The sequence below is a fragment of the Lycorma delicatula genome, chromosome 1 (genome assembly GCF_047948215.1).
Source record: "Lycorma delicatula isolate Av1 chromosome 1, ASM4794821v1, whole genome shotgun sequence".
In the NCBI taxonomy this organism is placed as follows: domain Eukaryota; kingdom Metazoa; phylum Arthropoda; class Insecta; order Hemiptera; family Fulgoridae; genus Lycorma; species Lycorma delicatula.
The window spans coordinates 30,358,083-30,467,594 of record NC_134455.1 but is presented as its reverse complement, the minus strand read 5'-3'; the positions used below and the strand labels follow the sequence as shown (position 1 = coordinate 30,467,594).

The 109,512-nt window shown below is 32.0% G+C and overlaps 1 protein-coding gene across 1 annotated transcript; it reads left to right on the top strand.

The window, feature by feature from the left end:
- The first annotated feature begins 10,758 nt into the window (after nt 1–10,758).
- On the top strand, nt 10,759–96,186 carry LOC142334386 (putative ATP-dependent RNA helicase DDX23). Its single transcript, XM_075382369.1, has 15 exons — nt 10,759–10,836; nt 15,676–15,942; nt 16,887–17,043; nt 31,136–31,305; nt 34,242–34,446; nt 47,341–47,465; nt 55,003–55,139; nt 59,820–59,953; nt 69,542–69,661; nt 71,030–71,188; nt 80,609–80,732; nt 83,853–83,968; nt 87,667–87,927; nt 88,863–89,037; nt 94,779–96,186. The coding sequence occupies exons 2-15, from the start codon at nt 15,698–15,700 to the stop codon at nt 95,003–95,005; spliced, it is 2,355 nt and encodes a 784-aa protein (XP_075238484.1). The 5' UTR covers nt 10,759–10,836; nt 15,676–15,697; the 3' UTR covers nt 95,006–96,186.
- Nucleotides 96,187–109,512: the final 13,326 nt, after the last annotated feature.

Below are 109,512 nucleotides of genomic sequence, written 5' to 3'. Positions count from 1 at the left end.
TCGGTTGTATGTTATTGAATTTTTTTTTTTCTTCGTTAAAAAGGTATTTAAAAATTTATAAGGACTTTTTTGAAACGGTTGTTTTAAAACAAGTCATCAAAAACTGCCGAAACTTCTTTGTTTTTATTTTTCAAACAAAAAAAAAATTATTAATAGTAAAAATAAAATTAAAAATTGTGCTCTTTTCTGCAGCACACCAGCACAGCATAATTTTTACCTGCAGTTATCATTTAAAATAAACCGTCGTGTTCTTTTGTTTATCAAATTGCAAACGTTGGATAAACTTTAATACTTAGACACTTTCTGGTTTTTTACATTTTTAGATGAACATCGCGTAATCTAGATAAATAAATAAGACTAAGTTTGTAAAAATAACATAACATCTCGTAATAATAAAACGTTATTTCCTAACCACTGAAATCACTGTAAAATAACATAATCCAAACTTACAGAATAAAAATAAAACAGGTTCTACAAGCAACTGAAATGTATAAGTACATAGCACTGTACACTGTAGAAAAGAGTGACCTATCGCATTTAAATTTCTTGGTCAATCCACCTGTTAACTTAGAACAGAATAAGAAATAACTTATTATGATAAGGAGAGGCTATTTCAGTAAAATTAAACTTATCAGGAGAAAGATTTATAGTTTAGAATCTGTACATGTTTTACTGATTGCTACAGATTAAGATGTTTGAGAATTTCCTTCCGTTAAGCATCCTCGGGATGCAAAAAAAGGTCAACAACAACATGTAAATAAAATAATTCTATTACCTCCTAATAAATTAAAAGAAAAAAAGGGTTTCTCCTGCTGTAGACCATTAACTTTCGAATAATTATTAGAAATTCATCAAAAAAAAAAATTTTATTTAATATAATTTATTCATAAATTATTATAATTTTAATAAAACGGTTCATATACAAATCTTACGTAAAGTAAGACTTTTTTATATTGAGTTGTATTTTCATTAATTTAAAGCACTAGGTAATGAAATGGTACAGAAGAAATTCTTCTATGGGAATCACCAAAAAAAAACCTTTATTAAAGGAATTTCCTTTTTTCTTTGAATATTTAAGTTTCGAAATTTAATCTTATAAAAAAATTGTAAGCAACTGGATGTAAGATAAATTTGTATTAAAGTTTTCAACTTAACTCAAAGTAAAAAAATAAAAAAATAATAGTTAATAGCTTCTCATGTTTTAAGCAGAAAATTTTCGGCCTAAAATATCAAAACGAATTGTGTAAGAATACTCATGGCTCGAATTTATTGATAATCCGTCAAAATAGCCCCGACAAACCAGCCAATTCTAAAATAGCCCAAGACTGTATGTACAAACACAGAAAAGCACTGGTTGGGGTCGAAACGATAACTAGAAATTAAAAAAAAAAATCACCCGATATTAATTTCTAAGGAACATAGATAAGAGAAACCCTCGTAAAAAAGGAAGTTTAAATTTAAGCCAAATATAACCTACACTCGCTTAGTTGCTAACCTTGTTTAATTAACGTTAAATATACAAGTTTTTTCGGGACTATTTAGCCTTGGGCTGTTCTGGAATAGGCTATTTTGTCGGGGTATTTAGTTTTGGGCTATTTTGACAGGTCGCAGATTTTATTATATTTAAACTTTAAAAAATAATAAAACAACGCAAAAAAAGTAATTTAAAGACTTTTAAAAAATCGTACAACAGTTTTTAAAAAGTTTTACGGTTTAATATTATTTCTAGTGAATAACAAATTATTTTCTGGGAATCAATTCTGTTTTCTACGAATTACATTATGCATCCAATAAATAGTTTATATATCACTGAGAAAAACAGACATTGAGTTTTTTTAATCAGTAGCTTTTTTTTTACAGGAACGAGAAGCTTTCTCCTCGGAGAAAGGAGATTTTTTTTTGAAGGAGGCAAACCAGGCAAAATATTGTAGCTCGGAAAACAAGAGAAAAAAATTTCCGTACAATAAGTGAACTGAAGAAAACATATAAATAATTTATCAGGAAAGCTAAAATAAATCACATATAAGAGGAAAAATTAATTTTTTAAATACAGGACACAGATAACAAAAAACGTGATAAGCGGTTGAAAATGGAAATAAAAATTAAAACAGAAAAAAGTAATTAAAAATAAAGGAAAAGATACCTCAAATAAAAAAGGTAAATATTTATTCAAATGTATTACGTATTATTCAAATATACATTTGAATAAATTATATATTTTAATTATATATGCACTCTAATCAATTATGTGGGGGAACTATTGGAATTTCCACAATTATTAAGCAATGAATGCGTCAAAATTTCAATTCTCCAAATTGATCTCAAGTTGATCTCCAAATAAGTCATAATTGGTTATTAATCCGCTTGTAATCTTCATAAAAGACTTAATAAGAAAGTAGGATGCGTGATAGTTAGCCAAATTCATGGGACAGGTAAAACACGTTCCTCAAAATTAAAAATAAAATAATAATAATTTTAAAAACAGATGTATAAATATAATAATTTCCATATAAAATAAGCAAACGCAAGACAACCGCATTATTAGTATGAAATTTCACTTATCGTCCGAATCCAAAAGGAAGTTTACTAATAAATGCTGAGAGTAAAAGTATCCGAGACAGAAAATGAACTAGATTAGGCCAAAAATTACTTTGTGATTCTGTGGAATGTTTAAAATATAGTCAAATCAGAGAAACGTAGACGAATGAATATTTACTATCGGTAAAAGATTAACGTTGTTATGATCGCATAATTAATGAATTCTTCTACGGTAAAAAAGAAAGTAACATCTAATCAACTATAACATTCGTAATATATTATCTATAATACAAAAACTAAACTTTTGCTATAATTTATATTTTCTTCTTTTATTTTGTCATTCTGGTAACAACGCTGTTACCGGTCTTTTGAAACAAGGCAATCCACTTACATTTAGGCAATAATGTTATATTTCCTGAATAATATCAAATTATAATAAACTTCCTCATACTTGGGTAACTTCCTAGGATAACTATTTATCAGAAGTGAATAAAACTTTGAAGCGAACTACAGAATTTACACTACGTCAGACAATTTTTTTTAGTTTTTACTAATTCTTCTTAATATACTAATACAATTTACACTTTTTCTCGTGTTTGATTTCTTGTGTTAGGTGTAGGTAGTCGAGTAATTTTTTAATATTCATTCTTACTACCGTGATTTTTTATTACCATTTTAATTGTATCATCAATTTTTTTCATGAATTTTGATGAGCAAATACCAAAATGTTTTGTGAGAGTTATTTTAGTTGAACCGTTGTTATGCATCATTGTCGTGTTAATAACACCAACATAAATCATGACTTGTGTTTGAATTTTATTATTACCGAAATAATTTTTTTTTAAGTTTTGCTTTATTAGAATAAATATTTTTTTTTAATCCGATATCACAAAATATATATATATATATATATATATATAAATATATATATATATATATATATATATATATATATATATATATAAATATATATATATATATATATATATAATATATATATATATATATATATATATATATATATATATATATATATATATATATATATATATTTAATTACATTTTTTACGTCATTATTGACTTGAATGCTTTAATGCATTTCTCCTTCCTTTTCCATTCTCTTTTCTTATGTCTTTTATTTGAACTTATTTGTTACATCCTAACATCTTTAGATATATGCTGTAATCATGGAGTCGTATGAAAGTCATTGATGTATTAAAAAAAATAAATAAATTAACAATTAATATAATCCACCTTACCAACACGTTCATATGTTCTGTAGATCTTCCAAGTAAGCCGAAAGATCTAGAGAACATATCAACGTCCTGGTAAGGTGGATTATATTAATTGTTAATTTATTTATTTAACATATCAGCGGTACCATGTTTGAGAAATTAAAAAAATAAATTTAATTAATTATTTTGTTTTTCGATAGTTTTTACTACCTCCTGTACATTACTTCATTATTAAACATATAACATTTCACTCACGAAATAAATAACTCTTTTCATTAGCCTTCAGAGTTTGCTGAAGGCTAATCTTCCTTCGTATTAAGAGATTTTCTACTCTGAATTTTATCAGCCCACCTAATTTGCAATGTTCTTTTGACGTCGTTTTGAGTCGCTTTTCAAAGGCCTACTGACAACGTTCTCCCACAATTTGCTGCTTCAAAGTACTAGGCACCACACAAATTATTTTTAAAAACTTGGTTCATTCCTATATCTATGTTAAGGTTTGGTTACTAAAAAGTTTCTTTTCCGAAGATTATTTTTCGAACTAGAATCGTTGTTGTTTGAAATAACAAACTAAAACCGCTAAAACTAACTAAAATCTGTTTTCACTTCGTAACGAAGTGAAAACTTCGAAACAAATTTAAAATTTAAAACGGACCTTACTTTAAAAACTCGGAAAAAGTTTTTGTTTTATAATTTTCTATTTAACTCAAAATAAAATTAAAGAATTAAAATATACTATTGACAGGCTAAATCAGGGTGCTTCAAGAAAAGCATTCCATCGTACTCCAAGCATTTAATTCGAAGAATACAAGTCCGTTAATGACTGTAATCTAACTAGAAGAGAAGGACTCATGTCAAACTTCATGAATGAAGATGTTTAATATAATGACATTAAAATAGTACTAAGATTAAACGTTATTATTATAAGTGGAAAGCTGAAACAATCATTTAATTTTAATGAAGTAGATGCTGAATTTCACAACAGATTTTGAGTGAAACTGAAGAGAAGGCAAATTTCCCAAGACTGTTATTGGAGAAGATATTTAGCAACAAGAGGATTGATTGGCTTTCGAAACAGTAAATCAGTTATTGGAAGTATGAAAAAAATTTCTTTGAACTTTAGAATTCCTGGAAGTATTTGATGAGACAAATCATGAACATTTGAGCAAAATAAACCAGCTTCAGTCACAATATAAAACATAAAAGCTACGTTTATCCTGGATAAACAAAAACGAATTTTTGGCCCTCAGTGGAGAAAACATCTTAACGTACACGCCACATACACTAGATTAACCACCACATACGGTCAAGGATTATCTGACGTACCGATTACAGCATTACCAAATGAGATACGGAATCTGTACATCTGTGTTTCGAACATACTCCTTGTTCTTGACTATGGTCAAACATCCACTCTGTCCCCTCCGATCTCAACCAATTTTTTACGAAGCACGTGCATTCGGAAAGTAGATATCAAAAAGGTGGATCGAGTTCAGCACTAAATTCAAGCCTCATCATTACTGCCCAAAAATCACGAATAACAAATGTTCATTACTTCGTGGCAAAATTTATCTTATGGAATTATTTTACCCAAAAATTAATGGGAATGCAGAAGATGGCGTAAAAATTGAAACCATTTAACAGGTTTGCGTGCAACGTTTAAATATATCAACTTTTAAACAAGATTTCTTCTTCAATTAACTTTAATTCCATTTTAAAAATTAAAAATAATCGTGCAAGTTTAACTAAAATCCATTTATTTATTAACATTTAAATTGCTCAGTAAGCTCTCAAAAATTTTCATGTCAAATTTCATTTCGCTAAATTTTACTTTTACAAACCGAATTAATAAATTTAATTTATTTATACAAATACTTTACTTTTATAAATTAAATAAATTTGAAAAACGGTATTAATTATTTTAAATTCAAAAAGCTTTACACAGCATTTAAAAATGCAAAATGAATTACCAAATTCATTTCCTATGGTAAAAAGAAGAAAATCGAACATACTCCTAAAATCGGTGAGTGACTTCCCCTATCCTTAAAGTACACACAATAACATTAAGAATTGGCAAAACATAACTTTATGAAAAAAGGCAAAACTACTTACTTTTCGTTTAATTTATAGATACCGCTTTTACATAGTTAATCAGGGAAAGGAATTTTTTTTAATTTGTGTTGGTAGCCTTGGGCAAGTGTGGCACTGAATAAGTTATAGAAGCTAGCTCATACCATCTTGCCCTTTAGTTATGGTTGACTTGGAGTGATGGGCGACGTGGTTTTGCCATTAAAGGTTTTTATAAAAATAATGGCTGGGCGTAAAGAATATCGCCGCCAGTTTTGTTTAGGACGCCTCGATCGTTTACCGTAATTTTGAGGAAATAAGTTCAAAAATAAAAAAGAGACATTCAGGCGATGTGCGGAGCGTTCGTACGCCAGACAGTATAGAGTCTGTTCGAGCTGCTGTCATAAGAAGCCCACATTGTTCACTTCGTCGTTATATATTGTTTTTATAATCTGATACCAAACGATCACAAAATGAGCCATCAATTCTGAGAAAGAACGGTCGAAAAAATAAGCGAGGAAAATTACTTTATTAACAAACCGTGGATGTCGGACGAAGCTTGTTTTCATCTTAACGAATTTGTTTATAAACAAAATTTTTTGGCCACAAGAAAATCCTACACAGCAATATGGTTACTGTGTAGTTTGTTGTGTCATACGATTTTTTATGGCATAATAGACCCTTATTTTTTTGAAAACGAGGATGACCTCACGACTAGTCACATCAGATCGATATGTCGCCATGCTGAAAATTTGTTGCGCTATAAGTACAGACGTTTCCACAAATTATTGACAACGTTTGGTTTCAGCAAGATGGATCAACATCTTACCCACCGGGTTGGTCTAGTGGTGAACGCGTCTTCCCAAATCAGCTGGTTTGGAAGCCGAGAGTTCCAGCGTTCAAGTCCTAGTAAAGCCAGTTATTTTTACATGGATTTGAATACTATATCGTGGATACCGGTGTCCTTTGGTGGTTGGGTTTCAATTAACCACACATCTCAGGAATAGTCGAACTGAGAATTTACAAGACTACACTTCATTTACACTCATACATATCATCCTCATTCATCCTCTGAAGTATTATCTAAACGGTAGTTACCGGAGGCTAAACAGGAAAAAAGAGGGATCAACATCTTATACAGCATGAAGATTGGGTATTGTACGCCAACCGCGTATAATTTCAAGAAATCTTGAAATTCCATGGTCTCCCAGGTCTCCTTATTTGTGTGTGTGCGATTTCTTCTTGGGGGATCACCCTAAAAGCAAAGTTTACAGTAGTCGACCTACTATGACAAAAGAATTGAAAGCCAAGACCCTAACAGAAATTGTTGAAATGTTGTGCCGAAGGGTGCAGTTTCACAAAGAACTGCAGAAATGTCTTTGCAGAGACGGAGCTCACCTGCAAGATGTGATCTTCGGAAACTAAATTTTGTGTATGTATTCGTAAATAGCATCTTTTTTTCTATTTAAATATTAAAAATAAATTTATTTATTATAATTTTTTCAAAGGAATATTTAATTTTCAAAATATCCCGTTTTCTAGATCACTTTGCATTACAACAGAATTAGGTTTTCTTTTCGCGCTTTATCTTTCTATTCTTTAGTTTCTTTAAATAGTTCATTTTTTATTTATAAAAGTTCTTTAAAACTACTTTTCCCTTTTCTCTACTGCAGCTTATGTAAGAAGACTTTACTTATCGATCTTCTTTATTAAGCTATACTTATATTTTCAAATTTGATACATTATAAGACTTACACTTTTTGTGTTTTTAAAAATCAAAGGTTTTTATTTATGTTAATAAAGTTTTGTTTTGACTTTTCTCTAAATAAACTTAGTAGTATAGAAAAAGGGGAAGTAAGCACAAATTCGAAGTCATCCGATCGCCACGGGAATCCCTCGCCTTGATGACCTCGTGTGACGCTATACCAATGACCATTCATCCTTCCAGTCAAGATCGCCCCGTGCAAGGCTAGATTATTAACCATTAATCCAGTCATTACCACGCGTCTTTTGGAACTAGCCTAACCTATAAGCCTAGCTGACGGATGTAGTATGACGGGTAAAGTAGAATGACATATGGGGTACGCTTGTGTGCGTGCGTGCTTATTTGTTAGAGTATGTGCTTAATTAAGTAAAACAAATATATTTATTTTATGTGTATCTACGGCTCGAAATGTGAAAAATATTCCGAATCCGAATTTTTAGATAAACCCTAAATGTCTCAAAATTGGTCGGTCCTAGCGCTTGAAAAGGATTTTCGACACCCCTACAACACACACCATCCGAACTTATTACTGACCATCAATTGGTAACACTGAGGCGCCTCTAGGGGGTTTATTTGGTGAGGGGATTCAATGGGGTTCCAAATCTCCGCAACTGTTCGCCCGATTTTCACAAGAATTATAATCACAAGAACTTAAAACCTTAATTTATTAAAACAATCAGCACCACTTTTCGACACAGATAATATTTTTTAGTATTATTAGATAATAACTTAATAAAATGTCTCTTAAAAACACTAGTCCAGTGGTGCTTAATTTAAATTTCTAAATACACAGAAACAAATACATAATCAGTTTTTACTAATTACCTTCTCTTTCACCCTTCCAGCGTGTTTTTGGACAGATTTTGCAATCAAAGTGCCCTTACTTTCCACCATCTGATCACTACTGAAAAAACAACTAAACCACTTTCATATTCTTTCCATCGATTAAGCTAGATAAGGGAATGAACAAGGAACATTCCATAAACATGCGGAGTAAAAAAAAAAAAAAAAAACCACCTTCTGCCAGCTCACCAGGGTCAGCACTGCAGGAGCCACAGTGTTCTCTCTCCCTCGCAGCCTCACATGCAGCTTCTTATGTGCACATGCGCACAACAGCCAAATATCACAACACTAATACAAAGATTTTTGTATGTTTACAAAAGGAATAAAAAAAAAAAGGACTCATTATATTAAATGTTATCGATAACATCAGGTGGAAATCTGGAGTGCTGCAGTTCCTATATGCACATATAGTGCCTATATGTAAGCCACCATTGGACAAAACTAAGCTTAGTGTAAAATTATTTTCCTGGTTATTTGAAGTAGATAATATAGAGAAATTTTTGTTCAGTAAATTAATAGAATCCAATGTCTGAAGGAAATTACCATAAATTTTTCTTTTTTTTTTGTCTTCAGTCATTTGACTGGTTTGATGCAGCTCTCCAAGATTCCCTATCTAGTGCTAGTCGTTTCATTTCAGTATACCCTCTACATCCTACATCCCTAACAATTTGTTTTACATATTCCAAACGTGGCCTGCCTACACAATTTTTCCCTTCTACCTGTCCTTCCAATATTAAAGCGACTATTCCAGGATGCCTTAGTATGTGGCCTATAAGTCTGTCTCTTCTTTTAACTATATTTTTCCAAATGCTTCTTTCTTCATCTATTTGCCGCAATACCTCTTCATTTGTCACTTTATCCACCCATCTGATTTTTAACATTCTCCTATAGCACCACATTTCAAAAGCTTCTAATCTTTTCTTCTCAGATACTCCGATTGTCCAAGTTTCACTTCCATATAAAGCGACACTCCAAACATATACTTTCAAAAATCTTTTCCTGATTTCTTTTCCATAAAATAAGAAAGTGAAATTGTATAGAAAATGTCAGCACAGATTAATAATTTTATTGATTTTTTGTAATTTTTTATTTTAATGGTAATCCCCAACAAAGAATATTCTACAGGGGATGCCTTATTTCTCATACAAAATATGTTTTTTATTTGGAGTGTATAAGTAATTTAATTTTGTAATATATTTCTATGATACTGCATTATGAAAAAAAAATTGAGAATGTCAAAAATTAAGTTAATTTAAATGTCTTACTCTTGTTAATATTTCCACACTGTATTAATTTATTATTGGAACTTACAATGTTTTCTTTGTTATTGACTTCATTAAGTTTGACTATTCTTCTTTTTTTGTGGCACTAAGTTTGTTTTGATTTAGCTTAAATTGTGGTCTAGCTTAAATTTAAAATAAATATTCAAGATTCTCTATCTCACTTGAGCCAGCTCAGCAGTGAACTACTTACTACTAACCTTTTTCTGACTGTTATTGGCTTTGCTGAGAATAAAAAACTACTATTAAAAAACCTTTAAGATTTTCAATATACGTGTTCTAAAATCGGCATCTTCATCATAATAAAACTCAATTTGTTTTGTGCTAAACTCTCTTGAACTGCTCAGTACCATAAGCTGTGTTTCAAAATTTCAATTACTAATACATATTAATTATATATGATGGATTAATATCCAAAAGCGCTCGGACATAATAATAAAAATAGTTGGTAAGTGGAAATTATTATATAATTAATTTACCAACACGCCATGATTAATAATAAAATTCATTACCGATGCACTTCTTTTATTTTATTACTTGTTTTTTCTTTTTCATTACTTTTCATAATTTAAACATTATAGTTAGCATGCTATCTTACTATTCAATCAAAATACTTCAAGCTCTAGAATCCAAGCTGGTGATGTTACCTAAACGTACTTTATACCAGATTGGTAGACTGCTGGTCACATATAAACCTAAAGATTTTATATTGTTAATGACCAGTCAACAATAAAAAATCTACGATTAAATTTAAAGATGATATTGTTACTATTCTCCCTGAGAAATTTAGATTACCAACTGAATGATTTGGTCTTACGTACCTCATCAGGAAAAATATTCCTGAATAAAGTATAACTTTTAGTTTTCATTTTAATTACTTATTCAGTATATACATGAATTGAAAAATTGAAGGGGTACGGTCTGAAATAGTATAAAAAATTAAAAGAAAGGCAAAAGATAGAAGAGGTAAATGAACGAGCTATCGATTATCGATATTATATGATAAGTGAAGTCGATTTGTCGTCGCTGTAAGCAGTTTAGTTAAATTTGGTTCGATTATTACGTTCACCGTACGAACATTTGTTTTCAGTTGGAACCAGCTTTAAGTGTAAGTTATGTTTGCTTTTTAGCCTTGTTATTTGTTAAATCTTTATTTATATATATATAAAATCTAATATAAAACTTACGTAATCTTTTTTTTTTTACTTTCAATACTTTGAAAGTGTTGTTTCTATCGTATAACTATTTTCTGTAGGTTATGTTTGTGTTTTACCAAAACACTTAAAAATCTGTAATATTGATTGAATTGTATTTAAATTCAGTTTATCGCTTTAGTTTTATATCATTATGTTTGAAGCTTTGTTTAATTTAAGGTTTTAGTAAAAATGAATTCAACAATGAAGAGAAGAATCCATTTTGTTCTTTGTTTTTTATCATTCTTTCAATTTTTTTGTTGTCAAATCCCTGTTTGGATATCTAAACTATAGTTTCATCGTCATTATAATGTGCAATCAATATATTCATTTTATAACTATTTATATACTCTTAACCTTGGTAATTCTCTACACATTTCTTTTTTGTTACTTTTAAAAGGTTTTATTGTTTTAATATATGCTATTTCCACCCAATTATCAGTTGTATGCATTACTTTATCTACCCCATAACTCATGGTTCTTCAAAACTGTTATGTTTAAAAAAATGTTTCAGCTGCTAATTTCAGCAAATGAGTATATGATGAGATTGATTTTAAGATAATTGTTACTGTATTGTGACATTTTATTGTTGATTTTAATTTAATTAACAATAATTTAAATTAGAAAAAAATTGTGTTGTCGCTTTGAGCTGTCTCTGCCCTCAACAGAACAGAATTTCACACTATATGTAGACAGTGTTGTTATGCAATGTGGTACCGTAATTTGTTCCAAAAATCTGTTTTTATTGTAATTATTACTAAATTGCAATATAGTATTATGATGTTTATCAACACAGTGTAATTTAGGAGGTAAATTATGTAAAACAACAACATTTGTGTTACATTCTTTTAATTAAATTTAATCATTAAACTGATATTACAAACTATAAATAATTTTCAGTAATTATTTATATAATCCTTTATATTATTTACAAATAGTATACATTTAATTTATATTAATCAGTATTCATAAATTTATATTTCCTTTGTTAAACATTGCCATCTTTTAAAACATGGTATGCTTGTAGCAAAAGTAAAATAGATACTGTAAATTTATTTATGAAAAGTGTTCAATAAAAATCATATTACTCATGAAAATAAGGTAAAAGTAATTGATGTTTCAGCTATTTATTAATGTTATTTAACTGAAATATTCATATAATGATTGTCTAATGAGAGTCAGTTTGTGGTGTAAGATATAACAAACATTCACATAACAAGGGTACTGTAAGTTTTTATACTTATATAAAACATAAAAGGAATTTCTTTCTTTATCTTTTGAGCAACTATTAAGCTGATCTTTGTTCACTGTTCAGAACCTTATTTTGTCCTAAGTGATTAGCTGTATAAAATTCTTATCATCCCAGCTTCTGTTCCTTAAATTTTACCTCCTTTGATACGCTTTCATTGATGATGTATAAATAAATAATAATGTATTATTGCAAGTAAATAGTAAATGAAATATTTTTTATAGGTCCACCAAATACTGAGATTTAGTTCTTTAGTTCTGTATGAAGGGTCATCACCAGATTTGACCAGAGTATAGACTCTCAAAAACCCCAGATCTCCTTTCTTAGGATAGTAAGATTAAAATCTGTCTTAACACAAGGAAAGAACTTAAGGGTTTTAAGGAATTCAGGCCACCTTCACCCCTTGCCTCTTCTTTTTCACAAAAAAAGTGATATTGAAACTTTACTTTTTTACAAAAAAAGTATAAGTACTTTTACATATCTTAGTGGTTTAGAATTAAAGACACTGTAGATCCCTTAGTCTCCTTAAATAAGATGTTAAAAAACAGTAACATTCAAACCATTTTTTTAAGTATGGATTATACTTTCAGCATAAATAAAATAGTTAATTATATAAATGAATGACAATAGTCCTTGTCTTTTCATTGTTTACCCATTTAGCTCTTCTTCTTAGACTGTTCTTCAGATACAATTCTGTTTCCACACACACTTAAAAATTCAAGTGACACCTCCCTTGGACCTGACAACATTCATCTTAGTATACTATCACACCTTCCTGATTCAGAGCTACAACACCTATTGTGTATTTATAATAGTCTATTCTCCTCACCAGTTTTTCCTTCACTCCGGTCCGAAGCCATTGTCATACCAGTACTTAAACTTGGTCTTTTATCTTCAGAACAGTGTGGTTTCCGACAAAGACGATCATCCGTTAACCATTTAGTGTCATTGAAAACAACCATTCAAAGCACTTTCCTACTATGCCAGCGCCTCCTCACTATCTTCTTTTATATCAGAAAGATGTTCGACACGGCCTGGCGATGTGGTATTCTATATACCCTCAAAGAATGGGGAGTCAAGGGCAACATGCTTGCTTTTATCAGAGGTTTCTAAAATGACCGAATTTTCTGTGTTCATGTTGGAGATTCTCTATTGGGTAGCATCATCTTAGAGAATGGAGTACCTCAAGGAAGTGCCATCTTATTTTTTATAGCCATCAACTAAAAAAAGAAAAAAAAAAAAAAAAAAAAAAAAAAAAAACTATGGGAGCCTTCCATTTCACAAGTTTTTCTCAAACTTATTACAGTTAAGTAGAGATGTCTCTCCTGATGTCAAAGTTTTTAGGTTTATTTTTGGATAGCCACTTTACTTGGGTCAAACACATCAAAGAATTAAAAACAAAATGTTCCAAACTTTCAGATATGATGCGAGTTCTTAGCAACACCAATTGGGGAGCCGATCGATCATATATCATATGTTTTTATTATTCCTTAGCTCATTCCCATTTAGATTATGTTTGTGTCGCCTACTCTTCAGCGCATCATACCATGCTTAAAATGCTGGATGCTGTACATCATACTTTCCTTCAGCTTGCTGCAGATGCATGTAAATTAAGCCCTGTCACAAGCTTACTTGTTGACTGCGGTGAGCATCACTTTGGGATAGATGGAACCAGCGTTTAGCATCTTATTTTGTCCAACTCAAAGGACAGCCAAATCACCTGGCTTTTGACTCAGTCCTTGGGAATCCTAATTTACAATGATATAAGGACCATCCATGTTGTACTGCACCTGTAGGTATTCATACCCAACATCTACTGCACCTTATGAATGTTGACACACCCATTTTCCCAATATATCTGTGCTCATATCCTCCATGGGGAATCAACCTTATAAATTTTATGTTTGACCTTACGATATACAGTAAAGAATCAACACCATCTACTGTCTTCCAACAAATATTTCACTATATTCTCTCCTAGATAAACCCAGATGCAGTAGTATACACTCCAAGCTTTAGAGGATTTTTACTCTAGACATCCTTTGGTCACAGAAATCTATAACGCAATCGCTGAGTTGAAATCATTGCAACGCACAAGTGAGTTTTTGCTGGATTCCTAGCCATGTGGGAATTCCAGGTAATGAATGTGCGGATTACGCTGCTAAAGATGCATGAAATCAACCTCCTTTCACCACTCATGTTGCTGCTTCTGACTATTAATTGTATAAAACAGTCTCTTCAAGCAAAATGGCAAGGTGACTGGATGGCTACCGTTGATAAAAAACACCGACATATTAAAGATTCTGTGTTGCCATGGGACTCCTCATGCAGAAAAACTCATCGTGAGGAAGTAGTCCTCTGTCGATTGCAGTTAGGACATGGAGTCACACATGGGTACCTCATCTTAGCAGAAACACACCACTATGCATATGATGCAATTGCTGCTTGACTGTGAATATACTTATACATACTGTGAATATACATACTTGTGAATTGCATATGTTATGCGGCATTGCATTATAAATTTAAATTGCAGAAAACATTCATCAAATTCTGGGCAATAGTAAGGAAAGACAATAGTCCCAAACATCTTACAAACATGACATTACTGTCTTATTGAAGTATGAATTAATTTTATTCTTGGCGACTGACTATTATGAACATAACAGTTTAATTTAAAAACGATTATTGATTTAAATTTAAATTAAAATCTTTTAGAAAATCCTTGAATATGAAGTTACAGCTCCGAAAGTACTGGGATTTACACTTTTTAAGTTGTTGATAAGTGGAAATTTAATTTGTACAATAATAAGGAAGATTTAGAATGGGTGTTGCTATTTTTACAAAGTATTATATTTTACACAAAATTTAAAATTGTAATATACATTTTTGTTGTAGTGTTGAAGAGTTATTTTAATGTGTTTGGTTTTCTTTTCATTTAATTATTTTTATTTGTTATCCAAGAAGGGACTCATATCACCTCAGAAAAAAGGCAGCTATAAAGATAATGTAACTGAAAGTTTTGTTTTTTTTGCTTTTTATGGTTTTTAAAGTTTTATGCTTTTTTCAAAGCATATTCTTGCATTACTTGTTACCTAATGCCAGTATCAGTTGAAGCAATCTTTCCAGTGCTGACAAATACCTACACCTAAGTTTTTTAGGTTTTGTGTATTTAGCTCAGATTTCATACATTAATCAATACCAACTGTCTTCTGCTCATGTAGGATCACCTTTTTATCCTTGGAATATTGAATGAGTGCTTAACTGCTATTAATCACATACATTAAATCTGTAACAATTCTAGATAGGATACTTGGTAAAAAATTTTGCTCAGTCTTCAAGCATCCTATTGCTTCATCACTGCTTGTTGTAGAATTTTTGGAATATTATAATAATTATTATTTTTAATGACATAATAGATTTTACATTTATTATAATAAATTATTTACATATTTTCAGGTTTATTTTATAAGAATATGTATTACTTTAAATTATATTTTTTCAGGAATTTTTTTCCTTATTTAATTATGGGAAATGATAAGAAAGGTGGAAGACGCAGTCGAAGTCGAGAAAGGGACAGAGATAGAGATAGAGAAAGGAGAGATAGAGAGAGAGACCGGGACAGAGAACGAGATAGGAGAAGATCTCGGAGTCGTTCGAAAGAGAGGAGGAAAGATCATAAGAAAGATAAAGCAAGATCTAGGAGTAGGAGTCGAGAAAGGGATAGAGAAAGAGAAAAAGATAGACATAAGGATAAAAAAGGATCTCCTCAGTAAGTTTTTATTCACGTATCAGTAATGTAAATTGCACTCCTGTGTATAATTTATAAAATTATATAAATTCCATAAATTAAATCCTTTTTGTGATTTTATATTTTTAAGCATTATGTTACGGTTTTTTTTTGTGTAAAAATCAAATATTTTAAATATATCAAAATAATTAATTTTAGAATTTTTTCTGCAATTTGTACAGTGATTCTCTGTTTGCTGACTTTGATTACATTAATTAGGATTTTGAATGTAAATTTAAAGTAACATTTCTACTATAGAATTCCTGTAAGAAAGCTTGAACTATGAATAGAGGGAGGGGTAATTAGAGGTGGTTAAGTGTTTTATTAACAATAAAAAGAAGATAACTGTACTAGTTGTGTTACTGTTACTGTAAATACTGTTGTGACTCTGTGAATATCAGATTTGACTTTCACCTGTTCTAATCATTATTCATTGTTATGAACAATTAGTCATTAATAAAGAAAAAAACTGCCTACAGAATGTGTTATGCATCGCTGAAATTTTGATCATTTTCATTTAAATCTTATTTAACCAATAAAATGAGTTAGGAGACTTGAATAAAATTAAAAATTTTAATTTAATAAATTCAATGGCTATGGTATAAAATACCTTTCTTACTAATACACATTATGCATACAATCACAATATACATTATTGAATCCATAAGAGTAAACCTCTTATGTGGTGGCAACAGAAATTTAAAGGCTGTTTTGGGTTATATAGTGAAGACATTGTATATGAGCATTTCAGTTCATTATACATAGGTATTTGTTTGTAGAATAATGAATTTGATTTTAATAATGCCAAAGAAATAGGTGATGTAATAGCTTGTTTTATTATGTAGCATTAGATTTTTTTTTTTTTTTTTTTGATATGCCTATTTCATTATGAAATAGAAAACCTATTTCATTATGTTTTGTTTAAGGCGAGAAAAAACTCCTGAACTAAAAAAAGAGGAAGAAAGTACTGTTAAAAATGAAGAAGTAATTGAAGAAGAACCTGAAAAACCTACAAAAAAAGAGCCATTGTCACTGGAGGAATTACTGGCAAAAAAACAAGCAGAAGAAGCAGCTCGTAGTAAAGTAAGTCTATTTTTTATTTATTTTTGAAGGCATTCAGAAATTATATTAAAAATGTTTCATTTTAACAAAAAATTATAGTAAAAAAAAATAGGAATTACTTTTTTTCATTATTAGAACTTTAAATACAATGGAGTCATTTAATACAAGTTATTTAAATTATTTTGAACAATACAATTATTTTTTTTTTGTCTTCAGTCATTTGACTGGTTTGATGCAGCTCTGAAAGATTCCCTATCTAGTGCTAGTCGTTTCATTTCAGTATACCCTCCACATCCTACATCCCCAACAATTTGTTTTACATATTCCAAACGTGGCCTGCCTACACAATTTTTCCCTTCTACCTGTCCTTCCAATATTAAAGCGACTATTCCAGGATACCTTAGTATGTGGCCTATAAGTCTGTTTCTTCTTTTAACTATATTTTCCAAATGCTTCTTTCTTCATCTATTTGCCGCCATACCTCTTCATTTGTCACTTTATCCACCCATCTGATTTTTAACATTCTCCTATAGCACTACATTTCAAAAGCTTCTAATCTTTTCTTCTCAGATACTCCGATCGTCCAAGTTTCACTTCCATATAAAGCGACACTCCAAACATACACTTTCAAAAATCTTTTCCTGACATTTAAATTAAATTTTGATGTAAAAAAATTATATTTCTTACTGAAGGCTCGTTTAGCTTGTGCTATTCGGCATTTTATATCGCTCCTGCTTCGTCCATCTTTAGTAATTCTACTTCCCAAATAACAAAATTCTTCTACCTCCATAATCTTTTCTCCTCCTATTTTCACATTCAGTGGTCCATCTTTGTTATTTCTACTACATTTCATTACTTTTGTTTTGTTCTTGTTTATTTTCAAGCGATAGTTCTTCCGTAGGACTTCATCTATGCCGTTCATTGTTTCTTCTAAATCCTTTTTACTCTCGGCTAGAATTACTATATCATCAGCAAATCGTAGCATCTTTATCTTTTCACCTTGTACTGTTACTCCGAATCTAGATTGTTCTTTAACATTATTAACTGCTAGTTCCATGTAAAGATTAAAAAGTAACGGCGATAGGGAACATCCTTGTCGGACTCCCTTTCTTATTACGGCTTCTTTCTTATGTTCTTCAATTGTTACTGTTGCTTTGCTGTTTGGTTCCTGTACATGTTAGCAATTGTTCTATCTCTGTATTTGAACCCTATTTTTTTAAAATGCTGAACATTTTATTCCAGTCTACGTTATCGAATGCCTTTTCAAGGTCTATAAACGCCAAGTATGTTGGTTTGTTTTTCTTTAATCTTCCTTCTACTATTAATCTGAGGCCTAAAATTGCTTCCCGTGTCCCTATACTTTTCCTGAAACCAAATTGGTCTTCTCCTAACACTTCTTCCACTCTCCTCTCAATTCTTCTGTATAGAATTCTAGTTAAGATTTTTGATGTATGACTAGTTAAACTAATTGTTCTGTATTCTTCACATTTATCTGCCCCTGCTTTCTTTGGTATCATTAGTATAACACTTTTTTTGAAGTCTGATGGAAATTCCCCTTTTTCATAAATATTACACACCAGTTTGTATAATCTATCAATTGCTTCCTCACCTGCACTGCGCAGTAATTCTACAGGTATTCCGTCTATTCCAGGAGCCTTTCTGCCATTTAAATCTTTTAATGCTCTCTTAAATTCAGATCTCAGTATTGTTTCTCCCATTTCATCCTCCTCAACTTCCTCTTCTTCCTCTATAACACCATTTTCTAATTCATTTCCTCCGTATAACTCTTCAATATATTCCACCCATCTATCGACTTTACCTTTCGTATTATATATTGGTGTACCATCTTTGTTTAACACATTATTAGAGTTTAATTTATGTACCCCAAAATTTTCCTTAACTTTCCTGTATGCTCCGTCTATTTTAAGAATGTTCATTTCTCTTTCCACTTCTGAACACTTTTCTTTAATCCACTCTTCTTTCGCCAGTTTGCACTTCCTGTTTATAGCATTTCTTAATTGCCGATAGTTCCTTTTACTTTCTTCATCACTAGCATTCTTATATTTTCTACGTTCATCCATCAGCTGCAATATATCGTCTGAAACCCAAGGTTTTCTACTAGTTCTCTTTATTCCGCCTAAGTTTGCTTCTGCTGATTTAAGAATTTCCTTTTTAACATTCTCCCATTCTTCTTCTACATTTTCTACCTTATCTTTTTTACTCAGACCTCTTGCGATGTCCTCCTCAAAAATCTCCTCTTCCTCAAGCTTCTCTAAATTCCACCGATTCATCTGACACCTTTTCTTCAGGTTTTTAAACCCCAATCTACATTTCATTATCACCAAATTATGGTCGCTATCAATGTCTGCTCCAGGGTAAGTTTTGCAGTCAACGAGTTGATTTCTAAATCTTTGCTTAACCATGATATAATCTATCTGATACCTTGCAGTATTGCCTGGCTTTTTCCAAGTGTATATTCTTCTATTATGATTTTTAAATTGGGTGTTGGCAATTACTAAATTATACTTCGTGCAAAACTCTATAAGTCGGTCCCCTCTTTCATTCCTTTTGCCCAGCCCGTATTCACCCACTATATTTCCTTCCTTGCCTTTTCCAATGCTTGCATTCCAATCTCCAACTATTATTAAATTTTCATCTCCTTTTATGTGTTTAATTGCTTCATCAATCTCTTCGTATACACACTACCTCATCATCATCATGGGCGCTTGTAGGCATATAGACGTTAACAATCGTTGTCGGTTTAAAATGCTATATGCGTCTTGAAATACTCCACTCTCCTCCCTATCTTCTTGTTCATCACGAAACCTACTCCTGCCTGCCCATTATTTGACGCTGAGTTAATTACTCTAAAGTCACCTGCCCAAAAGTCGCCTTCCTCTTCCCACCGAACCTCACTAATTCGTACTATATCCACCTTTACCCTATGCATTTCCGTTTTTAAATTTTCTACCCTACCAACCTTTTTTAAGCTTCTAACATTCCACGCTCCAACTCGTAGAATGTTATTTTTTACTTTTCTGGTGACCCCTTCCTTAGTAGTCCCCACCCGGAGATCCGAACGGGGGACTATTTTACCTCTGGAATATTTTACCAAGGAAGGCGCCTCCATTGTTAAGTGAAAATGCAGAGAGCCACATTTTCTTGGAAAAAAAAACAGCTGTAGTTTTCCATTGCTTTCAGCTGCGCAGTACTCAGAGGACTGAGTGATGTTGATATGGCCGTTTAAGTCATTGTGACTCACGCCCCTAACAACTACTGAAAGAGCTGCTGCCCTCTTTCAGGAATCATTCCTTAGTCTGGCTCTCAACAGATACCTCTCCGATATGGTTGCACCTTCGGTCCAGCTACTCTGTATCCCTGAGCACTCAAGCCCCCTCACCAACGGCAAGGTCTCATGATTCATAGAGGAGGATACAATTATTAGATAATACATAATTCATGATGCATGATTATGTATCGAATATATAGAGAAATTTAAATCTTGTTTACTTTAAAACTGTGCATCCATAAAGTCATACAACTCAAAACAGAAGCCAATTCTCTACACTAGTAAGTTTATTGTTACAGAGTTCCTGAGGAGGCAGATATTTTGATGAGACTATACCAGACAAGTTCAAAATGAATTGATCATACAATTGTCATTCCTCTGTCTGTCAGTAGTTTTACAGTAGTACAACCAGCATGTCGTTTTCACAATCGTATTGTATATTTGTTTAACGTGAACATTACATTAACATTAATCACCTGGCTTATTAATCATAAAATTAATTACATTAAAGGTTTAATTAAAAACATTCTGAATGCCAAATTTGTTTTTGATTAATTTTTCCTTAGTCTAGTACCAAATGGCTATTTTTTTATTGAGTTCCAGATTTCAAGCTGATTGTAAATATAATGATCATCAGTCAGTGTTATATGATGCCAGTTTGAACATCATTTATCAGTTACATTCTCCAGAATAGTTACTTAGGAAACATTGTGTCAAAGTTCACAGAAACATTAACTGTAGAATGTTATTCAGAAATTGTTAAAAATTCTGTAGCCTTGCTTGAAACTGAGGATTGAATCTTGGTTACAACTACATACCTCACTGCCAATTTGACTGTGAAGTTGTTACATGAATTTTTCAGTGACCATGTTATTTCCCATGGATTACGATTTCCAATGCCCCTGGATCAAATTTTAATTTTGGGGTCATCTGAAAGGTACTGTTTTCAACAATAGACTGTACGTTTTAGACAGCAACTCTTAAGCAAGTTTCACTGAGTATGAAGAAATGAGTTTGAAGCCTGCACCAACACTTAGAATAAACATTTTGAATATTTATTCTATTATGTGAGTGGGGAAAAAAATAAAAATATAATCTGCCTAGCTTTCTGTATCATGTAATTAAATAAGTATTGTTTTACACATGGCTTACATGATTTTATAAACAATCCATATGGTAATATAAAATAAGGAAGTATATTCATAATTTATAGCACAGGATGATAACAGAATTTTAATATCCAATTATATTGTTTCATTTCTTAAGGAGTTCTTATAACATGGGAAGGTTAAGTTTCAATTGGGATTTAAAAAAAGTCAGTCAGAGTATTTCAAAACTATACTTACAATAAAGAAAAATTGGTGTGTTTTAAATATAGTTGTTGTCACCAAGGAAGAAATAGTCTGTATATAGATGCACAACCAACAGCTCAGACCATGCTTGAAACACTCTTTGGAAATCCCATTCTTCAAGCATATCAGTTTACATCTGTGATTTATGCCCATATCATCAAAGTACCAAAACCTTTCACCTTTGAATTCTATCTTTAGGAATAAAAAGAAATCACAATTAAATGTTAAATTTGATGAGTACAAGACACGAGAGATTCATAATTATATTGATGTAGTAGTGGAAAAACTTTCATATGAACCGCAGGTGTGTACTTATAATTAAGCTCCTGATTTCTCTTGGACCGCAGTCTGTTTTTAATACCATATGACCTGCCTCAGAATGTAACATATGAAAAATGGCAAAGTGTAAAATTCAAGCCTATAATCTGTTGCAGAGTTCTGTTACAGTATCTTCCTCGGGGTTGAGTTCTCGGGTATATAATTCAATGAATCTAAAAATAAAAACCAACAAGGTAATGCTGATCTCTCATCATTCTACAATGAAGTTCTTCCTCTGTTGAAACATAAATACCATCTTCATTAATTATTGTAAGCCTGCTGTATTTCTGTTGTATGTATTGTTGATCTTCCAAGTTTAATATCGAATTTGAATCTTATTTTCTGTTCCAAGTTTTGAATTTCATCCTAAAAGCAAAAACATGCAAGTGTATGTGTTAACAAAATTTCATAAAGAGTTGTGTAGATAAAAATGCTGTTTATAGTTCATACTCAAGATGATTATGTTTGCTCCTGATGGACATTCAGCATATTTGCTTTCTCTAATTTGGAACTCGGATGAGCAGCTTAACTGACAAACACAGTTGTTACATATTAGGTCTTATGAATGGAATGAAAAAATGTAAATGTAAATTAAATTAAGTCCTGCATATAGACTACCAAAAGTTTATATTTTTTTCAAAAAATGTTAAACAAGTGAGCATGTCTGTGCAGCGATGCACTTTTGTGTTTGAGTAATCAATTTGAGAAGCACCTAACACAAAATGTTATTGTCAGTCTCATTGATTTCTTGTTGAATGTTCCTTCTGTTCATCAGTTGTATGACAATTTATTTCATAAACTTTATCCTTCAAATAGTCACAAAGGAAAAAATTTCATACTGAGAAACAGAGAGACAGTTGATTCTTCCATAAAAGCTGCAACAATGTGTGGTAATGAATCATTTGATATGTGACACATTGCTCCATGTTGTTGGAAGAAGCTGTGCTTTTTTTCATGATCTGTTAACTGAATGTGCAGAATTCTTTGAAAATTATAGGATATACTTATGTATTGACAGTCCATTCAAAAAATATTGGCCCTACTATACAATTATCAGAAACAGCATTCCATACACTAATTTTCTCATCGTGAAGTAGATGCTGAAAAAAAGTAACACCTCTAGATAAATGAAACCTAGCCTTTTCATACTTGAAATAAAAGCATCAAACGTCTATCTGTCCATCAACAATGCTTTTGAGAAGCAGGTCACAATAACTAATTTGTTTCACAGTTGTTACACGATACAGTTTCAAATTAAAAATGAAGAATTGTGCTCATCTTTTAACCAAATCTTATATACTACTCCCAGTACTCTGCCAGTACTGAGATACTGGCATTCATAACTTTTTTCTGAATATTTGCTTCTTGAAAAAAATCCATAGCTTCCACTATAGCAACCTTTTCCTTAATCAAATAAGGTGCTTTTAGAAAACACAACTGCAAAGAACAAAACTGTACTTCACTAAACCACAATCAGTTTTTAACTGACAGTAGACAAGAATAGTAACATATAAAATCAATACTGGTGCTAGTAGTAGCAGCATTAAAAGAGATATTCACATAACTACAATTTCATCCAGCTCGGTTTGGCTTTTAAGTTGTTCATACAGTAGTACAGTATCGGAATGTTTTGATTGAACCTATCTAATCATGAAATTTAATAGCATCAAGAAATCAAACCAAGTAATACTTTAGTCCTAGGTGTACGAAATGATTGTTTTTGAAGATTCTTGTTATATTTGCAGAGATGATGTGAAATTACTATTGTGTAGTGTGGAGATTGGGGTCTCACAATCAATTTCTTTAAATGAAAATTTGATGCTTTAATAAAACTTCTATTATGTCTTGAGGATTGTTGAGACAAGCAAAATACCTGGTTGTCAAATTAGGTAGAAAACTGACTTGCAATCTACATTCTAGATGAATCCATGTGCAAGGAAAATATGGTGTTTGGTATCGTTCGCATGTTTGTTGCGTGCTGATGTATGTTGATGTGTGAGTGTGAGGTAGTGGGGATTCTTTTGTGCATAGTTTCAGTGCGTGGTGAGATATTGTGAAAGATGGATGTGTGTGCCGTCTTAAGCATTCATAGTGTTAAAATGTTACAATATCATGAATATTTAAATGTTACATAGTATTATATTGTCTTAGTATTCATTACAATAAAAATGTTATACAGTCCACTATTGTGTGTGTTCATTTAGTGAAAAAACAAAACATTTTTTGGCCCTCCGGGCCGGATATCTGAAACAGTGAATATAGTGAAATCATAATTATCCAGAGTGAGCACGGTCAAGGAGCAAATCATTACGTGTTTTTTTATTCAAGTCATAACAACAAGACGTGGGTTCGCGTTGTCTGTCGTCTGTCGATGCGTAATCGGCTGTAGTAATGTGATTGGTATGCAGACTTGGAGATGGCGTGCAGGCTTATCAGTTAGCAGTCGGAGAGATAAGTAGCTAATTATAAGTTGTTTTCATCACCAATTTATTTATTATACCATGTTATCATTTTAATTCTTACTTTATATTCATTTTCGCATTCTATTTAATTCACATTCCTGATTGTTTTCTTTCCTGGTTAGTATAGTGTGCGTAAAAAATAAAAAATGTCAAATCTGGTGCAATTAAAAAGGGATCGTGGAACACTCAAGGCCAAGGTCACTTTTTTTGTTAACAAGGCCAACAAAAAGGAATTAGGGCAATTACAATTAAGATTTGATATATTTAAAAACGTGTTGCAAGACTTCGAGATTATTCAAACAAAAATTGAATCCCTTGATTCAGAAGGTGCTGAACAGGAACGGGAGAATTTAGAAAACAGATATTTCAGATTAGTTGAAGATGTTCAATTGTTTATAGATCAAAATTCAGTTAAATTGAGTACACAATCTTTTAGTGAATGTGTGCAGGCATAATGCCTGGTAAAACTGCCTCCAATTAACCTTCCAATTTTCCATGGTCAATACGATGAGTGGGCCTCTTTTTCAAGTACGTTTTCATCAGTTATTGATGAAAATGTTTTACTCTCAGAGGTGCAAAAATTTCAGTATCTTAAATCTGCATTAAAAGGTGAAGCATCATCGATACTTTTAGCTTTAGAAGGGACATCGGACAATTATAAAATAGCGTGGGAGCTTTTAAAATCCAGATACGAAAACAAACGATACTTAGTCAATAAACACATGAAAGCTTTGTTTAACCAAGAAACAATTGAGAAAGCGACTGCAAATAGTATTTGACACCTAATAGATAATACCCAAAAACATATTAGGGCACTTCAAGGTTTAGGCCAACCCATTAAGCACTGGGATACTGTAATGATTCATTTAATGACTAAACAGCTAGACAATACAACTTTTTGTGAGTGGGAGGCATCAAATAGAAGCAATGAGATTCCTACATTAGCTGAGTTAATAAATTTTTTGGAACAAAAATGTCAGGTGTTAGGAGCAATGGAAGATAGAACCATAGTGAAACGTTCTCAGATTACGCCTAGTTTCAATCATGGTAGATTTAAGTCATCAAATAAGAATAAAGATTTATCAGTTAATTATGTATCCTCTTTAAACAAATGTGCATTGTGTGAAAAATTCCATCCTATTTATTCGTGTGAAGTTCTTATCTTTATCAGCGTCAGCTAGGGAAAAAGAGGTGAAAAGATTGAAACTGTGTTTCAATTGTTTATCAAGCAAGCATAGGAGTACTGAATGCACTTCTAGTTGCTGTAAGACCTGTGGGAAAAAGCACAACACTTTATTGCACTTTCCGCAGTCACAGATACTTGGTAAGGTAAAAATGTCAGGTAACCACTCAAGTGGCGATATACAAGGGGGTGAGGCAACCAATGACAAGGTTCAGCCTACAATTGTGGCTCATTGGAATTCAAAACAAGTAAATTCTTGCTGTGCTATTATCCACAGCAGCAGTGGGAGTTGTTGACAAACAAGGTGCTCCTCATTTATGTAGAGTTCTTTTAGATTCAGGGAGCCAAAACAATTTTATTAGTGAAAAATTGGTAAAAATATTAGGGTTGACACAGAGTAGGAGTAATATTGCAGTAAGTGGCATGGCTTGTTCTACCACACAAATGACACAGTGTACTCAATGTAAAATTAAATCGCGGGTAACTCCTTTTTCAACAACTATTGATTGCATAGTTTTAAAATCAATAACACAACCAATTCCAGTATTTTCAATTGTTAAAAATGAGATTAAAATTCCATCAAATTTGCAATTAGCCGACCCATAATTTCATAAGTCATCTGACATTGATCTCCTTATTGGAGCAGAACATTTCTTCAATCTATTATGTGATGAAAGAATCAAACCGACTGGAACAGCATTAGTATTTCAAAATACCGTGTTCGGGTGGATCCTGTCAGGAAAGATCAAGGCAAATCAGGTGGCTGGTGCAGCAGTATGTTGTAATCTGTCTGTTGAAGAAAGAGTTGATAAACAGTTGCAACAATTTTGGAAGGTAGAAGAGATTGATCACACTGTCAATCGTTCACGATCAAATGCTGAAATTGAATGTGAAAACCATTTTGTGAGAACAGTCAGTCGTGATGCAGATGGCAGATTTGTTGTAAGCTTGCCAATTGAAACTCCAGAAAAGTTAAGCAACTCTCGAGAAACAGCAGTGCGTCGATTGAAAGCTTTAGAACGACGATTCAATCATAATGTTGAACTAAAGAAAAAATATAGTGAATTCATGAAGGATTATGTGAAGTTAGGTCCTATGAGATTGTTGTCTGAAGGTGCAGAAAATCAACAGCTCGTTTCGTCATTTTATTTACCCCCCATCACGCTGTAATAAATGAACCGAGTTCAACCACCAAACTCCGCGTTGTTTTCGATGGAAGCTGCAAGACTTCAAGTGGAGTCTCATTAAACGACATCTTGTTGGTGGGACCAACAGTGCAGGATGAATTATTTGACATATTACTGAGATTCAGGAAGCATCAATTTGTCTTCACATCCGGCATAGAGAAAATGTATCGGCAGATAAGTGAGTGAAAATGATGTTGATTTTCAAAGAATTGTGTGGTGAGTAGATTCAAATGAACCGATACAAACGTATCAACTAATGACCGTCACATATGGAACAGCAGCGGCTCCATATTTGGCAACCAGGTGCTTACAACAATTGGTAACAATTGAAAAGAGAAAATATCCAAGGGCATCACAAGTCCTTCAATCTGATTTTTATGTGGATGATCTGCTCTCAGGTGCGGATTCAGTAGAAGAGGCAAGAAGGATTCAAGATAGAACTTATCACAATGCTACAAGGTGCAGGATTTCATTTAAGGAAATGGTGTGGAAATCATCCACAACTGTTAGATAATATACCCGAGAAGCATAAACAACAGCATTGCATTGGTCCATGGGCAGATGAATCTCAGCCTATTAAGATGTTAGGTGTCATGTGGGATGCAAAAGGTGACAATTTCATGTGCGATTAATCATCAATCATCAGCGATTAATTACCAAAAGAAATGTGCTTGGAAGAATAGCTTCGTTGTTTGATCCATTGGGGCTGTTAGCACCAGTAATACTGAAGGCAAAGGCTTTCATGCAGCGACTTTGGGAGCTGAAGGTTGGATGGGATGATCCACTATCAGATCAACTGCAATTATCTTGGAACAATTTTGTATCCGAATTATCATTACTCGAATTGTTGCATATACCTTGTAAGGTTTGTGCAGCCAATGCGACAAAGATACAGATCCATGGGTTTTGTGACGCTTCTACTGTGGCTTATGGTGCATGCATTTATTTGCGATGTGAGTTAGCTGATGGCACTATCTCCACCGAATTAATTTGTGCAAAATCACATGTGGCACCTATAAGACAAGTGTCCTTACCACGACTGGAATTGTGTGGAGCAGTCCTGTTATCTCAGCTGGTCACAAGGGTAATTTCAGCACTCAAATTGACTTCAACACCTAAGTGTTTTCTCTGGTCAGACAGTGGCTTTAGCATGGATAAAATCTTCATCTAAGCAGTGGAAAACCTTTGTAGCAGTTAGAGTGGCTCAAATCAGTGAATTAACCGGTCATTGTGAATGGAGACATGTGAGAAGTGAAGATAATCCAGCAGATTATGTTTCACGAGGGCTAAGCCCAGGCAAAATTGCTGATGTTGTAATGTGGTGGAAGGGTTCAACTTGGCTTTCCAAAAATAAAGATAATTGGCCTCAGCCAGAATTGAATCAAAACAATGCAGAGCTCAACAGAGAATGGAAAAAGGAGAAGTTGATGGTTATGGTACGAGCAAGCAGAAGGAGAGGAATTACTCCAGACAAGACGTATATTGCAGTTTTTGTCTGTATGGTAACAAAGGCTGTACATTTAGAGTTAGTAGGAGATTTAACAACAGAGTCATTCCTTGGAGCTCTTAAAAGATTTATGTCAAGACGGGGAAAGGTGTCTTAATTGTTTTTGGACAATGCCACCAATTTCATTGGTGCCAACAAGGAACTTGAGGGTCTTAGAACTTTAATTAACAGCAATGATCACAAGGAGAAATTAGAAAGGTGACTAGCTCAAGACAACATTACATGGAACTTTATACCTCCACGAGCACCCCATTTCGGTGGATTATGGGAAGCTGCTGTGAAGTCCCTAAAATTCCACCTAAGAAGAATCGTAGGCAATGCTACCCTCACATATGAAGAAATGTACACTATACTAACAATGATAGAAGCATGTTTAAACTCCCGTCCTATTTCTCCTTTATCCAGTGATCCAAATGATTTATTTCCATTAACTCCTGGACACTTCTTAATTGGTGATGTAATAACTTCTCCCGTAGAGCCAGATCTACAATCAACATCAATGAGTAAAGTGGCAATCTCCATCTAAAAAATTGTTAGTTGGCGACCTGGTCATAATTTAGGAGGATAACTTACCCCCACTTAGATGGAACATGGGACGCATACTCCAACTTCATCCAGGGAAGGATGGATGTGTCAGGGTTGCAACAGTTAGAACTGCAAATGGTGTTCTTAAAAGAGCTGTTACTAGACTCTGTCAATTACCACTTCAAGAATAGACTACCATACAAATTTTATAACTTGCATGCATGTCCATTACATTTTTTTGTTCATTTGAAGGTGGCCCTTCAAGGTGGGGGGTATGTTTGGTATCATTCGCATGTTTGTTGCGTTCTGATGTATGTTGATGTGTGAGTGTGAGGTAGTGGGGATTCTTTTGTGCGTAGTTTCAGTGCGTGGTGAGATATTGTGAAAGACGGATGTGTGTGCTGTCTTAAGCATTCATAGTGTTAAAATGTTACAATATCTTGAATATTTAAATGTTACATAGTATTATATTGTCTTAGTATTCATTACAATAAAAATGTTATACAGTCCACTATTGTGTGTGTTCATTTAGTGAAAAAACAAAACATATGGTTAAACCTCATGTAGATAAATCTTAGGAACTAAATGAAGGAATGTATGAGGCGTACTCAGATAATTATGATAATCCCCAAAAACTTGACTTCTTGACTTCTTCGTACATATAGAATGTAATTACATTTGATTGATTTAATTACTTTGGATGTTAGCATTTTAGCAGAGGCAAGAATGATTGCTTTTGGAATTTTTCTGGCAATTTGAAGAATGATCATTCCAATGAAGATTATTCAGACTTTGTGATTAATGATTAAATGATTATTTAGACTTCATTTCAGGCTGTAGGAAGCATTCTGAAAAGTCATGAGGTCTGACAACACAATAAAGGGGATTTATTGAAGTAATCTGCAACTATTCAAAATTACTGTTAAGTAAAATAAAAGAATTTATTATATAATCTGAGGAACTATCTGATATTTTATATAGATGCTTTGTATTTTAATGGTCAGAGCTGCAATCTACATTAAGTTATTGACTAACTTTAGAAGCAGCTTTAGGTAAGTTTTCACAGCTGGTGATAAATATTGTTATTCTGTTGACTGATCTTGGTTTGTCAGGAAATTAAAATATTATTGTTATTTAGACAAGACTCTAAATATACTATACTCAAGACTATAAAGAATTGATTACTCTTGGAAGTGTGAAAAGTTTCAAAATACAAGAAATTCAATTTTGGATGCCTTCTCTTCCTGGCATAGGTTTTGATTGGATAGACCAGTCTTTTACATCTATGTTAAGACACATAACTAACCTAGAAGAATCTGAACATGAAAATTGCACAAAAATCACTTTAGGTTGAGGTGCTCATGTCTGGCTCTGTTGATTAAATCCATGAAACAATACTGGAGTTATATTTTCTTAAATTTGCGCACTACTTACAAAATAGTTTGTATCTGTTAAATCAGTGTGATCATTTAATGATTTATTTATAACATGTGTTATGTATCTCACTGATGCATGTTATCTATCCAACTAAGGTAAGCTATTTACATAAAAATTTCATTTAATTTAGGTTCCACAATGTCTCAAGTTAATATGATGATAAAATAAAAATGTATGAAAATAAAACAAATTAGAAACATATTAAAAATAAAAGTGCATAAAAAATTCCCAATGATTAAGAAGCAGATCTCAACACATCATCTCATTCCAACGCTGGAAATCATTCTGCAGTGTTTTAATTAAGTACATCTAATAACAGTAGGGCACTACTTAGATGTAAAAACTTAATTTTCTTAGTTTTTAACTAAATTTTATTGCCAGTATAATGGAACATTTTTTCATACTATAATTTTTCCTGTATCATTTTTTTCTTGTTGTACAGTACTTGTTTTGATTGTAGCTTTTGAAGTGCTTCTTGATCTAGGTTTTTGCATATCAGTGAATCACACAGCCATAGCACAACCGGGAAAAGGGTCTTGCAGTGTCAAAAAAATGAGTGATGTATTTTCTTGATTAATTATTGAGACTGTGTGTACTATAAAATTAAATCCTGTTGAGTCTGGACTAATAAAGTCAAGTTTGGTATAATGAAGCCTGGCATAGTATAATTATTTTTGTATAAAAATATTTAGCTGCACTATTAACAGTAGAAAAACATTAGATTCATTCAAGAAATATTATTGTCTGAAAAATATAATTGTCATTTTTTCTATTCCATGTAATTAATATATTCTTTAATATCTATTTTGTATACTGTTTTTGTAACAAAAAAAAATGTTCCTGTTTCTGTTAGCCAAAATTTTTGACTAAAGAAGAACGTGCTGCTGAAGCACTTAGAAAACGGCAAGAAGAAGTGGAAACAATCAGACGAAAAATGGATGAAGAGAGAAGAAGGAGAGAGGATTTTGCTAGAGAAGCAAATGCTAAAGCATTAGAAGATTCAAGAAGAAATGAAGATTACAGGCAAGAATTATTAATTTTAATAATATTCACTTAATTTGACTATAAACCATGTTTTGGCCAATTAAAATATTCACCTTCCCTTATTTAATTAAATAAATACTGTCTTAATTTGATTATTAATCTTTGTATCTTGAAAATGTATTCTGACTTGTTGAATGTGTTCTTAGACTTAATATGATATTTTGGATTGGAATATATGTAACCAGAAAAAATATTTAATAATGATTCTGTTGAAGCTTTGTATGTATGTATGTACGTATTAGTTATGTAGGTAGTATGTATGCTTAGTATGTTAAAAACCTCCAAAGCAAAATGATTTTAATAATGTAATTTTTTTTTAGTAAACTGTTTTTCATTGTATTACTACAAGAGCTCCTTACTACTACTACTAAATCATTAATATAACATTACATTTTTATTCTGTTTAGCTCAGTGCGCTTGAATCTGCCCAATTTGCATGATTTTTTTGGTATTGTTCTTCTAATGAGGTATATATTTGTACATTAAAATGCTCTCAGATAGTTACATTGAAGAAAGGTTATGGAAAGAATATGTTTGTTGAAAAGATCCTTCATGTACTTATGACTTGCATTACATGATATCTTACTGAATGGTTGCAAGGAATTATGAAAAAGTGCATAGAAATGATGTAAAACTTTGCTGATTTTTTAATAAAATAATATTTCACAGTAAAATGTTAATTTGAACAAATGTTAAGTTTTCTAGTGCCAGTGTTAACCTCACTGATCTTGGTAGTAAAAACTTTAAAATAAGCAGCTTAGTTTAAGAATATACTAATCAGAAGTTATGTCATATTTTGGTATGTTCTGTACAGTTACTAGAAAAACCTTTCTCAGAATACTTAGAGAAGATCTATAAAGTTGGAAATATGCATACAGAATACTCAAACACACTCAGATATGTAAAGCATCTGAGCAACTATAACACTAGAGTTGCTCCTTCCTCCAAGTAGTGATCTTCACTGTTTAATGAAGGTACTTGGAGCAAGGAGCTACTTCCCTGTCTTTACCATTTGGTAAAAATAGTTCTACCAATATCACTTTTAGTCCTAAACATCTGCATTTCTGAGGGCATGACATAGTGATTCCCTGTAGTATATTCCACTTAATGAAAAATGCAATAGGAAACATGTAACTCAAAATAGAGATTTATTCAACAAATAGGAACAGTTATTTATTGGTTTTTAAAATTGCTATTTCTGCACTTTAAATTAAATTATACGAGGGTTATTTTTTTCAAGGTTCAATCGGTCGCAAAATAAAAACCCGCACAAAAAACGGAAGAACCTTTGCACATATATGTTGCGCAGAGTCTCTCTAGTATGGCCTTCAATCACGCCATGTCACTTCATTTAGTTCTGAACATGTAAGCACGTAAACATGTCTACAACAATACCATCCCACCAAATGTGAAGTGCGTACAGTAATTCGATTTCTTCAGTCTGAGGGGTGTAATGCAGCTGAAATTCATTGACAAATAAGTAATGTGTATGGTGAAACTTCAATGAGTGACAGCAAAATGCGACGATGGTGCAGGAACTTTAAAGCAGGATGTACAGATGTTCATGATGCAGGCAGTCAGGGAAGGAAGCGAGTGTCAACTGGTGATCTCGTTGAGCGAGTGGATAAGGCAATTCGAGAAAATCGTCGGTTCACAATTTCTGTATTGAATGATTCATTTCCTGAAATTTCAAGGTCAGCTGTCTTCACCATTGTGAGTGAGAGACTTCAGTACCACAAACTGTGTGCGAGATGGGTTCCCAAGATGCTGTCCGACCATCACAAAACAATGAGAATGGACACCTCCCTAACATTTCTGCAGCGCTACCACAATGAAGGAGAAGATTTTTTGAACAACATTGTCACAGAGGACGAGACATGGGTCCATTTCAACTGAAGAAACAAAAGAACAATCCAAACAGTGGATGTATTCTCATTCTTCCAGTAAACCAAAGAAGTTCAAGCGAACCTTTTCCAATAGAAAGTGTATGGCTACTGTGTTCTGGGACAGGAATGGAGTTCTCTTGGTGGAATTCATGTTTCACGACCATCACTGCAGCCTCATAGTGTGTGACTCTTCAACGTCTATGAAGGGCAATTCAGAATAAGTGGAGAGGAATGTTGTCATCAGGCATTGTCTTTCTCCATGACAATGCTCAGCCGCACACTGCAGCTGTAACAAAGAAGTTCCTGCAGCGTTTTCATTGGGAAGTGTTTGATCACCCACCATTCAGCCCGGACTTGGCTCCATCTGATTTTCACCTCTTTGCTCACATGAAATGCTGGCTAGGAGGACAAAATTTTGGCACATACATCGAGCTGCACACCAGTGTAGAAACATGGCCAAAAACACAGGCGGCTCCATTCTATGATGAGGGTATTGGAAAGTTGGTACCACGCTATGACAAATGTCTAAATCGGAGTGGCGACTATGTAGAGAAATAGAGTAACTATGTAAGTACTTGTTACAAATAAAATTTATTTATTTTCACTGTGGTTTTAATTTTGTGACCGATCGGACCCTGAAAAAAAATAACCCTCGTATAACATATTGTTTTAAATTACATATAGATAGTAAAATTAAAATACCAGTAGTGATTTTAAAACCACTGACGTAAGCTCCCTAACCTGACGACATACAGTAAGTCACTCTGCAATAAAGTTTATTTTAAATGGTGAGTGAAGGGGGTAATTTAGATAAATTAGAACTTTGTTTAACATATATTTATATGAACTTATGTAGCAGAAGTACAAACACTATTGACTTTTCAATTAAATTTTTAAATGTATACTATCACCATTTCCAGCTTCCATACTGAGAATCATGCATAGATAGGCTAGACACTTATTTTCGTTTCTGTGTATTGGTATAAAACTTTAAGGCTGTATAAAAGGAATTATTTATGGGTATTGCAGGAGAGTCAGAGAAAGAAATGCAGAAGAAAAAGAAGTTTCTAAAGATAAAGAAAAGGAGAGTGAAGCTATTAAAGAAAGGTACTTGGGAATAATTAAAAAGAAAAGAAGAGTTAGAAGGTTGAATGACAGAAAGTTTGTATTTGATTGGGATGCATCGGAGGATACATCAGTCGATTATAATCCTCTGTATAAAGAACGACATCAGGTTAGTTTAATAATATGAATTAATAATAATATGAATGTGCCATGTAAACAATACAGTTGTTTAGTGAGTATATTTAGTTGTAATATCCTGCCTCATTTTCATCATAGATTATTTATCTATATTTAGTTAATGGTTTTTTAAATCATAATTTGCATTGGTATTTTCAGGCCCTTTTTAGGTAGATTTCATAAAAAGAAAGTACCTATTGTAATGGGTACCATGATTTGGCTTCAAGAAAATTTCAACATATCTTCACGTTTCACATCCCCCAGACCCCAAAACCACTGTCAGTCCAAAGATTTATATATACATTTATATATTAATGATTTTTCTAAAGTCAATACTTACAAGACCCATATACTTTTTTTTTCTTTTTTTTTTAAATTAAAATTAAAAGATTATAATCATATATACAAAAACATATGAAGTCAATTAAATTAAATAACTGCATATATATAAGTATGACATCATAATTAAAAAATTTTAAAGTAAAATAAAATAAATAGAAAATTTATACTATGTAACCTGGCCAGCCAATGTCACATTACTGAAGATTTCTCAAAAATATATTTGTATATATATATATATATATATATTTTTTTTTTTTTTTTCACTTTCTTGTGGACACAATAACTGCCGTAATTTTATGCCAATCATTTTCAAATTGTTACATAAAGTATAACGACCAAAAATCTCACTCGAGTTCGTTAATGGGCAAAATCGGACCATGAGGCTAGAAATGGGGACTTTTCCAAAAAAATAAATCGCTGTAACTTTCTTATTAAGTAAAATATTAGATTCGTTTAAAGTTCCCAAAAAAAATTTATAGCTCCCTTAATAGGCATAGGATCAAATCTGTTTAAAGTAGTCATTAGACCTCTAAATAGTACATAAAAATTTTTTCTGAAATGATTTTTGATATTACTACTAACCCTTACAGCAGGGGATGACCGAAATATTGTTGGAATTGTAAGAAGAGGCTTTCCAGTTGCTGAACGTGTGAAACTTGTTTATATATAAAACCATTGTCGTATTGAGTGAATTTGAAGTGAACACATTTAAACTGCTGTGACTTAGTACTGTGTATATTTTAATTTTTGCAAGTGACAGTATTTTATGTGGGTAATGTAGGCCTATTGTACTTTCAAATCATCTCAATATCACTGTTGTTACAGTTATACATGTTTTTAAATTAAACTTTCTTAAAACATTGTAGAGACAAACCTAGAATCTCCCACTAAACCTCAAATAGTTATGTTGTCAAACAGTTCAGGAAAATTCAAAAGGAAGTCTTAATAAATTCAGCAATAGCTTGTGGTCTAATGAGAAAACGTAGTATCCATAAAACATGAAAAGTAGTGTTTGATACGAGCTCATACAATACAAGTTCGCCTCCCCATATTTTTCCCCAGTGAAATCTACTTCTGCCTTCCAGCATACCGAAAGGAGTTTTTGTTATATTAGCTTTACTCCAATTTATTATTAATGTCTTTGAATTTTTATATCAGGTTTAATTCCCACCAAAGATGTAGCATTTTTTTAATCTACTTGTCATACATATCATCTTCTGTATTATAATATTTGCCAAAGTATGTTCAAGGTTAAAAAAAGACCAACTTACTTTACTTCTAAGTAATCTCTACCCTGAAGATAGAGGTTCTGGATCTCTATTATTTGCTGAAATAATGAAGATAGGACGGGAATAAACATAAAAATCATTTCCAATGGTCGTATATCCTGGTGGAAAATGATTCTCATTTTCATTAGCTATTTGAATTAGACATCTTTTTTTGTTTGTTTTTTTGTTGTTTTACGTTGGAAGTGGAAAAATTTGCCTAAACCAAACGCCCAGCAGCCTGTACATACTGGGTGTGTGGGATTCATCACCTACTGCAGTAGGATCTACTAAAAAAACCAATCCCTCACAGAACATGGTGCTGGAACTGACTTGAAGATACAACCTCTGTACCACGTGCATCACAGGCACACTTTATATTCATACAAATATTTACCCATCACATTCACATTATATTTACAACTCAATATATACAATATACAAGTGGATTCTTCTTAACCCCATACAGCTATGCCGGCCTCAGGCAGGAACACATCCTACAGGAGCCATTGGTGATGACAATGCCGAGACACTCCTACCCCGCACCTCCAAAGCTGGTGCCCAGCACCACCCTCAACCGACATCCTTGTTGTCCCCCTCATATACTTCCTCCAGTAGTTTCTGGTGGACCACTCCTCTAAACCACTGAGCACATATGGTCCAACCCTTACCGGATGAGAGTATCTACTGCATGACTCTCCCTGGCAAGTCCAAACTGTCACATGGCAATTCTTCCTTCCACCTGGACACACAAAAATGATGTGCTCCACTATGTCTGTTTTTTTGCAATACTGACATTGATCTGTACGCCTCCCTCCAATCCTGCGGATATATACCCCAAACGACCCGTGATCAATTAGCCACTGAGCTGTCCAGAAGTCCACCTCCCCATGTGGTCTACTGACCCCTGCAGCTACCTCTGGTATAAAAATATAGCTCCAATGTCCTTTTGCATTCCTCCAGCTCTCCTGCCATTCAGTAAACATGTGGCTTCTCGCTTCCTCTTTGCCTTCTGTGGTCCTGTCCCTTCTTTCCTTGACTGCAAGGAAAGCCTCCAATGATGGCATTCCCACCATCATTAGTGAAGCATTCAGTGACACTGTCCTGAATAGTTGGACCACCCTGACTGCCAACTTACTATATACACTGTTCAGCCTCCAGGCATTTCTCCCTATCCTGAAGGCCTCCCACCATACTGGCACCACATACAAGATGGCCGACACCACCGTAGACACTAACATCCTGCATTTAGATGCCCTGGGACCCCCGACATTGGCCATCAGCCTCATCAGTGCTGAGGACATTCCCTCCACCTTCATGGCCACCTGCTGCACATGAAAGGCAAAGCCCCTTGTCCTGTGAAATCATACTCCCAGGTACTTGGCCCCATCCTTCAGGGCAATCTCCTCCCCATCCACTTTGATAGAAAATGAGGGTATACACTGTCTCCCTGTCATTGATATGATTTTTGTCTCCTTGGCTTCCAGTTGTAGTCCCTGCCCCTGAACCCAGGTCTTTTTTTCAACTGTCCCTGTTGCAATCCTCACCACCTTATGCAGTTCCTTCGCTGTCTCCACCAACTCCACTTCAGGCAGTCACTCCTTCCAAAGAAGGTTTTCATACACCACGTTCCACGAAATGGGGCCCAGGATTGATCCCTGTGACACTCCATGCTGCATGGGTACAATGATCTCCTCCCCTTCTTCAGACATAATTCTCAGTTCCTTTCATCTGAGGTACTGTCGTACCATCCTCAGCAGGTACGGTGAGATACCTCTTCCCTCCAACTGCTGCAAAATGGCCTCCTGTCTCACCGTGTTGAAGGCATTGGCGACATCCAGGAGAACCAGCAGGGGAATCTTACTTACATGCCTGGACCTCCAGGCTGCCCCCTCCACCACCTCCATCACTCTTTGGATAGTTTCCAATGCACTTCTGCTCTTTTGAAAGCCATATTGTTTATCAGAGAAGCTTTCTGAACTCCGCAGCTCCTCCTGCAGCCTGTTCACCAATATAATTTCAAACATCTTACCCAGGCTACCAGGCAAGCAAACCGGTCTGTATATTGCTGGGCCACTCTCTCCTCCAACTGTTTTTAGACAGGAGGACCACCCTCGCCACCTCCATGGTGTCGAAATACTTTCTTTAAATAGACAGTCATTGAAGACCCAAAAAGGTGGATGGAGAGGCCTCCATCAACACCTTCACCACCTCTACAAGCATGACATCCACACCTGGGCTCCTCTTTGGGTGGAATCAAGAAACTGTGTTTCACAGCTCCTCCAAAGTGACACATGGAATTCCAAAGTCACCAGCTCCCTCCATCTTGGAGCCACATTTCTTAGAAAAAAAACTGCCAATGTTTCCCGGAGGTACATCTCGGGAAGTCTGGAAAATGACCTTCCCACCCTCTTTGTCACCAGCTTATATGCCATGCTTCAGAGATTCTCATCTAACTGGGCGCAGACCTCCCTCCATCTATCCCGCTTAACTGTATTAATAGCCCTTTGGAGGCTCCTTGTAGAATTTCTCCATTCTACCATAGCTCTCTCGGATGCTTCTTGATCCATTCTTTGTAACCTAGTGAGGATATGCCTCTTGCAGACGCAGATCCTCCGCAGCTCAGCAATCTCCTCAGGCCACTAGTAGATCTGCTTCAGACACGTCCACACCATTCTTCTATTCAGAGCCAAAGTACATGCGTCCTGGATGACATTATCAATATTAACTTCCTCCCCGTCCTCTTGTTGTGCCGGTGCCAATTTCTCTATGAAGGTCATCTGTAAATGCTGGATGTTTGAGGGCCTGAGTAGGCATGGCCTATCCCATTCTTCCTGACATTTTATCCCGAAGCTCAACGACCTCCTCAATACATTGATGGTTGCTGAGCGTCTCCTCATCGAGAACCTGCCATCGCCCAGCTTCTGCCATTACATCAGAAATGAATGCCAGGTCGAGGACGGATTCCAATGCTCCTCTCAAGAAGGTAGGTACTCCCTGCATGTTGATGCATACCATGTTTAGCGATGCCATCATCTCTGTCAGCAGTCTCCCTCTCTCATTGAGGGTCACTCCTCCTATTTCTGGGCTCTTGGCATTAAAATCACTTAGCACAATTACAGTGCCTGTGTGACCCCTCTCTGCCATCGCCAAATCATCCAGAAATCTTCTGTAATGCTTTATGCTACTGTTGGGAGAGGCATAGCAACTAAAAACCACCTTCCACCCCATACAAAGCCATCCCCCAACCCTGTCAGGTGACAGCTAACCCCGGTCTTGCCACCAATATCACAGCACAATCTCTGAGATCCCTGCTCCAGCCACCCTTAAAAACCACAACCCAGTTTAGCTCAGCAACTGCCATTATATCTCCCCCAGCCTATCTTCTAAAACCCATAAGAGGTCATGGGAGCATCTACTCCTGTTTACATTGAATTGCATGATCATTTTTGGCACATTATCTGCTGTGCTTAAAATGGCCCTCCACGCCACATCTTCTGCAAACAACTCTTTCTTGGCATCCTGCCTTAATGTGATCTTCCTTGTCATATTGGAAACATTGTTTTTACCTATCTGGGCCCTTACACAAGGCAACATTATGGCCAAGGTCCCAGCATTAGTAACACCTCTCTTGCTCCAAAGCCAGGGCCACCCTGCAGGACATCAGTCCTATCTGCAGGCACCCCTTCTGTATTAACTTCTCAGCCTTTCCACCAGGAACTGCCAGAGTGGCACTTGGATGTTTGACTGAGCAGGTTTCAGTTTAATGGCCTGTTTTCTCCCCTCATCCAACTCGATTATCTCAGTTACCACTGTAGCTACCTCTTCCTTGGTGGTAAGGGTGTCTATATCCTTAATATTGATTCTCTGTACTCATTCCTTTTTTCTCAGAGCAACCTTCACTCCCTGAACCCATTCTACCTAAATCAGCTGCTAGTCTTGGCACCAACGACTACCGTCCAATAAGCTTAATAAACAACATGGGCAAAGTCGTGGAAAGGCTTGTAGCAATCAGGCTACAAGAAGAATTAGAAAGAAACAACAGCCTGCACGATGAGCAATATGGTTTCCGTAAGGGTCGCTCGACGGTAGACGCAATAAATAGGGTGGTGTGATGGGCAACAGAGGTCCGACAGGGCACTTGGCGGACGAGAAGGATACCGCTAATGATACAGCTTGATATAAAGAAAGCGTTTGGGTCCGTTCTGTGGTCGGCTATAATGGCAGCGTTGAGAGGAATGAATATAAGTGACTATTTGATTAATCAAATAAATTGTTATCTCAGTGACAGATGGACAGAGATCAACACGGTTGAGGGGACGGAGAGGTACCAGATTTTTGGTGGTGTCCCACAGGGATCCATATTGGGACCCCTGCTTTGGAACCTCTTTTATGATTTCGTGTTTCGGCTTAATTACCCAGACGGCGTTACTATCGTAGCATATACCGACGACGTTGCTGTACTGGTTGAAGATCGGGAGCTAGACGCTGTGGAGGCAAAGGCTAATCTCTCCCTTAGATTGGTAGACGAGTGGCTAGCAAGAAATAATATGGAGGTGTCTCCTACCAAAAGTAGGTGTATCCTCTTCACGGGTAGACGGAGACTTCGCGGTGTGAATATTGCGATCCGTGAAGAGGATTTTACTGAAGTTACTAGCATAATATTAATTAATAACTTTGTTATAATATGTGTAAATATATAAATTCTTGCAAACTTGTACGTTTAATCTTGTAGCGATTAGGATTTCTTTAAATATGTTGTTCCTGACGCACCTGTTGCAAGATGTGTCCAATGACCCGAATTATCATTGGTATCATTGGCTAGAAAGTGTAAACAATGATGACTTATTGCATCTAATATATAGTGAGTGTGCCTGTGTGTAGTATATATGTACATGTAAATGTAGTATAATAATTAGTCCGAAGAGTAGAGTGTTAGAAGTTTAAGAGCACATGAGTAAGATATACATATATTGATATAATTACAGAATATTACATTGTAACAATATCTAACATGACTATAACATAAATCACAATTGAAAGCATATTAATAAAACACAATAAATGAATTGCAATGAAAAAGTATAATACAATCAATAAAATTATTATTTTAGAAATATTCTCAATTAGTAATATGTGAAAGGTTTTTTTTTAAATAAACAATATTCAATTAATTGTAGCAGCTGGCAGCAAACACAACTTATGCAAAGTCTTCGGAGTTGACCATTAGCAGTCTTTAAATCGATGACTCGAACTAATTGTTCAGGACCTGAATAAACTTTAGTGATAATTCTGAATTTCCATTGCATTGGTGATATTAGTTCTCCGTAGAGATTAATACTTAGTCTTCAATAGACAGATTACGCGAAGGGAAATACCATTTATTTCTCTGCTGGAGTTAATGAAGTCCTTAGACCATAGTTTTCAGATGGATTGGATGAATTTCTGGAGTAAATGCCAACGACCTAGGCAGTTAATTTCAATTACTTTGTAATAGAGTTCAGGTAAAGACATAAGTGGACAACTGATAAGGAAATGTCCAGGCGAAAGTGGTTCTGGGTCCCTATGATCTGTTAAAACAGTAAAAATGGGACAAGAATTAAGACAGGCCTGTCTTAATTCTTTAAATAAATTCTTTAACACAGACCTGTGTTAAAACCATACACAATTCTTCAAAGTTCAAAATTGTTTGTCCTACTACACAACGTAGATGATATTTTACACTTTTAATTGCGCTCTCCCATAAGCCACCAAAATGGGGCGAAGAAGGTGAAATAAATGGCCATGATATGTTTTATTTGGATGAAAAGACTTGAATGTTTGATTTTAAATTTTCCGAATTTAAGAATTTAAATAAGTCATACAAAATATTTTTGGCAAACAGAAGTTGGAACCGTTATTGGAAAAGATTTGGGTAGGAATACCTCTTCGTGAAATAAAACTCTTGAGTGTTGCTATGAATGATTGTGTAGTCAAATCAGAGACTAATTCTAAATGAATTATCTTGGTACTGAGGCATATAAAAGTGCAATATAAGATTTACTTAAAGGCTTTGGACTACTGCCTGCCATCACAAAGTGTATGTGGACCTCCATAGTCTATTGCACAGACAGAAAATGGACGAGAACGTATTACTCTGAAAGATGATAACTGACCTAGTTGTTGAATTTGATTTTTTTTATTAAAACAAAATGATTCAAACATTTATTAATGATTGATGAAAGGCTTGTATTAGCATTTAAGATCCAGTATTTTTGGTGTAATGAATGGTGCGTCAATTGTATGCCGGAATGTAAAAGATGTAAATGCTCAGCAGTAATAATTAATTAAGTTATATTTGCCTTTGAGTGTATTATAATAGGATGTTTAGCTTGATAATATAATAAAGTGTTGTAATCTACCTCCCACTCATAGTGGTCCTAAGTCATCCAGAAATTGGTCAAGTGAAATGATTTTACTTTGATCAGAAATAATTTGATTGTTTTTAAGTTTATTTATTTCATCACTAAAGTATACATGTTGAGATCTTTATGAAAAAATTAAGGGTCTGATTTAATTCCCTTGTAGTTAAGTGACCAGTGATTCGTTTGAACCGATTTAATTTAAGATTGTGCATAAATCAGAAACAAAAGCTAAATGTAGGAATTAGCTTATATAAAGATGAAAATTGTTGTATATAGTCAACTAAAACAGTGTGTAGTAAAAATGTCGATATATTTTTACGTTTTTCTATAAGACATTCTGGATCCTTACTATAATCATAAAATTAATTTTTTAACTTATTTGGGCCATAAGATGAAAATTGTAAGAGCCAAGGAGCTACCAAAGTGACATATCATTTAATTTACTTGGATTACAACCCCTAGACAATACATCAGCTGGATTTTCCAAAGACTTAATATAGTGCCATTTAGCATTTGAGGTATCCATTTGAATTTCAGTAATTTTATTACTTATAAATACCTTCCACGCAGACAGATGGCCATGAATCCAGGACAGTGCTATTGTTGAGAATACAAATGTATTTCATCAATATGTATGTGTATTTGAATTGAGGTAATCTCAGTGCCATTGTTGAATTTAATTGAATGACTTAACTTAATTAATTCAAGTGCACTTGATTGTATAATTTATACCATTGATATCCAATTCGTTGTGGGTAATCATCCCAATTAATTTTAAGTTGCCATAAAGATTACATAAAACATCTGTGATAGAAAAAAATAGGAACAATAAGACCTAATGAGTCAAATACTCTTGCAATAATAGGGAGAATAATTCTTTTAGTACAAATTTTAGTATCAATAGATTGAGTAATTTGAAATGATAATGTGTCTAGAATTGTTCCATAAAATGCTTAAGATATGTAACTCATGTTCCTGGGCTAAACGAATAGAACAGTTATGCTCAGGAGTAGCAATATTATGATTATTAGAGAACCATTGATGAAATGGAAAACCATAACATTGGAGTAGATTAGAAACATCAACCTTTAGTTGGATAGCTTAATCCAACTATGGTCAGAGCCTGAAATATAATAATCAACATAAAAATTGTTTCTAATAGCATTGCATGTTAATGAGAAAACTATGTGGTTTTTATTTGATATTTGAATTAGGCATCTAGTGGCTAAGTATGGAGCAGAAGCAGTTCCATGTGTTATAGTTCGAAGTTCAAAATGTTGTAGTAGTTTTTCTGGAGATTCATGCCACAAAATGCATTGTAAATTAGTGCCATAAGGTTTAACTAGTATTTCACGATACATTTTCACTATGTCCAATGTAATGACATGTTATGAATTCTAAATCTAAATATTATTGAGAATAAATCCTGTTGGATAACAGGCCCAATTAATAGTGTATCATTAAGAGATAAACCATTAGAGGTTTTAGCTGAGCCATCAAAGACAACTTGCATTTTAGTAGTTAAACTTGTGGGCTTAAATATAGGGTGGTGAGGTAAAGTAATATACATCTGCTTCATTAGTTAATAAATTGTCAGAATTAAGTAATGACTTATGATCTAATCTTAAGTGTTCTTGCAAGGCAGAATATTCTCTTTTAAGATTAGAATTGTTGCATAATTTTCTTTCCAGATATAAGAACCTATTTTTAGCATTAATGAAAGAATCACTGTGTCAGAGTTTATCAGATGTACATGGTAATGAGACAATAAATCAGCCTTGATTGTTGCTAGTGGTATTAAGTTGGAAGTGTGATTCACATGTAGAAGTTTCATTAGCTGAAACATCAGAATCAGTTTCATGAATTTTCCAAAAATTTTCAAGTACAGTTGAATGATCAATGAATGAAAAGTTTTTGTATCGTGAATGCAATGTAATTACTACACTATAATCAGATATGACCAATGGATTTTATATGCCTGAAATAGGCAAATCTTCTTCATTGAGTTGTAGTCCCAATTTGCAAGTAAACTTATATGTGCAAAAATTTAATTGACTGCCTGAGTCTTAAATAGAGTTCTATGCAAATGAGAATGATGAAAAACGTCATCCACATTACATACAGCAGCAGACAAAATTACATTTTTGTAGTCATTATTATTTAATTTATCGGTACTTAATTTAGAGCCATTAATTTTATCAGTATGAATGAGTGTGTTTTGCCTTTTTTAACATAAATCACATAAGTTATTTGAGTAATATTGATTATTACTATGACCTTTGTGAAAACATATAAGACAACAATTATTATGTTCTAAAAAGTCTCTTCATTCATCCTATGATAAATTTAAAAATTCTTTGCATTTTTGTAATTGATGATTGAGATTACAAAATAAACAATGATTAAATCTGTTTTAGAATAATAACATTATGTTGTTAATGAATCTTGTTAATGTTTGAAGTAGGATATTTGCGATGAGATTTAAATGCATTGTTGTATTGTTGTCCAACATTTCCAATACTGAATTGTGAGTTTGAAGTAGTTAAACTAAGATTTTCCAGATATGTCATCTGGTCTCAAGAAATTCTAGGAACTCTTGAAAGTTTGGACAGCCCTTGTTTGATAATCTTTCCTTCCACAATCTGGCAGTACTATAATCTAGCCTTGTTGTTAGAAATTGAATTACAATGAATTTGAATATGTTAACTAGAAGTTGCATTGCTTCAAGTGAGATGGGAAATGAAGAAATGTTATTAATGAATTTAGATAGATCTAATGATTCTCTTTTTAAAAAAATTATTTTTCATTGTTTAATGGAAGATTTTTGACAATGGTTAAGAATTCGTCTCTTAATGACAAATGTAAATAATGTAATTTTTAAATCTTTTCGAGTGTGGATTAAATCATTAAATATATTTAAAAAGTGAGGCCATTCAAGAATGTCACCTTTAAACAATGGTAAATTGATAAGTTGCAGTTGTAATTGTTTAATAGCTGTGTCTACAGAATGTTCTTGATTATTTACTCTATGCTGGCTATTTAATAAATGTTGCATAAATTTTCCTCAACTTGTTCTCAATCTAAAGACAAACTATCATCATCAACGTCCATTTCTAATTTTATCTAAATGGAATCATATTTGCGGTATAAATCAAGCAGATTTTGTAATTTGACTTGCAAAGTATAGCTGTTATCTTGTGATGCATCAGATTTATCTGCGAATGTTCAATTGTTGTAATGGAAGCCTTAATTGATTTTCTTTGTCTTAATAATTGTTCATTATCTGTAATGATTACAGTAACTAATATGGCAAAAAACAGAGTAAAACTAGATTACACAAATAATGTTATATAGATAATGGTGTTAACATAAATTACAAACCCAGTTTCAATGTAGTGAAGAAACTCCAAAATAATATTTTTATTCATTCATAAGTTTATTATTATTATTGAAGATCATCAATAAAGATTGAATTTGCCAAGCTCCAGTGATGCACATATTTCACATAAATATTTAATTATCCAATCTTATCTGTATTTTTTAATGATCCAGCCCAAAGGACCAAAAATAATGTACTACAATTTCAGTCGCGGAGCAATTCGTTGATTGTTTAAACTATATACATTAAGTAATGCCAGATAACCAATTATTAATAATCTCTTCCTATATTTATTTTCAAAATTTACACTTCATTAATTAAACATTGCATGAGTTAGAATAATTTATGCTTTTTAGTTAAGTTTACACGTATTCGCATGTTAAATATATATTAAATATGTCTGGTTAGAACAATAAAAATTTAGTAATGTTGTTGCTAATACATCTTAAAGGAAGATAGAATCATATAATTCCAACAGTAATTAAGATCAGCTGGTTCATTAACAAATAAGGAGAAAGAAGAAGATGACAGGAGATGTTTACATTTAGCAAGAGGACAAACAAAACGAATCTGAACACAGACATCACACTGAAACTAGTTAAAATGGATTCATGATATGAAATGGTCAAAATAGATATTTCTGTTGAAATCTGGAAACTGAAATTTTTCGCCATCAAAATACTTCCTTTTTGGTGTATGAAAAAAAGTGTTGTACCATATATTTACTATATGTAAAATTAGTATGCTTTAATGAATTATTTGGTCAACACATTGATTTATTGCAGTAATTTTTGTGGGGAATAATAAAATAAATTAATCTACCTTTTAGTAAATTTTTATTAAACAGTATTTTACATATTAAAAAAATTGAATTTTCAAAACAAAAAGTATCCATAATTTCAAGTTGTTCAGTAACATATATTGTATTACAAATAGTTTATATTTTAATTTTAGCAAAACATTTATAGTTATCTCAATGTAATAAAACAAAATGAGTATACAAAATCCCTTCTACCTTAACCTGACTTAAGAAATGCTACATTAAACCAAAAAATTCTGAAAGTGTAGTTTCCCTCTATTCAGATACCTTTGTTTTTTTGTATATTTCATGTTTGCAGTTATAAAACATGTTCAAACAGAATCACGCAGTACTGATAAAAATAAGATTTTATGAATATTCTCTTGAGTAAAAATGAAGTCAATGAAACCATAAAAATGTAGAAAATAATTTTGTATAGATCGCATTATTACAGAACTTTTTAATTTGTAGCTGAATAGATTGATTAGAAAAACTGATTTATCAATAACTTCAGGCTAGTGAAGTCTGGGTACTATACTTGATAAATTTCTTCTTAAAGAAGTAATTTAACATTATCTGATTATGTAATCTAGTAAAACAAAAGAAAGAAAGTTGGTTTTAGGCCATTTTTCTTAATCTTTGAGCTCATTTTATTTAAAATGTTTTTTTACATAAAATATAAATTTTCTTTATATAGGTTCAGTTTTTTGGTCGAGGAAATGTTGCTGGAATTGATATCAAGGCACAAAAAAGAGATCAGTCAAAATTCTATGGTGAGCTGTTAGAGAAGCGAAGAACTGAAGCTGAAAAGGAACAAGAAAAGTAAGTTAACATGAAGTGCAAGTTATTTATATTGGTATAGATAGTGTTTTTATTACTAAATTTTATATTTTGAGAAAATTGTAATTGATAATTATGGTGCAATGAGTAAATTTCAGAAAAAAGAAAAAGATGAAATTGTTTTCTATTTTAATTCTGCATTTGTTTTTATAAACAAAAACTGTGTATAGGTATTGTCACTCACATGTCTTCTTTCACTGTTATGAAATCATATGTTCTCCACCGTACCCACTTCCAAGTTAATAAATTGCTTACATACCTTTGTTAGCATTACCATAAACAAAACTAGAATTATTTTTTATAATAACAATTATGTAGTCAATGATTTGTTAAACTGAAAGTAGCAATAACTTACTTAATAATAAAAGGTTGTTGATAAGTATAGTGTACTATTGTAAACACCTAAGTGAGTGACACACATAATTCATTAAAAAATTTATGTAATTTTTCATAAACATAAATTTATATCATAGTTTATTATCAGAGACTTTATTTTGGTAGTTCTTAATAAGAACTTTAATACTATATATTTTAATATAACAACATACATTGTTTTTAATTGATAGCTATGAGATGTGTTCAAGTGTTAATTTACTTTAATATTTCAATTTTTAGATGAGGGAAAATTTTTTGAAGTTAGTTACATGAAATTATGGCCAATGTTATATGTTTTTACTGCAGAAGTTAAAACCATGATTTCTCTATAAACCTTAAAATTAGTAAATTAGTTAGTGATTTTTATGAAACTGCTATGACAGGAGTTTCAATGTAAGGCTATATTTCTTGTTTAAAGACAAAGCTATAGCTGAAACTTTTCATTAAGTTTCCTTGACACTTTATCCATACCTGGAAAGTTTTCAAATTAACTAAAGTCTATTTCTAGGTTAGAAAACCGGCTCGGAAGTACTAGTTACTTTGCAGTTAACTATTTTTACAAGCTTGCTTATCAGTAGTAGTAAACTTTTGTTTAAATTTATTGATGAATTTTTGACAGAGGGGTTAACTCTTATAATAGTTTTAAAAAAATGATTAGCTTCAAATTGCATTAACATATTTGAAACAGGTTGATGTTAATATATACCAAGACCTTCAACGAAAAGTATATTTGCATTTGAAAAGATTTAGGTAAGACAAATGATCAGTACTATATCTTAATCAAACTTACATTTATTTTATAATGCCCTCTTAAATTATAAATATTAGACTGAAAAGCCACCCCGTGAATCTCAAGAACACAACCAAAGGACTGCTTTACTGTGCAGAGATTTCTAACAATTGGTTATTAGCAACATAAAAAGTTTGATAAAAAATAACAAGGAATTTTAATTTTTCTCAAAAAATCTTTATTTATTCAGCAATATTGATTTTGTCACCTTCAATGTATTCCTTTTCAGATATAATACATTTGTGCCAATAAATAAAAATATTAAATTGCTTATATAAAAAAAAAAATTCAATTTTTTTTACAAAAACCTTCATTTAATCACAAAAAAATAGGACTTGCATGTCAATTACGATAATTTTTCTCAGTGTGATATTTCTTGAAACAATTTTCTAGGTGTAAAATGATTTCTGGGACATGTTCACAGCAAAATACAATGTCTCTTCTACCACCTTTGACTGAATGATTGGAGCACACTGAACAATCCTTGTGTTTGTTATCAGGTATTTTATTTATAATGTGAAGATTGCCATTAAACCATTCTTCATCTTTTGTTGAAGGTCAACCTCTCTTACAGTAGTTTGTGTTCCTGACATCATTAACCAAACCAGTAATCAACATTCTTTGATTTTTATATATGTTATTGGTTGTCTCAACTAGTGAGATACTCATTATACAGAATGAAACTGTTGACAACTAATACCTCTAACAATCAAAAATAAAGTTTCCTCCACCATTGTAAACTTTTTGCACTAAAACTATAACTCGAAATAGAGCAGTCGGCCCTATCAACTCCACCCATATGCAATACATAGTCTAAAATTACCTTTGGCTTTTCAATATCTATTAGTTTTTTCTTTTATAATGGTAGTAGTGGAAAAGCATTTAACATTATTACATACTTCTTATCTATTTGTACAAGAACCATTACTTATCATTACTGATAAAAATTTGACAACCTTTAAGAAACATCATAGTGATTTTCCTCTGCACTGAAAACCATCTTATGCTGAAGACTCCACAACCTTAGTACCTTACATGCCAGTGTCGCTCTTAAGTTCTATCTAGGCACACACGTTACCCTCAACCAGCACCAGTCCATCGTCAGCATAAGCCACGATGTGGCAGCCACTGGGCATCTGCAACCGTATGAGAGAGTCGAACTCAACTACCCAGACGAGTGGATCTAAAACACTGCCCTGTGAACAACCTTTTGACAGGGTCTTTCCTACTTCCGAGCCGCCATCACGAAGGATGACGGTTTTGTTGCTGAAATAGCTGGAGAGAGTCTCAATCTCATTTTGCGTAAAACCACGCTGCTACAACTGAAACAAGGCAGAGGGCCACCACAAGTTGTTGAAGGCCCCGGATATGTCCAAAAATGCAGAGTACATATTTGCACTGGCTGGTCGAAACCAAATCCTCTTTGCCCTTGCCAGGGTGGAAACCATACTGGTCGTCCATCAACATATGGTTAGATGTTAGCCTACTATTGATGTAAAGCAACACCTTCTCAAAAACCTACTACAGGCAAGAGCGTGAGAGGATGGTAAAAGGAACTTACAGTGGGATTCTATGTCGTCACCTTTGAAGAGCAGTTTCAACTCACCACGTTTCCAAAATGCTGGGAAGTATCCAGCAAAGAGCATCTTATTAAAAACCCTAGTTAAGGGACCAAGAATCATTGGCAACATGTGAACAAGGAATTTCAGTGTGATACAATCATATCTGGGGGCTTTGTTCCTAGCCAGGCTACAAATTACTTGGCGGACTTCCACCTCAGTAATCTCAGAAGACAAATTCTCAGAACGAAAACCTACACCCTCTCTTTAGACGCGTCGATGATAAGAGGTTTCACCAACCTCAGTATCACCTGGAAGGAGGTCGTTCATCAGAAGAGTGAGGACATGATCTTTATCTATAACAACACCACCCAAGAGGAAAGTAGAGGCACTTGGAAAAAGTAACGAAGGTGATGCAACAGAGGGGGCCGACGTGGATCACCTAATGGAGGAAATCTACCATTTGTTGAAACTTATTAGAAGAAACCCTAACACCAAAAAATAAATTAAATCATGTTCTGATCTAATCTTGGAGATGGCAAAAGTCGTTGACACAACGGTGAGGGCATTGTACAAACAATCGCACCCGAAACTGATGAAGACTATGGAGACACAGACTGAATCAGAGGACTTCGTGGAGAAAGGCTTAAAAACTAAAATGAAGAGTCAAGAAAGAATTGAGAAAATTTTATCCGCGGGCGATAATAAAGTATTAGAAGAGATCATCGAGTCCCGTTGGCCAAGAGAGGTATATAAGAAAGTGTCCATTGCAAGAGGTTCATTGACCATAAATGAAGACAGTTCTCGGGTTTTTATTGTGCCGAAAGGTCAGCATAATAAGAACCCTTATATGGATACAGTTCAGAAGCTTATGACAGGAATTGGACGGTGGCTTGGGAAGATGACGAATATACCAGGAGGAACGGTACTGAAAGACTCGTGTAACACTGCGATATTTTATCCGGAGGATTTAGATGAGGATAAGTGTACTGTTTTTACAGTTTAATGGATGAGAACTCCAAGGAGATGATTACTCAGATTGTGAAGGGGCTTTATAAAAACTAAGGCCTGCAGATAATGATCGATTATCGTTTTTCGTCCCGGGTGACAGTATTGAAGAAAAGTTCAGTAAGATACTGGAGTATTGGATCAGAAAGAATGACCCATCAGACACGCAGTGGCCCCTATTCTCTACTGATAGAGAACCCAGAAAGAAAATTATCCAAGGGCCAGCAACATCGGTGGTTACAATACGTAAAGCAGGAGTCAGCTACGCAGATTTATTAAAACAAGTTAAAGGTACTATAGGCGAGGACATACATACGAGGCGTAGCAGATGATATTTTAGCAGTTATGAAAGGACGTGCGGATACTATGGAAATTAGAGTGAGAGAGTCCTCAAACAAAAGAGATGATGTAGTTAAGCGTCTAGGATCCCAAGTAGAAAACGCAATAGTAGATGAACGATCCCAAGACTTACGTAGGACAATTTTTCATGTCAAAGGTTTAGATGTAGACACGACTGCGGAAGAAGTGGAAACTGCAATCAAGAGAGAAGTTGAAATGATGTTCCGGTCCCGGTGTCACCACTAAGACCAGCTTATGGAGAGATCCAGTAAGCGATGGTTTTTCTTCCGGCTAGTGGCGCTAAGATGCTACTAGGAAAGATCAAATACGGATTGGCTGGCACTCCTGTAAGATTGAACAGCATACAAATGAAATCAAATGCTATAGGAATAAATTCATATTTAATAACATATACATTGTTAAAAATGTTCAGAATGAATTTTTTCGGAATGTTATTCCTAACATTCCGAAAAAAGTTATTAGTAATTTCATTAATTTCTTTTTCATTTATTTCATTATTTTTTATCTTAAAATTCATATATTAGAAGGAAACGTATTTTATTTGTCATTATATTTTATCTGCAATATAAAGATTAATCTCGCAGTAAAATAATTTTTTCACTTCTCGATGTAATGCAGTAAATTTGGAATTTCTTATTTATTTACGTAATAATTTTGAAAGTATATGATGATCTCATTTCTAAATATGTTTTACATACAATTCATGGTCACATATATTACTTTGTAATGAAAACAAATAACAGAAAAATATTTTTTTTTGTTTGGTTGATTAAATTAGATTAGTTTTTTGTTTACATATTTGGCCCCAATGCTTTTCTTTGTTAAAACATTGAATAATTCTGTTTTAATATCTTCATGCAAGCAAACGATATTTAAAGGGGAAAAGTTTGATTCAGTTGTTTTCAGTATAAGCATTTTGTTTCCTGAAACTTTTTGAGTACCAAAGTTTTTAAAAAGAAACATTGTTTATCTACATTCTACTTTTTATGCATGTTATTCAGAAAATGATTTAACTTCCTTTCATATTGTTCATTCATGATTTGTCAATAAAACTCTTCAGTTTTATAATAAAACTCATACATGAAGCAAATATGTAATCCATTTACACAAGTGAAATGTTAATTAATTTTGTTTCATGTCACACAAGTAGTTATGTGGCATAAGTGAGAACATGTCAGATCTGTAACCATGCACACACCGCTTTGAATCCGACTTCATACACATATATTTTTTTTAATTTAAATACATTGATTTATATTATTAATTATTAACCTCTAAAAAAGTTTGATTAAAATGAAAAGTACATAAAATTTTATTTCACTAATAACTTCTGATTTTTTTAAAAATTTTATTATTGAATTATTATTATTTATTGTAAAAAATTGTATAATTGAAAGTTAATTATTAATAAATCCATATATTTAAATTTAAAAAAAAGTATATGAAGTCTGATTCGAACTGATGTGCCTTACTCTTGTAAGATGCAAATATTTCATTAATTAAAATTTCATTTGGCTGTAATTCTGGATCCAATGAAATTAAGTACCACTTATGATATATCATTGAAAAGCTCTCATTGGTGGCATATTATTGCAGTTAAGAAAAAGTTCAAAATCCACATTTTTTGGAATTTGGGTTTTTTAGACACTTCTGATCCACTTGATTGCAATCAAAAGGGGAGGTGCACAACTATATGTTACAACTGATTGTTTTTGAATTATGTGAGATGCATATATACGTACGTAAAGACATCACACCGAAAGTAGTCAAAATGGATTCAGGGATGGTCAAATGGATATTTCAGTTGAAATTTGAGAACTGAAATTTTTTTCGATTGCATTACTTATTTTACTTCCTACAAGGAAGTAAAATTGATTTCAGTTGTATCAAATTAGTCACTTAAATTTTCTCTTTGTATGTGAATACAAAACTTAAAAACGAACCATAAAGATATTGTTACATTATAAGATTTTTTATGTCCCACATATACAGATTATACGAGGGTTATTTTTTTTTCAAGGCCCAAAATAAAAACCTGCGCAAAAAACGGATGAACCTTTGCACATATGTGTCACGCAGCATCTCTAGTATGGCCTTCAATCATGACGCGTCACTTCGTTTAGTTCTGAACACGCAGCTAACACGTAAACATGTCTACATCAATAGCATCTCCCGCCAAGTATGAAGTGTGTACTGTAATTCGATTTCTTCAGGCTGAGGGGTGTAATGCAGCTGAAATTCATCAATGAATAAGTAATGTGTACGGTGAAACTTCAATGAGTGACAGCAAAGTGCGACAACGGTGCAGGAACTTTAAAGCAGGTCGTGCAGATGTTCATGATGCAGGCAGTCAGGGAAGGAAGCAAGTGTCAACCGATGATCTTGTTGAGTGAGTGGATGAGGCAATTCAAGAAAATCATCAGTTCACAATTTCTGTATTGAGTGATTTGTTTCCTGAAATTTCAAGGTCAGCTCTCTACACCATTGTGAGTGAGAGACTTAAGTCTTTTTCCATGACAATGCTTGGCTGCACACTGCAGCTGTAACAAAGAAGCTCCTGCAGCGTTTCCGTTGGGAAGTGTTTGATCACCCACCATACAGCCTGGACTTGGCTCCATCCAATTTTCACCTCTTTGCTCACATGAAATGCTGGCTAGGAGGACAAAATTTTGGCACAGACATCGAGCTGCAGACCAGCGTAGAAACATGGCTGAAAACACAGGCGGCTCCATTCTATGATGAGGGTGTTGGAAAGTTGGTACCACGCTACAACAAATGTCTAAATCGAAGTGGCAACTATGTAGAGAAATAGAGTAACTATGTAAGTACTTGTTACAAATAAAAAATTTTTTATTTGCACTGTGGTTTTAATTTCGTGATCGATAGGACCTTGAAAAAAAAATAACCCTCGTATTTTTGTTTTAGATCATATTTTTCGTGACTTGTATATAAAATGTATGAAAAAAAAATGTTATTATAATTTGGTTACCCTATCGCAGTTAAATAAAGTCAAATCTTCATTCCATATTCTCATGCACATTATTATCAGATATTTTTTAAGTGCACCATAAATTTATTTAAGTTTTTGGATGAAAATTCCAAGTGAGGCACTTGTTTCATTAAACATATGAATTTATCATATGTACAGCTAGTTGAATGACAATTTATGTGGTGGTAGTGCTTAGACACTCAGATTTAGTTAATTTAATAATAAAAAGTAAAAATTTGTAGAAGTAAATAAAGCTTTGAATATGTATGGTATATAATAAAATTAAAATGTAATCAGTATGTTGAAATTAAATTTTAGTGTAACACTAAGCAATAGAGAAAAAAAATACATCAAATTTGTCAAATAACTGATATCAAAAAAAGAAATTAAAGCAAACAAGTAGACATTAAATAGCTTTAATGGTTTTTTCTGTTCTAGAGTGCGATTAAAGAAAGTTAAGAAGAAGGAAGAAAAGCAACGTTGGGATGATCGACATTGGTCTGAAAAAGCACTTGATGAAATGACAGAACGTGACTGGCGTATCTTCCGTGAGGATTATAATATCACTATCAAAGGTATGTTATGTAATGTAAAGACATATGTTTTAACCAAAATTTAGATTGTTACCGTGTTTATTTATTATAAACAATAATAATAATTTAGTTGTTCATATTAAAAACGATAATCATTGACTCCTGTAAAATAACATGAAATAGTGTGCAATAAAGTCTTTTCCCTATTAAGTAAATTTTGACAGTGTAGGCAGAATTTCCCAGTTATTACTGACAAACTTTATAGATTTATTCTCTGAATTGAAATAATTTAAAAAAATCTTGCAAACATAGATCAAGAATTGCTTAGTTTTTGTGTTAACAGCCAGTCAAACATTTACTCCTGTTTTTAACCTTAAAGGATAATTTGATACTGTACTCTCACAAACAGCTTTTAAGGCCAAATGTATGATTTAAGATCTAATTTTACATTATGTAAAGTTATTTCCTCTGGACTAATGACATTCACTATATAACCAGTTACTGCAATGAATTGAGCGAAGATATCACTTGTAGGCCTGAATATCATTTGTATTTTGGTAGTTTGATATACACAGCTGTATATGTGACTTAGTAAAAAAAAGGCAGTAGAAAATTTCATTTGTTTTCCTTAATAAACCTGACAAAAATGCTTGTTTAGAGAATAATTGACATGTTAAAAAGGAGTAACTTGGTTTCTCATATCAGTTCACAAACAGCCTTATTATGCACCTAACATATATAAGGTCTTTTTGGAGCTAAGTATATAGTTCCTTCCTCAGAGGAGTTAGCAATAGCATTGTTGCTAATGAAACCCATTAACAAATTGAATTACTGTGAAAGAAAAGTTTCCAATTATTTGAATGAATGAGTAGTGAATAATTTTTTTTTGCCTTTCTAAAGGAGATTTTTTCCTCCTTTCTTATTCTTTATCTCTTTTTCCTTAATTAAATACCATGGGAAATTTAACAGTTGTTACTGTGACTCTATCAATAGTGTTGTACTGCTACTTTCTAGTAGCCAGTGAGGGGGGATTCTTTTCTCTCTTGCAGCTCATTTTCTTATTGCAGTCTTTCTGCAAAGGCTGTCCATGGGTACAGTTTCTCTTGTAAGTCACAGAAAAGCCAAACTTCTCGATGAAGCAAATCAGAATTTTTTTCAGTTTGTTACTACTACCTTTCTACAACTTGATGGTTCTATAATAACTGGTACTTCTCAGGGTGCAACATCCTAGAAATTAAAATTAGTGTAGTAAGATAAAATGCCAGTGGACAAAGGTATTTAATAAGTGGATTCTTGTAGTTTTGCTGATTTTGGCAAGTGTATTACTACATGCTGTTGTAGAAATGGATAGTTATAGGATTTTTGTGTATGTGATACAGGTTGATACAATACTGAAAAGTACCTGATACTTTTTGTAACTGACATTAAATGCAATCAGAATAAAAAAACATGGGCTACAATTGTTACTATTTTGCATTGTGCTTGAAACTGTATCAACTGCCTTCCAGTGTAATGTGCGCACATATTGGGTCGGTTCTAGGGTTACTAGGATCTCACCACTATCACAAGATCACAAGCATTCAGCATCAGCTTACAGCTTAGCCCGACATATGGTGTCTCTTAATTATTTTGTATTGTAAACAGTAATAACGATTTCTGAAACTCATTTGTTATGATCCATCGTATAATTTTCTTTCATTTTTTACACAATATTTTTCCTATGAATTTTCCTTCATTATTTCTTAGCGAAAATAAACAATACTAAATGTAACTATAAATAAAACAGTTTCCTTTAGTTCAGTTTAGTCTTTCTTTTCGACCAGTTAGTGTCATGTGAGTACGAATTCTTATCAGTATGTGCTTTTTATTATATTGTCAGTGTACGAGAGCGTTTATTTCATTAAGTAGTTTGTTTTCTTCTCACTCTGACAATTAACCTAGACATTTAAAGTCGTCAGGGTTATGATAAAATTGAATTTCATAAAGTAATTTAAATGGTACAGTAGGCTGTATTTATTCTGAAAATAATTTTAATTTTTTAAAGGAGTTTAATTCTATAACATTTTAACTTGTTAGTCTGTTTCATGAACTTGTACAATATGAACAGGAAAACCGATAACAAAACCTGTGTAATTTTTTTTTACTCCACAAAATGAAATGGTGGTGTGTAACTTATGTAAAATGACATTGTTGTATAAATCATCACCCACTAATTTGAAAAAACGCTACGAGCAGCGTTTTTTCAACATACATAAAGTATGTTTATACTTTAGAGCGGTTCATGGAGCTGGAACAACCAGTCAGATCAGCCCTTGCCCTTGTTGATCAATAAGTACTGTACTGGATATAAAAGATTCGAAAATAGCGGCACAGCTGATTGACATATTATGGCCACCGAAGAAGTAACTAAAATTATGAGTAGTAGACGTTATTTCAGGAAGTATTCAGTGGCTAGATTTGGAAAACAGCAACACACTTTTTAATAACTACATTTTTGTTGGTTATTCTACTTAAAGTACTGCTGAAGAAGCCAAATACTAGTAATAAGTTTACTAGCCAATAAATTTCAATCGTAGAATCCATTCAGAAACAAATAAAAAAAACCGTTTTTGCAGATTTTTCACCGTTGATGAAAAATCTGCAAAAACAAAGTCTTCTACTGTCTGGAATCTATTTGATAAAAAAGCAGCAGAATTTCAAGAACATCTCATTCTCGTGCAATCATTGAAATCCAATGCTACTTGGATGAGCCATTAACTAGAGAAGAGGATCCTTTAAAATGGTGGAAAAAAATAATCATAATTACCCACTTATAAAAACAATTGTTTTAGAGAAATTTGTAACTCTAGCTACTTCTGTGCCATGTGAGAGCTTATTCTTTAAAACTGGTATTATTTTATCCAATCGCCATTTAAACTTGTTATCGGATAAAGTAAAAGAGTTAGTTTTCTTCAATATCAATGAAAAGTAAAAAAATAAAAATAAAAAATTTTATATAATTAACAATAATTTCAAAATTATATTTTGAAATATAATTTGTAATAAAATATGTAATTTATATTCAAGCAAGAAGTATAAATTACACTTTAAATATACTATAATTGTAAATAAATAATTTATTTAAACTAATTTATTTAATTTAATAAACTGGACTTTTAATATATTTTGGCATCATGTAAGAAATGGTATCTTGCTTTAATTTTACCATAATATTCAACGCAAGGGTTATTACCTGTCTGAGAGAATTGACTGAGAGGATGCATATAGTAAAGGTAACTAAAATTAAATTTTATTTATTTCTGTGTAAATTATTTTTTAATTGATATATCAAGTAAATGAGTGTGTTAATGAAACTCATATTCATGTATGAATGTAAGTAAAGTAAAAGTAGTTCAGTCTGTGGCTTGTATTTGTAGGAGCGGGACATTATTGAATTTGTATGCTACTTGAAAGTATCAACAGATGGTAGTAGACCAGCCTGATAGCGCATAACATGATACAGCCCATTACCATTACAACAGGAAAAATATCAACTTGAAAAAGTATCAGGCTCAGGCCAAGCATAGTTATTGTACGTATTGGTAGGTATAGGGTACTCAGTAAGAAGAGAAGCGCTTGTAGAGTTTAAAATTTAAACTTTATTCAGCAACTCACTGTACTATATGATCATAGGCTAGTTACTGTCAAACTTGATACAGAAAGTGTCAGGTAATGTAGAGGAGTATCAGTACGTTGTTTCAGTTCAGGTTTATGCTGTTGCCATTATCATTAATGATAATGACTAGATGTAATATAGATAATGCCATTTAAAAAAAAAATAGTTTGAGTAGAGAAAGTAATACATTGTTGACCGTTAATTTTGAACTAATTAGTTATTTTAATTACATACTTGATTTATTTAATAACAAAATTAATGATCTGGAAAATCCACTTACCAAGGTTTTTATTATTAATTCATTTTTATTAATTGAAATCAATTAGTAAATATTAGTAAATTGAAATCATTAGTAAATATTTAAGATCTACTTAGTTCCAATAAGAATTCAAACCATTACTGTTAAAGCTAAGATGTTTCCTATTATTCTGTTTAGTTTCTCTATTTCTTTGTAGTGATGCTTGGGTATTCTTAAAAATAGAAATTCAAGTATTTGCGTTATAGGATATCAATCATCAAACATCTTTTTTAAGAGGTGAAGGAACCCCATTTACAGGCGCCGAAGCAATGTCAGACTTGCTAACAGGTTCTGCAAGATAGTAAAAAGGTGTCTGTATTCCTATGCACTATCGACTAAACCTCCATCCCTGGCGACCCGCTCTTCCTGGGAATAGCTGGTAAAGCATTACTTCAGAAGGGGGATAAGCGCCCACACACACATTCAGACAACAAAGCAAATAGCAAGGCACATACACAAAAACAGATCCACACATAACTAAAAAAACCAGCATAAAACAATACTAAACACGCTTGAACCAAACAAACCAGCACATATACACCACTCGTGCATAGACACATGCACACCAACAACTCTCTCAACTCTCAGACTTACCATATGCATACTTACATGCCATCAGCTTTAGCTCGGAAATGGGGGAAGCCCCCAGGACCCCAGCCAGTGGAGTGATCGTGGCTTCATTGCATCCAGCCGATCCCCATAAGATCAGGGGACCCTTTAGACACTTGCCCAAATCATCAAACCTCTAACATCATGTTATTTATTTCAGGGGGCAGAATACCAGATCCAATTAGAAGCTGGAAAGAGTCTGGAATTCCTGCAGAAATTTTGGAAATTATTGATAAAGTTGGCTATAAAGATGCCACACCAATTCAAAGGCAAGCCATACCAATTGGATTACAAGTGAGTACTGACTTTGTTTATTGCATATCAGATAATTCATTTACTTATTTATACGAGTTGTATGTCTTTACTAAGTTTTTAATTCTTGCCACCAAATAAGTAACATGGTTACATATGTACATACATATATATATATATATATATATATTGTGTAAACTAAAGCAAATTTATTCTTAAGAAGCAACTTATAATTGAGGGGTAGTTGTCGAATAACTAACCGCCTTGGTGTAATACCTCAGTTGGGTGTATTTATTCTATATCTTAAATTCGCCGATTCATATTTCTAATAAACGTCATTATGCCATGGTTCATGGTTAAATATAATTTTTAAAATGTTGTAATGATCATTAAATCTTTAATATTTATTTTTAGTTTTATATTATATGAATATTACAGAGTTGATGGTAATGTATGATGACAGAATGAAGTGTAAATCTAAACTGAACAATACATTAATAATTAGAAAAATAATAAATATAAAATATCAGCTGGTAAAATAGACTAGCTGAATATAAACAAATTTATTTACTTTTACAAATAAATAAGAAGAACGAGATAGTCTATGTATTTATAATTAATAAGAAGAACAGGAGAAATGAGTCTTAACATAACTGCCCGTCAAAAAAAAAATCGGATTTTTATTACAATATACAAAAGTGAAAGTATTACAAACAATAACATGAAAATAATAATAATAATAATAATAATAATAATAATAATCATTGATTTGTATATTGATGATCATGTAATTAATAATATTACAATTGTAATAAGTAAATAATATAAACATGTATCTTAACAAATAATAACAAACAAGAGTTTAATTATGCATATCACTTAAATAGATAATAGTTTAATGAATTGATAAGTATTCAATTATACCATTATTTATATAAGTATGATATTAAATAACATGACAGAAATGTTATTTAAATATATTATTTATACAAGTATTACATAAGTAGTTTGAAACTGTATTCACACAGTATTAATAGTAATCATATAATTATGTAATTAATAGTAGTTATAAAGCTCATTGATATCTTAACTTGGTTTACAAAGCATATTTTATGTGTATATTTGTAAGATAATATATAAATTGATCAAAATCCATGATATGAACATTCCATTGAGTGTTGTTCGTGCATCTAATGGGAAGATGAATCCATTGGCGAAAATATAACTCACACCAATGACAAATTAGTTGTACCTACAATTATATAGATCTAGGATTTCTTCTAAAGTGTTTTTCGTGGGTCTACTGGGAAGATGTATCCAATGGCCAGTATATAACTCATGCCATTGACAATTTATGTGTACTTATATCTCATGTAAATAAATAAATAAATCTTGGGTAATCTGTACCTCATAAATAGTCTGCAGTGTCTTATTGCACCTTAATAATAAATCAATAAATAAACTTATAATTTATATGTATATGTTGTATATATGTGTATGTATGTATTTATATGTTGTATGCAAGTGTGCATGTATATAGTATAGTAACTAGTCCATAGATTGTTTAGGAGTGTAAGAGCAATATGAATGTGAAATCACAAATAAATTAATATAAATATGCAGATTAGGTTATAAATAGTAATACAATATTTATGAGCATATTAACAATCATATTATGAGACAAATCAAATGAAATTGTAAAAATAATAAAGTATATAAATAATTAAACTTATCATTATATATTGGTAACGGGTATAATTTGTGCTCAGGTCTTCTTAATTAATCATTAACCATGTATAAATCAACAACCTACTAGGTTGTCAGAACCTGAATAAACCTGGGTGACAATTCCATGTTTCCAATACATGGGTAAAGAATTTTCGTTGGTGATTAATACTGTCTCCAACGCAGAGGTTATGGGAAGGAAAACTCCATTTATTGTGTTGCCGAAGATAATGTAAATAGTTATTAGACCATCTCCAAATAGATTGCACAAATATTTGGAGTAGTTTCCAGTGACCTAAGTAGGTAATTTCAGTTTTTTAGTAACTGGATTCAGGCAAAGAAGTGAGTGGACATCTAATGAGAAAGTGTCCTGGTGATAGAGGTTCTGGATCTCTGTGGTCTGTGGAAATAGCAAAAAATAGGATAGGAATTGTGGTAGGCTTCAATTTGGGTTAAAACTACATAATTCCTCAAGATTGCTGATTGTTTGTCCTATTACACAATGCATGTGATATTTGACGCTCTTGATTGTGCTCTCCAATAAACTACCAAAATGGGAGAAGAGGGAAGAACGAATAACCAGCTTTATACCTTGTATAGGTGAGAATGCTTGAATGTCTGACTTTAATTTTTCTTTAATTTAATTTAAAATTTGAAATAAATTATGTAGGATATTTTTGACACGACGGAAGTTAGAACTGTTATTAGAAAAGACTTGAGTAGATACCCTATGTGATATAAATCTTTTAAAGGCTGCAATGAACACCTGTAAAGTTAGATTAGAAACTAATTCTAAGTAAATAACATTGGTAGTGAGACATATAAAGATCACAATATAAGATTTAATTAAGGTTTCAGACCACCATAACAAATCATAATTGGACCATCGTAATCTACTGCGCAAACAGAGAATGATTGGGAAAGAATTATTTGGAAGATGGTAACTGACCAAGCTATTGAACCTGGGTTTTTGCATTAAATCGAAAGCATGTCAAATGCATGTCGAAAGCATGTCGAATGAACGTGCAGATTCCACTGCTAAAGTCACATGTAGTCAACCGTCCATCATTACCCTTGTTACTACATCTGACTTTATTAACCATGTCAAACACGCACTTCACATGAGGTGGCAAGATGACTGGATTGCCACAGTTGACAACAAACTTCACTATATCAAAGATACTGTGTTGCCCTCCCACAGGAAAATTCGCCGAAAGGAAGTGGTCTTTTGCAGATTGCAGATAGGACAGCTACTCACGGGTACCTGATGTCAGCAGAAAGTGTGCGGATATGCATACAGTGCAAGGGTCGCTTGACTGTGCGCCAGATCCTTGTGGATTGCATATGTTATGCGGCCTTGCATCATAAATTTAAATTGCCCAGGAATTTTCATCAAATTCTGGGCAATAATGAAGAAGTTTTGGATTGGGTATTTTTATTTCTCTGAAGTATTAGTATTTTACATACTTTTTAATTATGTTCTTAAAATGTTCTTTTTTGTATGGTAGTTGTATATATTTTTTTTAACATTTTAGTTTTTTATTTTGTCTTTGTTTTTAGTATTTTAGTTTGAGTTTTAATTTTGTTGTTGTTGTCGTCTTATTAGATTTTATATTTTATTTTTATAATTCATATTTTTGTTTCCTGGGTGATGATAACACGAAAATGTTTTTCACCCAGAAAAAAAATCGTAATAGTAACAGTAAATATTTAAATATAGCCTCTTCTACTGTTACTAATGGGATTTATTAATACATTTGAATCTCGGTGATATAGTGTAGACATAAACAACAAAAAAGTTAGTAAACGGAGTAATTGATAAAAATTATAAATCATTCACGACAAATATATATATATATATATATATATATACACAATGAATTTAAGTAATAAGAAAATAATATAAAATCTATAAATATTATTTGAGGCAGTTAAGTCATTTTGTATAAATTAATATTTCCACTTGCCAACAATTTTCAATATTTCTGTCCTAAAGCTTTCGTAGTCGCTTCTCAATCATCAGGGATTTTATTGGATTTCTTAATTTAATATTATGTATATAAATTTTCTATGTATAATTATAATTAACTTTAAATTAAAATTTTTATGTTCATAATAGTTGATCATCAAATAATAAAATAATTTATACATCAATAAGAATGTAACGTCATGTCCGTAAGATGTTTACGATTATTATGAAATATAAATGAAATAGTACCAACCTATTAATTAATAATTATTGTATAATTTGTTTACATAGAATATCATTATCAAATTTGACTTGGTTGTTCATCAATTTACTGTTACTCAACTATATGCAAAATTTTTCTAATATGCTAGTGTATTAGTAATATTTTAATATATTCTTTATGGTTATAATTATGCCCAGTTTCTAAATTGTGTTTACCGTATATTATTATTATTATTACCAATTTTTTTTTTTTTTTTACGGTCATGGATTGCTAAGGTAATAGCCCTCGTCACATTCTTAAAAAGAAGTTAGTATCACCATCAGGATCATCATGTGTAAAGGGCCCTTACATTTTTATTTAAAAGCACAAAAAACACAAAACATTAATCCACAGCAGTAAACAACACTTATGGGGGATGTAAAGGACCCCAATCTTAAAATTTGAGAAAATAATACAAAGTACATAAATGGAAAATATAAGTCTTTACAATACCATTATCTCCTTCTACCTGTCTCACTTATTTTTTAAACACCCTCGGGGCTATCAGAACTGGCGTAAAGCAGCATATCAGTCGCCCCAGGATGCCGTGGCAGTTGACTATTCCAATAAACAGTCCTGTAGGACGTAACCCATCGGGGTCCTCCCAGCATCATAAGAGCAATCTGACCACCTGTTCAGGACGGCCAAAAAGTCCCTTGGCAGGCAGGCTGCCCTTCCCGGTCCTGACCTACTTGGCTGCAGGCATATATTGCGGATACCCATAGCCTCACGCCCTCAGCCCACTCTTGGAGTGAGCTGAGGGCGTGGAGATGATGGCATGGAGGGTCCCCCATGCCATCATTGGAAACACCCCGACTCCCTGCTCTTGCATGCAGGTGAGCCCGGGCAGCCTAGGCAAGAGGGCTACCTCCCATCACTATATGTGCCACGCTTCAAGACTCCCTTTTATATATATAAAAACTACCCCTTAGAGTTTGTTTAACACAGCTTTAAATTTTCATTTTTACAGTCTTTTAAACAGTCCACTGGCAAGTAAATAAACAAACAATCTATTCTTTATCTATTTATTTATTTATTATTTATCTATTTTTTCTTCATTTCCATTTTCCAAATCAGTAGCAATATCATTTCTTAGCCGGAACCTCTTTCTGAGGTCCTCATATGTGGTACACTCTTGTACACTCTTCCATTAGATGCTTAATTGTAAGTGTTTTATTACAAACACAACGCATTGGTCTTTCTTCGCTAGTTAAAAAATATGAATTTGTTATTCTCGTGTGACCGATTCTAAGTCTGGTCACAGCCACTTGTTCTCAGCGTCAACTTCACATCGCTTTTCCATTTATACAAAGTTTTGACCAAGTTTAATTTTGTATTTAAACTCCTCCAATCAGTATTCCACTTGTTTCTTATTATGTTAGTTAGACAGTTTTTAACATCTGCCACCCTTACAGGAAGTGCATCCAAGTTATCGCAGACTGTTGTCTTTCTGACAGCTTCATCTGCGCTTTCATTACCTGCAATACCAGCATATCCTGGAGTCCACACAAATACGCATCGCTGTCTTCGTTGATTTAGAATGTACAAAATGGACAGGATGTTTGCAATAAGGACATCCTTAATGTTCTTGCTCCGAATTGCAACAAGTGCACTTAGAGACTTGGAACATATTAGCACTCTCTTTTCCCAATAGTGCTCTATGTACCGAAGAGCTTGCTGTATGGTAGTAAGTTCTGCCGTATAGACACTGGCCATATCTGGCAGTTTCCAAAAGAAGACTTCTCCATTTACATAAATGGAGCATCCAAGACCATGTTTGATTTTAGAACCGTCAGTATAAATTCTAATATGTTCTTCGTAGCTATTGACGGTTGATAAAAATTCCCGTTGGATGATCACTGCTGGCTTCTTTTTTATTTCTTCCTGAGAGAGATCCAACCTTGTATTTACCACTGGCAAAAGCCAAGGCGGTATTTCTTTTGTAGAAATTGCTAATGTCTCTGGAATAGCAATTTCGTATTTTCTTGTTAATTCGTGGTACCTAATTCCGGCTGGTCTGGAATAGGTTGCACAATGTTCATATAATGCAGCCAAAGGATGGTTGTTAAAATGTTTGTTATTTGTATGAGCAGAAAAAGCCCATATGTTAGCTGCATAACTTAGAAAAAGGATCTCTCTTCTATAATGTAGTGGCATTATTCCGGCTTCGGACATTAGACTAGTCGCCGGACTTGTGCAGAAAGCGCCTGTCGCATATCTTATTCTGCTATTATGAATTACGTCTAACTTTCTTAAATGCGACTTCCTAGCGGATGAATATACAATACATCCATAGTCTAGTTTCGATTGAACCAATGCCTTATATAATTTCAATAATATTTCCATATCTGAGCCCCAATTAATGTTCGATAAACATTTGATAATGTTTAGGGCTTTTTAGCATCTATCACTCAAGTCCTGTATATGTAATCCCCATGTAAGGGATTTATCCAATACCAGTCCTAAAAATTCGCCCATTCATGTATCTGGAGCATTATTCCATGTCGCTAGGTCATATCAAAAGCCTTCTGAAGATCAAAGAAGACTCCGACACAGTGTTTCCATGTAATAAAACTATTGTATATAATGTACTCTAAGTTGATCATTTGATCAGTGGTAGAATGGTATTGTCAAAACCTGCTTGATATGATGATATCAGGTTCTTTTTCTAAAAGCCAAACAAGTCGATTATTAATCATTTTTTTAAGTATTTTTCCCATAGCGCATGTCAAAGAAATAGGATGGTAGCTGTTGGGATCTGTTAAATTTTTATTTTTCTTTGGTACTGGAACAATATGTGCTTTTTTCCATTGCTGCAGGTACATTCCATCCTGCCATATCTGATTATATAGTTCTAGTAATCTGCATTTTGCAGTGGTATTCAGCTGCCTGATCATGTTATAATGGATTTCATCCAGACCAGCAGCTGTGTTGCCTGCTTTCTCCAACGCTTTCACAAATTCTTCCATTTTAAAGGGTACATTTTATGAGTAATTATACTCAGTTCTGAAATTTAGTAGACCTTCAAGTTCTGTTTTTTCTTCTGAAAATCTTCATCGTAGTTAGCCGTTTTGCTAGCCTTCTCGAAGTGATTGGATAATAACTCTGGAATTTCGTTTGGAGTATCCTTAATTCATCTTCATCTTGAAGGCTAGTTATGGGAGCAGAGTTTTTACGCTCACAAATCTCCTTCACTTTCCTCCAAACGTCTGATGCAGTAGTAGTTCTACCAATGGATGACACATATTGCTGCCAGGATCATTTCTTTGAATCTATCATAAGTCGTTTTGCATACGCCCAGTATTTTTTAAAGGGAATTAGATTATCTATAGTGGACGTTTCTTAAAGGCGTTGTACGCTCTTTTCTTTCTTTTTATAGCTTCACTTACTTCATCGTTCCACCACGGAACGATGAAATAAGCTATGAACGAAGCGACACCATGGTCGCTTCATAAGTTACCCAGATGTATTGGGAATATATCTTGATGACGAGTCAAGTATCGCATATGTCTTGCAGACATATACAAATTGGGTCTACATTATGTACCAAGCGTTGGACACATGGATGTTTGAAAAACATCCATTAATGTTCCACTGTACAATCGACTCGCTAATTTTAAATTAACTTATGGCCTTAGTTTACCTTTCGGTCACCCTTTTTTTCTCCATATTACGAACAGCTTCGTGTTCACGGAGAATGTCGTTGCCCGTATAGCTCCTGGCCTCCTAATCGGAGACCACCGAAGCCGCAGACGATGACGGAAATGGATCGGCGTCGATTGTGAGGCGGAAACCTGGCCGACCCCCAACACGGGAATCGCACCAGTCACCGCCCCTGGAAAGGGGACACTTGCCCCCCCCCAGTGTGGTTTTTTGTGGCCTCTGTGGTTTAGAGGCCACCTCAGTTGCAGGAGGTTTGGGAGCCTCCATAACAGACTCTGTAGCAATCACTTTCTTCTTGTCATCAATAAGTATCTCGCTAAGACAGACGTGGCCTTCTGGCTTGGCGTCTGTTTTCTTCTGTACAAGAGCAATTTTCAGTTTCGAAGATATATCTTCAGGAGGCTGTACTAATATCTTTGGCTTGACAGGTCCTTTACTACTGAAAGGCTTCATTTTGTTTTCTATAATCCTTTCAATCATGCTAGCCAAAGTGGGCGCAAGTTTACTAATAAGCTGACTTTCATCAACAGCAACTGGAGCAGGAGAGGAACAGCAGCCGCAGCCTGAGCATAAGTTGTTGCTCTAGGTTTACGGGCCTTTATTATCTTTTTAGCTTCAAGGTAGCTGACTTTCTACAGGCTTCTTACTTCCTGCACAGTTACTTCATCTTTGTAGACATTACAGTTTCTGGATCTACATGAATGCTGTCCTTTGCAATTGACCGGATGTAGGAGGCACCTTACATGGCTGTCCTTCATGCACCTCATCACCGTACATGCATATTTTCGGTCTTTCACACCTAAGAGCGGTGTGGTCAAAGCGTTGGCACTTGAAGCATCTCATAGGCTGTGGCACAAATGCCCGCACATCCAGTCGATGAATTCCTGCTCTTACCTTCTCCGGCAAAGTTGGCTGGTTAAAAGTGAGGACATGAGAGGCTAAAAGTAGGACTTCGTCGTTCCTTCTCATGTTCAATCTGCGACACTCTAATACTCCATGAGGTGCCAATTCTTCAGCAATTTCTTGCTCCATACAATTTAGAAGATCCTGACAGACCACAACACCCCTTGAGGTGTTGAGCGTACCATGGGGATCGACGTGTACAATAAAATCTGAAATCTTTTTGAGCCCTAGGATCTTCTGAGACAGCATCATTTATAGTATCCATATGAAGTCCATTAAAGGGTTTCCTTTATTTCCTTAACAGGGCCTCCAGCACCTTTCTCGAGCAATGAGAAAAGGACTCACCCTTGAGAAATCACCATCTTCCTTCATAATAACTAAATATTTTGGCTTCGGAACATCGCTCTTGAAAAAACCTTTTTGCAAGCTCTTTCTAGCCTCAACTTTTATTCGACGAGATTCTGCAATCTTTCTCCGTTTCGCCTCAGGCGAAGTTCTAAATGAGAGTGTTTACGTGAATCCTCTGCCACATTTGTTTTTTATTCAATTTGCATGTCTTTTAATCCCTTCTGCTGTAAGGCTAGCCGCCAGGATACACCCCCACTCCAGAGCTACCAACCCTGGAGGTCCGTTCCAGTACTCTCGTGGAACCGGCATATGTCTTGGCAAAGAGTGGATGCGCAGTCTCTGCACTGACTCCAGGCCCCTACACAATGAGATTTTCAGGGCTCCCATGTGCCAAAATACATAGGCACAATTATTATTATTTTTTTATTTTTTGTCATTGGGCATCGATTATCAAGATCATTAGCCCTTGTCAATTCCTAAAACAAAAAGTACAAATAAACAATAACACATAATTAAAAGTATAAAGTAACAAAAAAATTATACACAAAAAAATTATTCAGTTCTTCATAAAATAAGAATTTGTAAGATTTAATGTTTAAAGTATTTCTTATTTAGCTTTCTTATAGCGTTGAGCTTTTCTTAAAGATATCAGTAGTATCCATATCTTTATGGAGGATTTTAAAGGCTCCAAAAATCTTTGTTGAAAGTAATTTTTCAACTAATTTTTATGTGTTATTTTTATGGATTTCTTTTTTTGTAGAACCGCGATATTATTGGTGTAGCTGAGACTGGATCTGGTAAAACATTAGCTTTCTTGATTCCTCTACTAATGTGGATTCAGTCATTGCCAAAAATTGATCGTATGGAAGATGCTGATCAGGTAATTATAAAATCTCCATATATATATATATATGATTTATAATATTTTATTATATTACTTTATAATATCAGAACTCTTAATCTAATTTGATGAGTCTAAGGTAATAATGTATGTAATTAACTTCCTTTCAGATGCCAAAATTTACAACTGTACTTCATTAAAGTTAGACATTTCTTAGTAAATGTATTAGGTAATTACAAAGATTTAGAATTAGAAAAATGTGAAGATGGGAAAAATAAAGGGGAGTAGAATGGAAATATAAAGTTAAATCAATGGCAAAATCTGTGTTCACCTGTTATGGTGTATGTAACTAACACTACATCCATTGGATGGTAGATTAATGTAAGCTTTTTAATTGAGTTATCACATAACAATCCTTTCTTTCTCTAATAGATACCAATAAGGAATTGGCACTTAAATATTGGTTGCTACTCTGCCAAAATAACATACACTAGCTTATTATCAGGCTTTAAAGAATTAAGCTAGATGCATTCTAAAAGATTGTCTAAATTTTAGATTATGTTGATTTTTCATTTTATAATTTTTGTGTTGAGTAGTTAAATAAAAAATAATTTTGTATATAGTAGTTAAATAAAAATGGTTTAATAAAATTATATGGCATAATTTTAATTATAAGTTAAATATGTGCCAAAAAAAAAGAAGAGAATAGAGTAGCTCAGCGTCAGTTCAAAATGGGAAAATTCTTCTCTAATTTATGCTAACAAAAAAAAAAATGCTCTTGCCCAAACATTGCATCTCATAGTGAATTTTAGGGTTGTGGATGTTGAAAATACCCTAATTTTCAGAATTAAGTAGTTTTTTATGAACCAAAAATTATACAGATAAATAGCATTTACATGGATATAAAAGAAAAATTATCTGCTGTTACAATTCAGAAATACTGATCAAACATATTTTTGACATACCCAGAAATCCTGGGAGACATCTGAAAAAGTTCCACAAATGTTTTAAAAATCGTAGGAGTCACAGGAAAAGAGGTGCATGATTAGTTTAAAAAGCCCCTGTATTTAGACTAAGAAAAGGTTATATTATTATCTTGTTTATTTTTAATACATGAAATATTGCTTCTTTATTATTGTTATGCATGATCACATTTTTGAATTATTACTAAAATTCAAGACTAAAGGTTATTTGAGGATCAAAGAATATCTTTCAATTGTAGGATCTGTTCAACTATCCTTTTTTTAAGAATATTCAATAAAATAGAAGGTATACTATGTTTAAAATATTTAAATCACATGCACTTGTGAGCGCATTTACTCTATATATAAATTTACTATATATATAAATAACATAAGTATGTTTATGTAATTTAGTCGTTTTTTATATTAAATTTTTTTTTTCTAGGGACCATATGCTATAATATTAGCACCAACTCGTGAGCTGGCTCAACAAATTGAAGAAGAAACAAATAAGTTTGGTCAGCCATTAGGCATTAGAACCGTAGTTGTAGTCGGTGGTTTGTCTAGAGAAGAGCAAGGTTTCAGACTGAGAATGGGCTGTGAGGTAAGTTTTGCAGTATTTGCCTGTAAATGTTGCATATGTAATAATATATTAATTTTTCAAACATATATGCCCTGTGATATATGGTAATATTATTTTTTTACAAGTATGGTAGTAATACATGCTTGTTCCATCCGACAGAATGTGTAACAATTAAAATTGCAAGTTTTGGAATTAATATTAAATATATTAATATATATATATATATATATATATATATATTTTTTTTTTTTTTTAATCAACCCCTTTTATAAAGGTTTTTGGTCTAGCTTACTGTACAGTAATTACCAACATTTTTTTATAACTTATCAAATTTGAATTCTTAAGTAGGAAGTTTTTTCAAAAAATACATAAATACACCTTATGGTTTATTAAAACAAAATCTGGACAAATTGAACATTTCAGCTGGCCTAGGTCCAATTTCTTTGAATTATTGATATTCTATTTTGTATGTGGGTGTGTGTATGTGTGTGTGTGTGTGTGTGTGTGTGTGTGTGTGTGTGTGTGTGTGTGTGTGTGTGTGTGTGTGTGTGTGTGTGTGCAAAGTGAAAATTCCATTAACAGACTGTTTCCAATAATGGACTCAATACCAGACTCTTTTAAATTCCCCAGGAGTTTTATAGTGGTATTAATGGATAAAATACTTCTCAGTAATGGACCTTCTAAATATTGGATGTGGACAATGAATTTATCTATAAAAATTGTTTAATCAGTTCTGAAAAACGAACAGCAGGAATAAAAGTTGTCATTTTATTTTTTTATTTTCTACTCAGTATGAGTAAATTTATTTGTTGTGAATTGAATCACTTTCTGCCTAGATTTTGATGTTAGATTTCAGTCAATTCATCATCCAGCATGTTCAGTATCAGTTGCTGTACAAGTATATACTGTATATAAAACATGTGTTATATTTTTGTTGGTATAGTATTATATTTTTTCTTGCACATTTTCAATACGTACGTTTTATTCTTTACATAGGCTGATAGACTGATCCTTTTTCCAGGCTTGCCTAGTGAAGCAATGTGTTTGATAGAGAAAAAATATACAGGGGAAGATATTAACCCATTAATTGCCAGAATTAAATAAACACTACTTTTTTTTTATTAATTACTTTATTTCATCTATTTGGAAGTATATAAAGCTAGAAATATTTTAATATCAACAAAAAATTCAGTAATGGCTTAGTAATAAAATGGTTTGTTTACGCACCTTTGGCCAAAAGCATAATATAAAATGTAACTTTGTAAAAACATAAAAAGAAACCAAACTATTTATAAAACTAGAAAAAACAACTATGAATATACTACATTAAATTGTTTTTAGTTTATTATGGATTTATTTTCTTTGCAGTGAATGAAATTCTTTGAAACATTTTGAGTGCAGGTGGACTTTATATCTTATACACAAAAATATTGTGTGGTTTTTGCACAGCTTACATCGTCTTCTAGCTTTATTTGCATGTACGGAAATAACATGCCCTACTTTGTCCAAACGAATATTTTCCGGCAAACTATTTTTTGAAGGCCGACATTTGGTTCCCAATGATGGAGAAGGAACATTATCTCCCCGAATTTCAGCGATGCACTGTGGTATTTTTATTTCCTCACTTTTGATCAACAATAATACAAGGTACAACCTAAAGTCAATTTGACTGATTTTATCATGGTTTACAAGCCGATATAGTTTCCACGAATTTACTATAACAGAATCTATAGCATTAGTAAACAATGGCCACCACCACTTTTTTACACGCACTTTTATTCTATAGTTTCCAATGCCATTGTCATGAGAATCCACGCGACCCATGAATTTCATGTATTGTGCTACCATTAATGGCTGACTAATAGTTATATCTTTTCCTTCTTTTCTGCTATACCTTTTTGTACTTGCTAATAGGTAAATTCCATTGTGATTACTGGCAACTGTCACCACTACATTATCATTCCATCTAGCTACTGCAAAACTAGTTTTTTTATCAAATGCAAAATCGAAAGTACCTCTATCCATCTTCTGCAATACTTTTGAACGCTTTAGTGGGCAATTAGGAAGCCTATTTTCTCTGACATTGCCGGTAGCGAAATATCCTTTTTCATTGAGTAATTTAAATAGATCATATGTCAAAAAAAAATTGTCAAAATAAATTCTATGCTCGTTGGGATGGAATACAACATTTAACAGATCGAGTACTACTTGTGTCCCCAGACCATATTCAGGTTTTTCTTTTTTAGCACCTCCGTATGGTATAATTGGTACAAATACCCATCAGAACTACAGAAACACCAAAGCTTGAATCCAAATCTGATTGGTTTTCACCTTATAAACAATTTTGCTGAATGCCTACCAAAATATGGCACCATTTCTTCATCAATAGATAAATTATGAGAAAAAAGGCCAAACTGTAAATTAGGTTTGTTTATTTCATCAAAAAATGGCCGAATTTTTGCAAATTTATCGTTCTTATCAAGCAATTTGTTATTGGAAAGGTGCAGGTTCCTTTTTATTGCTCTAAAGGTGTTACGGCTCATTGAATTTCTGACTATTTCAACTACCTTATCTTCATCCTTACTCCAATACATTTCTGTTTGAGGTAACGTATGATAGCCAGTCAGTATCGAAATTGCAATAAATCTTTTTAGTAACGCACTATTTAAAAAAAAATTATGCCGATTGTTGTCATGTGCATATTTTATACTGAACTCTAAAATCATATTCAGCAAATCATTATCAAAATAAAGAAAAATATTTCAAGGGGGTGATTTTCCTGCCAGTTTATTTTCTAAAATTTCTATTTGTTTATGTTCTACTGAAATTAGCAATTCTTTATAAATTGGTTCAATTTTTTCCCATTTTGGAATGTTTGTTTTGGGTTTAGTTTTAGATTTTTGGTTTATCCTTGCAATTTGATATTTCAGCATCAATGTCTTTTTCTGAATGTACATGAATCTCAAACGTACCTGCTATATCAGTTGTTGCTGTAGAAGGGGTATCGATTAGCAAATTGTCATCAAAATCTTCTTGTTCATCAACTTTAAAGTTTAAACAACTTTAAAGTTCTTGTTCATCAATCTTAAAGTTCATCAACTTTAGGTGGAATATAAGTAGCGTCAATAGCAGTTGCTTGCGATATGTTGTTATCTTCATCTTTATCTAAAATGGACTGCAATTCGTGAAGTGTCAGCGGTTTTTCAAAATTTCACATTTTAAAAAATACTTAAATTATAATGAAATCAACTCGACTCTTGTAAAACTAATGCATGTACATAGTAAATAAACACTATACTAAAAGACAATGTAATATTGTTTGAGATATTTCTTGAGTAAATTTCTATGAATTATAAAATTAATACCGAATACGTAATAAAAATTTAATAACAAAAGGAAACGCTGTATCAATTCAATAAAATGTTAGACTAAACAAAACTACAACGATGTTTAAGCAAAACAATGCAACACAAGACTGTGAGAATATTCCAACATAACCTATTACGATGTATGCTTAGCTCGAGTCATCACTTATTATGCCAAAGGTGCGTCATCGCACCATTATCTTTAACGACTGCTATTTATAATGATTTTTAAAAACAAGTTATTTTTATCAATTGACAATAAAAAACAAAACCTAGAGATATAATTAAAATAATAATATTATTTATAACAACCACTCTGCTATCCAAATATATTATAAAATGAAGCAGTTACACGGAATGTTAAATTACAGTAAGTTTGAATGCAGCTAAACTTAAAAAATAAAAAACGTAATCAATTATAACTTATGTTAGGGTGATCAAAGAACTTAACAAAATAAGGCCAAATTGTAAAAAGTGAAGAAAATTATTTAGAAATTTATAAAAAAATTATTTTAGAAAAAGGTGCGTTTACGCACCACTGGCAAAAAATCGGTTAAAAGAAAAACTGACAGTTATGTTGGGTGTGAATGCCAGGTGAATTTGAAAAACCACTAAAACACTGGTCAACAAAATTTAATTTTTTGTTTGTTAAATGAGAGTGAGTGGCTGTTTCTTATAGTATTTTTTATGCTGATTTCATATATATGTTAATGGATTTTTTCTATCTGGCCCATTTTTTTTTGTAATTGAAATTTCCTTTGAAACAAAAAATGTATGGTGAGCGTAATATGACAATACATTACACGTATTTTGAACCCACCTAAAATCTATTTCTTTTGGATTTTCTGCTGTAGGTAGATCCCTCATTAGATTCTAACACTAGTTAGCTAACATTTTTGGGTTCCATTTTCCCTGGTATCTAGTTTCCATTGTAAGATATCTTCTGATGAAAGCATTCTCCATGTTCATCACCGATAGCGCCAAGATTGTTAGGAAAAAAATCCAAATGTAAATGTAAGAAGTGAATTTTGAGTGACATGTTACACCCAAGTTCTTTGTAGTTTTGAAGGGGTTTATTCACAAGTTCTCTGTAGTTATTGGCCTTACGGTTTCCAAGAAAGTTGTTTATCACATTTTAGAATGATATCCATGCACCTACCTCGAAGTCATTCAAGCATTCTTCAAACATTCAAACACCGAATCACTCATTAGTTTTCTTATTTGTGGTCCAACAAATATACCTTCCTTTACTTTATCATCACTTATATTAGAGAATCTGTTTTTAAAAACAGAAACCCTGCATCATTACAATCCATTGCTTTAACAACATTTTTCAATAAACCTAGCTTAATGTGTAGTGGTAGAAGATTTAAAACCAGAACTTTTTCTGGTTTTATTAATACCTGACTGACAACATTCTTCTCTCCTACAGTCAGTAGCTTAAACTTTCTCCACTGCTCTTTTATATAATGGTTTTCCTATCCCTGCTGTCACACTCACACAAAAAGCAACAAAACTAAGTGTATCCAAGTTGCAGTCCAAGTAAAAGCGCTACTATTTTCAGATCTCCACAAATATGCCATAAATATTTCTCATACTGAATCCTGATCAATACAAGTTTCATAACATTCCTTCATGTGAACAGTGTATGCTAATGGTATTGATGGGCATTTATTTCCAATGTGAAGTAGAATAGCTTTCAAAAAACTAAGCACTGATGAGTCATTAAAAAGTTGTCATTCATCAGGATGGTACATATGTCCCAGAGCTTCCAGTAAAGAGTTCATATCATTACAGTATGCTAAGTTTTCATATTGAGAGAAGAAATGTTCAAATTCTGACTGTCTGTCATGGAAAGCAGTTATTTTAGTGTTTGGTTGTAAAATATGCCATCCTTTCAGTCTTGATGCCAATATTTCTGCTTGATTCTTTAATAAATTTAGATCACGAACCAGATCATTTAATTCTGACTGATTAAGTAACTGGGGTTCAATATATCTAAAAAGTTTGGATCTGTTTCTTCATTGCCTGATAACTCAGCACAAGATTCAACATTTTCATCTTCATCTTATTTCCATGTTTTTGGTAGTACTGGAATTGGAAGCTCTTAGCTGTCTGGCACTGGCCGCATGGCAGAAGGAATATCAGGGTATTTAACAGTAACTCTAGTTTTAACTGTTATTCTAGATATCTTTATTGCACAAAAATAAGTCTGTGGCATGATCGTTCGGTTCCATTAGAAATTGAGTGGTTTTCAAATAAAAAAATCTTGCATGATTAGGGACGTGTTATTTTAATATCAGAAGTGCAGTCGCTTATTGAAATAAATATATACCAGGACTTAATCAAAATAAAATAGACAGCTATTTTAAATTATCTGCATATTGTTACCACATATATACCAAACTTAATATCGGCGGACGGCAACAGTAGCAGCTCAGATGTCAGCGTGAGCACAGTACCCATATGCACTTCCACAAGCACACCACTCCCGCTGCGCAGATTATCACGCAGTTCTCCCACCATAGCAGCGCTGCGGCCCCACCACTCTCAGGCTCCAATAAAAGAGCGTGCACGAGAGTGAATTTTTAATTCATTGTCGACCACCACCTGGAGAAGACCAAGAAGAAGACAGCAGAAGTTCCCTAGCCAAATTAACATGGAAATTCCTGGTGGATGCCAACATCCACACCAGAGCAGCAGGCCTTGTTGACCTGCCGCTGGACACTGATGCTTCCTTCCCGCTCCACCTCACCTGGGATTACTTGGGGAGAATCGCCTTGGCCATGCTGGTGAAAGACGACTGACACCAACCCGGCATTGCAGAGCTCAGGAGGCCATCATTGCCATGCTGTAGTGGGAACTCACTGCCGCTGAGGGGAAGCCCAGTCTGAATTCAATGGACAAGCCACAACTCCCCGACTATAGCCAAGTCTACTTTGCTGGAGACCAGCTTCCAGATCCAACAGCTCTTCTCAAAGCTAACGCAAAAAACGGCCCTTTTCAGGGCTACCATAAGGTAATAAATTACAACGAACTGTTAAAGCCAATCGATGGCAACAACAGCCCTTCTCAGGGCTACCATAAGGTTAAAAGGTACCATGTGCCATCAAAGCCATTCAGTAATAGTATAAATAAATTGTATCATATTCATGTTTAGGTTTTACTTTGTCTTTTACATTATTTTTTTTATATGTGTCTTCATTAATATTCTTGTGTATTATAGCGTTTTTGATTAATTTTTTTTAGCTTAATTATTTTTATTTCATTTTAGAATAGTACAGTAATAATTTTATTGGTCAGTTACAAAAATACAGTATTATTTTTTTATTCAAATATGAACATAAAGAACAGTATTTTATTTTGAGAAAAACCAATTAAAACTTGGATTTTACAAAGTTTGTTTTAATTAGCAACTAATTTTTTCTTTTTAATTTTAATTTATGTGAAATAAATACACAATACTGTTGTTTTATTCAAAGTGTTTTTTTTTCTGTACAATAAACCATTATAATACTGTATTCACATTTTTTTGATTAGTGGATGCCTCTAATAATGAATAAATTGTTGTTCCTTAACCATGTTTGATACTGGGAAGTTTTACTGTATATATAGGTTGTCTCACAAAGAAACAAAGAATAACGGAACAAGTTCTTCAACTGAAAATAAAAATAATTCTATTCTTTGTTTTTGAGTATCTTTTCAAAAGAAGCTGTAATCAAATTAACCATCAGTTAATTGAATGTAAAATTCTTTGAAAATTTTGAGGTACACTTCTGTACTGACAGTCATATCAAAAACCATTCACTTCATGATATGATTACCAGCCCCAGCATGCCATACCCCAATTTCCTTATCATGAACTGGTTTCTCAAACCGTTACTGGGTTATCTGTGGACTGACGCTTGGTGTTCTGTAAATTGAAATGCCCAGAAAGATGAAATCATGCTTTGTTAGCCACAAAGTACAGCACTGGGTGTAATTCAGTATTAGCTATTTTATTGAGAAGCCAGTTAGAGATTAAGAGGTTTCAGTTTGCCTTGTTCAAGTTGTTGTATTGATGTTACATGATATATTCTTAAATTTAAATAATGAAAATGTTGTGGAACAATGTATATTTATCACCTTTTTCTTGTGAAAACTTTTGGAATCGTGTTAATTTTTCATTGAATATTGACAGAAGCCTCTAGAGTACAGCCTATTTCTTTTGGGATTTGTAATTGACTGTTGTTTTCCATGAGTTTTATTAAGTATTAAATGCTAGAATGGATTAGGAAAGTTTTCAGAAAATATTCACATGTTTCCAAAGGATCTTTATGTACATCCAAGATTCTGCACAGAGTAAGGCATTTTGGAAAAATATTATAGTGAAGCATGAATAGTGTTCTACTGACAAAATAGAAACGATTAGTAACAGAAACATGTACATGTAGTAACAGAAACATGTTAACAGTAGTGCTATATTTATGATACAAGCGACTATCATAAATAATATTTTGGGGCTGGTATTATACCTGTATGATAAGCCTTTTTGAATCCATGGTTTCATAGATTTATAAAACATTATGTCAGAGATGTTCTTTATCTTTTGTTAGGTCTATATTGAACTTTCTGTTGTAGGATGTTCATAATTAGTTTTTTACAATTATTAATTTCAGCAGCATTTTAAACAAAATTATAATTTTTATTCTAATCTCATTATTTTATACTAAATTTTCAGTTAATCTTTCTTAACTACAACAAGAATGTGCAGATGTTTGACAAAAAACGTATAATCTTGGAAGTGCTGTGCAGAGATAAATATTGAAAATATGTATTCAGAATCTTTCTCACTTCTCTGTAAAAGTCAGGATCAGTTCTATTATGTGTAAAATTATAATTGTCTACAAAGTTTTATTGTTATCCTGTTTTTAGTAAAAATACTATAGTAATGTCCTTCCATTTAGTACTAACATTTATAGTAATTTTAGCACAATTTGTGATGGTTTTACTTTTATCTTGTTTTGAAACAATTATACAATTATTATTAAAAACAATTATTATTATTAGAAACAATTATTATTAGTGATTTTATTATAGATAAATAATTACAGAAAAATTTACATAAAATAGTCAGACTTTGTTGTTGAAATTATTTCTGCTTTGCAGTTTGCTATATTAACAGGAATCATCCTGTGATTCTGGCAAAGTTTATCAATCAGATAATTATTACAAATCTATACGCATCACAAATTTTGTAATAATAATAATTTGTAGAAATAAACATTTTTACACAACTTGAAGGTTAAATTTTATGCAATTCTTAACTTTTCTATTATTGTACATTGTTATTAAAATACGTGATAATAGGAGCTGGAAAAGATTTCATTTGCTTTCAAATTAGGTTTCTTTAATTTTCAGTTTAAAATTTTTTAATTGAATTTAATAAATCATCAATGTCTGAAATAATTAAATATATTAGGTAAAGAAAACTGTTAAAATGTGATTAATCTAGTCAATATAACATTTAAATTGTAATAATATACAAAATAAACATATTAACAAAAATATTCAGTATTAACATGTTTTATATAAAAAAAAACCTTGAAATTAGTATGATATTTAAAGCAGTTTTTAACAACTATTCATTTGTCATAGGTAAATGTTGGCTTCTTATTGTTGTAGACAATTGTGTAAGTGATTATTTTCTCCAAGATTAAAAAACTGTTATTACTTTTTTTATCAATATTTTAATAAATTTTTGTATTTTCTCCCTAGTTTTTAAGAAAAACAAATCAAATTAATTGCATTGAAACATGTTATGTTTTATTCTAATCATTCTTTATTACTAATCTTTTTTTATTTAACATAATTAAATACAAGTTTTAAAGCATCCATTGATGATAAGACAAAGTCAGTTAATCATATCTGCACAAAAGTTAGTTTGAGTAGAACAGAACTTAACTAAAACCCTGATGTTACAATTTACAGTTACATATAATGAACTCTTGTAATTCAAGCATAGTATATTTTGAGATTGTACTATATTAGATTTAGTAAATATTTAGTTAAGTGTGTGTCATTTTGTTCTTAACAGATTGTAATAGCTACACCTGGTCGTCTTATTGATGTCCTTGAAAACAGATATCTAGTCTTAAACCAGTGTACATACATAGTTTTGGATGAAGCTGATCGTATGATAGATATGGGTTTTGAGCCAGGTAAGTAATTAGTTCAAAGTATATTTACTGATTTCTGTGATAAAATGTGGTTTAATAATAAAATATAAAAGTATACATATCTAGGTATACACAAATAAATATGTACAAAGCTAAATGGATTTATATTCGTAGAGCTTTGTATATATTTATGAATAAAATGTCAAGTTTATAGTAAGAGTGTATTTTTCAATAATTGACAATAATTCTGCTTATCATTTGTTAGCACCAATTTCCATTTATAATATGAACATCATTTAAAGGTATCTCAGTGGCTTTTTTTGAAGGTATCATCATAATGAACTCTACTTTTTTGCTTGAATTATACATGAAATAAAGTACAGTAAACCTGTATTAACCATAGAGGATAAGTTCTAGCAATTTACCATAAATTATGAAATTATAGTGTAGTATAATGAAATGGTTGCATCAGTTTATGATGTAGTAAAATCCTAGGTAATGAAATATCAGTATACATATTGAGTTTGATTTACAGTATTACCAATACCATAGATTAAGAAGAGAGTAGATGTTACAACACCATAGATAAGGAATTATTGCCATACTTTCTGCATGTTAGAAATGAAGGATTTAATGCTAACATTATTTAGAATAGTTTAAAATTGAAACCACTCATGTCCTAAAAAGTAAACTTTATACCAGAGCATAAAAACTGTTTATTTATATTTGTATTCTGTATTCTTTATATATGATTGAATCTAAAGTTACTAAGTAGCTCATAAAATGATTTTGAATATGAAAAATGTTAATGATCTTTTTTGAATAAGAATTTATTTATTGGATATGTGTCATTTTATTTTATTTTTAATAAATTAGTTACAACAGAATTTAGGATGTAAAAAAAAGTAATGTAATAGTTACATAAAAAAAGTATTCACTTATATTTTATGTATATTTACTATTTAATAAAAAAAAAAAAAAATACTAGGTAAATATCAAGTACAACACCGTTGAATTGTCTGTTGTTTGAGAAAAAGGTCAAAAATATATTTTTTTAAAAATTTTATTGCTATGTTTTCGTTCAAAACAAACCACTAAGTTGCAGTTTTTATTTTTTATGTAACTAGCGTATTTTAAAAAACTAGTTTCTACTTAACCTGTGGATCACTTTAACAACACTAGTTAGGTATAAGAAGTAATGAAGAACCTTTAAAACAAATTGTTGATGTAATATGTCAATGAAATGTGCACTTCAATAAGAAATCCCACGAGTTGTAAGGTGCGTTCAGTGACTAGGTTTTTACTGGCAAAAAATCTCAAACTAATTTAAATTCATCAGCAACTTTGTGAGGTGTATGGAGATGGAATAATGAGTGACGGTGGAGTGAGGCAGTGGTGCATTCAGTTTAAAAATGGCTGCACCAATGTTCATGATGAGGACCGCAGTGGTCGGCCTAGCCTTGTGACTGATGAACTGACGATGAAAATCAATGATAAAATTCGTGAAAATAGCTGCATTACAATTACGGAACTCTCGCTTTATTTCTCCCAAATTTCTTGAAGTTTACTGTATGAAATTGTATTGAGGAAACTTGGTTATGACAAGTTTTGTGCAAAATGGGTGCCAAAAATCTAAGGCAGCAGATTTCTACAGAGAAGGAATTGAAAAGCTTGTGCATTATTATAAGTACCTCAGTTTATTAAATAGTGACTATGTAAAAAAATAGTTTTAAGATTATCCTTTTCAAATGTTTATAATAAAAGTTCTTTTTTTATTTCAAAACATAAAGGACAGCCTCGTACCATATAAATAGAAGCATATAAAATAGAAATATGTATTTCATCAAGAAAGTAAAGAATTTATTTGTATTTCTTCAAAAATATAAGTAAACTCTTTACATATAACAGTAGTTTTAACTACATAGATAATTAGTCTTTGTTTTGCTTTTATAGTGTTCATTTTAAGTAAGCATACTTGTTATCTCACAAAATATTAGAAATGTTAAAATATACTTTTGTACAAAACTTCATTAAAGTTACAACCTGCGGTGTTGCTGGTATTATTTATTGTATTTAATTTATTGTATTTGTCATGTTTGGAATGCTTCATCTAATCTCTGAGCTTACACCAAGTATCTTATTGTTTAAAGCAGAATCTAGTTCCCACTATGTACTGAGTTACTATTGTTAACTTACTTCAGCCTGATTTTTATGGGTTAAATTATTTTATCAGTAAAATTTTGAATAAAATTATAATGCAATTTTTTTTTTATGTAGTTGCAAAATATAAGTTTATTTTCAACTATATAAAAAAAACACCAACTTATTAAAAAAAAAAAAAAACACTCAGAAAACAGTTTATTATACATATCTTTTAGCTACTTTTCTATATAGTTGCCATCCAAATTAAGGCACTTGTCATATCTGTAACACAAGTTTTTGAATACCCTAAACATAAAACTCTGCTGCCTATGAATTAAGCTGAACTCACCCTGTCATGTCGTTAGTTTTGTATTGCCCTTCTTGATCTCTTCAACATCTCGCAGTAAGTTTCAGCATTAATTTTCTTGCCTCTCCATAAAATCAACCAAATCAACACAGTGTTTTGAAATTGATAAAGAATTGAAAAATGTTGTTACTACCTGGCTTAATTCACAGATGTCAGGATTTTAATTCAAAAATGTTATTATAGATATGACAATTTGGATGGCAATTATGTAGAAAAGTAGCTAAAAATTAAAGCTATAAGGTGTGTATAGTAAATTGTTTTTTTTTATCAATTGATGATTTTTTAATAATAAATATGAAGTTACTTTCCAAATAGCCCTTGTCTTTCCAGTGTCACTTAATTGTACTGTAGAATAAACTTAGCTTAATTAAGAGAAGGGAAAAGTAGTTAGATTATTGAACAAATACAATACAGAAGAAATGTAAGAACAGGATGGTTAATTCTTGCATTATTTCAGTAAAACCCAGTGTACTGTATAACTTGAAAAGCTTGTAATTGTGTTTGTGGTTTGTATGAAGTAATTCTGAGTGCAGTGTAAAAATCTATTAAATTCTACTGTGTAACATTTCGACTGATCCTTGACAGATTTTCATTATTTTTATCTGCTTTATTCAACTCAAGTTAATGTTACATGGTAATTTTTTTTCTTGCAGATGTTCAGAAAATTTTAGATTATATGCCTGTGACAAATTTAAAGCCAGATACTGAAGATGCCGAAGATGAAGTAAAACTTTTAGCAAATTATAACTCAAAGAAAAAATATAGACAAGTGAGTGTTCATTTTAAACATATAAATAATTTTTTTATCCCTGCGTGTTTTATGAATTTCATTCATAAATATATGTGCGATTTTATGTTTAGATTCTGCTAGTTAGCATAGTAGTTAGTAATATTACTGATAAACATTTGTAAAATATTCTTATTGGAATATAATACTACATTCATAATTTCAAATCTTATTGAAAAAAAAATAGACTTAGATTATTCATATAAAAAATGAACTCAGCATTACTGAAAACTTAGCTGAGAAATACATTATTGAAAACTTAGCAAAATAATTTACAAATAATTATTGTGACTATCATTACTATGTCATCTCTACGTCATTGAAACAGTTAATAAATCAGCTAAATCAAAATTAGTTTGTTCAAACGATGTGTTGGTTTCTTAATCTGCTATTTCAGAAAGAACATAGTATCTTTAATCTTTTTTTTAAAATAAAATCATAAAATTCATTTTTTAATAATAGATATAATAGGCCCAACTGATTTAGAATAAATAATTGTTATGTGATCCAGAAGTAGCAGCATGTTATGATTTGCATTTCCTTGATCCTTGTTTTTATGATAGCTCATTAATCAACATAGCTGTCTGAGAATGATTGGCAAGGGATTATTGTTTCCATAATTAATGACAAAAGGATTCACTGACATCATTGCATTTCAGCAAGACGATGCTCCAGCACATTTTGCTTGGAATGTCTGTAGACGTCTCAATGAAATTTTTCCAATGGAGTTACTGGCTCCATTGCCTTGGCCAGCAAGAAGCCCTGATGTCACCATAACTGGCAATGCACTGTGGGATTTTGTAAAAGAAGAAATCTTCTTTTCAGTGTTGATATATCTGCGAAACTGCAGATATGTCAACAATGAGCAGCTCCAAGATGCTGTTCCATTAGCATTTGAACTAATCACCCCAATTTGCTGTTGTGGATGAAAAACTGGACATGAAGATGCACACTTTGCTTTGAGCATAGTGGAACCCACACAGACAGTTTAGATCCATAGAAGGTAAGCTACACCTATGCTAATAATTTCATAACTAGTGTGTAAAGGGACTTCCTGCTTACCTATAGAAAATTAGGATGAAGTAGAAGATGAAATAGCAATCCTGAAATCAGAGCTTATTATAAAAAAAGTAAGGATTTAAAAATTAAAATAAAATTGAAAGGATGATAAATAAGCTGCAAACAGAATCAATTAAATCTCTTAATTATGTTGATCATAGAGGTGGTGAAATTAAGTAATGATATTTAAGCAGTGGGATATGGCCAGAAGCGTTATTAAAACAATCCTCCAATCCTTATAAAGCATGATATAGTAAACTGCAATAAAGATCACAGGGCAATTTAATTTTGCATTCAGCAGAGATTCTTCTAATTCTGAACAGAAGAGTAATTCATTAAACAGGAGCAAATGTTATATGTTAGATGACCAATGTGGAAGATATACAAGGGTTGCAGATGGGCTAATAAGAATTGGTAAGAGGTATATAGAAAGAGACAGAGAAATAAGTGTAAGTTTGTTGATGTGATATGAAGATATACATCTATTAGTTGGGGCTGGAGGAAGGAAAATAAATTGTATTTGCTTTACAAATGACAAGGTTTTTTTTTTTAGATGGAGCACAGGATATTTAAAGAGATTTAAAAATTGTAAGAATATAGTATGAAAATGAACATTAATAAAGTAAAAGTAATTAAGGTAGGAGGCCAGATGCTAATCATTATATACTCAGAAGAAATAAAATTAGATAAGAACAAACAAAACAGTATATGTGCTATGGTGACAATGTTAACACAAAATCTCAAACGTGAATATAAAATAAACTCTAAAGTGGCAGTGGGTGTGAAAGCATTTAATAGAAAGAAACAGATATTATAGTAAAATAGAGTTAGACTTTAGGAAATGTATTGTGAAGTTCTATGTTCGGAGTGTACTTCTGTGTGGAAGTGAAACATAGACTCTAAGATAAAAGGAAAAAAAAAGGCTGAACACATTTAAAATGTAGGAAAACAGGAGTTTGGGTAGGATGGATTGGGAACACAAAACAGACATAGTGGAAAATGAAAAAGTGATGAGAAGAGTGAACAAAAATGGAAGCTTAATCACAAAATTCAGACAGGAAAGCTAATTAAGTTGAAAATTTTGTAAGAGGAAAAGGATTGACTAGAACAGTGATAGATCAGTTAAAAGCGTCAAAAAGAGAAGACTAAGATGAATGGATGGGGTAACATGTTGCAAGGGGGCTTACCTTAGGACAGATATCTAAGTAATATATTGTGTAGAAAATGTTTAAACAGTGGATTTTCATTATGGTTACAATTAGTGGTTATTTTTTACATAGTTTTTATTAAGCATTTTGTTTATTTTTTAGTTGATATTTTATTAATGTTCAGTAGTTATTTACTGTTGAAAATAATTTTAATAGTTAAAACCTTACTTCCTTATATTTTATAGAAGGATTTTCTTCAGATGATAATGCTAATATCATCTGATATAACATCATAAAAATGTAGTTTTACATTTGAAGACCATTTTTTTTTATAATTTAGCTTTTTTTTAATTAATTTTTAATGTTTTTTAATATTAAATTGATTTTTCTTACATCATTTTTGGAATTATTTTTGCCACTTAATATAATTTTTATTTCAGTACTCACACATAAGCCTCACAGTTTCCAAAGTCATTAAATATATTGAAAACCGGATAAAATATATTAGTCTATATTAGGTTCTTTTCAGTCATTCCAGAATGGATTTTCCATTGCCAGATTCCTGTTATCAGTTCTCTGAGCTTATTTTTTCTGAATCTTAATCTGTTTTTCTTAATTATTTGTAAAATCAGTTTCAGTCCAAAACTAGAGTTTCAGTAAATTTTTACATTAATATGTTACCTTAATATCAAATCTCTCATCATTTAGGACAGTATTGCTGTATGGTATACACATACTAACTATATTTTATCCATTTTAATTTTATGAATGTTCATATCTTCTCAACATAGATGACAGTATTCAAATTAAAGTGGTCAAAAGGGGGGAAACGTGAACCTTTAGCATACCAAAAAAGTACGTAACTAAAAGTAGAAATGTAAAATTTAATTTAAAACTTGTTTTATATTTTTGAATAACACATTAAATGAGGTTATTGTAATTAAATATTTATCTATTATAGATTAAACAAACAATACTTATAAATTTAGAATGTTATTTAAAATATTTCTTCTGTGATGTAGCATTTTAAAAGAGAATATATGATTTTTCGACCACTTGGGGGTTTAAGGAAATGTAAATTATGTTGCTGACTAATGTAGCATGATGACTTAATTGACTTAAAAATAAACTAAAACTCCAAAACAAATCGTAATTGTACTATTCACTATGTACTTATTCAATTGTAATAAAAACACAGATGTCAACAAATCAGAAAATAATTTCAAACATTAAATGTGATTAATGAATAACACACTCAAGCTATATACTTATCCAAAAACAGAGTGAAAAAGTTTAAATTCAAAAAAATCTTGTTAACCTAATCTTGTTTTTAGAAAATATTTTTCATGTTAGAATAATCAATATGTTTGTTGAGTTGAAAAATTTATTTATAATTTCCAACCTTGTTTTGTATGTCATTCATTACTATTACACTTATATTCATTATTCACTAATCCATTTTATTTGTTTTAGACTGTCATGTTTACAGCTACTATGCCACCTGCTGTTGAAAGGCTTGCTAGAACTTATTTACGTCGTCCTGCTGTTGTGTATATTGGTTCCATTGGAAAACCAACTGAACGAACTGAACAAATTGTGTACATGGTAACAGAACAGGATAAACGTCGTAAATTGATGGAGATATTGAGTCGTGGTGTCGAACCACCTGTTATTATATTTGTCAACCAAAAGAAAGGAGCTGATGTTCTTGCTAGAGGTCTTGAAAAGCTTGGTGTAAGTATTTATGTACATTTTAATTCAAGTTTTATAGGTAATGGTTGAGAATTTAATTAGCATAAACAAAATAAGATGTAGTTGTAGATGTAAGTTATTATTTAGCCTTTTTGCTACTAATTTATTTCATCTATGATGATGGGATTTCAATTTTAGGAATTCCATAGATGTGTATGAAAGGTAAGACTCATCCACCATAATAGTACTGAAATCCATTGAATAAGATCAGATTTCCAAAAAGTCTCAATTTTTACTTAAGTAATTATCCCTTAATCATCATAGTCATTTGCTAGCACATCTTTGTTAACCAAAACAATAACATTTGCAATTATTATTTTTTAAAAAAGTAAGCCAAATTAATTTCATTTGAATTTATTTCAGAAAAATTTGTTTTGATCCTTTTCATCTTTCCTCTTAATAAGTTTATTATTGTTGTCCAAAGTTGATTATTAAGCTCTGTTCTAATTTTATTTTATTTTTTCTGTTATGACAAGAATATGTAAGTAAGGAAAGTGAGATTCACATACTTAAATGTAGAAGATGAGATGAATGAAATGATAGATTAAATACATCAGACTGTGACTAGGAATTGTGAGCTCAGCTAATTTTCAGTCAAAATGTCTTCTGCATAGAAACTAATTCACCCTTTTTTATGATCACAGTTGTATCCAATTCATAATTCTTTTAATAAAGTGTAATCTTCGTTTGTAAACATTCTTATACATTTTTGTACTTCTTATATACGAAAAAAATTCATCCTATTCTGTATATTTACGTAGCATTATTGTTACTGGAGTTTATAACTACATCTTAATATCTTACGTTCCGACATATATATATATATATTATTAGTATTTTATACAGATTGGTGAATTAGAATTATTTCATTGTTAATTGTTATATGTGTTAATATTAATCTTCTTTTTTTTTTTAAGTATAATGCATGTACACTTCATGGAGGTAAAGGTCAAGAACAGAGAGAGTATGCTCTTGCTAGTCTTAAATCAGGCTCTAAGGATATCTTGGTAGCAACAGATGTCGCTGGTCGTGGTATTGATATTAAGGATGTATCTATGGTCATAAACTATGACATGGCAAAGACTATAGAAGGTAAGTTTTCATTTATTGCTCACTTATTTAACACTTAAATGATTAAGTAATGAGTTAATGTGACAGCAGAACATCTTTGTTATTTATAAAAGGATTTGTTGTTCTCAATCTACAACTGTATTTGCATTTGAATTTCAAATCAATACCTTATTCAGTTAAAATTTTATAAAAAATTTTTATGAAAAAAAAATTCTGTTAACTTATTCTAAATGTAAGTAAACGATTGATTACTTTTTCTACACAAAGTAAATAAAGCTTGATTTTCGAAGTTTATATTGCTTGATAATCGAAGTTTATAGTGCTATTGAGAAGAAATATTTAACATAAATTACTAATGAATATTAGACGATCAAATAAATTACTTAGCTTAACAGAATTAAATTTATTATTTCATTAATAACATAACAAAAGTTTAACATTTATAGGTTATAAAAAAGTTCTGCTGTAAAAAGACATATCCATTATAGCTTAGTGTTAATTTATTAGTTGCGGAAAGCAATTCATGTCTAAATAGGAGCATTGGAAATGATTACACATGAAGAAAATCTATCTTTTAACTGTGGTTTCTATTTATATTTATATTTTCTTCATTTGGTGAAGAAAATATTTTTATTCAATAAAAATATTTTATAATTTATTCAAGTTTGGTGAATTTTAGTTGATCAAAATTTATTAACAATTTATATTGATTCACATTAATTTACAGTAAAAGTTTTTTCAGCATGTCCCAGGATTAGGAATCAATTGTTCCTGTTACCTTGTTGTTCATTAAAGTTTAATAACTAAAGAACGTTGATAACACAATCATTCAATTCCAGTTGAAACCACATTCACTTTCAACTGAACTTAAACCTGCAACATCATTGTTGTCTGGAACTATAATGGTTAATACTAACATGCTAATATTTATTATTACAAAAATGTCATTTTTTTTGTCTTCAGTTATTTGACTAGTTTGATGCAGCTCTCCAAGATTCCCTATGCTAGTCGTTTCATTTCGATATAATCCTGATATCCTACATCCCTAACAATTTGTTTTACATATTCCAAACGTTGCCTGTCTGCACAATTTTTTCCTTCTACCTGTCCCTCCAATATTAAAGCAACTATTCCAGGATGCTTTAATGTGTGGCCTATAAATCTGTCACTTCTTTTAACTATATTTTTCCAAATGCTTCTTTCTTCATCAATTTGCTGCAACACCGCTTCATTTATCACTTTATCCACTCATCTAATTTTTAACATTCTCCTATAGCACCACATTTCAAAAACTTGTAATCTTTTCTTCTCAGGTACTCTGATCGTCCAAGTTTCACTTCCATATAAAGCTATGCTCCAAACTTATACTTTCAAAAATGTGTTCCTGACATTTAAATTCAATTTTGATGTAAACAAATTATATTTCTGACTGAAGGTTCATTTCGCCTGTGCTATTCGGCATTTTATATCGCTCCTGCTTCGTCCATCTTTAGTAATTCTGCTTCCCAAGTAACAAAATCTTATAATAATCTTATAATCTTTTCTCTTCCTTTTTACATTCAGTGGTCCATCTTCGTTATTTCTACTACATTTCATTACTTTCATTTTGTTCTTATTTATTTTCATGCGGTAGTTCTTGCGTAGGACTTCATCCATACAATTCATTGTTCCTTCTAAATCTTTTTTACTCTCAGCTATAATTACTATATTATCAGCAAATCGTAGCATCTTTATCTTTTCATGTTGTACTGTTACTCCGGATCTAAGTTGTTCTTTAACATCATTAACTGCTGGTTCTATGTAAACATTAAAAAGTAATGGGGATAGCGAACATCCTTGTCGGTCTCCCTTTCTTATTACGGCTTATGTTCTTCAATTACTACTGTTGCTGTTTGGTTCCTGTAAATGTTAGCAATCATTCTTCTATCTCTATACTTGAATCCTAAACTTTTTAAAATACTGAACATTTTATTCATCTACAGCATCAGATGCCTTTTCTAAGCATATAAATGCCCTTTAATCTTCCTTCTACTATTAATCTGAGTGCTAAAATTGCTTCCCTTGTCCCTATAATTTTCCTGAAACAAAATTGGTCTTCTCCTAACACTTCTTCTATTCTCCTCTCAATTCTTCCATACAGAATTTTAGTTAAGATTTTTGAAGTCTAGTTAAGCTAATTGTTCTGTATTCTTCACATTTATCTGCTCCTGCTTTCTTTGGTATCATGACTACAACACTCTTTTTGAAGTCTGACGGAACTTACCCTTTTGCATAAATATTACACACCAGTTTGTATAATCTATCAATCGCTTCCTCACCTGCACTGCACAGTAATTCTACAGGTATTCCGTTTATTCCAGGAGCCTTTCTGCCATTCAAATCTTTTAATGCTCTCTTAAATTCAGATCTCAGAATTGTTTCTCCCCTTCCATCCTCTTCGACTTCCTCTTTAACACCATTTTCTAATTCATTTCCTCCATATTACACTTAAATATATTCCACCTACCTATTGACTTTGCCTTTCGTATTATAAATCTGTATACCATCTTTATTTAACACATTATTAGATTTTAATTTACGTACCCCAAAATTTTCCTTAACTTTCCTGTATGCTCCATCTATTTTACCAATGTTCATTTCTCTTTCCAATTCTGAACACTTTTCTTTAATCCACTCTTCTTTTGCTAGTTTGCACTTCCTGTTTATAGCATTTCTTAATTGTCGATAGTGCCTTTTACTTTCTTCATCACTAGCATTCTTATATTTTATACGTTCATCCTTCAGCTGCAATATATCATCTGAAATCCAAGGTTTTCTACCACTTCTCTTTGTTCCACCTAAATTCGCTTCTGCTGATTTAAGAATTTCCTTTTTAACATTCTCCCATTCTTCTTCTACATTTTCTACCTTATCTTTTGTACTCAGACCTCTTGCGATGTCCTCCTCAAAAATCTTCTTTACCTCCTCTAAATTCCACCGATTCATCTGACACCTTTTCTTCAGGTTTTTAAACCCCAATCTACATTCATTATCATTAAATTATGGTCGCTGTCAATGTCTGCTCCAGGGTAAATTTTGCAGTCGACAAGTTGATTTCTAAATCTTTGCTTAATAATGATATAAGCTATCTGATATCTTGAAGTATCACCTGACGTTTTCCATGTGTATATTCTTCTATTATGATTCTTAAACTGTTTGTAGACAATTACTAAATTATACTTCGTGCAAAACTCTATAAGTCAGTACCCTCTTTCATTCCTTTTGCCCAGCCCTTATTCACCCACTATATTTGCTTCCTTGCCTTTTCCAGCGCTTGCATTCCAATATCCAACTATTATTAAATGTTCATCCCCTTTTATGTGTTTAATTGCTTCATCAATTTCTTTGTATACACACTCTACCTCATCATCATCATGGGCGCTTGTAGGCATATAGATGTTAACAATTGTTGTCGGTTTAGGTTTCGATTTTATCCTTATTACAATGATTCTATCGCTATGCATTTTTAAATACTTTACTCTCTTCCCTCTCTTCTTGTACATTACGAAACCTACTCCTGCCTCCCCATTATTTGAAGCTAAGTTAATTATTCTAAAATCACCTGACCAAAGCCGTTTTCCTCTTCCCACCAAACCTCACTAATTCCTACAACAAAATGTAATTATGATTTCCACTGAATTTGTTTCAAATTTAATGAACAAAGGAAAAACCTGTTTTACAAAGGAAAATTTAATGTACAAAATGTTATTAGCTGTTTTTACTCAAAAGAGAAGCTGGCTTCCCGGTATATCATCATGGAAACCTTTTTCTTAATCCTTTTTTATTTAGTAATAAAGAAAGGAGGTATCTAGCAACTTTGATATGTAAGGATATTCTATTTGTATATGTTTATCCAAAGAAAGTTTTGAACTGCTGTGTAAATTTTAGTGAAAATTGGCTATACAATCTTCTTTCAAAAATGGGAACCAGATTCTTTACTTGCCTCTTTTTTACCTTCATGTCTTTTCTTGTTCATTAATAATTTATTTGAAAAATTATATGTTTTAATCTTGAGAATTCTGCATGGTATGTTTTTTGACAGAGTTCATCTTTTTCCTATCGAGTAGCAACACTATAATGTATATCAATATTTTCAGACATAGTAATGACATAGTTCAAATTTGGCAGCCAAGTAATTAGGACATATTTTATTGTTTTTTTGTTTTTTTTAAATGATGGAAAAAAGAATAAAATGTTAGGCATTAAAAATGAAAAGTGTATCAAAGTGTTTGTCACAAAATGGTGAAGATGTTACAGAAGGCTTTCAGTGAAGATGTTTATTCCATTACCAAGGATTTATGAAAGGTACTAAAAGTTTCAAGAAATCTATGAAGACAACAAAAAGGTCTCACTTTGTAACACTTTAACTAAAGATAAAATATTGGCAAAATAAAAGACACTGTGACTAATAACCATTGAATCACTCTTTTGATATGAAACTAATAACAGAAAAATTTGTTCCAAAACTGTTAAATTTTCAGCATAAGTAACATCACAAAAACATTACAGAACAATTATTAACTAACATCACTGTTGACTCTGTATTACTTAAAAGTATCATAACTGGTTACAAAACATCATTACAAGAAATCTATGAAGACAACAAAAAGGTCTCACTTTGTAACACTTTAACTAAAGATAAAATATTGGCAAAATAAAAGACACTGTGACTAATAACCATTGAATCACTCTTTTGATATGAAACTAATAACAGAAAAATTTGTTCCAAAACTGTTAAATTTTCAGCATAAGTAACATCACAAAAACATTACAGAACAATTATTAACTAACATCACTGTTGACTCTGTATTACTTAAAAGTATCATAACTGGTTACAAAACATGGGTGCATGGTTATGATATTGAAACAAAAGTAGACTTTTGTTTCAGTATCATAACTATCCCAATGGAAGCTTCCTGAAAACCAAGATTAAAAAAAATGCCAAATTCAATAAAATGTTATAAGGTTCTCCTTACTGTTTTTTAATAGCATCATCTATTATGAATTCTTACTAACACTTGTATGGTCAAAAAACAGAATCACAACCAGTTTTATGCTGTTTACATGATACAGTCTGAAGAAAATGATCACAGATGTGGTAGATTTGTGGATTTTACACCATGATAATGCACACACTTCACTATTATATCAAGATTATCTAACCAGAAAAACACCATACTGATCTTGCAGTCTCCGTATATTTCAGATGTGGCACCCTGAAACTTTTTCTTGTTCCCACTGATTAAGGGCAACAATTTGTGATAATAGATAATACAAAAAAAAAATCATTAAGCAACCCAAAAAATACTTTCCACAGATGTTTTGAGGATTGGAAGAAACTTTAGCATTAAGTGTGTCTGGGTAACTACTTCAGTATAGAAGTATAAGTAAATTAATTTTGATAGAAATTAAAATTTTCATTATTTTTTCATTACACCTCATTGAATATGACAAAATTATTCAAAATTAAATTATCTATATAGATTTTCTTCCCTTTCTTTATCTTCTTTGAGTAGAACAGTGGATTGTCCAAATTAAATTTGTGTTGTGCTTTATTTGGTTGATAACAGTACACTTCCTCGAAAATTGAAAAATAACACACACAAGTGTGCAGGCTTGCATGCATTATTTTATATCACATATTTGCCTGTAACATTTATTATAAATAAAGTCATGAAATCAGTCTTTAGCTGCATATTCTAAATTAATGTTTTATTTTTCAGATTACACGCATAGAATTGGTCGTACTGGCCGTGCTGGAAAACATGGTATAGCTATATCATTTTTGACTAAAGAGGATTCTTGTTTGTTCTATGATTTAAAGCAAACCATTTTAGGAAGTCCAATATCAACATGCCCTCCAGAACTTCTTAATCATCCAGATGCACAACACAAACCCGGAACTGTACTAGTTGCTAAGAAAAGACGGGAAGAAAAAATATTTGCTTAGAATAGATAATATAACCTTGTTTATTGTTAAAATTCTGGTTAATTATATGATTTAAAACTTTGTTCATATCATACAAATATAACAGTATATATGAACTCATGAGATGTCATAATTTCATTCATCAGGATTAATTTTCAGTTTATGTGAGTAAAACAAAGTTAGTACTGTCAGCATAATAATAAATATGATTTTACCTCAAATTCAATAATTTGTTTTTACTTAATAATAAAACATATCTAATATTAAGTCTTACTTAACATATCTATTATTAAGTAAGGTCATCAAAAAAGGTTGCAGCAGTTTGAAAAAATCATCAGAAACTACTAGAGATGAGATAATAAAATGAGTATTCAGTTCTGTTGGTCACTCTGCAAACATCCAGACAATAATTGACTTCTGCCCAGGTCTATTGGATCATCACAGGCGTAACTGTGGCGGTGATTCATTGTCTTAAATGTTATACATCCCTGATTTTTTCACTGTAGGCAATGTTTTTAATGTATCCCCATAGAAAAAGGTCTAGAGGTTTCAAATCTGGGCTTCTCACAGGCCAAAACACAGGACTGGCCCCTTCCAATCCAGCAATTCGGGAATCTTTCTTTGGGAGTGCACTTAGGGATTTCGACTAAAGTGCGGGGGTGAACCATCTTGTTTAAATATTACTTTCTTGTTCAATTTGGTCAACTTGCGGGAAAACGTACAGTTGTAGCACATCTAAATAAACATTCTCTGTGCTGGCAGACTCATGAAATAAAGAATGGGCCAATCACATGATCCCACATGTTTATGTGATCCCAATCACATAAAACCGCACCACATGTTTATTTTTGGGAAATCTCTAACATACTCAATACTTTCATTGGATTGCTAAGATCCCCATATCCTACAATTACGTGGGTTCACAGGTTGTGTGAACCCACGTAATTGTAATCCTATGTAACATGCAATGTTACATTATCCTATGTAATTGCAATCCTATGTAACATGTCAGTGGTTGACTGACATGTTACATAGGGAGATGTGGTTTTTTTTTTAATGCTGCAGCACTTTTCGATGACCTTACTAGTTAAAATTGGAGCCACTATTGTAAAAATCTTAAAAATTATCTTAGGTTTCATTAAATAGTAATACATATAAATTAATTGCAGAGTGCTAATTTTAATAAATTACTTGATTTGTTATATGATTTTTAGTATAGTAATTTTATTTTTACAGTTAAGAATTAACCTTTAATTGAGATCATGTTAATTTTTCTGTGATTCTGCTTCAGAATTGCAGTATAGTTTATATTACATTCATATATTGTAAGTGAATGTGACATCCATGCTAGCAGTAATAGTTTTATTTATCAGTTAATGTAGATAACAAATTAGAAATAGCAGTAAAACTTTGTATAATATTTTCCAAATAAATTTGTTTTGACTATGAAATTTCTTGTTAAACCTGAATACTTTTCTTTAATTTCTTAATAATCTGAAATAATTTAATTTACAGTTGAATGTATAATTTGTGAATTTAATTTTTATTAAATATCTTCAGGACATTTTAAATAATGTTTAATTCGCTTTAAAGTAGTTAAGTAATAAGTAGTAGAGTAGCTATATTTTTCTAGAATAAGGCATATTCGTATAACATTTTTATCTCTGATCTAATATTATCCAATATTTGAAAGCTTATGTGTAGGAATGTGGAAATGGTATTTTGTAGAGTATGAAAAATGTCTGAACAGGATTCCAACGTGGAACCTCCAGATGAAAGGCTGAGGTGTTACCACTCTGCCACGGAAATCACATTCACACACTCTTGTGTTATATTTATAATTTTTTTTTATTTTTACATTGTAATAACAATGTTTATTATACAAAGCTAATAAAATATTTTTCTATTGCAAGGGTTGTCCTGAAAAGTTTTGAGCTTTAACATGAAGATAGCAGCACTCATCAACAAATGTTAGGGAATACATTTGCACATGTGTTGAATGGTACTCACTAAAATTTCAGCCAATTTGGATGCTCAGTTGTTGTTCAGTAGTTTGAGTAAGTCATTGTGAGTGTTTTTGTGAAAATGAAAAAATCACATATTTTACCATGATTAGATACTTGCATTTGAAAGGCAATACGCCTACGCAAATTAAAATAAAGTTGAATTCTGTTTGTGGGGACTCTGTTCCATCATTTGCCACCATGAAAAGATGGGCAGCTGAATTTAATTATGGTTATACCAGCTTGGTTGCTGATAAGTGTTTGGGACGGCCCCCAATTGCAACCATTATTGATATCATTGAAAAAGTTCACAAATGTTACTGGACGACTGACAATTAAGGTAGCAGAGGCTATACGTAAGAACATTTTTGTCATATATTAATGAAAGAATTTAAATGCGTAAGCTATCTGCCCATTGGGTGCCACGTTTGCTCACTTTGGACCAAAAATACATTTGAATTAACATTTCCAAGGCCCTGCTGGAGCAGTTTAAGCAAAACTAAGTCAGATTTTTTGCATCAATTCATAACTATAGATGAAATGTGGATCCACCACTACACTCCTGAGATGAAACAACAGTCAAAACAGTGGACTGCAACGGGTGAACCTGCTCTGACAAAGGCAAAGATAGTTCCATTGGCCAGGAAGGTGATGGCAACTCTGTTTTGGGATAGTAACAGAATTTTGTTTATCGATTATCTTCAAAAATGTAAAACAATAACGGGATAGTATTGCGCATCATTACTTGACAAGCTGAAGGCAGAAATTGCAAAAAAAAACCACATTTGAAGAAGAGAAAAGTGCTTTTCCATCAGGACAATGGCCAGTTGCCATGGCTAAAATTCACAAATTGTTCTTTGGTTGACCATTCATCATATTCACCAGATCTGACCCCAAGCGACTTTTTCTCGTTTCCTAACTTAATTTACACTTGGAGGAAAGATATATTTTCATTGGGCGAGAAGGTTTTTGCACAGAAAGATGCTAGCTACTGTTCTGAAGGGTTAAAGAGGTTAGAGCATTGCTGGAAAAAGTGTTTCGACTTGAAAGGAGATTTTGTTAAAAAATAAAACTATATTTGACCGAAAAAATACGTCTTTCTATCCTAGGCTCAAAATTTTTTATACAATGCTCATAAACTCTGCACATGTAAGATGTTCAATATACAACAGATAAGCAAGTATCAACACTGATGTACTTAACTGTAATGTAGATAGTGTTTCAATTATGTTATATTAATTTTTTCCCTTACATTGACAATCTGTTGTTTCTGAACTGAAATAATGTTTCTTATTTGGAATATATTACAGAATCTAGCAAGGCAATTAAAATTACTTATTTGTGGTGTTGGGTAAATTTTTTTTTGTATTTTAACCTTCAACCAGAAACAACAGCCTGTCAGTCAGTTACGTGTTAATTATATTTATTATAATCAAATACTATTTATCATATCACATTGTACATCTCAGTATTCCTTCATTAAATATGACTAATGCTTGCTCATATCCAGTGTGGTCTTAATTTTTTGTTTTACATTTATTATGATGCTGTTTACCAGTCAGATGTTTCTGTCGTGATACGTTCTTTTTGTCCAACACTTAGACGCTTGTTTTGTGTTGTGTGTGTACGTAAGGGTGTTTCAGTAAGCATGGAGTAACTTTAAATTTGTGTTCGTGATTTTTTATTTCATCTTATATATTGTTGTGATTTTTTTGCTAATTATGGCTTGCAGTAATCTTGTGTCTGAAAGAACAAAATATATTGAGTTACATTGTTGATAGCGAGCCAGATTTTAGTAATGAAAAAATATCCTCAGATGAATCTTACATTCCTGAGAATCGTAGATTGATTATCTGAATCTGAGCTTTCATCTGAAAATGAACAGTACTTGGGTGACTAAACCAAAGATGTTAATCAGATGAACGATTATGCTCAGATAAATGTTGTTGACAGTGAAGGAGCTTAAAGACAATTTTTCACATTGAGAAATAAAAAATGTATAAAATAAAAAATATTTTGGAAAAAGGGCTGTACATGGAATTCCATTGGACCAAAACAAAAAGGAAAAACTCCTGAAAAAAAAATAAAAATAAAGATTTCTAGGGCAGAAGATCAATAGATTCATTTAGGAAATAATTCTACACCTGAAGAGGTATGGTGCTAATATTTTACAGATGATATTTTAGAAATAGTCAATAACACTAATAAAAAGTTAGAACATGTGTGAAAAATTACAAAATTCAAAAAATCCAAATTATAAAGAAACTGACATTACAGAAATAGAAGAACTTATAGCCCTTCTTATTTACACTACTATATTCAAATCAGAAAGAGAATTATTGTATTCACTTTTTCTACAGACAGCACTGATCGCATTTATTTTTGGCTATAATGTCTGTCAAAAGATGCAAGATTTTGCTGCTAGCCCTGAGATTTGATGAATTGGCCACTTGTATAGAACAAGAAAAGGAAAAGCAAAATATAGCATAAAATTACCTTGCCTCATAGTTCTTATCTTTTCTATGTATATATATTAAGTAGGTAAAAAAAGTGATGGTACAACTTTATCAAAAGAACAAAAAATTCAAATACCAACACAGCCTATTATCCATCTCATGAAACCAATTATTGGTACAAATAGAAACATTACTTGTGATAACTGGTTTACGTCTATTGAACTAGCAAACGAACTGAATAAAAGAGAATTCACATGTGTTGTACAATGAAAACAAAAAAGAGATTCCACCAGAATTTCTCCCTGAGAAAAAGAAGAGTAGTTGGTTCAGCGTTTATAGATTTTCAAATGATGGTCTCACTCTGCTTTCTTTTGTACCAAAAATAGCGAAAGCAGTAATTTACTGTCATCAATGCACAACTTGAAATACTTAAATACGAAAAGTCCAGTAAGCCAGAAATGATTTCATATTATAATCCAACTAAGTCAGGCATTGATACACTTGACCTAGTGTTCAAATTATTCAACAAGTCGTTACATTATGTCGCTGAACTGCATGAAGAGCAATATTTTGTATACTTCTTATTCAAAAATAAAGTGATTTGATTTTATGAAAACATTAGCCACAAGTTCAGGCAAAAAACATATGGAAAGATTCATTCTAAGTGTGTCAGGTGATCTGAAAAATATAATTTCTAATTCACTTGGCCAAACAGAATTTGGAAAAAAAACTGTAAATAATACTAGATCTAACAGGTATCATAAAAGGAAAACCTGTCATTACTCTCCATACACGAAAAAGCAAATAAGTGTTTTGTGTGAAGTTCCTAACTGTCTTGAGTATTCAAAAAAACTGTGCAACAAGTGTGTAAATAAACTTTAAGTTTTAACAGCCTAAAATTTACATTTTATTATAATGTTTCAAAGACTGAAATGTAGCAAATAATTTTGAAGCACATTTTGAGTCTAGTTGAGGTGTACATGATTATGTTTTTTCTGTAACATATCAAAATTTTCATAAAGATTAATTTGTTGGTTTCTTATTTTTCTAATTCTAAGTTTTTTATATTATTTTATTCAGTTATTCATAGACGCAGTTCATTTTGACATACTTAAAAATAATTCACAATTGAGTATCATTGTTTTTGCATTCAGGTAAATTTATTATATTGCTTACTTCGTGTTTTACATTTTTGTCAATAAAATTACATTTATATTTGGTTTTTATTTTTTCTAAAAACTAAAAAAGCTAGTTTAGTTGGGAAAAAACATCAAGAAATTAATCAAAGGGGGACAAAATGTAAGTACCCGCCTCATAGACTGTTGTTTCAGTTAACATGGTACCAGCACACATTTCTAGTTGAACATTAAGAACAATAACTTATAATTTTGTGTACTATAAGAAACCTGCTCATGTATTAACTACACAAAAGAATTCTTTTTAAGAAAATTATTAAGCAATTCAAAATTGCACAACAGTACTTTGATTGCTGATATTTTGGGACAATAAATAAAGTAAATTAATACAACAAAAAGATTTCTGATAATTAGAAATTAAGAATAAATTTTAAGTTGGATAAAGGTTTCTTTTACGTTTTCCATAAATTAACTTTGTTAAATTACCAATAAACAAATGGACATCATCATTAAAAAGAAAAAAGAAAATCACTTTAATACATAATAAATTATCTGAAAAATATTTTACTTATAACCTTTTCAGTTTTTGCAACAAAAAACTGAAATTTTGCACGTTTATGATTTTTTGAATAGAAAAAAATATTTGGCCTATCCAGATCCATTTCTAGAATCTTCCTGTTTATAGAACATCATGACCACAAACTGGAAAAATTTTAATAACTACTAGGGAAAAAGTATGAACACAAAAATCCTGTAACAGATGTAATATTTCTACTAATTTAATCAATTCAATCAATACATATTACACACACATTAATATTGAATTTAATATAAAAATACAAATTTATTTTTAATGTTCATTAGCACCTTGCACAAAAAATGTACAAAGTAAGGTAGGTTCTTTTATTATACATAAAATTTGGCAAAACAGTTTCTGTCTCTTGAAATACAAAGTGGAATTGCACAATTGGCACAAAATGAATATGTTTTACCACTCCATCCAGCATTTTTATGTGGCTGACTTTTTTGATCACTGTAACATTGTAAGTGATCTATTCAATCAAAGCGCACATCTTCTTTTGACCTTATCACAGCAGCATGTCTGCAATGTATCTGAATAGGACTTGTTTTCCTGTAAAGGACAACCTCGTTTTTTGGGGGCATTTTTACCACTAAGTACAAATGCTTCTGCAATATACTGTTGGAAATGAACAAGATCCATAATATTTTTTTTTCAATCCCAAATGTACGTTCACATTGCACTCAAGCATAAATTTTTAGTTCCCATATCTAATGCATGAGTGGACATGTGCATTGTCCATTTCTTTGAACGAATAGAATACCTGTAAATAGCAGTTAGAAAATCATATTTATCAACACCTCCCATGCTTTTATTATATAAGTGTACCAGTTCTCGCCTTTGAACATTGATACTGTTTACTTGTTTTATCATATCTTTCACACACATCTTTAGTTCCTGCCCCTATGAACACAAATGAGTTATTGTACCATTTAGAATATTATTATCTGTACTGATCACTTCTTGAATGAGCCCTTAAGTTACTTGTTTAATTCATTTATCTGTTTCAAAAGGATCTCTTTTAAATCTGCCTATGTGAACTGTCCCAACAGCATATATGTTTTCTGTTATTCAGCCATTGAAACATGATAACTACTAAAGAAATAACAAAAAAAATTATTTACAATAGGGAGTTGTAATATGTTCACATAATGCATAACTACTGCAGCCCCAATCCAAATTGTGCATATTCAGTTTTAAACTCTGTAGTTGACCCTTGATAAATCACAAAGTCATACATGGTTCTGCTTTTACCACATGATACAAATATTTGTACATCCCATTTGACTGGTTTATTCTTAATGAATTGGTTTTCACAGTTTGCCTTTAAAAGGCACCATTTGTTTGTTAATACTTAAGATTCTCTTTTAGCCAAAGCTTGTTAACTCTTCTTCGAAGGGCATTAAAAACAGGTCTGACCTTACAAAACCTGTCAGCTGTTTCAGGATTCTTGGCCATAGTATCAAATAAACGAAAATTATTACACAACTTAATTATTTAATGATATCTTGTAGAACAGAAGAATCTGAAAACTTGGTTTCCAATACATTCTGACTCAAGGGTAACACTATTTCATGTACTGTCTTTGGAAAATTGATAATATATGTGGTGTACAAGTTGGTGCAGTAAACGATACATTGTAACAAATCATTAAAATACTTTTAAAAAACTGGGTAGTCATTGGTAAATCTACAAATTCATTGAGTTCAATTTCAAATAATCGTGAGGGTGGTTTTTCATATACACAATTTTTCTATTTTATTTTTGCTTTTGATGTTAAATTTTCTAAACTGAAATAAGCTTTTTGAATATCTTTTGCAGTTGCACATGTACTTACTGCCAGTAGTTCAATAGGAATACTGTTCCTAGCACTGCATGTTTTGGGTTTAACAAAGTTAACTTCAGAATGTGTACTACAACCAGGGACAGGCTGACTTCCACTAGACGATAATGGTTCCCTGCCAAAGTAATTTTGAGATGTATTCAGAACTACTGAAATTGCAGGTAATTCTGAAGTAGAACATCAGGAATGTCTTCTGGGCTTTCATCTGAAAGAAGGAGCAAGTAGTAGCCATAGTAACTGTTAGGGGATTTGTGACTGAAATATGTCGACTGAAGGGGCTTAAATAAAAATAACTAAGATTCTACAATCTAATTCTACATTAATGTTAAATATTATTCAAAATAATAAAGACTAATATATACAACACTTTGAAGAGTACTAAAATCTTGTAATTCATCTCCATCACCACCACATCAATTTCAGATAAAAAAACAATTTTCAGTCAAATCTAAAAGTTTACTACAATCTATTTTTAATTTTTCTTCTACAAGAAACTATCTTGTATAATTTACCACAACACTAAAGTATACACAGGAAAACTAACACCTTAAAGTTAATAAACTATTTAATTATTTTGGGATAACTACGATTAAACAAAAAAAAAACTATTTAAAACCCAGTTAACAATGAGACGTAAAACAACTATGATTAAACAAAAAATAAAACTATTTAAACCCGGCTAATGATGAGACATGAAACAACTTCATAGGCATGTAAAGCAAGGTTAACTAAGGTATTAATAGGTTGTGTTAACTAAAGCAGGTGGTTAGTCGCTATGTACTAGATCTAGTACGAAACTTGAAATGCAGTTATAAAATTATTGGTGTTTTACCTATATTTTTTTTTAAATCTAGATTTTAAATGATTTGAGATTTTTTTAAAAGATAAAATAATAGAAAAATTCCTAAAAAATGGAAAATTTATAGCTTTGGTGTCAACTTTGATACTGAACGTTTTCTACAAATATTTATTAATTCGACCAGTGCAGGATGTATTGGATATATATCACTTAGTTCTAGGAACAATGTGACTAGTAGTAAATTTCATTCAAAGTAAAAGCAGGAAATAAATTAATGTGCTATATCTAGCACAGTGACTGGAAGGGTTTAATTGGTAATAACTAATAACATATATAAAAGTTTTATATATTGTATGTGAATTTTTTCAACCAGTTTTATGTTAAACATTTTTTAAATACTTTATTCTACTATGTACGTAATTGGAGATAGGTTTGTATACATTGGAAGAGTTGATATGCTATTAATGGATTGATTGTGACACTATTCAACAAAAAAGTGGCCACTTGTGTATCGATAGTTGATACACCAACCAAAAGTATTCAAGATTGTTATTAACATAATTTGTTTAATGTAATGTTTTAATATATATTTTCAGGATAATAGTTAAAATCTTTCAACTATTTTTGGCAAAATTTTTATTCTGTTTAAAATTGTAAAATTTCTTTGCCATGTTTTGAAACTTGTACTTGTTCATTTTGATTTTATATATATAACTTTTCTTGAAATTATATTGTCTACATATTTTTATTTGTTTATTGGCAGTTTAACAAAGCTGTGGTAAACTTAAATAGCATATCTTGTTCTCTAATATTTTCTGGGCTATCTAGATTTATTTGGAGTTTCTAGAATTAGAATTAATAACATAATTTTTAGAAGAAAAAGAAGTATTTGTAATAAAGCATAATTTGGCAGTTTTACCTTAAGTACAAACTCTTTCAATTAGGACTTTTATCCCTTACTAATTCCTAACAAAATTTTATAAGGTCATGATTTTTTAAACTTCAAAACACCATGATATTGCTGTAGTGGAGCACCAGCCCTCATTTAGAACTTTCATTTTAATTTCCCTGATTAGAAAAAAAGGCAGCAATTCATTTTGTCAGTTTAATCATTTTAAGCTCTATTTGTATATTTATGATAAAACAGTTAATGTTCAATTAACCAGCTTCCAGTTATGGTTTCATAATACACTTATTAATATATATATATATATATATATAGTAATAAATTTTACTATTATTTTAAAAGAATCATTTTCATTAAATATAAAATTACTTGTTTGATTATATTTAAATACTTTTTGAAGCCAAGATGCTCCATAAAATAAAGAAATTGCCAACATATTTAATAGTAACTTTGTAAGACCAAGGGGGGAGCTGTCAGGCCCATGCTTTCGAAATATGCATTTTTTTATGTTAAACCAACTTAAAAATTATATTGATTACTTCATGCAGTTTAAATTTATTTATTACCAACTAATTACTAAAAATGCCCTCTCAGACCCTCTACAAAACCTATAATTTTTTTTCTAAATTTCATAACAAACTGAAGAAATTAATAAATTCTGCAAAAAAATTAATTTTTCTGGAAGTAATAAGTAGTTATTTACACATCTTTTCTGGATAAATCTCTAATTTAGTTTTATTTTTCTGCACAACTGTTGGCAGTACTTGGAACACAACAATTTCTTGCTGTCGGCCATTACATTTATTCGTACAAGTTTAATTTATTTCTACAACTTTTTACTAAAATAGTTAAGGTTGTGTTACCTTGTTTTGTAATTTAGTAGAACATTCGAGTGAAATTGACAAAATACTTGATGAAGAGAAAGATTACAATTATGCAGTTTTTTTATGAAAGTGATATGGTTAGTGAAACGGAAAACTCTTGATTTAAAACCTGAACCGGCAATTTTGTCAAAACAATCAAACCAGTCTTTGGGAAATGTACAAGGTGCATCTTTTCAGTCTATCAGAACTATTTAATTATGTAAAGGGAAAATCCCAAGATCTTATGTTAGTTGCCTTCAACATTATCAAAGAAGACAAACTGTAAATATTGTTTGTGAAAAGTACAACCTAAAACCAGAAGGTAGGGGTGATTCTGCAAAAGAAATATTTCAAAATTTTTTCACACCAAATATTTGAAGTAAAATTGTGACTCATTCTAATGAAGAAGCTGTAAGGAGAAACATTTTTTTTTTGCTGTAATGAGTCTAAATAGATTCAGAGAAATAATCAAAATCATAAGGTTTGTTGATAAAGAAACAAGATTAGAGCATCAAGCTGTAGATAAGTTTCTGCCAATGAGAGCTGTTTTTTACACAATAAACAGCTTATTTTCAAAGTACCTTTCACCTGATTGAACACTACAATAGATGAAATGCTTTCTTTGTTTTGAAATCAATACCCATTTAAAATATTAATGAAAGACAAGCCTGGAAAATATGGCATATTAATAAAAGTGCTTTGCAATTCAGAAAGCCAGTATGTTTTGAATATGGTGTTATCCATTAGAGTGTCTGACTTGGGAAAATGTACTACAGCACTTGTCGAACTAATTGCTAAATCTGGCAGAAATGGCACGATCGATAAATATGATACATTTGTGGATCTTACTGAAAAATTGTATCACGAGTAACCTTGTCGGAAGTTTGTAATTAAATAGAAAACACATTCCTACTGAATTGAAGGAAGTACAAAATAGACCTGTACATTTTTCCGTTTGCTTTTACTGATAGCTTTTCAGAAATGTACTCTAGTTTCATACATAGTCAAGGAAAAGCGTAAGCATAATCTTCTAGTGCCCTCTATGCAACATCATGACAGCAAAGTGAGTGATGATAACAAGAATAAATGCGATATCGTATTGTTGTACAATAGTACAAAAAGAGGTGTTGATTCGATTGACCAGATGGCTAAAAATTATTTTGTAAACAGAGGAACAAGAAGGTGTTTTATACTCTTGACATCGTGAGCATAAATTCATACACTCTTTTAGTTGAAAACTTCCCTAATTGGCATAAAAATCATAACTGGAGGTTTTTGCAACGACCTTAGAACTGGTGAAACTTCAAGTTATACAAACTAAAAATAACTGATCTTAGTAACAGTAATTAGTGCTTTGGAAGCTGTTCCAGAAAGAAAAAAAATTACCACATGTGTGACCGGGAAGTAGCTTTGAAGAAATTGAAATATAACAATTTGGGAAAATCAAAAACAATTTGTAAGCAATGTTACAAGCATGTGTGTGGAAATCACTGAAAAAAAAAGTAATTTGCCAAAATTGTGAAACCAATTATGAAAGCGACTGAATAAATTTTTTTTAAATATTTTTTTTAATAAGTCTGATGTATTTTCAATTTTTAACTTGTAATGTTCAAATAGATTAATATTTAGATGAAAAAAAAACAGTTACGATACCTTATACTATTTTCATACAGGGCCTCTGACGACCCCCCTTGGTCCATCATGTATAAAGTGTACCCTTGGTCCTACAAGGGTTAATATATTAGCATCACAATTTTGAAAAATGTTTTCAACTTTTTGAAAATTTGGGGGTTCATGCATCACAGGGTTTTTAATGATTAAAATATTCACTAAAATTGATCTTAAATAAACTGTGGTTTTGAGTCACCTGTACCCCTCATCTATACTTGTCACGTGGATTACAATTATTTTTTCTATAATTATGAAGAATAACTTATTCTGTATTGCACATTCACCAAAATTTACATGTTTATCAGGCTGGATATTAAACAATGCTTCTATTAACTCCTCTCTGAATTCTCCAATCGTAATTTTTCTGTGAGTGGCATCTTTAACAATGAGTATGCATTTACAACACACGTTTCAATTATGATATCGAAGGCTACCTTTCTGTACAATTTAACTGAGCGGCACAGGTAATGAGAATATGCTGCCATTTGACCTGCCTGGTCTATAAATGATTCTATAACAATTTCAGGATTTTTCATTACCCCCCCCCCCCCCCCCAAAGGCTTAATGACAATAAACATTTTTTCCCCATGCTTTGTTGATAGTACTAAAAAGTTCATTGTACCACTTTTTTGGGGAGCCTTCCACTTCAAGACAATCAGATTTGCACTACTTTGCAATCTAAATACTTTTTTCAATAATATCTGTACAACATTCACAGGATTGTCTATCCTACTACTTATCAGAGTTCCCACAGTATGAATACATCCTTCAATTAATTTTTCTGCCAAATCTATGCTCATATATCAGTCATCTGTTACCTAATATGCAACTAAAATTTAAATATGGTTCTGAGTTTCATAACAATGTTTGCAGCAGCATGTTTTTTTCTGTCTCCTTACCAGCATATATATCATAGCTCAATACGTAAAAATCTTTGGTACATGCTTTATATATTTTAATTTCATATTTGTGCTTCTTCGACTTATTGAATTGACAAAAAATTAGACAGCCTCTAAATGGTACGATTGATTCATAAATACATATCTCCTTAGGAACATACCATATTTTAAATTTTGAAACAGTTTAACTTGTACTTTGTACAGTCTGTTTCCAGCTTGTTTTCTGTCATTGTCTCTACAATGAAACTTAAAAAACAGAAGCTCAAAACATGAACTCATTATTTGTGGAAGGTAATTCCTGTGAATCTTTTTTTTGCTCCAATAAATTTAACTTTTTTTGTAAAGGCCCATTAACATTATTACTCTCAATCTTTTCTCATTCTTTCTGGTGTGTTATCAGTCCATCTTTTAACACGAGCAAATTTTTTTTATTTTTGGAACAGTTTTTCTGGAATTAGCATATTTGTTTGTCACAATAAGAAAATTGATAACTTCATCTTCAACCATTAATGAATAAAAATCATAAGGACTGCCATCAATTACTGTATCAATAAATCACGATTGATAAGTCAAATTGTTATTTGGATTAAACTGAAATTTATTAAGGTTGTTTCTATTTACAGGACCCCACCGTTCAGTAGGTGAGAAATTCAGTTCAGTGGCACTATTATTTGTTGCATCGCTATGAATTTCATTAACACATGATAAAATATCCATATCTTCTTCAGTAGACAAGTTTGAACAAGCAGGTAACTCTGCCACACCTTGTCTGTCAGGACTATCATTAATATGAAAATCTGGTAAAGACAGTGAAAGGTTATTTGACTGATAACTTAAAGACGAATTACTCTGGATAAATCTGGTGTGACATGTACACCTGATTTATCAGTATAAAAAATTGATAAATTTGGTGAGCATTCAGAATCATTTATAATTACATCATTACTTGAATTGTTAGAACTTGGAGTTCATGGCTTAAAACTGCATTTTTTGCAATAATACTGTGATGAATATTAGACTGAATGCATGTACTTACTGTCTACACTTTCAGATTCACTAGAAGAGCTACTAGGCTCGAATTCAAGATTTTCATTCGATTAAAAGGAAGAAATACTTTTACAGTCTGAATCTCCATTCAATAAAATATATAATTCTTCCACTTTACTCATTTTATCATTAAACTGCCTAAATGAACACCAACTAAATAAAAGCAAGTAAACTTCCATGCACCATAACAAACCAATAACCTACAAGGGTTATTTTTCAAGGTCCAATTGGTCACGAAATTAAAACCACAGTGAAAATGAAAAATTTTTTATTTGTAACAAGTACTTACATAGTTACGCTATTTCTCTACATAGTCGCCACTCC

Bases quoted from the DNA above. Each gene is read 5' to 3' on its own strand.
- LOC142334386 (XM_075382369.1), top strand. From the start codon at position 15,698: ATGGGAAATGATAAGAAAGGTGGAAGACGCAGTCGAAGTCGAGAAAGG. The intron at 47,466-55,002 runs GTAAGTTAACAT...TTTCTGTTCTAG, and splicing joins GCTGAAAAGGAACAAGAAAA to AGTGCGATTAAAGAAAGTTA. The intron at 71,189-80,608 runs GTAAGTTTTGCA...TGTTCTTAACAG, and splicing joins GACTGAGAATGGGCTGTGAG to ATTGTAATAGCTACACCTGG.